We start from the raw sequence: 133,100 nt of genomic DNA, 5'->3' as shown, positions 1-133,100 counted from the left end.
TAATGCTTAGTTATCTACTTAAATAGTATAAACCTTTATTTCAATCATATCCTAAAGTTTAAGTTTAATCAAATCATTTTTGATGAGATTAATGCAGTTGACAGCAAAGTTGTCAATTGCTGCTGCTGTTTTGTTGATAACATGAACTTGTTCAGTCTTTCATGGGCTTTGATGGTCCTGTTTTTTGTTTTGCACAGAATATGCCAACTAAATACTTCTGTGTACATCACTACCAGATCTGTAGATTTAAAGTTCCCAAAAGTATTACTGCATATTTAATCCCACAGACAGAAACATGGCCTACTCAATAGTGATGCTAGGCAGAGAGCAAACATATCCATTTTGAGTAATAAGTGGACATTTGATATCTTTAGCATAATACTGTAATAGAAGATTACAAGACATCACTATAAAATAGCAGGAATTATTATAAGTCACTGGTCTTGCAGTGAGAAATTATATTGTGCAAGGATTCAACAAAGTGACAAAAAGGGGACATAAGCTATCACTTTCAGATAAGGTAAAGGAGAGCCCTAAGAGATTCCATAAGTATACTAAGAGCGGAAGGTTAATTAGGTCCCCCTTAAGGATCGGTGTGGTTGTCTCTGTGTGGAGCCACAGGAGATGGGAGAGATCTTAAATTAATACTTCTATATTTACCGTGGAGAGGTCATGAAAGGTAGGGAGTTTATGAAAGACAATAGTGATGTCCTGAAATGTATCATCATTACAAAAGAGAAGGTGCTGGCAGTGTTGAGACACACAGGTGGACAAATCCCCAGGGCCTAACCAAATGTATTCTAGGATGTTCTGGGAAGGAAGGGAAGAAATTTTAAAAGCAACAGTGAAATACAGGTTAAGTAATTGATCAAAGTGTAGGATAAAATAATCAAAAGTGGAGTTGATGGGTATGTGTGAGAGAGAATAAGTTGCAGGGGTACAGGGAAATGTAGGGAATGGGGCCAAAGGGATTGTTCTGTGGGAGCTGGCATGAACCCGATGGGCTGAACGGTCTTTCTGAGTCTATAAGTAATATATCAACACACAGATTCAATGGAAGACAACGACAGATTTGATGTAAGAATTGATTTTTGTCTTCCAGATCTCCTTACAGGCTTTGGTGTTGAGCCCAGTTTTGGACAGCTTTGGTCCATGTTTGAACTTGGAGCAGGTTTTCAGATGAGATAGTGAGGGCGACAATAAAGGAGAGGGACAGTGACAATATTGGTTTAAGAAATGATTCCATAGCAAATATGCAGGCAAAAACTCTAGGGTGGTTATAGTGGAGAATTTGAATCACCTGAATATTACTGGGATATAGTCAGTTTAAAAGGTACAGTTTTTAGGGACAGGGATGGGCAGGTGGAAGGGATAACAGTGGTAGAGTATTTTTGTGGCGATGATCATGGTTCAGTTAGATTTAGCAATGGTTATGGAAAAGGAAAAAAAAAGAGGGGTAATTTTACTAGGCTGATAAGTGTTTCAGCAAAAGTGGACTGAAACCAACTACTTGACGTAAATTAGTCTCTGAACACAGGAAGTATTTAAGGAGATTTGAGAGGGTTGGGGTAAACACAAAAAAGGCTGGACTGTCAAATCTAAAGCCGTCTGGATTATAAGGTCCTCAGAGGGAAGGATACAACAAAAAAATCTGGCTTATGTCAGATACTGAGAACTTAATATTGCAGAAAGCCTAGAAGAAAATAGGAAGTCTTCAGATGAAGTTAAAAGGGAAAGTAAGTAAGCAAAAGAGCATTAAAGAAAATTCAAAGACTTGTTTTATAAGTGCATAAAAAAACAAAAGGATAACTAGGAAAGAGTAGTGCCTATTGGGGACCAAAAAAGTAACTTGTGTATTGAGACAAAGAATATGAGTTAATAGTTTGCACCAGTCTTTCCAAAAAAAGAGTGGAGATGCATTGCCAATCTTGTAGTTATGGAGGAAGTGTATGGAATATCAGATGGGATAAGCATAGGAGGAGAGGAAGCATTACAATCATTGCAGGAATTTATCAGGGCAACCACTTGCTGGTGCTTCAACAATTATCTTCTTTGCATCATAAGGTCAAATGTTGTTCAGTGATAATTGCACTACATTCAATTTCATTTGCAACTCCTCAGGAAGTGAATTAGCTCATGTCTGCATGTAGCCAGAGCAAGACAATGTTCAGGCATGGGCTAATAAGTTGCAACTAACATTTGTGCCATAGAAGTGCCAGGCAATGACCACCTCCAACAAGAGAGAGTCTAACCATCTACTCTTGAGTTTCAATAGCATTAACATTGTTGAGTCTCCCACCATCAACATTATGAGGGTTACCTTTGATCAGAAACTCAAATGGACCAGCCGCATAAAAACTATGGCTTAAAAGAGCAGGTCAGGGACTAGGTATTCTGCGATGAGTGACTGGCATCTTGACACTTTCTGCTATCAACAAGGCATACATCAGAAATTTGATGGAATACTCTCCACTTGTCTGGATAAATGTAGCTCCTCCAAGGTTCAAGGAGGTTGACACCATCCAGGACAAAGCAGCCCACCATCCCAAATGTTTAGGATGCCATACTGACTTCAAAATATATCACTGTTCATTCATTGTTACTATGTCCGAATCCTGGAATGTTCGCTCCAGCAGCACACCTGTGTATCTTCACCAGAAAGGCTGCTATGGTTCAAGGTGGCAGCTCACCATCACCTTCTCAAGGGCAATAGATGTTGGCAGTACTGGTGAGATTCAGATCCTGAAAAATAAATTCAAGTTTAAAAGGTTAATGTTTAGCACCTCTTCAAAGTAGAATAGTTAGTAGGCATGGTAAAACACATCCTAAGTTGTTAACAGAATCAAGCAGCAGTGGTGCCGTTGGTAGATCTGCTGCCTCACAGCTTCAGCGACCTGGATTCGGTCCTGACCTCCAGTGCTGTCTATGAAGGATTTGCATGTTCTTCCTGTGACCATGTCGGTTTCCCCCAGTACTCCAGTTTCCTTCCATATCCCAAAGACGTGGTTTGGTAAATTAATTTATGACTGAAAGTTGTTCATTGTGTGTGTTGAGGGGTGGGAACATGTGTTTTATGGGAATGTGAGGTTAGAAGGAAAATTAATGAGGGACTGTGATCGCTCTGTGTGCCAATATAGTCTCAATAGGCTGAAATAGCCTCCTCTTGTGTTGTAAGGTAATATGGAAATTATGGAGGCTGTAACCACCATTTTTGTAATCATCACTGGCTACAGGAATGGTGCCAGAGGATTACAGGAATTCTAATGTTGTACTTTTGTTTAAATGAAGAGGGAGGGATAAACCAAGTTATTATTGGCCAGTTTAACTTTGGTGGTGGGTAAATTATTGTAATCAATTCTGAGGAAATGTATAAACCTTCATTAAGAAAGAGACAGATTAATCAAGGCCAGTCAGAGTAGATTTGTTAAAAGGAGATCATGTCTGATGAAATTTGATTGAATTTTTTGCAGCAAAGTAAAGAGAGTTGATGAGGGCAGTTTGTTTGATATAGCCTATGTGAATTGCAACAAGAGCTTTGACAAAGTCCCACTGGCAGCTTGTTTAAAAAAAGTAAAAGTACACAGGGTGCAATGTTGTGGTGTCACTGGACTTGGGATCTCGTCACCAACTTCAAACTAATAATTCTTGGTTCAGTAAACATCCACTACTCAGACCTGCATAAACTCAACTTTAAAAATGGCAAATTGGATCAAGAAAAAGAGGTTAATGATTGAGTGTTTTTTGTGACTGCAAGGGTGTTGCTAATGTGGTTCCAGCAGGTTCCTTGTTTTTTGTTCTATATATCAATAATTCAGATTTGCTCAGTTCTGCTGCGGGGTTTTGACCTGAAACCTTGACAATTCCTTTCTACCCCCAGATGCTGCTCGACCCACTGAGTTCCTCCAGCAGATTATTTGTTGATATAGATTTACATGTCGGGGTATGCTAAAGAAATTGTACATAATACAAATATTGGCCAAGTGAATGACCAGGACAAGGTAAGTTTTCAACTTCAAGAGGCTACAGTTGGTTTGGTCAGTTAGCCAGAAAAGTGGCAACTGGAAATTAAACTGTAGATGTATGAACTAATGCACCAGGGGAGGTGCAATAAGGCAAGGGAATATACAATTAATGTAAGGATATTGAGTGTGGAGTAACAGGGGGACTGTGGAGTCTGTATCCATGGATTCTTAAAGAAGGTAAGATGGTTAGATAAGGTGGTTAAAAAGGCATACAGAGTGATTTCCTTTATGAGGGAACACATAAAACATGAGAGGTTATGTTCAGCCCATGAATGCTGTGTATATTTCCAGTCGCCACAGGAGACAATTTGGAGAAGATTTATGAGGAAGTTTTAGGTATGTGGAAAGATTTGATCAACTGGGATTGTTTTCTTTGGAACAGACAAGGCCATGGGAAGACTTAATAGGAGTACATCAAATTTTGAGGAAGCTAGAGTAACCATTTTTCTTAAATGAGCTTTCTAAAACCAGAGGGCAAAGATTTAAAGCAATTGGGTGAAGTGTTAGAAGGGAGTGAGGGGGAGAAAATATCACCCAGAGGGTGGCCTGGGTCCTCAACTTAGTGCCTGAAGGGGTAGACTATCCCCACATTTGAAGAAGTGCCTGGATGTGTATTTGAAGAGCTGTAACCTGTAAATCTATAGATGAAGTGCTCAAAGTTTGGTTTAGATTGGGTCATCTTTTGCTACTTGCATGGACACAATGGGCTGACTGGTCTCCAACCATGTCATAAATTTTGTACAATTCTAAGGTCCCGCTTTTATGTAATGTTTTCTTGGATTTGGAAATTCACTTCCTGATCCAACTTGGATATAATTTCATAACTAAGTAGTTCAATATCCAGACTGGTCTGTCACTAGCAGAGGTCACTGGACTTGGGATCTTGTCACCAATTTCAAACTAATAACTCTTGGTTCAGTAAACATCCATTACTCAGACCTGCATAAACTCAACTCACTAGCTGAACTGAGAATACACACATGTCCACTTTTCTTGAAACTATTTTTTCTGATAATTGTCATTTTTTGACTTGATTCAAGAAACCAAATATGACTGAATAAGGCTCAAGTGTGTTCTCGGTCTTCCCTTCATCAAGGGTTCTACAGGTATATGCCCTGTGGTAGTGTGAAGAGTTGTTCTGTACTCCAGGAAGAAATTTTTGAAGCAATGTTTCATGTTGAATATCCCTGCAACACCTGCTTCTTGAGAACTTCCTTGATTATTTTGACTTGCCTCTTGGTTGCTCCATTTGAAGCTTGATGATATGGGAAAACAAAACTATCTTTCATACCATTCCATTTTATAGAGCCTGTGAACAGAGTAGATTGAATCTGAAGACAATTATCTGAAACAAGCTTCTCAGGTAAACATCAATAAACACAGTACATACAGACCTCATCTCTAATCCATACAGTCGTAGTACATGAATTCATCTGTTTCGCTTCAATACGCTTTGAGTAACTGTCGATTAGTATTGGGAAATAATTATTCTTTCTTTCACGAACATCTGCAAGTAGTCTCTGAAGTCTTGTAGACCATGATCATGTCTGATAAGGTGGTTCTGGTGGCTTTGTTTTGGTATATATTTGGTTACTGAGTTTACATAGAAACATAGATAGAAACATAGAAAACCTACGGCACAATTCAGGCCTTTCGGCCCACAAAGCTGTGCCGAACATGTCCCTACCTTAGAAATTACTAGGCTTACCCATAACCCTCTATAAGATAAGATCTTTATTAGTCACATGTAGATCGAAACACAGAGTGAAATACATCTTTTGCGTAGTGATTTTGGGGGGCAGCCTGCAAGTGTCGCCACGCTTCTGGTGCCAACATAGCGTGCCCATAACTTCCTAACCTGTATGTCTTTGGAATGTGGGAGGAAACCGGAGCACCCAGAGGAAACCCACACAGACACAGGGAGAACGTACAAACTATTTTTTCTCAGCTCCATGTACCTATCCAAAAGTCTCTTAAAAGACCCTATCGTATCCGCCTCCACCACCGTTGCCGGCAGCCCATTCCATGCACTCACCACTCTGAGTAAAAAAAAAACTTACCCCTGACATCCCCTCTATACCTACTCCCCAGCACCTTAAACCTATGTCCTCTTGTGGCCACCATTTCAGCCCTGGGGAAAAGCCTCTGACTACCTACCCGATCAATGCCTCTCCTTATCTTATATACCTCTATCAGGTCTCCCCTCATCCTCTGTCGCTGCAAGGAGAAAAGGCCGAGTTCTCTCAACCTGCTTTCATAAGGCATGCTCCGCATTCCAGGCAGCATCCTTGTAAATCTCTGCACCCTTTCAATGGCTTCCACATCCTTCCTGTAGTGAGGCGACCAGAACTGAGCACAGTACTCCAAGTGGGGTCTGACCAGGGTCCTAAATAGCTGCAACAATACCTCTCGGCTCCTAAATTCAATTCCATGATTGATGAAGGACAATACACCATACACCGCCTTAACCACAGAGTCGACCTGTGCAGCCGCTTTGAGCGTCCTATGGACTCAGACCCCAAGATCCCTCTGATTCTCCACACTGCCAAGAGTCCTACCATTAATACTATATTCTGCTATCATATTTGACCTACCAAAATGAACCACTTCACACTTATCTGGGTTGAACTGCATCTGCCACTTTTCAGCCCAACTTTGCATCCTATCTATGTCCCTCTGTAACCTCTGACAGCCTCTATGCTATCCACAACACCCCCAACCTTTGTGTCATCCGCAAACTTACTAACCCATCCTTCCACTTCCTCATCCAGGTCGTTTATAAAAATCACGAAGAGTAAGGGTCCCAGAACAGATCCCTGAGGTACACCACTGGTCACTGACCTCCATGCAGAATATGACCCTTCAACAACTACCCTTTGCCTTCTGTGGGCCAGCCAGTTCTGGATCCACATTGCAATGTCCCCTTGGATCCCATGCCTCCTTATTACTTTCTCAATAAGCCTTGCATGGGGTACCTTATCAAATGCCTTACTGAAATCCATATACACTACATCTACTGCTCTCCCTTCATCGATGTGTTTAGTCACATCCTTAAAAAATTCAATCAGGCTCGTAGGGCAGGACCTGCCCTTGACAAAGCCATGCTGACTATTCCTAATCATATTATACCTCCCCAAATGTTCATAAATCCTGCCTCTCAGGATCTTCTCCATCAGTTTACCAACCACTGAGGTAAGACTCACTGGTCTATAAATTCCTGGGCTATCTCTACTCCCTTTTTTTTGAATAAGGGAACAACATGTGCAATTACTGTTCAAGTGAAGCTAATAAACAAAATTTCTTGCATTTACTTTCTCACTGACTATACCTGTGAGTTCAGTATGAATATTTTCTCTCAGAGTAGTAGGTATTAGTGCACTACAAGAGCATGATGTACCCCTGCTGATATGACAACTCATTGTACCAGTTGAGGAATAGATTCATGTCTTTTTCTGTAAGTTAACTTGACAATATCTATTCATTGACCTTTCTTGACACTTGATTTTTCTGGGTTTTGTCTGTAATTTCAGAGGCAGTTACTGTTAAGTTTTCATGGAGTTTACTTGTAGACCATGCTTTCATCTAACATTAAAGTCCTCGTACAGCTTCCATGACAGAAAATCTATGATGATATTCTGCTTGGAACTGCTGTACTCAATGGTATATCTGTACAGTGATAGATGCAATGACAAGCAATCCTTCTATGATGCAGCCATTTAGGTATTGCTGATCTGCGACTTAATATTGCTAATGGTGGCTTGTGATCAATTATAAGGGTAAAGGACCTATCAAGTGGGGGAGACCTTAAATGAATTTTTTGCATCTGTATTTACTCTGGAGACAGTCACGGAGACTATAGAAATAGTGCAGCAAAAGAGTAGTGAGGTCATGGACTGTATCTGGATTACGTAAGGGGAGCTGCTGGTTGTCTTGAGGCAAATTAAAGTGGACAAATCCCCAGGGCCTGACAAGATGTCCCCTCAGATCTTGTGCGAGGCTAATGCAGAAATTGCAGAGATATTTAAAACGTCCTCGGCCACGGGCAAGGTGCCGGAGGACTGGAGTATAGCTAATGTTGTTCAAGAAAGACTCTAAGAATAAGCCAAGAAATATAGGCCAGTGAGCCTGACGTCAGTTGTGGGTAAATTATTGGGAGGTATTCTAAGGGACAGGATATATAAGTATTTGGATAGACGGGGCCTGATAAGAGAGAGTCAACATGGCTTTGTGCATGGTAGGTCATGTCTAACCAATCTTATTGAGTTTTTCGAGGAGGTTACCAAGAAGGTTGATGAGGGAAAGGTGGTGGATGTTGTCTACATGGACTTTAGCAAGGCCTTTGACAAAGGGAGGCTAGTCCAGAAGGTTAAGTTGCTTGGCATTCAGGATGAAGTAGCCAATTGGATTCAACATTGACAGCAGGAGAAACCAGAGAGTGGTAGTAGATGGTTGTCTCTCTGACTGGAGGCCTGTGACTAGTGGCGTGTTGCAGGGATTGGTTATGGGTTAGTTGTTGTTTATCATCTATATTAATGATTTAGATGATAATGTGGTAAACTGGATCAGCAAATTTGCGGATGACACCAAGACTGGGGGCATAGTGGACAGCGAAGAAGGCTATCAAAGCTTGCAGCGTTATCTTGATCAGCTAGGAAAATGGGCTGAAAATGGCATGTGAAATTTAATGCAGACAAGTGTGAGGTGTTTTACTTTGGGAGGACAAACCAGGGTAGGAATTGCACAGTGAATGGTAGTGCTCTGAAGTGTGCAGTAGAACAGAGGGACCTGGGAATACAGACCTATAGTTCATTGAAAGTGGCATCACAGGTAGATGGGATCGTAAAGAAAGCTTTTGGCACCTTGGCCTTCATAAATCAGGGCACTGAGTACAGGAATTGGGATGTCATGTTGAAGTTATACAAGACGGTGACGCTGAATTTAGGGTATTGTCTGCAGTTCTGGTCACCTACCTACAGGAACGATATCAATAAGCTTGAAAGAGTGTAGAGAAAATTTACAAGGATGTTGCCGGGACTTGAGGACCTGAGTTATAGGGAAAGGTTGAATAGGTTAGGACTTCATTCTCTCGAGAGCAGGAGAATGAGGGGAGATCTTATAGAGGTATACAAAATTGAGGGGTGTAGATAGGGTGAATGTATGCAGGCTTTTTCCCCTCAGGCTGGGTGAGACTAGAACTAGAGGTCATAGGTTTAGGGTGGAAGGTGAAATATTTAAGGGGAATCTGAGGGGAAACTTCTTCACTCAGAGGATGGTACAAGTGTGGAATGGGCTGGCAGTGGAAGTGGTAGGTACGGATTCAATTGTAACATTTAAGAGAAGTTTGGATAGGTACATGGATGGGAGGGGTTTGGAGGGATATGATCTGGATGCATGTAGGTGGACCTAGGCAGAAGATCAGGTTGGCATGGACTAGATGGGCTGAAGTGCCTATTTCTGTGCTGTAGTGCTCTATGACTCTGTGAAAACTGATCTAATTTCTTGAATCAAAGCACCATTTCAAGTACTTGCTTTTAAATTTGCCTAAAATTGTACTAACTCTCTGTGAGTTTGAGAAACAAGTTTCTCTTGCCCATCATTATGCAGCTTATTATTGTGCCTGCACCATAACTTGACACAATACATGATAATTCAACTCATGCATGTTATCATAATGGACAAGAAGGGCTTCACTTGCTAATCCTTTCTGATAGTCGTCGTATGTACTTGCTGTTCTTTGTGAAACATTCATTTCACAATTTTTTTCAATTGTGTTATTCAACAGTCTGAGCTGAGTTGCAAGATCTGTAAGGAATTGTGTTCAGTGCTGTATCATTTCTGTCCCATTTTCAGGCTTCACACACAGTAGTGTAGTGGTTAGTGTAACGTTATTACAGCGCCAGCAACCTGGGTTCAATTCCTGCCGCTGTCTGTAAGGAGTTTGTACTTTCTCCCTGTATCTGCATGGGTTTCCTCCGGGTGCTCCAGTTTCCTCCCACATTTCAAAGAGATACGGGTTAGGAGCTGTAGGCATGCTGTATTGGCGCTGGTGTGACACTTGCGGGCTGCCCCCAGTACATTCTCAGTAATGCAAAAGACACATTTCACTGTGTGTTTCAATGTAATAAATAAATATCTTGTCTTCTTTTCACCTTCATTGTTTCTTAAGCCATTGACATCAACCTTCAAACTAGAGAATACTACCTCTTGTTGCAAAAACACACATTTGCTTCAATTCAAATTTAAGTTGTACTTGCAAAATCTTCTGAACACGTCCTCCAGAGTCAGAAGGCTTTGTACCTTGCTGCTCATACTATCAACATATCACCTTGGTTGCACAAGCAACCCAGTCTAAACAGGACCAAAATTAAGGACAAGGAGAAATTAGTTAATGAAACAATGTGCTCAATAATTGTCTTACTTGGCTTTAGGCTTCTTACGCCAAAAAATTATAGATTTCAACCTTTTCTAATAGCTTCAGATTAAAATTGTCTTCTGGCTTCTACACAACATCTTTAAACAAGGCATTTTTTTGCTTTGCTTTATATAAAAAGATTTATCAACATGCCAATACTCCATTTGGAGTATTGATTTTCATGCTTGCATATCACATAATTTAGAGCCACATTATGTCACCTTCTATCTCAACCTCCAAGATTTTATCCACTTTAAAGCGTATGTCCTTTTTGATAGACAAACTGAATGGTTCGCTTCCTCAGTAATACATGCCTTGACTCCCACAATAACCAGTTGAAGCAGCCCCTCTATTCAACGCTGTCATGTTACCTTGGTGGAAGTCATAGTCCAGTGACAGGTTAATACCACTGACCCTCGCCACTCTGGTTTATTAAATCAATGCACTCTTATCAGTATACATCACTAAGTGACCACTCTGACAGGACACTGTAAAAAGTTAGTTTTGGTGCCGCAAACACATCTAAAATTAGCCATACAAGAACTGATAATATTTTGTAGGTCAAATATGTTGGCGGAATATAGTCTTAATGGTAGGACTCTTGGCAGTGTGGAGGATCAGAGGGATCTTGGGGTATGAGTCCATAGGACGCTCAAAGCGGCTGCGCAGGTTGACTCTGTGGTTAAGAAGGCATATGGTGTATTGTCCTTCATCAATCAGGGAATTGAATTTAGGAGCCGTGAGGTATTGTTGCAGCTATTATAGGTCCCTGGTCAGACCCACTTGGAGTACTGTGCTCAGTTCTGGTCGCCTCACTACAGGAAAGATGTGGAAGCCATAGAGAGGGTGCAGAGGAGATTTACAAGGATGCTGCCTGGGATGCGGAGCATGCCTTATGAAAGCAGGTTGAGGGAACTCGGCCTTTTCTCCTTGGAGAGACTGAGGATGAGGGGGGACCTGATAGAAGTGTATAAGATGATGAGAGGTATTGATAGGGTAGATAGTCAGAGGCTTTGCCCCAGGGCTGAATTGATGGCCACAAGCGGACATAAGTTTAAGGTGCTGGGGAGTAGATATAGAGGAGATGTCAGGGGTAAGTTTTTTACTCAGAGAGTGGTGAGTGCATGGAATGGGCTGCCAGAAATTGTGGTGGAGGCTGATACGTTAGGGTCTTTCAAGAGACTGTTAGATTGGTATAAGGAGTTGAGTAAAATAAAGGGCTATGGGTAAGCCTAGTAATTTCTAGGGTAGGGACATGTTCGGCACAGCTTTGTGGACCGAAGGGCCTGAATTGTGCTGTAATTGTTCTATGTTCTACTCAACAAAACCTCCATCATCCTTGTCAGCAATGCGTCATGCCTGTAGAATGCATTGAGACATGGTGCAGGTATTGGGATGGCACAACAGTTGGTACTGCTGCCTCACTGCTTCAGGACCTGGGTATTATCTTGACCACGTCTGTGTGGAGTTTGCACATTCTCCCTGTGACTGCACGAGTTGCTGCTCTGGTTTCTTTCCTCATCCCAAAGATATGCTGACAAGTTAATTGGGTACTATTTTAAAAAAAAAACCTTTTAGTAGCAAAAGTGGAGTTGATGGGCACATGAGAGAGAATAAATTGTAGGACCACAGGGAAAGTAATAGGGAAATGGGATTGAGGGGATTTCCTCTGCTAGGAGCTGGCATGGAGCTAATGGGCCAAATGGACTCCTTCCGTGTTGTGATAATCTCCAAAGAAGTAGAGATTTATTGACACGAGAGCACACTGTAGCGCAGCAGTTAGTGTTCTGCCTCAGCTCTAGAGACTCAAGTTCTGATCTTGGGCACATTCTTCCGATTTCCTCCCATACCCTAAATGTGCTGATTGGAAAGTTAGCCTATTGTACGTACGTGGTAGAATTGGGGCAGATTAGAGTTGATGGGGATTGCAAGAGGAAATATGGGATTTGTGTAGCTGGGTACCAGCATGGTTCTGTTAGGGGGAGATCATATCTGATCAATTTGATGGAATTTTTTGAAGAGCTAACAGATGTATTGATGAGGGTAGTGAGGTTGACATGGTCTACATGAACATCAATAATGCCTTTGTCAAGGTCCCACATGGGAAATTGGTTCAAAAAGGTTAGAGCCCATGGGATCCAAGGCAGGTTGGCAAAAAAGATCTAAAATCAGATCGGCAATAGGAGGCAGAGGGTGATGTTGTTGGGTTGTTTTTGTGCTTGGAAGCCTGTGTACCACTGGGACCCTTATAGTTTGTTACCTTTTGCATTCAGAATCAGGTTTATTATCACTGTCTTACATGACATGAAATTTGTTGTTTTGGGCAGCAGTACAGTGCAAAGGCATAAAAAAAACTATAAATTATAAAATAAATAGTGCCAAAAAAAGGAACAATGAGGTATTGTTCATGGACCATTCAGAAATCTGATGATGGAGGGGAAGAAGCTGCTCCTGAATCGTTGAGTGTGGGTCTTCAGGCTCCTGTACCTCCTCCCTGACGGTAGTAATGAGAAGAGGGCATGTCCCAGATAGTGAGGGTCCTTAATGATGGATGCCGCCTTCTTGAGGGCACTGCCTCTTGAAGATATCCTCGACAGTGTGGAGGGTTGTGCCTATGATGGAGCTGGCTGAGTCTACAACCCTCTGCATCTTCTTGCGATCCTGGTATGGATCCTGATTACATCTGCACCAGGCTGTGATGTAACCAGTCAGAATGCTCTCCACCATACATCTATAGAAAGAGTCTTTGGTGACATACAAATCTCCTCAAACTCCTAACAAAGTAGGCATGCCTTCTTCATGATTGCATCAATATGTTAACCATATCCTGATCATTAATGTATATATGATTAGTAAGTCTGCAGGTGCCACAAAAATTGGTGGTGTTGATGATATTGAAGTTGGTAGTCTTAGGCAAGGTGATATTGATCTGTTGGTAAGATGGGCAGAGCAATGGCAGAAGGAATTTAATCTTGATAAGTGTGAGCTGATGCACTTTGGAAAGACCATTTAGGGTATGACGTAAACAATAACTGTTAGGGCCCAAGGAAATATTGAGGAATAGAAGTACTTTGGTGTACAAGTCCAAACATCCCTAAAGATAAAGTTGTGAAGAAGGTATACAGTATTTTTACCTCCATTAGCTGAGGCCCAGAATATAAGAATTTTTTGCAACTTTACAAAACATTGGTTAGGCCACAGATGGAGTACCATGTGCAGTACTGGTTGCCACACTACAGGAAGGATGCGTTTGCACTGGGGAAGATTCACCAGGATATTGCTTGGGATGGAGCGTTTCAATTATGAGGAGAGACTGGATAGGCTGGATTTGTTTCCCCTGGAGCAGAGGAGCCTGAGTTGGACACCTGAAAACTATATAACATTTATAAGAGGTGTAGATAGGGTACATAATAAACTGTTTCCCATAGCAAGCGGTGTCTAAAACTAAAGGGCATGGGTTTAGGGTGAGCGGTAAGAGGCTTAGTGGGGATTTGAGGGAGAATTTATTTCATCCAGAGGATATTGAAAATGTGGATTGCGCAGCCTCAGGAGGTTTGTCAAGGCAGATACTCTCACAACATTTAAACTGTCTACATGAGCACTTAATCATGGCTATAGATCAAGTGCTTTTAATGAAATTAGTATAGGCATGGGTATTTGATGGTCAGCTTCAACATGACGGGCTGAAGGGCATTTCTATGGTGTATGACCCTGCCTAATTATATGTTGAGTTTTTAAAATTCTTGGGGCAAAGCTGAATATTTCTATTTCTGTGTAACTGTCAACTTAAGGGTCAGAGAAATACAGCACAGAAACAGGCCCTTCAGCATAACTCCTCCATGCCGACCAAGATGACCATCTAAGTTAGTCTAATTTGCCTACGTTTGGCCCGTATACCTCTAAACTTTTTCTATCCATGTACCTGTCCAAATGTCTTTTAAATGTTGTTATTATTGTATTACCTCAACCACTTCCCTTGGCAACTTGTTCCATATACATACCACTCTCTGTGTGAAGAAGTTGCCCCGCTGATCACTTTTTAAATCTTTCCCCTTTCACCTTATACCTTTTCCCTCTAGTTTTTGATTTCCTTTCCCTGGGAAATAGACCCTATCTATGCCCCTCATGATTTTATACACCTCCATAAGGTCATCCCTTAGTCTCCTACAGTCCAAGGAATAAAGTCCTCCCCACCATTGAGGACATCTCCAAGAGGCAGTGCCTCAAGAAGGCAGCATCCATCATTACAGACCATCACCATTATGGACATTCCCTCTTCTCATTACTACCATCAGGGAGGAGGTACAGGAGCCTGAAGACCCACACTCAATGATTCAGAAACAGCTTCTTCCCCTTCACCATCAGACTTCTGAATGATGCATGAACACTACCTCATTCTTTTTTTTGCACTATTTATTTAATTTTGTAATTTATAGATTTTATGTCTTTGCACTGTACTGCCACTGGAAAACAATGAATTTCACATCATATGTCAGTGATAATAAATCTGATTTTGATTTCAGGTCAGTTCCTTCCTTCCTTCATTCCTTCATAAAGTCCTAGTCTGCCCAACCTTTCCCTCTAACTCAGCTCCTTCTGTCCTGGCAACATTCTCTTAAATCTTCTTTGCACTCTTTCCAGCTAATGATGTCTTTCCTATTAGCAGGGTGACCAAAACTGAACACAGTATCCGAGTGCAGCCTCACCAACGTCCTGTGCAACTGTAACATAACGTCCCAACTTCCATACTTAATGCCCTGACTGATGAAGGTTGTTTGAGAAGGCGGCAAATCAGAAAATTCTGCTGTCCAATTGGATCACATTTCAAACATACAGACTGAGAAAACAGAATGTTCCATGTTTAAAGATACATTACAGGCATGCAACAGTCAGGAATTCCCAATTGGTGCTGGAAACCAAGCCAAGATCAGCAGCCAGCTGAAGCACACTGTGCTGGCTGGCAACTGGAGTGAGGTCAGCAAGGATCTCTGAAGTATTGGTTTATTATTGTCACTTGTACCAAGGTACAGGGAAAAGCTTGTCTTACAAACTGATCGTAAGGTCAATTCATTCCACAGTGCAGTTACATTGAGTCAGTACAGAGTGCATTGAGGTGGTACAGGTAAAAACAATAACAGAGTAAAGTGTAACAGCTACAGAGTAAGTGCAATGCAATAAGGTGCAAGGTCACAACAAGGTAGATCAAGAGGTAAATGGGAGGATTTTATTAGAACATACTGTTGGGGATGGATTGCACAGGCCTCTTCCTCCCTCCTACTGATTTATCTCACACTACGATATAAACACAGCGCAACGTTGCACCGCCCGACGCCCCTGGCAGAGATCCTGCCCCCTGTTGCCTCAATCAAAGATGGCGGGAGTGCTGCCTCCGCCCCAAATCGTCACAGTGACTTCCGGCAGCGTGCGGGCCGCGGTGTGGGCTGGGTAGAGGGACTCCGGTAGCCATGGCGGAGAAGCAGAAACACGACGGGCGGGTGAAGATCGGCCATTACATCCTGGGAGACACTCTGGGGGTCGGCACCTTTGGCAAAGTGAAGAGTTAAGTGTGTGTCACGCCGCGCTGGCCTCTGTGGTTTGTGTCAGTCAGTCAGTGAGTGTTGTGGGGGTGCCGGAGCGCGGCGGCCCGGCTCTCCGTCTGTAACGTTGGCCCCACACCGGAGGGCGTCTGACCCAGAGGCGGCGGGGAGGCTGCACCCACCCGCCCCACCTGCCGCTGCTGTCCGCTCTCACCAGGGCCAGCAGCCGCTGGATTGTTGTGTGTGAGCCCGCACGGCCCCACCGACCTCTGCCATCTCCTCCCGGCCCCGCCCACCTCTACCATACCTCTGCCTCCTCCCCTCTCTGCCACCAGCTTCGCCCCTTCCTCAGCCCAGCCCAGCCCACCTCTACCATATACCCCTTCCCTCCGCAACCAGCTTCGCCCCTTCCTCAGCCCAGCCCACCTCTACCATATACCCCTCCCCTCCGCAACCAGCTTCGCCCCTTCCTCAGCCCAGCCCACCTCTACCATATACCCCTCCCCTCCGTAACCAGCTTCACCCCTTCCTCAGCCCAGCCCACCTCTACCATATACCCCTCTTCTCCACAACCAGCTTCGCCCCTTCCTCTGCCCAGCCCAGTCTACCTCCACCATATACCCCTCCCCTCACAGCTTCCTCAGCCCAGCCCACCTCTACCATATTCCCCTCCCCTCCCCTCCCCTCCCCTCCCCTCCCCTCTGCCACCAGCTTTGCTCCTTCCTCCGCCCAGCCCAGCCCACCTCTACCATATACCCCTCCCCTCCCCATTGCCACCAGCTTCACCCCTTCCTCAGCCCAGCCCAGCTCTACCATATACCCCTCCCCTCCGTAACCAGCTTCGCCCCTTCCTCAGCCCAGCCCACCTCTACCATATACCCCTCTCCTCCACAACCAGCTTCGCCCCTTCCTCTGCCCAGCCCAGTCTACCTCCACCATATACCCCTCCCCTCACAGCTTCGCCCCTTCCTCAGCCCAGCCCACCTCTACCATATTCCCCTCCCCTCTGCCACTAGCTTCACCCCTTCCTCTGCCCAGCCCAGCCTCCTGCTGTCCTGTTTCTTCAGCCCTGCCCCCTTCTGCCACCCTCTCATGAGCCCTGCCTCTTCTGCTGCCCCAGAACCTTCTCCTGCCCCTATACAGTCCCCTGCCCAATCTTTCTCCCACTTCTGGACACCACCCCTTCTCTCATCCCGAATCAGCCCACAGATCCCATCCCTCTTCTACCTTGCACAGCACCTGGACACCACCTCTTCTCTCATCCCTAATCAGCCCACAGATCCCACCCGCTTCTACCTTGCACAGCCCCTGCATCTATGCAGACCCCAGTCTCTTTTGGTTCAGTACAGCAACCCTCATCCACTCCTGCAGCCACACAGCTTGCACAACTCCCTATTCCTTACCCCTTCATGGCTTTTGAAACACAATCAAATGTATTTACTGTCTGTGCACAGCTTCACCACTGACTCTCTCCAACATTCTTTGTCCAGTCTTTTCACAAAACCCTCCCCATTGACCCCTCTCTAGCTGCACAGCTCTCCCCAACCTCTGACCTGACGTTCAATACCATTAACCTGTTCTGCAGTGCTTGCAGAACTTTGCTTTCTAGCTTCCTTTTCATTTGTTTCTTTTATGTCATCCTTCCCTCTAGCAGTGTGAAGCAATTCTTGCTGAATTGTATTATTTCTTTCTTTAGTTGGGGAGCATCAGCTAACAAGGCACAAAGTTGCAGTCAAAATCCTAAATAGACAGAAGATCCGCAGTTTGGATGTAGTTGGAAAGATTAAAAGGGAAATTCAAAACTTAAAGCTCTTCCGCCATCCTCACATCATCAAACTGTGAGTAATAATTTTTGTGTTAGTTCTACAATAGGTCAGACCAATTCTGGAAAACCCTGTTCAATTTTGGGGCTGCACCTCAGGAAAGATATATTTGTGGAATTTGGTCAGGTTTATAATGTGGGCCTTCTCCATATTCACCAGAATGGTTCTAAAATTTAAACACTGAAATTGAGTTTGGGTTGTGTAAACTTGGTTTGAATGAACTTGGGTTTGGAAGGTTTGAGAGTGATAAAATTGTTTAAAATGATGACTCCTGATCTCTATTGGTGGGGTACAGTGCTGATATTAGAACCAGGGTATTTAGTAGTAAAACTTGATAAGCACATTTTCCCAGAGGTGGTTGGAATTTGGAAGTGTTCCTCGAAAGGCTGTGAATACTGGGCCATTTGAAATTGATCAAAAGCTATGATCTTATTGAATGATGGATGAGGCCTGATAAAAAAATTTGCTCTTAAAGTCCGAATCCCACTTCAAATATGTATCTCCCATTTAAACACATTGCTGAGTATATTTGGCTTTCAGTTCTATATTTTTATTTTCCTTTGTGTAAAGACTTGCCTGACTTTGTACAACAAGTAATTCGGAAAGCTAACAGAATTTTGTTATTTATTTGCATGGGAATAGCATACAAAAGTAGAAAGATTATGCATCAGTTATAGAGGGTATTGGTGAGACTACATTAAATACTGTGTACGGTATTAGTCTCCTCATTTAGGAAGGATGTAAAGGTGTTGGAAGCAGAATAGTGGAGGTTCATTCCAGGGAGGCTATACCTGGAATGGATAGATTGTCTTATGAGAGAAGGTTGGACTGGCTAGGCTTGTATCTGTTGGAGTTTAGAAGACTGACAGGATTTGATTGAATCATATAAGATCCCGAAGGGCTTTGACAGTCTGGGTATCAAGAAGATGTTTCCTCATGTGAGAGAATCTAGAAATAGGATTCACTGCTTAAATATAAAGGGTTGACCACTTCAGAAAGATGAAGGTTTTTTTTCTAAGGGTTGTAAGCCTTTTGAAGTCACTTCCTCAAAGGCTGATGGAAGCAGTCTTTTTGAATATTTTTAAGGCAGAGCTGATAGATTCTTGTTAAAGCAAAGGGGTGAAGGATTCTGGGGACAGGTGTGAATGCAGAGTTGAGGTTGCTATTAGATAAGCTATGCTTTTATGAATGGAAGAGCAAAATTGATGGGTTGAGTGCTTATTACTGCTCCTAATTTGTACATTTGCTCATGTTATCTGGTTTTCGATTCTAACATGTTACCGTTTGTTGAATTGCCATATGTAAGGAAGTTGGTCCCTATCTCCTTCCTTGAGAATTCTCCTTATGATCATAATTTCTCAATCAATGCTTTTGTCGAAAGAGTACATTTGTATTAAACCCAGCATCTTATTGTTAACCTGGTGAACTTTGAACTTATTCAAAAGCTAGAATAGCCGCCTTTATTGGATGCCCAGAACTGAATGTATTTTCAAATATGTTGGCAATTGTTACCTACCAGCTTTTATGTATTTTAAGATTGAGCTTGGATGTGTCATTATGTTTTTATGGCATTTTTGTATCTGAATGGGCCTTTAATGGTGCAGTACTTTATCTCCAAAATCTCTTGTATATGTACCTTGCCCTATGTTTCCTCATTTAGATTATATTCTCAATTCAAGTTCAAAGTCCAAAGTGTGCTATATGGTTGGTTTATCCATCATTTATTTGAATTCTTTAGTTCTCATTTCACTATATTTCTTACCAGGGTGTTATCTGTAAAATTAGATGTCCTTCCTATTTTTAAATATCCTCTTAGCCTTATCTGCTTGAGTTAGAAAAGTCCAACTGGTCTTTTTTGTTTTCACTAACTCTTCCAGTCATTATTGTATTAGTATATAATGCAATCTCTTTTTAACATCTGTGCCTTTTTTTGGCACTGTAGTTGTTTTATACGAAAACAAACTACTGCCGGTGCTTAGAATACTGGCCCTAATTCTGGAAGATCTGTTTTGTTAGAGAAGCTTTATCCACATGATGCTTAATTTAGATTCCTCTTTATATTCAGGATCTTTTTTTTTGCTATAAAAGATATTTTTGGTGATTGTTGAAATTGGCAATATTATAATGTGTGAACAAGTTGGCCAAAATCTACAAAAGTGGTATTGACTGTCTTCATCCAAAAAATAACGGTTAGATCCAATAGCTATGTCTTGTTTATCATTTCTATGCGTGAAGTGCTGCTTTTGTTAGTGGGCCTGCTCTCTGAAGCTGAGAATCAAATGAAATATTACCTTCTACTATGCATGTCTGAACACATGCTTCCAAATGAATTTGAATCCATTGCTGTTCATACTGGTGCTTCTGACTCTGTCCCAGTTTGTGGACAACTTGTATTTATATAGCACTTTTTTCTTGTAGTAAAAGCATCCAAGGTGCTTCACAGGAGATATTAGGGCAGATGAATAGAGGTAGCTTTTAAGGACCTTTCCTTTTTTTTAAACCCTTTAATGTGCATCACTATATGACCTTAAGGTGGAGGTTATCTGCCTCTTCAAACCACGGGAACCCTTTTGGTGATGACCTTGCCACATGATGGTTAGGTAAACAAAGGAAAGAATGACAGTACATTTCCGAGCTTGTGACTAGAAGGGAAACTTGCAGCTGATGGCATCCTGCATACACCTGCTACCCTTACGGTAGTAGTGGTCTAGGATTATGAGCTGCTATTGAAGAAACTTCTGTGATTTGCTGTTGTATGTTGATTGAGTCAACATGCATCAGGCATGAGTGCATGAAGGGTGAGGGGCTTTTGTGTTCAGCGTGGTGAACAGGGTACCAAATAAGTGTATGGCTTTGCCCAGAACATATGTGGTAGAAAGGCTTTGGTGATTAGGAATTAGGTCACTTGCTGCAGAATGTACATCCTTCTGAAGGAGGAAGGAGTGGTAGCATGGCAGAAATGTTTAATGAGAGAATTCACAAATAATACCTTTAACAATTTTGAAAGTTTGTTAATATACAAACTTCTTTGCCAGAATGGATATGGCCTGGATTTTGTAGTCAATGGCAAATAAATAGTGTTCACCGCTGACCTCAAAGAAAGCTGCCCACAAATCTTATGGTGTTGATTTCCCTAATTCCAATGCAACGTGTAGTCTGGTAGCATCCTTGGGGTATCTACGAACAATAAGGTCTTCAAGCAACTGATCAGCCAGTCAGGTTGAAGAATTCTCTCTCAGCATATCAGGAAGTAAAATGTACAGATTTTGATTAGAATTTTACTCATTTTACAGAAACAAAATTAAGATTGGGGCATGCATGAGATGAAAGTAGTTAATATATTTAAACAAAATCTTGGAATGGAGAAAATGGCATTCAACATCTATAAAATCATTTTTACGGGGCCAGAGAGAGTTTACAGCATTTGTTATGCATACTGTTTAAAATCTGAGTTATGCATTATTGAATAAGGTTTAGCATTTTCAATTTCACAGCAAGAATAATTTTTTAAAAAGTTGAAGTTAACAGATCACTAGCTCTACGTTGACTGCATCAGCAAAAACTACAAGACTGCTTCCTTTGGAGATGCAGAGTATCATTGATGACATCCTCTGAATGTTATACTTGTAAATCAGAAGTTCCTGTCAATTTTATGCTGTGACAGTGAGTTCTTACAGTTTTACTGTCATTTACAATGGCTAATTTTAGGCCAATTATCCCAGTTTCTGATGTTTTTGCAATGTGTTATACTTTATCAGGTACCAGGTGATCAGTACACCAACTGACTTCTTTATGGTGATGGAATATGTGCCAGGGGGTGAGCTTTTTGACTACATCTGTAAACACGGAAGGGTAAGAACTATACAACTTATGGAAAGTTTAGGGAATTAATTTCAAGGTGCTTAAGGTAAAAACGTACTTGCCTTTTTGCATTAATTTTATCTGCATTATCTTTAAGAAATTAATACATCTCACTTTAGGATTACATATTCTCATTTGTATAAACCAATTGGTGAATATACATGAATTACATGTTCTGCTTAGTTTCTGTGGTGATGTGTTGTAACTGCTCCTATCTATGACTCCATTGACTCCAAACCTATTTGTAAATCCTGCCATAGACAAATGGTTTTGTGAATATACCTTAGATGTAGTTTTACAAGGCTTGTAGGTCTGCATTAATATTGTTTATTACTGTAACCGATTTGGGACCTTCTGCGGTGATAGTGATGTGCTCCTGTTTTAACTTTACTGTAGGTGGAGGAAGCAGAGGCTTGCCGCCTCTTTCAACAAATTATTTCGGCTGTTGATTATTGTCACAGACACATGGTAGTTCATCGTGATCTGAAGCCAGAGAATGTTCTCCTTGATGCTCAAATGAATGCCAAGATAGCTGACTTTGGTATGTGACTCCTGGTGTATGTGAGGAATGTGTCAGACAGCAACTAAGTGTTCCAGAGTTAGTGAATTACAAGTTTGCAGCATAGTGTGTCAAGAATACAACACAGTACTCTAATTTGTTTCACACAAGTGTTAAAACATAGAATACGTTTATTTTTCAAATTTATCATTGAGACTTGGGTTTTAGCCCAATCAATTGTAGAATTGCGTTCCATTGCTAATATTCTATAGAATGAAGTGCAGTGGGCATTGATAATTGGTAGATAAAACAAGTTACCATCACTGATGCACTGTAAATATTTTCTAGAGAAAAATTATGCATGAATCTACTTTGTGTTAACCACATGCAAGTCCTGCCTGACAGTCGCTTGGGAATTGGAGTTTGTGAATGAGGGTTTGTACATTTGGGGAATTTGAAACTGTTTTGTAATGAGAGAGGTTTTATTCTGTCAGTAGTCTCTGTTAGTATCACATTTGAACCAGCTATTGGAAGAAGCAGCATGGCTTGCAAATGTTTTACTTATCTTGTTGCTGACCCTCTGGAATACAGTTTGAGACTAGGTAATTTTAATTTGTGAATGGGAATGTTCCATGACACTGAAGGTGATTTATATTAGTCAAATGATTTTAAGACCACTTTAACAATTTTTATATGCTCCCTTGATGCACATGTGCAATGTGCTAAGCTCAGCAGCATCTGAGCATTTGGGTAAATGTAGTTAAATACTCGGAAAGAAGTTAATTTTGTAAAGACTCTTCTGAATTTGGGGATAATCCACAATTTAGGAAGCCCTGGAGAGAAAACGTAGAAAAGATTAACGTAGAAAAGAAAACGTAGAAATGATTGGAGAAAATTGGGAAAATCTTATTTGGGGAAAAAAAAATGACCTTAAGTTGGTGTTCAGACAAGTAAATATAAAGGAAATGTTTCTGCCTAGATTATAGATAGTAATTATATTAGCGGAAATTGCAAAGATTTTGAAGCAAAAAGAAAATTGTATTCGGTCATACAATTGTAAAATTGTATACATTTGGTAAAATTGTATTTTAATTGAAAAAGTTAATATAATTGAAGATGTTACCTTCTGTTGAAAATAGAAAAGAGAAAACAACAAAAGTGGAAAATGGCATGAATGAATTTGTGAAAAATGCTATTTGCATTTTCAGTTTGCTATGTGTAATATCTTATGAAGAATTTATGGTCCCCACCCAAATTTCAAGGAGTATGGGATAACTTAAATGACCCAACTGATGAAGATGTGTTCTGTCTAACACGCCTTCTTTGCATTGTAGGACTATCTAACATGATGGCGGATGGGGAGTTTTTACGTACTAGTTGTGGCTCACCAAATTATGCTGCTCCAGAAGTTATCTCAGGCCGGTAAGATCTATCTTATTCATATTTTTATGTTTGATCTAATCATTTTCTCTGCTGCGGTAGTCCATTATGGATAGATTGACTCTTCTATCCAATTAATTCCCATTGATGTCTTCTGGTACATTTTCACATCTGCAATATAAATGCCAATTATAATGTTCCCACATTATTATTATTGTTCTGTTCTTGAAATATCCTGAATTAATTTGTTTTGAGTGGGGGGGAAAAATGTTGGAAATTACAATATATTCCTTGATTAGATGTGATATAGCTGGATACAGAGAAAATACTTGTCAGCACTGAATCAAGAATGTTCAACTTCAGAAGAGTATTATACTATTTTCTTTGGATATATTGATCATTATAATTGGCTAGTTTAATGAGATTACTAATTTGTCTGTGGTCCATGTCTTTTATTCTGTGGTTACCATCCATTAAAAATAGTTTTGAGATCATCCAGACTCATTTGAAATCATATTTTTAAAATCAGCACAGAGATTATTAATGTGTGATTGCATCATTAACTTATTTGCATGAAAATTCTCATTTATTACTGTTTTGGAGCTCTATCCTCAATATAACCTTTTTGTTTTAAATAGTTCAAGGTTCTGGCCAGTAGTTTCATTTGCTACCTTCAGCACATCTAGATGACTTGAAACTATCCAGTGTGAACTGGGTTATTTTTGGTTGTTAATTGACTCATTATGATAGCCCTTTGATTGAATTGTGCATGGAATTTCCTGACACAGTGCAGAGTATATCTCCATGTTCACCTATCCCATAAAAGTGCAACAGCTTAATGAAGCAAATGATTTTTAAAAAAAGGGCAATCGTATGAGATATTGAACAGAAAAGAAACAATCACTGCTTTTAATCAGAAAGCTAGGGAAGTTGATGGTGACAGACTTGACAGACACTCCTATTTACACAGTTCTTAAGACATAGAAAGAGGCCATTTGGCCCATTGAGCCTAGGTAGGATTAGGAAAGAAGTTCTGCTGCAGAATTATGAGGAGTTCAGTGCAAAATTGAGAAACAGAACCACAAGGGTGATAACCTCCAAGTTACTACCTGAGCCACATGCAAATTGGCAAAGAATAAATAGGATGAGGGGTAAATGAGTGACTCAAAGTGTGGTGTGGTAGAATGGATTCTGATTCATGGAACACTAGCAGCAGTACTGGGAGAGAGCTGTTCAGTTGGCTTCACTTGAATCATGCTGCAATGAAAGTCTTGGCCAATTGCATAAATAGGATTGTAGAGATGGCTTTAAACTAAATGGAAAGAGGAGGGCTCCAAGAACGAGGTGTTAATAACTCGAGGAAATGCGAGAATGGTGGCACAGGATAGAGGGAGAAATTGACAAGCAAAATATGACAGGCTGGGGCAACTCAGTAAATCCAAAGTTAGTAAAAACAGTAAAAATTCAAATCTTAATAATCTTTATTTGAATACATGTAGTATTTGCGATAAGATAGATGAGTTGACAGCACAGATAACAAGTATGATCTAATAGCTATTACAGAGACTGGTTGCAGGGTGACCAGGACTGTGTGCTCAATATTCAAGGCTATATACAATGTTCCAAAAGAACAGGTGAAAAGAGAAGGGAGATGGGATAACGTTCTTAATCAAGGAAGGTACTAGAGCAGTGTTGAGTTGTGATATAGAGGCAGTGGATGGTAATGTAGAATCAGTTTGGTTTGAAAACGTGAGTAGTAGAGAAAAGAAGATACGGGTGGGAGTAGTCTATAGGCCACCAAAATGTGACCCTTTGATAGAAAGAGCAGAGCATAAGTGGGGAAATATCTAGGACATGTTTGAAAGGAATTGCAGTTGCCATGGGAGATAGTAAATTTATTGATTGGATGAACCAAACAGGCAATTTAAATATAAAGGCAATTTAAGACAGATGAGATGAAATTCTTTCTCTGAGTTGAGAGTCTTTAGAACTCTTCTTCCTAAGGCAGTGGAAGCAGAGTTTTTGAATATTTTTAGGGTAGAGGCAGATAGATTTCTGGTAAGCAAGGGGTGAAATGCTAATTTGGGTAGATAGGATTGCGGAGCTGAGGTTGCAATCAGATCAACCATGTTCTCATTAAATGGCATTGCAGGCTAGTCCCTAGTGGTGTCTCCTGCTCCTAATTCTTACGTTTGGAAAGAATTGGCAATGTTGAAACTTTTACAAATGTAACATGGATATATGTACAGTTTCTTTTATTATAATAGTGGATTAGATTGAAAAATAGAGAAAAAAATCAAGATGAATTGTTTGCATGCTAACTCATAAGTTTCTCAAAGGTGAACTTTTTTTGGTCACTTGGAACCATATTTTTAAGAAAAGTAATGTTGAATACTTGTCTTTCAAAGACTATTCATGTATTCTATACAACTCTATTGTTACTCCATAATATAACATTTATAGACTCACATAATAATGCAGATCACTTCAGTATTTAATATTCTCTTTCAGAGTACAACCACTATCCACTATGAAGTAGTGCAAATATAAATTGGTTTGAAAAAGAAAATTTTCCAGGAGCATTTTGGATGCTACCATTTCCATTTTTCTCCTGTTTAATTTATCTCTTTTGCTCAGAAGTTAGCGTTTGTTATTTTGGCAGCTTGCTGGAAGGAGATGGCAAACAGAAGCTTGCATCATATTATAACAGTTGAAGCATGAACTAAGTGGTGTCTATGGGTTATAATTAGTTTCTTCCTGAAATTAGAAACTAGTTCTTATGCACTCATATGTTGGCAACACGCTAAGCTTATTAATATTCCAATGTCAAGTTGCTTTTCAATATTGAATACCCAGCTTAGTTGGTGGAAGTTTTGCTGTTATGGTAATTGAAAATCAATAGAAACTGCAGGTGATGGACATGTAAAACAAAAAACAATGCTGGAAATACTCTGCAGGTCAGGTAATATCTGTGGAAAGAAAACAGTTAACATTTTGGGTCCAGCAGTTTATTTATGTTCCTGGTAGGTTTGCATTATCCATCCATATTTTGAATTTTGTGTTGCACAAAAGAGGAGTTAACAGTGAACCTTTATATCTTTATTTTGTGGATGGCATGTTGAAAGTATTCTTTCCTTTCTTCTCTATCAGTTCCCTCACCCATACCATACACATCACTATTGTCAGAACTGAGTGTGCACATTCAGTCCTTTTAAGACCCGAAGTTTCCATCCGTAAAACAGCTGACAACTTTGTGGACCAAGTTCTCAAACTACCATGGTGGGAAACTGGGTTTTTAGTCCAAGCCTTTGGATGTCTTCCTTAATGGACTAGCTCGCACATTTTCCTACATGTTTTTCTTTTGTTGGAATTGTTTCATGCAATAACATAGCTGAGCAGGGACACCAACTACATATTGCCATCTTTTTGCATCACCTGTATGATTTTGTTTTAACATGAAATGTACAATGTGAGAGATTTTCAAAGCAAGACTTATAAGAACAAATCAAAAACTTGAGGGTTATTGTTTTTTTTCAGGTCCTCCCCAGGTTATGAATGCCTGACTTAGGTATAACCTGTACATATGAATGAGCATTTGGGAGACTGGTGGGAAAGATTTGCCGGCTCTTCTGGGGTGGCAGGTGTCGTCTGCTGTGTGAGAACTTGGTTTGCGGCAGTATCATTGCACCTTGCAGAGAAATTTGATTGTTTGAGTTAAATGTCCTGGTTTAATTACACATTGCCCTTGGTTGGCTAAGGTTTATACTTAAATGTATTGCTGGGTGGCCACATTTTGGATTTGTAAACTGTTTGGTTGTGAACAGTTCTCAGGAACTGAACCCTTTCGTAACCTGTAACTGTCAAATCAGATTTCCACATGAAGTAAAAGTACATTTATATTAATTACTATAAGCTTCATTTACTTTGGAAGAGATTTTCTAATGTCTACTGATATAGAAACATGACTTAACACGTATTATGGTCAATGAGCCTTTGTCTTGATTATGAGAACTCACTTTTATAATCTAGGAGGATATGTAATTGAAGGAAAGCAGACAAATTTTATCAAACTAGCAATTAATGTTGTCTTCAACACATCACACTTATAGCTTGTTTTGATAATAGTTTTTTTTTGACAGCCAACATTTTCTCCCATTCATTTCTAGGGAATCTTCTTGTGTTGCATATAAAAATTAAGGTAAATTTCATGAACTTCTATAGTTGTGCAGTTCATGCTTCCCATTTTCATTTTATGTAAATGTTAATCTGTTAATTGCTTGACATCTCATTTTCAGCATCTTCCAGAATCTGGCTAATTCAATGCAATACTATAAGCACATCAACTGGGCCGAACTAGTTATTGTACTCTTTCTCTGTTCTCTTTGTTTTTATTTTCCATTCTTTTGTTCACTAATTTAATATTAGTGACAATATTCAAATGCATCTTTCCAAATGAAGTAGTTTTGTACTGCTGGCTATTATATGTACCCTCCAGTGTATGAGTTTGCTAATGATGTATAATGTAATTGTATAATTAAAATGTACAAATGTTATCATTGTTTTTATCAGGTTGTATGCGGGCCCAGAGGTTGACATCTGGAGTTGTGGTGTGATTCTTTATGCTTTGCTGTGTGGGACACTACCTTTTGATGACGAGCATGTACCAACCCTGTTTAAGAAGATCCGTGGAGGAGTATTTTACATGCCTGACTATCTGAACCGCTCAGTAGCTAGCCTCCTCATGCATATGCTGCAGGTTGACCCTCTGAAGCGGGCAACCATCAAAGACATCAGGTATGATTTGTAATGCCTGTTTACAATATTTCTGACGTCTTCAATTTTTCTGAGAATTTAATCCAAGATTTTGTTTATTAGTCCAACACCACCTGCCACAGAAAGGGAAGAGTGTAGGTAAACATACTTTCATCCATGTCTCACAATAATGGATTTCCAAATATAATTCCATCTCTGGGGCAAAATTATAACGTAAAAAAAAGATTAACTTCTTAATGAAAAATATTCTTAAAAATACTCTCCTTGGTTTTAGTCTGCCATTATCTTCTAATTTCAGAAGTGTACTAGACATTTTTGAAATGAATATATAAATGAACAGCACTCAGCTAAGGATTGATAATGGAGAAAATACTTTAGCAAATTTCGAGTTGATGTTTGACGGCATGATGCATTTCAATATTTTCACTAAAATTGAAGGAAGGTGGAAGAAGGACAAGGCAAAGAAGGAGTGGAGAATCAAAGAGGGAGAAGGGCAGGATTGGGGAAGGGGATGAGGGATAAAAGAAGGGTAAGAGGTGGCATTTTTAGTGAGAATATTAGGAAGAATAGGAAGATATAAGGATGCAGGGGGAGGAAAGAATTTTGTAAAAGTAGATAAATGAGAGGTGTCTTGAGCACGACTCATGAACCGATAAGTCAAAATCTTTATCAAATAAAGCATTGTTATCTGTCGTTGGTCACTATTGGTCAAAAGTTCAATAACTAAATCGGCTATTGGCTATTTGAAGTTTGGGTCTTACATTAGAAACTATGGAAGAATGAACTTCGGAGACGGTCATTTTTTTTTGTCAATGAGGGAGTTAGTGGCTATGGGAATCAGTCAGGAATGTGGAGCTGAGGCCAGAATCAGGTCAGCTATGATTTTATTAAATGGTTGAGCGGGTTTGAGGCGTTGTGTAGCCTATTCCTGCACCTGTTGCTTATATGTTTTTTGGGATAAAATTCAATCCTAGTTGAATTTAGGAATAACATATACTTAATTGAATCATCATTTTATCAACAGGGAACATGAATGGTTTAAACGGGATTTACCAACTTACCTGTTCCCAGAAGATCCTGCATATGATTCCAATATCATAGAAGAAGACGCAGTGAAGGAAGTGTGTGAGAAGTTTGAATGTACTGAGTCCGAAGTTATGAACAGTTTATACAGTGGTGATCCACAGGATCAGCTTGCTGTGGCTTACCATCTCATTATTGATAATCGGAGAATTATGAATCAAGCAAGTGAGTTTTACCTTGCATCCAGCCCCCCAACAGGTTCATTCATGGATGATAATGGACTGCATATCCCACCTGGTGTCAAAGCGCATCCTGAGCGCATGCCTCCTCTGATGGCAGATAGCCCTAAGGCACGCTGTCCACTGGATGCACTCAATACTACCAAACCCAAACCAATGGCACTGAAGAAAGCAAAATGGCACTTGGGAATTCGCAGCCAAAGTAAACCATATGATATTATGGCAGAAGTCTACAGAGCCATGCGACAGCTGGATTATGAGTGGAAGGTAAGAAACAACAAGAGGAACACGTTTAGGAAAATCGTCCTTAATTTATTCAAACTTTTTTTGTCACGTTCCTTAATCTCCTTTGTGACATAAAATCTTTGCCTGTTTCTAAATGTCAGCTGGCACCAGCTGTCTGAAAAATTCTCTTTTATAATTCCCCTTCTCCCCTAATCTTAGTTTTAAAAATAGTTCTGGACTGTGCAATGTACGCCTTTAGTGTAGATATGATAAGATGGAGGATGGGGTTGGGGGGTTGTATCATGTTTTACAAGCTAACTCTTTACTAATCTCACCAGAGTGCATTGCAGTTGCAGTGTATTTGCACATCACCTCCCCTTCAGCCATGCTTGCTGACTTGCATATTCCAATTACCTCATAACCTTTTAAATGAAAGTCTGCAACTCCATTCAAATTAGTATGGCTGGGCTAGATGCTGGTGGAAAGCTGAGATACCATCAATTCAGCAAGTTATCAAATACTCCTGGACTTGAAGGTGAGTCCAGGGATGGAGCATGAGGTCAGATGTCATCACATTGTGCAGACACAGAAGTCTGGAACGTGCTTCGATACGCGCTGCAATTTGGTCATGGTTCTCTTCAGAGGCTTGGCAAGCTGTCAGCAACTTCAATGCCTGTGGTTATAGGATTGGAGTTGTATTTAGATCTGACCAGTTAAAGGAGACTGGTGTCTTTCCTCAAAAATGTTAGTGAATCAATTAGACTTTTATGGCCTCATAGTGACATGCACTGATGTCATTTCTTTATTTCCGGAGCTTTTTTAAAAAAAAATTTCAGATTTAAACTATTTTGTTCTTTAATTGAACACTGAACCAATCATAAATATTCACATATGTGAAAATTTTGTGATAATCTTCCTCTGGAAATGATAAGTAAAACTGTAATAATCTGGTGTCCGATTGTTTGGAAATCCTGATGAGGCAGCATCGGGGCTCATTCATTAGTTCAGAATTTGAACCAGGGGTCCAGAGGGCAAGTGGCCGTCCAGCCAAATTCACAGTGTGGGCCAGGTGTGCGGCCAGAGCCGGGTTTGGGATTTGGAACACCAGCAATCAGGAATGTGGGTTGGTTTGTGGCCAGGGTCAAAGTCTGGAGTGCTTACAAATTTCCTGCTCCCTTTAAACTCACCAGTTCACAGGAAAGCTTATTAAAATACTGTGCAACATGCTTTTTAAAAAAAAGTGAAATAAAAGTGTGAGAGAAACAAAGGACTGTGGATGCTGGAATCTAGATGAAAAAACAAGATGCTGGAGGAACTCAGCAGGCCAAGTAGCATCAGTGGAGAAAAACAGACAGGCAACGTTTCTGGTCAGGACCCTCTTCAGGACTGATAGGAAGAGGGGAAGCCTAATATATGGGGGGGGGGGGGGGGGGGGGGGGGGAGGGTGGGGAAGCAGAGCAGTGATAGGTGGACAAAAGAGGGGAGGTGGGGTGGGCACAGGTGGTGATAGAGGCAGGTAAGAGATGGTGATAGGCAGATGGAGGGGAGGAGAGGAGAGCTGATCCACTGGGGGATGTGTCAAAGGTATAGAGGCAGGCAGCATGGGAGGAGGAAAGGAAAGAAAACATACTGGCGAGGAGAAAAGAGAGAGGCTAGGAAAGGGAAGAACAGAAGAGGCATGATCGGGGGTGGGGGTGGTGTTTGGCTTACTTAAAGTGGGAGAATTTGATGTTCATGCCGTTAGGCTGTAAGGTCCCAAGACGGAAAATGAGGTAGTGTTCCTCCAGTTTGCGTTTGGACTTCTCCTGGCAGTGGAGGAGGCCGAGGACTGACGTATCAGTGATGGAGTGGGAGGGGGAGTTGAAGTGGCTGGCAACAGGGAGATGCAGATCACGGTTACAGACGGAGAGCAGGTGTTCTACAAAATGGTCACCTATTCTGCATAAAAGTGTGTTGAGGTATTGCAAGGAGTAGCATCAATTTGTCTGGAAAATCTGCTTGTTTAGCACCACCGAGTCCTGAGATATCAGATTGTTGGAGTTTTACTGGGCCATGATGACTAACAATTAGTTGTGTGAGGATAGGTTTGTTTTAAGGCTTTTTTTGGCTGATTAATTCCCTAAGCATAATAATAACTGCCACAGTGATGCTGTGAATATCATTCAAACTTAACTTCTATAAAGAATAGTCACTGCTTATTTTACTTCACTATTTTGGTGGATGATTTGTGTTAAATATTCACGATAGAAAAGTATGCATTATTGGTATAATAGAATTAATTTTTAGATATCTAAAGTTGATTATTTTAATTTGGGTGCAGCTGTTTCATCTATTAACTAACCTCCATATGGGTGGCAGTACCTTTTGCGAAAAATATAGTTTTTCAATGTTATGGTCAAATCCTTATTTTGCATATTAGATGACGGTTGCAAGGGGATGAAAAATGCAAGCAAAACAAGAAGTGTGGAGAAGCTGAAGACAGATTGTGGAGTCCACACTGGCCAGATTCCACAATCGGTCTCTTGTTTACATTGCTTTGTCTTCGATCATAAATGTGAACATAGAAATTTATAATGCAACATTTTTCACATAGTTTTGTGGCAATTGGAAATTTTTTACATAAATGCCATCATATTTCCATCTACTTGTGATGTGAAACCATTTTTACTTTATTGTAATTTTAAGTGGAATCTGTCCAATTAGTAAAGATAACATGGATTATGCTTTTCTGCATTTCTGCTTTGGAATTCTCAAAAGTAGGGCTAGAGCTGGCAATTCTTCCAATCATTCTTTCTTCAAAAATATAATATTATTTTAAAATGTTCATTCAAAAGGCACAATGATCTTTCATCTGGGATAAGATTATGAACAGTTTATGACTTTCACTCATCTGTCTTTGACCTGCTGATTTTGACTGTTCAGGATAGTCCAATTTACTTCACTGTCTATTTCACTGTATGAACCTGATGGCTTTGGAAAGTTAACTTTCACTAAAATTGAAGTGTAGTGAATCTTTCTATATGGTAGATTTGTAATAAGTTACTTTCTCAAGGTGGTGAATCCTTATCATCTGCGTGTGCGTAGAAGGAATCCAATAACTGGGAACAATGTGAAGATGAGTTTACAACTCTATCAAGTTGATAATCGCAGCTATTTACTAGATTTCATGAGCATTGATGGTAAGAATGACAGCTGCTATGTTTGTCTAATTGAGCATTGTCTTTAGCTAAAACAGGAATAGTATTATGTTTTTTTCCGTTAGCCAGATTTTTATATCTGAACATTTTTTGGTAGAAAATGATTTCGCAATAGCTCGTTTGCCTGGACCTATTCTACCCTCGGGGAAAAGTAATAACAAAATAATTACTACTTGTAATTGAAAGTAAAAAAAAACTGCAAATGCTAGCAGTCTAAAACAGAAACATAAAACGATGGAAAAGCTCAGCAGGTCAAACAACATCTTTGGAAAGAGAAACTATTAATGTTTCAGGTCAAAGATCCTTCAGAACTGGAAAGAGGGAGCTTTCACTTGAAATGGAAGCTCTGTTTCTGTTTCTATTGATGCTGTTTGAGCTGCCAAGCATTTCTGGCATTTTCTGTAATTACTACTTGTAACATTTTAAACAAATCTCCATATGAAGAGAGTATCAGAAGTATATACACCTCATCATCATCTTATGGGGGTGGGGGAAGATGGACTAACATTTGGATTCCAGCCAGTCACAAAAATGGAAATCAGTAAGAGAATTTAACCTTTAATAGGAATGAACAAGACAACAGGGAAGGGAGCAGTTAGAACATAAGAGCAAAAGCAACCATTCCAACCCTCAAGCATTCAGTGAAATTTGCCTGATATGTGATCTAATTGTAGTTATCCATGTTTGCCCCAGATCCCTCGAATAGTTAATTTGCAGATATTTACTTGTTTCACAGTTCTCCCAACATTATTCGCCATTTGCAAAAGTGGTTACTGAAACTTTACCGCAGTTTACACAAAGGTTTTGTTTCCTAATTTCACTCCTAGAACCTTGAATTTTTAGTGTATGCTACCCAGTTTTCAGTTCTTCAACCTTAATATTTTGAAAATTTAATCAAGATCTCCCTTAAATTTTTAACTTCTGGGGTATACATCTCTAGTTTATGAAATCTCACTATGTAATTTAGCTCTTGGAGCATGTGCCTTTCAGTAAATTAAGGCTGCACTCCATCCAACCCAATATAACTTCTAAGATATAATGCCCAAGTTTTCTCCTTTTATTTTAGGGACATGTATAGATGTAGAATGAATACTGGTTTTCTAGTATGTTAGATTTGAGAAGCAGCATTACATTCAGAGACAGTCAGAGACTTTTTCCCAGGGCGACAATGGCTAACACAAGGGGACATAATTTTAAGGTGATTGGAGGAATATATAAGGGGGATGTCAGGGATAAGTTTTTTTTACACAGAGTGGTGGGCACGTGGAATGCACTGCCAGCAAAGGTTGTGGGGGCAAATACATTAGGGATATTTAAGAGACTCTTAGACACATGAATGATAGAGAAATGGGGGGCTATGTGGGAGGGAAGGGTTAGATAGAGCAGGATAAAATGTCGGCACAACATTGTGGGCCGAAGGGCCTATACTGTGCTGTAATGTTCTATGTTTTATTTGCCCCCTTTTTTTTGCAAACTTGTTAAATCCCTTGATGACATTTGAATATCTAAACACGTGGATGCCAATGTCTCATTGGACATTCACCATTTCGGGCTTTCCACCATTTACAAAGTACTTCAATCCTTTTCGATGTCCTTGCATTTGTCCACATCAAAATCTCTTTGCCACAGTTTAGCTCACTTATTTAATCTAGGAATACCTCTAATTTTATGCTTTCAGTTGCACAGTTTAAAACACCAACTATCAGTAAATTTAGTTGAAGAGATAGCCATATATCTAATTTGTTTATATTAGTGCACTGAGGCCCCATAGAAGTGAACACAAAACTGAAAGACAAGAATACAGACCCCGATCAGATGAATTAATCTGTTGGGTAGATAGCAAGCAAACTTTTGTTTTATTTTAAACATGATAGGTGAAAACAGGAAGCTGTTAGAAGGGATAAATGTACTTGTGGAATACAAAAAGAGAAAAGAAGCTGCATTTAAAATGCAGGAAATCTGAGGTGGGTGGGAGAGATGATTAAAAAATGCAGGAATCATAAGACATTCACCACTAGCCGAAAGCTCTAGGTGCAAGAGTGCACATGTGTGAATTATAGTGCAATTTTGACAGATAACGATGAAATTTTATAAAATGGCTAACTGGCAAGTCATGTTAAGTTTATCTTTCTACTGACAAGTTACGTTGAGGTGCCAAAGAAATTTATTAGCATAATGTAGAATATATAAATGAACCATAAAACAAGTGAAAATCACTGGAAAAAAAAATCATTAGACTTCCACCATATTCCTGTAAAAGCTTAGTTTTGTAAATCATCATTAGTGCACGTTAGAGCTGGTAATATTTAAGAATGCAAACATGCTTTTTTTAAAAAATGATTCTGAATGCCAAAGGATGTTGTGAAAGATAGAAAAAGCATTTGTGTTCTTGAGTAGAAATTAAGGGAACATCAACAAATATGACTTTACATCATATAATTAAATCATAAGTTTACACCCAGCTCAGAACTGAGATAAATTCAGAAAATTTATTTGGGGGCAGAACCATGTTAATGAGCGGCCAAAGATACAGATATTGGTGGCAGTTTTGCCAATCTTGAATAAAGGCAATTTGTGTACAATATATCAACAGGCTTATCAATGTGGCTTCAAACTGTATCTTGTACTATTGCTTTGGAATAAATTTTCAGGAAATTCTAGGCTTTTATTCAAGATCTGTTTTGAACTATGTAGCAGATTAGTTAAAGATTTGGTGGAACCCTGGAACTGGCTTGCTTGTTCTTACCATAAGCATTAACTAACCTTACTTCTACATGTTGCATATACTGTATATGCATTCTTGATATTCTTGTTTCCACTTCAGATTAACTGTGTTTTCTTGCATTCTATTGCATTTTGCCCTAATGATCTTACTTGATTTCTTTGATTAGATGACGTTATGGAACAAAAGTCAGGCTCTTCCACTCCAAAGCGTTCAGGATCGGCAGCTCTGCTGCATAGACCGAGACTGAGTATTGATGCAGCAGCTACTGACGGCCAGCCTTTGACTCTCGTTGGGTCACTCCCCAGCTCACTGACTGGATGCTTGAGCTCTATAACTCCACGATACGGGAGCCACACAATGGATTTCTTTGAGATGTGTGCTAGCCTTATCACTACATTGGCTCGTTGAAGACCCTGCATTCAATCCGTTGAGAAATTGGCTCTTTAACCCGTAAAGGTGTGCAAGAGAATGCCCTTTCCACTTTGCAAAACTCTGTTTTACTTGAGTACTTGTTATTTATAGTGCTGGTTTGCAACTGGTGCTTTTGCTACTTTGATATAGTGGAAGCTGCAGGGCAATATTTGCTCGTTGCCATTTAGAAATTCTACAGGGATAGAGTGGCGTTTAAGTTATTGCATTTCTTTTCGCCAGCCAAATCCACAGGATTATACGGGTTTATAAACAACTGTAAAAGTATAGAAAAGCAACAAATTTCATTTTTAAAGTGATGTATTTTAGAATGTTAAAAATTGGTAACATTAAAGAACAGATGAGATGTTTTTAAAGGTTTGTTGTAGAGCCAGGATTGTTCACGTGATGTGTTGGTGGACAGGATGAGTGTGCAGTTTACTCATAAGCCAAGTTGTGAGTAGTTGGGATGTGAATTTCTATGCAGGATAGTTGTGGCTAGAAAGCTATGAAACAAATTAGATCATAAAATGAGGTTAATTACATTGAAATGAATGTGAAGTGGCTGATTTTAAAATCAAATTATGTTGTATGCAGTTATGAAGGTTTATTGTCATTTTATTGATGAGAGGGATTAAGTTTACTTGAATAGAACTATAAACAAAAATTATTCCGTATATCAACAAGTGTGTGATCTTTGGGTTAAAGTGTGAACACTCCTTTGGAAGTATCTTGTGTGAGTATTTCTCTTCAGCACACCTTTCGGCTGAATAAGTCAGCAGCATGCACAGCTAGATGTAGTTGAACGTTTGCTGATTTTCTTGTAACGTTTACTGTATCTTTACAGTACAGACTGAGAGATGACATTCAAGACTATCACAAATGGTATATCAGTTGCATTAAACACATCTTTAGTGACAGTTATGATTAATGTTTTGTTTACTGTTGGATCTCACTAGCATCTTTGTAAGATCTAGAAAATTCATGTTTTCAAATAAACTTCAAGCAAATTTAAGACAAATAAAACTAAAGATGTTGGAATCTGGAATAACAAACAGAACACTTGGTGGGTGAAAAGGTGCGAGGCAAAAGGTGTAAGTCAACGTTTTGGTGGTTATCCCCTCCCCATCTGGTTCCACCTATCACTTACCAGCCTCTATCACACCACCCCACCTTCTGCCATACTTCTATAAACTGGCAGTCTTTCCTGTTCCCTCTTAAGCCTGATGCAGGGTTTCAACCTGAAATGTCGACTTGCATCTTTTGTTTCCACAGATGTTGCTTGACCCACTGAGTTCTTCCAGTATTCAGCTGAAACAAGTTTAAGATTAATTTTCGAATGCAAGCCAGAGAATAATTCAAACCAATAATGCCCCTAAGATCGCTTTACCTTTGATTGGATGGTTTTCTTGCTGTAGGTTTATTTTTCATTTTTTGCTTCCCATGTTTCTTTGTATCCCTAACAAAGATTGAATTTCTGATGCTGTGTTTTACAGGCTTGGTGACTCTACCTAATGGGCATTGTCAATGATCTGTATTTTAATTGATTCAAAAAAGGAATAAGGAGTTTTGATGGTGAGATTACTTCTTTAATGTATCAAATGCAATTAATTGTGATCTGCAGCTATTACTTACTTTCCAAGAATATACAATAATTCTGGGCCTAAAAATGAGTGTATTTGCATAAGGCCAGTACATTGAGACTTGGGCCAGGACTCCACTATGCCAATCCTGGCCTCTGCTATTAATATTGGGTGGGTTGATGGTGGGGGCACAGTGGATGAACATTTTTTGTAATGGAGCTTTAGTTATGATTCGCCAGGTTAAACAGTATATGGGCCAAGTGAGATGGTGTGAGCACATTAGCTCTTCTCAGATAAAAGATTTGTTAACCCCTGCCTGGATTTTACCAGTGAGGCAGAACTTTGGAAGAAAGAAGGTCCATCTATGGTTCCTGAAGAATGTACAAATTATACCCCAACCCTCCCAGTAAGTGGAGCTCTCTGCTGCTGTTTCCTGTTGCAAACAGTTTGCACTGCGCCCTCTTCATCCAGGCTTCCCTAGTGATGGCAAAGAGCCAGGACATGAGCATAATAATATGGCTGATATTTTATGTAAAAGACAATTCTTCATCTGATATGAAGCTAATTAATCACGGACAATTAGGGCCTTCACTTTTACCTTAACACTAATCAAATAAAATGTTTTGTATTACCTATTTTAAATAATTTTCACCATTTAATCCAGGTAAATTTCAAAGCTATGACAAAGAGCAGGTAGATCTACCAAGTTTATTTTCTGCATTGATAAAGATGTCTCATAATTTTTGAGATATTATTAAAATAAATCAATGGCACTTAAATAAGCTCGTTTAATTATGAATTTGAACTACAGAATGGTGCAGTGTTTCCTGTGGATTTGCAGCAGTAAAATGCTTCTACAATGCAAAAATCTTTGATGTGGTGTAAATGCCTGATGTCATGCTACAACATAATTTCCTAGATGTTTTGCACAGCACCAAGATGCATTTTGAAACAGTTGGAAATTAATAATATTTGGGCCAGTTTTACATTAATAAATTTGCAAATGCAATGATATTACTTAAATAGAGACAAGAGACTGCATATGCTGGAATCTGGAGAAAAAAACAAGATGCTGGAGGAGCTCAGGCAGCATCTATGCAGGGAAATGAACAGTTGATGTTTTGGGTAAAGATCCTTCATCAGGACTGGATTTAGAAAGAAACTGAGAGCCTTAAGGCTTTCCTGATGGGGGATGGAAGTGTAAAGGGGCTGGACGTCCATGGTGAAGATGAGGCAATAGGGGCCAGGGAATTGAAAGTTATTAAAATGGTGGAGAACATGCAAGGCGTCCCAGATGTAGGTGGGAAGGGACTAGACAAAGGGGAACATGATAGAGTTAAGATATGAGATCAATGGGTCAAGAGCAGGTGGAAACAGTGGGCCTACTGGGACAGTCCTGTTTGTGAATCTTGGATAGGAGATAGAAATGGTGTGGTTGGGGCACTATCAGGTTGGAGGCTCTGGAGAGGAGATCTCCTGTTGTGATGGTACGGGAGACAGTGGCCTGATAATCATTAGTGGGTTCATGGTCAAGGAATAGGTATGAGGAGGTGTCTGAGAGCTGCCGCCTGACCTCTGCATCTAGAGGTCAGTCCACCAGGCCACAACAGCACTGCCCTTGTCTGCGGGTTTGATGGCATGGTTCGGATTGATGCAGAGTGAGCAGAAAGGGGGTGAGATTGGAGTGGCTGGAGAGAAGTGGAGAAGACAGTTGATGCCACATCAGCAGTTGGAATTGGAATTGGAAAATGTTGAGAGAGGGTAGAAGGCTAGAAAAGAGAAGGATAAGTGTTGAAAATGGGAGAAAGGGTCAGAAGTGGGGGGGGGGGGGGGGGGGGGGGCAGGGAGTAAGGACTCGTTACCAAAGAGATAGGCATGGGTGCAGTCCAGAAGAAGGGTCTCAGCCCGAAACATCAACTGTAACCCTTTGCAGATGCAGTTTGACCCGTTGAGTTCCTTCAGCACTTGCTCAATATTACTTAAATGCTATTTTGATCCTCGATGCCACTTACACCATATCACAATGGTGCCGATGTGTCCAGTATGGTATAATCACAGGAATATTGATTCCAAATGCAGAATATTGATGATGTAAAAGCTGGCTCAAACAATGTCCTTGCAAACTTTCCATCAACATCTGTACATTTGAAATGGAGAATTGCTGCTTCAAAATTACACACTTAAGATGTAGCTTTACCTTCAAATATATCTTTCAGCATTTAATGTCCTGTGAAAATGGAGCAGGAGTTCATAGTTTTCTGTAGTAATGAATCAGGTTGGTTTTTGAACACCGCAGCATTGGGCAGCATTTGTAGTCGCATGAATGTTTATTGATCATATAGAAAACTGAAGACATAGGCCAAGATTAGCTGGGAAATGCCACGATTTCCATACTAAATGCTGAGAAAGTTTAGGGGACATGATTATGTAAGTTCCAAACATACTGCTTGAGCTCTGCCATCCACTTCCTAGCTTGGGTTCATTTTCCTGAGATTCCCAGCAATTAGCTGTAGAATCTGCCCTTGCACCCTACACCAAGTTTTTCCTGGTTAAGTATCTACAACCCTGTTGATTTCTATAGACTTCAATGGCTGTGGAGCAAATACATAGAGAAGGTAAATTGCTTTTTTTTTTAATTACTTTGTTAATATTTTTAATTTTGAGCTTTTGGATGATTTTATTTCTAGTTTTTTAATTCTTGTTAAATTCTGAATGCCAGAAGTATTCAAACATTTAAAAATGCTATCAACTTTGACAGCCAGTGAATCTGGGGGCCAGGGATTTGCCAGCTGCTAAGGTTTTCAGAGATTTTGGGGTCTCTGCTGTGGGCTCCAGTGCAGGACTTTGAACACTTTGTAGAAGCAAAATAGCCTCTCCATGTCTGGATTAGGTTAATTCAAGAGAGGGATGATTATGTGGTGTGAGCCAGTGATGGTGCTATGCAAGCTTGTATGTTTACATCAAATACTTCAAAGTTGGATGAATATTACTGCATTCTTGAAAATGTGTAAAATCTATAACAACTCTGACAACCATGTAATTTTATCCATCAAACAAAATGTATATTTTTCTTCTAACTCTAAAAATCTTCAGAAATAAGGATATTAGTTAAAACATGGTAGTTATGTACTATATCTTTTTTTTGACCGTTTGTGTGATAGAAAAAACACATTATTTTAACGAGCTAAAAATGCTGATCTTTTACATACCAATAACCTGAATTCATACCTATGTGATTCACATAATCATACTGTTGAGTTGGAAATTCATTTGTGTTGTCATTGGTGAATGATTTCCCAAATAGTTTAGAAATATGCTATGTGGAATAATATTTAATAATGCCCATTGAATCCAGTTACTGTCTTAAATGCTGCTTGTCAAAATCCCCAAATAATTAACATTGTGGAGTTGTATTTAGCTGGAACGTAAATACATCTTGCAGTATTTTGCAGTTAAGAGCAATACAAGATATTTGGAACTGGTCAACTGATAGCTACCAATAAAATTAATATCCTACCTCTTATTTTAGCCTTATATGTAATTTGAATTACAGTTGATTGCAGAACTAATTTAGTGGAACTTTGCAGCACTCATTGCTATTTATAATGAATGACAGATTTTAAGATAAAATACAGCCTGTGTTTCTGATTTCTTCCTCGTTTGATTAATGTTCCATGGGCCTTGATGCTGGGTGTGTAGAATCACAAATGCATTGACCATGTAGTCCTCTAGTCTTTTAAACAACTTCATCTTGTCAAACCATATCACAAAATAGAAATAAATGTAATGCACAAGGAATGCAGAGATTAAAATACTGTTTTATGGCTGGTGTCCCTGAACAGAACATTGACTGTGTTGCTTGCGACATGTTGTAATGCACACTGTGATCTGTTCTTTTTTTTAATATGCCAGTAGCAGTTAGAGTATACTGTTTGTTCATAAGTTGCTAAAATCTTGAAGGAAAGACTAAGTTTAGTTTTTAAAATTCTAAGGTTGAGTCAAAGAAACAAAAGTAGTATGTGAATATTTTATACTAATAAGATTGTTTAAACTTGTTGTACACAACTGTATTCACTAATTGTTAGTATACACTTTATAACCTGATTTGTCATGTTTAAGACGTGGAAACAGGTTTGTAAATCAATTTTGCACAAATGCAGCTAACTATTAATACCTGAATACACTTGACAGCTGATGAAAGCACTATATTTCTAAAGTACAGTTATAGTCCAGCTAAAGACGCAAAACATGAGCGACTTAGTTTCTCCCCATAAACTACAAAACTGTTAGTCGATATTTCAAGTCTTACAGACCTTTCCTCAGAACTTGGGCATCCTGTTCTTGTAATCCTACTGTAAATCCAAATGCAATATTTACCCATAAAAGGGATTTATAATATGATTGTAGGCATAAAAGATCTGATATAGCAGTGCAGTTTCATTCAAAAACTGCAAATGCTGCAACTGATCTGCAATTCGGGTAGCAAAAGAGTTGAAGGACAGACTTTAATGTTTAGTATATATACCATTCAGGCAACTGATAAAGGACAAACCTGAAATGTTGTAACTATAAAACTTAACAGGTTCGTGTACACTAAAATCTCTTGTCTGGAGCCTACTAGATTTGACAAGTGCTGATTTATTTCATATGCCAATTAACCTACATTTGCCCTCCATCAGTGTAGTTATTTTCTAGTTTTACTTGTAAATTTTCAACCATATTTTCTCCATTCTCAAATTGCCTCCCACACTATACTCCCAGACTTGCTTTCCACTGCCTTTTTGAAATGCATGATGCAGGCTGAGATTTTACTTTCCTTGTTTGCAGAGAGATGCCTGACCCAAACTTGGTGTTTCTAAGAAATATTGCTCAAATAAAAACTGTCATATAATGAATAATCAGTGCACTTTATCAAGAAAATATTACTTTCCAAAATCAAATCAGAAATAGTGCTATGTCTCTGAGAGAAAATATCCAAACTTTTATCCTTTTAAGATATAATGCGAATAATGATTAGAAGCATTATCAGATTTTTTTTACACACTTAATTTTAGTACATTAAGACAGGATATAGTACTCCACAGCTATCCGTTGGCTAAGACTATCTCAGCCTAGATTAGTTATGTCATTAGCAAATACTATAACACATTCCCAGTGACCTAGTTCAACTATGACCCATGGTTTACTCCCTGTTCCTCTAGTGTAGTGAGAGCTTTGGCTCAGTTGGTAGCATCTACCTTTATATAGGAAGTTGTTGATTCCAGTCTCGCTCTAGATATCCTTGACAACAAGATCTAGGCTGACTCTTCTGCTTTACTCAAGTAATACTTTATCATTGGAGGTGCTGTCTTTTTTTCAGATGAAATGTCTGCACTTAAGTTCCATGGCCATTGTTTTTCAATCAATATTACTATAAATCTATCATCTGGTCATCACTGCCTTACTATTTCTATTTGCATAAATTAGCTGTACTGTTTCCTATGTTACATTGGTGAAAGAACTTGAAGTACTTGTTAAAAAAGCTTCGGGATTCCCTCAAAGAGTTTATATAAATGTAAGTCTTTGGTGCATTGGTTTCTTCCTGTGCTGAAACTATACAACTTGAATTAAATTTATCTGAGATTTCTATTGCTGGTTTTGACTAAAACAGCCATTGTGGTTGTTTTAGTAGTTGACTGATGACTTCAGCACATTTTTATCATAAACTAATGCAAATAAGAGCTGAGGCAACTAAGATACATGATTATTACATAGAAAATACAGACTGTAGAAAGTATCCACATTTTTATATATACCATGGAAAGTAACCAATGTGCAGGAATCAGTACAGTTGGTTACTTCTTGATCCAGAGTACTTTGGGGTTGTGCCTTTCCAATGTAATAATATTTCCTGTGCCCAACTATAAGGTGGCATATACTTACATCATGATTGTGCTAATGGTGTCGCTTCCCAAAGTGACAGTCTATAGTGGATGAAAGGGTCATGTGGAAGATAATGTGGTGCGTGGGACTGGTTTCTGTGGTGCAATTTTCCAGGTAGTGTGAAGTTTTTAATCCAACACTAAGTTTCTCACTTTAATAAATTACTCCATTGGTTATAGAGTGTTTCTCAATGCCACAGTTCAAAGGGTGTCTTTTAATTGCAGCTCTTCTTCCTTTCCAACTTTCAAAATATGTACTTATTAAGTTATGTGAGGAAGGAAATTGATGTAGGATGAAAATTAAATGGCAAACAGGATTAAATGCAGGCACAGAAGTGCGGAACCTGTCACTTCTAGCTTTCTCCTCGTACAGCTTGATCTGTGAATGACAAAGGTCTGCTGCCCAGGAAGATCTCTTACTTTGAAATATTTGAATAAACTTTTATCTTTTTCAGATTTTGGTGTAAAAATGGCCAGCCTTGTTTAAAGAAGGTTTATTCCCAATAGATTAAAATATTTTAATCAATTGACTTTCCTCTCAAATGCAAGGTGTGTGTATATATATATTTTTTTTTAAGTAATTCATATCAAATCAATCTTTTCAGTGTCCTTTCACCAATGAGTAGTATTAGGTTAGCATACTAGAGTAACAAATGCATTAAAATGGACCCTTTATACCTTGCATCTTATTTGAAATTGTGGCTTAGTACATGCATTTCTCAGTGTTCCTGGAGTTTATGGCATAAAAAATACAAACCTGCATTTTTATAATGACTGAGTATGTGGCACTGTGACCTAACAAAATGCTAGCTTTACAAGGTTCTGAAACATCTAACAATATAATGTACTGTACGAGTTGTAAAGCAATTCAGATACTTTGCTAAATGACAGCATAGGTTTAAATATTTTATTGTTCTTCACATTTAGATCTAAAATACATTGACATTTTTGAATAGTTTTTAATAGTGCTGTGAGATACAAATAGAGTTGGTAATAAAACTGTGAAAGTAATTTTTTGAAAAATGAGAATGTTTCAGATTAAAGTATCAGAACGTGGCTGCTTGGCCTTCTCGGTGTTAGCTTCAAATATCATGTGGCTCGTGGCTGCAGCACATTGTGCGTTTTGTCCGCACTAGTTAAGCGGCAGATACTGATGCACTTCAAGTATTCAAAATAGTACCTACAGTAACTACCTTTCAACGTGTGAAAATCTGCTCTGAATTTATTTTCATAAATCTGTGTAGAAGTCAACATTTATAGCTATTGGAATGCAAATTTGAAATGGAATTTTTATGTTCAGCTTCTCATAATTCTAATTTGCTTAATACACTGTTGCCAAAGGCAGAATACCTCTTGTTTAACTTGAACTCAGCTCATTAGTGCATGTTTGGGTCAAAGGTGTGAATTGGAAATTTAAAAAGAACATGGAGTCACCTGACAAAACCCAAGCCATATAGCACTATTGATGAGATTTTCAATCACTTTGTTCATTATTGAAAATAAGCTGATGATGAAACAAGTGGCAGGATTGTTAGATGGAACATTTATGGAAGGTATTTAGGCAATTTCCTGTTCTTTCTGGTCAATCACTAGCTGCACTGAAGCAATTTGGCTGTAGGTACAACTTATCTGGAGAACAGATCTTTGGCACAAGAGTAGGGATGTTTTTGGTGCTCATCACCACTTTTGTGTCCAATTTTTCTCCAGGAAATAAGGTGCAAAAGATCAGCAGAAGACCACCTTCTGTTTTGGTGAGGATCTCAAAAACAGCCTAAAATGGATTATCCTCCCAACTCTTCAGGCTGAAAATATATGCAAATACGTCAGCATTACCTTCTTGTACTCACTTGCCAGGCTCTGCCTTCACTGTGGATGGAAATGTTCATGGTGCTCCCCTTGTTGTATTGGTGTAATTTTCCATCTATATAAGTGGACAAGTAATTGTTTAAAGTATGCTACTCCTGCCGTTAAGGTATCTGTATTGTAACTGCAGTATTGGTACCTCATTTTCAAGAATGCCTATGCTGCTCTTGACATTTATTTCTACATTCCTTATTGAACTGGAATCGATCTTCTAGCTGGATGATACTCTAAGTGAGGGATTTACAGGACCATGAAATTAGAAATTGTGTTAGAATGATACCGCTGCTGTTTTCCAATAGGAATGCTCAGTTTTGCATCATATCTAGTAATAGATCACAATGTTGAAGGGTATCCCAAGTGTGAATTTGCAACTTTGTCTCAAGTTTAGTGGTCACTGTTACCATCATGAACAAATGCTTTCTGATTATGCAGATTAGCAAGAATGGGGCCATGTAAACTCTTCCCTTATTGGTTCTTTCAGCATCTACAGTATTAGCTCAGCTGCAGGAGGGCCTGTTGCTATAATGTTCAAAATCAAAATGTAGCATGGATGAACTTTAATTTGAACATCAAGGTTAAGTGTCTTGCATTGAAATAGAAATTACTAATACTTTTATGGCAATTGCCTTATAGTTGGTCACTATTTCAAAAACTTAAGACTGTCAGGTATCATACTTTAATTAATGGATTTAATTGCTTTGTTTAAAGGAATATCCAACACTTGTGCCAGAAAGTCAGTTGGCAGTAATTAATATTTTTGTGAAGCCAAACAATATTGCATTCATTAGCCAAGTTGGAAAATTGTGCATATTTATATGCTGGAAGGATTGACTTGGTTCATTTCTGCATGACAAGTCAACATACATTCAATTTACTGTGCAATGAAGTTGAGCATTGAAATGCATCTTGCTACCTTGTGGTAGTTTGGAGCCATCACACATTGTTTTAAAACGTGTTGATTTTAGTCCTCGTTACAGATTATATGCTCTTGTTGCCTTAAAACTTGGACATTATTTTATCACAATAGCTTTATCTTTTTGTACGTATTTGTATAAAGATGTTCATTTTTCCTATTTGCAAGAATCAAATAACTAAAAATGTTTGAAGTAAAAACAAAATGCTGAGTAGGTCAGGCAGCATCTGAGTAGGAAAATAGGTTGATGTTTCTGGACTGGAAATATTGACTTCACAGAAGATGCTAACATCTGCTGATATACATTTTCTGTTTTTATTTCAGATTTCCAGTTTCCAGAGTGTTTTGTGTTTACGTAACATTGTTAAATTTGTAGGTTTTCCTACAGAATTAGTGAAAGTAATGGTATTTCTCTATTCTAATCTACTGATCATATATTTGTATAATTGCAGTGTGTAGAATTCTGTGCTTTACCCCACTTCTTGGATGTACAATGAATAGGAACAGTTGTAAAACTCAGTACCAAATATTGAGCTTCAAAAGGAAAGCTGCTTGGAACTGCTCCTATTTATACCCTATTTCCTGATTTCACAATCTTATGTTTGCTCATGAAGAATAGTGTTGCTTTGTAGATACTCAAGAGCCAACCAAAAGGTTGCATCCCATGCAATGGAAGATTAGAAACTGTGTGGCACATGACAATCCAAAATTTGAGCCAGCTAGATCAACAGGCCAGCATACTTGATTGTTGAGATCTGAAATTCCTTACTATCACAGTAAGTAGAATTGACCCTGGTTAGGATAGTGAAGGCAAAGACTCCACAGTGAGTTTAACCCATTCACTGGCTACTGTAATACATCCACCTACATGTAGATGTTAGACCATCTTTGAGTGCCTGATTCAGTCTTTATTTTATGACAATTAGCCTTGACTGGAAAATTGAAGTCTGTTGCCATCAATTAAGCATTAACAATTGCCCTTTCATTGATTGATTTGGTTTTTAAAATTTAAGTTTTAAAAACCAAAATCAATTTGTAGGTTTGTTTTCATCAGCATCAATGCAAAGTTTAATTCTCTGGCATTGTTTTGACTTGATGACTGTAGTAGCTCAAGTTAAACTTCATTTTGATGAAATTAAGAAATTGAGTGTGTAGACATAATTTTTAAAAACACTACATATCCTAGAAATTACAGAAGGGCGGTGGCAGAGTATCTGACATCAGTTCAAGCTAGTGGTAACTTGCACCTTTTTCACGGCTTGAGCCTGGTACAGATTTTACCGTTTGTCTCACCTACCTACCGTAATGCTTCTTGGGATACTCTCACTCTAACACTATTAGCTCTGGGTCTTCCACAATGAATCGGGTAACTCAAATGCAAAAGAATAGCTGTTATTTCTTGGCATGTGCATAATAGTACAAGGTTAAAATTGAGGCATGGCCTTGGTATGCACAAAGTTTTGCTGTATTATCACATCTGTGCTTTAGCTGTAGATGTTCAATTTGGGAAGTGTATGCATTAAGTACCAGTGTGCTCTCACCATTAACAGCAAATTAGTTACCAATAAAATAATACATATGATTAGTTTCACAACTATTTTTGCATGATGAGCACTGAGTTTCGACCATTTGTGACATCAGAAAACATTGACCATTCTGATTTGTGTGCAACTTGTCTTTTGTTTCTGAAATGTAATGCACTGCATGATATCATGGTTGCTATTTGCACTTTAATAAAATATTAGACAGTACTGTTTCTGTGTTCTCTTTAAAATGTCTTATTTGCACATAACAACTATATCATTAGACCTCACTGGTTTCCACGTATTGTCGTGGGTTAATTTGTTTACAAGCTGCACAGCCTACCATCTCAAACACCTAATGTTCCAGTATTACTGAATGTTAAACTGGCATACTCATTGAAAACAGCCTGAAACCTTTGAGATTGTGTGTGTGGGGGGCACAGGGTGTTGATGGAGATTTTACAAACATTTCCATTCATCGTAAAGTGCTGTACTCTTGTTGCTTACGACTTCATTTCCAGCAGATTGCATGCCTCTTAGTGGTACCAATTTAAAACTTGGCCCATTCAACCTAATGAGCAAGCACTTGCAAGGTATACTTTTTTTTAATCCCTATATCTTGATCCTGGGAACCTTAGATCTAGAATGATGAGAGTTGTTAAACCACTGCCACATGTTGTTAGCACTCATTATCTCAATCAAAATAATAAGCCAAAAAAATCATCTCACTGGCTTAATGAAGATTTCAGTACACACTTCTTCTCCACCCCAACTATAAGATTCACTGACATCAAATAACACATTAACAAACTGACATGTGACCAGCTATTACTGTTTCCAATGATTTATTTTGAATCCCAAAAATATTTTTAATAGCATTATTAAGGGAAACATTCCAGTGTGCTGAGGTGATTGTGGATTAAAGCTATCTTTTAAATTATAAAGTTCCAGAATATAAATGCAATTATTCAAACAATGTTCTTTCCTTTTCAAGCAAGGTATCCACATTAACTCAGGTTCTGTAAATAAAACATTTAATAAAATTCAGGATTTACCTTTTTAGAAAGTGTAAATTTTTGAACAGTAAAAAAAAAGACTTACCCAAATATTAAATGTTGTACATGGACGTAACCATCTAAGGCAAAATGAATCAGATTTTTAAGGTGTGGTTTTAGTATTTGTTGTAAGTGTCATAAAATGTCTCTACTTTTTTTTTGTAAAAGTACTAATATTAAAACTAACTTGCTTGGGAGATTTTTAAGTGGGCATAACAAATAATACTGACAAGTACCTAATCAACATTAATGTTAAAAGCAGTTTTGAGAACTGAAAACAGATTGCATAAATACTTGGCGTAGAACCAGATCAAGATTCCACACCTAATTAATGAATCATTTTTGTAAACTGAATATTCAATGGAAATATTTGCTCCTGCTTAACAAGGTTTAGAGAGCTATGGGCCAAATATGGGCAGATAGGCCTAGCTCGTGGGCAACACAGCATGGACGAGTTGGGCCAAAGGGCCTGTTTCCATGCTGTATGACTGTGACTCAATGATCCCAGTCAAACAATTGGGGCTTATAATGCGGATTAGTATGCACAGGCGTGTGGTTTGCTTCTAAACTATACCTTAAACCACGAGAGGTTAAACTATGTGTTATTTAAATATGATTCCACTGTTTTTAAATGCCAAAGACATTTAGGGCAGTGCATCAGGATCCATCACCTGAGGGAGGGAGGACAATGATTAAGCCTCAAGCTAAATGTTACCTGATTCAACATCTTTGCAAATTTTCCAGAGGGGTTATTTATCCTGGGAACTGGGAACAGGAACTGTCCCTACAAGTTCAACAATCACAATGCCACCCATGCCAAGATAGCTAATTCACCACAGACCAAGATTCATACATTGTCTTTTCATAACCTGTGCCAGACAAGCTATTGTGCTTCCCCTTTGAGGAATCAGGTTGAGACAAAGTAGAAAAGCAAAACTGTAGCTGCTAGAAACACTCAGCAAGTGAGGCATTATCTGTGGAAAGTTAACATTCCGGGTCTGGGAACCCTAACTGTTTCTCTTTCCACAGATACTGATGCCTTCTCCAAAATGTACAGACTTCAGATTTCTGTCATTATCCAAATGATTCATTGTATTATGTGAGAGTAGTTTTCTACGTAATTTAAATCCAGTGTGAATATTTTTAAACATAAGAGTCACTTACATTTACCCTGAGTATTCCGACAAATTATTAAGTTGTCTTCTCCAATATCTATTACCTCCAGCTTCTCTCCAGATTTTACTGGTAAATACAAGGATCCTTTTTGCTGTTGCACAACATTGTGCTCCACAACTGCAACATTCTCCACAACAATCTCCTTGGTGTACTAGAGAAATATCCACAACAGATATGGTTAGTCACAAATGAGAAAGGTTCAGTTGCAATGAAAGGAAGCTCACAATACCCATTTATTGCTACCAGCTGCTTTTAAATGTTGCTTTCACTGCTTTATGTGGGTGTCTATTCTACATCCCTCGTGCTTTGTTTAAACTGATCAAGTTCAGGGCTTTAGGTTTCACACAAAGGCCCAGAAGTGGGATTGTGCAGTGCAATGCAATAACTGTATGCACCACACAATCAAAATGTTTAATCATAAAATTGAGCACATTCTGCTTAATGTGAAGTTTCTCTCCTGGGCCATGTAAGATGCACTGTGCTTATCCACTTTGGTGGCAAAACGGAAGGCAGATTAACTTAACAGCAACATTTAAGAAAGGGGAAGGTGCAATGAGACCTAGGTGCCCTTGTGCACCAAGTGGCATGTTGGCATTCATAGCAAAAGGATTTAAGTAGAGAGGCTGCAATAATACAGGCGAGACCACACCTTGAGTGTTTTTGCAGTTTTGGTCTCCTTATCAGAGGATGTTCTTGCAATGGAGGGAGTGCAGCAAAGATTCACTAGACTGATTCCTGGCATGCAAGGCTGATGCATGAAGAGAGATTGGGAAATCGTCCCAATCTCGAGCGTTAGAGGAATGCGAGGGGACCTCATTGAAACTGAAAACCCTGACTGGCTTGACAGACTATATGCAGAAACGATGCTCCTGATGGTGGAGATGTCCTGAAACACAGGTCACAGCCTAAGAAAACACAGGATGTTATTTTGGATCAGAGATGAGAAATTTTTTTTACCCAGAGAGTGGTGAACCTGTAGAATTCAGAGGGCAGCTGAGGTCATATAATTAAATATATCCAGGAAAGAGTTAGACACAGTTCTAATGGCGATAGAGTTCATGCAATATGGGAAGAAAACAGGAACGAGGCAATGAATGTGGATGATCAACCACCAATATATCGAGTGGCCAACATCTACTTTCTAGGTTGTATGTTTACAATCTTGTATCGCACTGTGACTCTCTTTGAGAACCCCAACTCTCCATTCACTGCAACTATAACATCTGATATAACAGACTCCTCTCCCCTTCTCCATGTCTAGAACTGACCCTTCAGGCCTCAGTCCCACCACTTGGACCTGCAAGCTCACTATTTTCTTACACTGATGAAGCCAGTGGTGAAAAGGCTTCTAAGCACATCTTAGGCTGCAATGCACAATAGAATTTTACAATAGTGAGCCCACGTGCAACAACATACACAAGCCAACTGTGCACAATAATGCACCAGCTGATGCCAGACACACTCAAAGATTATGGCTGTAGTTTCCAGCCAGCACTGAGTCAGCAAGCTATCTGCATTCCAGTGACTAAGCATGGGTTAACCACACATCACAATCCTAACCCTCTCCTTTGGGTGCTATAGAGTTAAGCTCTATTAGGATTTTTGTGACCCTCTCCAAATCCCATCTGTCAGGCAACACTAAAACTACCCATTTCCACTTCATCGTCACTCTAATTAGCAATGAAACCTCTATCTGCACCTATTACATTCCAGTTCAATCAATGCCTATTCAATTTCTTGTAGGAATGCCGAGTCCTAACCTTCTCTAAAACTGCACTACCTATTCAGATCACATTCTACCTGGAAAACATTCTATCCTTGTCACTTCACCTGGTTCAAACAGCCCATTTAAAATCTCACCCGAACCTAACTCTGCAATCTGCTCTAGCTCAGGTCTGTACCCACCCTCCGTTCCTTCAAATTCCTCCCTTCCTGAATTCAACTGTCAGGTGCAATGAAAAACTGCTTTACTGTTGCATCTCTTAAACCCGTTTATCATACTCCAAATTTCACCTAGTTTAAAACTTAATCAAAATTTACTACTTGAAACATCTCTACTTTCCTTAAATCACAACCAATGTTTCATCTGAGAGAAAGTTTGGAATGTTAATGGAGGGCGATGTGGGAGGGGTTAGATGGATCTTAAGATAAAATTGTGGGCCGAAGGGCCTGTGCTGTAACGTTCTATATTCTACGTTAAAGGCACAATAAATGTACCTTAAACCACATTCTAAACATATCTGCTACATTTGTGTAGATTTGTTGCTGCTATATTTGTTGAGGCACGGTCGTGTAGCTGTAGGCGTAACGCTATTACAGCGCCAGCAACCTGTGTTCAATTCTGCCACTGTCTGTAACGAGTTTCTACATTCTTCTCGTGCACAAGTTTCCTCCAGGTGCTCCGGTTTCCTCCCACATTCCAAAAGACGTACAGGTTAGGAGCTGTGGGCATACTATGTTGGTGCTGGAAGAGTGGCAACACTTGCGGGCTGCCCTCAGCACATTCTCAGTAATGCAAAAAGACGCATTTCACTGTGACTAATAAATAAATCTTAATTATAGGGTTCGTTCTATTTCTGGTATACTTTCTCACAACAGCCACAGGTTTGGGCTTGTATTATTTTGTTTAGTAGTGGAATGCTTTACAAATATTAAAAGGATCTATGGGAATCATATCCCAACCAAAATGCCAAGATACAACTACCAAAGTCTGTAGATACAATGGACGTCCACTGATTCAGGTATCCCTGGGGGAAGGACGCCAGAAAGCTCGACTTCATTCTGATAATGCAAAAGGGAAAATACCAACTATGAAACTCTTTCCCCCAAAACAAAAAAATGAAACATGCATATTTAATGCACAGAATAGAATTAGGACGAAAAATTATTCCATGTCTCAAAAGGCAGATTAAACTGAAAATGTGTAGTGGGCTAATGGACAATTTCTGCAGTGAGCCCTTTGCTCTAAGATTCTTTTGCATGAGGCCTGAGTTGTGGGAAATAGAATCAAACTTGCATGTTCAAGTTTGATTCTATTCAAGATCTCAAGGGGTGGGTCAGAGCATTGGAGAAGGGTTACAGTTCCTTATATCATAGTGTTTGAGGCTGTGATCAACTGGTGTGGGGTAGGACAAGTGGGGATGTGATCAATCAAAATCCATTCGGGGGGTGGGGGGGGGGAGATGCGGGGGGGTCAAATAAAAAGGAAAATTGGCAGTGAAAGAAGAAAGATACAAAGGAGCAAGATAAAACCTAAAGGGGTCTTACCTGCAAGAGGACCACGGCATTGAACCAGCTAAGCAAGCCTCAGATACATTATAAAGACCTGCTTTTCTTGCATGGCCCATGTGGTTTGTAGGGCACATATGCACAAAAGAACTTTAAACAAGTAATTGACTTCTACATGGAAAACAGCTTTGCTCCATGACAGTGTTTCAAGGCTATACATTTTCAATCAGCAGAACTAAAGTGGAACTCTTGTTGCTGATCACAATTTATCTACCCTGTAGCTTTCACAGAAAATTGTACTGAAAAGTACAGAATAATTTATTAGGAAAAGTAAACTTACATTAAATTTTTCTCTAAATTCTTGTTCATTTAACATTTTCTTTTTGTTTACTTTTGATTCCCTTTCCCCACTTGGATCTTTTCTCTTGATCTTGAATATTCCTTTCACCTTCTCCCTAGTAGAATAAAAAAAATTAAAAATTAATTTATGTACAGAAGTGGTTTGTGGTAAAAAGACAAACTTTCTGTACTTTGTAACAGATTAAACATCTAAAACAAATGTTAAAAAAAAAGAAAATGATGGACATTGTTGCATAGATTCTTACTAAGATACTTCTCGAGTTCTGATGAAAGATCATCTGAAACATTAATTCCATTCCTCTCTGCACAAGTGCTGGAGATACTCAGGTCAGGCAGCATTTTGTGTTATTTCAGATTGCTTGCATCTGCAATTGTTTATTTTTCCAAAACAAATGTAACCCTAGCAACAATCATTTCAGGATATCCTAAAACCACGATGAGGTCCTACAACCACCAATTTATATAGGCAAAACAAAAAGCTCGTATGTATTAATGATACAAAACTGAGTGGGGATCTGTGCCATATTTTGCAAAGGAATTGGATGATGATTTGTAAAGAAATATTAAGGAACAAAGGGGAAGTAGAGAAATAGGATTGGAGTAGGTAAATAACTCCAAACTGAAGAGTCAGCAACGGCATTACTGCAAATGGAGTGAATGGGCTTTTCTACGCTCTAATTTCTACAATTTGTTAGGAATCCTAATATTTGGTATATAGGTGTTCTAGTTACTCAGACTCTGGTAAAGCTGCTTATAACCAACTGCTTGTTTGTAGCTACCAAATATTTTGAAAACAAACTACACTGCAAGGCAGAAACTCAATATTCTTGTTTTCTTCCATTTTTCTTAAATAATCACTGTTCCTGACCTAACTATTGACACTCAATCCAATAAAGGCCAAAATTCCATTAGCCTTTGTAATTAATTGCTGTACCTGCATGTCAGAGCTTTGCTTTTCAGAAACCAGGACTCAGTTCTTTTTGTATCACAACATTTTGTAATCTCACTGTTTAAATTATAATTTGCGTTTCCGTTCTTCCTTTCAACCATACATTTTCCCAATACAATACTCCATCTGTCAACTTCCTGTCCACTCACTTATCCTATCTATATCCTTTTGCATGCTCTTTCTATCCTCCTCACAACTTGCTATCTCGCCTATCTTTGTTTTATGAGCAAAAGCTACAGTATATTTGTTCCCATCGTTCAAGTCATTAATGCAGATTAGAAATAGTTGAATCCCAAATGTAGATCCCTGTTGCACACTACTAGTGTAAGTCCAAAAATGAACTATTTATCCCATTTCTGTTTCTGATAGTTAGCCAATCCCCCATCTTGTGCACTTTTGGGCAGTAACCTTGTATGTGGCATTTTATTGAAAGCCTAATAGAAATCGAAATACACCTCATCTACTAATTATCATGTATTTGTTTGTTAAATCCCCAAAGAACTCCAGAAGATTTGCCAAACATTATATCCCTTTCATAAAACCACTCTCATGTTCTTTGATACTCTGTGTGTCTGGGTATTACCATACTAATTATAGATTTCAGCACTTTTCCAATCCCAGATGTTCAGAAAACTGGTCTAGACTTTTCTGCTCTTAGTCTCCCTCCTTTCTTTGAGTAGTGGTGTAACACTTACGATTTTTCAAATTTCTTGGACCTCTCCAAAATCCAGGGAATTTTGGTAAATTCCAACCGTTACATCCATTATCTCTGCAGACATTTCCATTAAGACCCGAGGATGAAGGCCATCCGATCCTCTTGGCCTTCAGCCCCATCAATTTGCCTAATGCTTTTACTCCACTGAGAGATTAAGTTCCTCTATCCTATGATCCCTTGATTATATTTGGAGTGTAGTTTTGTGTCTTCCACTGTGAAACCCAATTAAAATAATAATCTCTGCCACTTCTGTATTTCACATCAATTCCCCAGTCTTATCCTCTAAGGGATGAATGTTTTACTTTAGTTACCCTCTTTTCACATACCTGTGGAAGTTTTTACTATCCATTTTATATTACATGCTAGTTTATTATCATCCTCTATCTTCACCCCACGGATTTTGTTTTTAAGTCATCCTTTGCTAAAATTTCCCTATCACTAATCTTCACCTTTTCTTTTAGATACATTTAACTGCCTTTGTTAGCCATGAACTATGAATGATGTGGAGCTTTTCTTTCTCACTGGAATATATCATTGCTGAGACTTATGAACTTTCCCTTACATGTCTACCACTGCTGGTCTATCATCTTACCCCTTAATCATTTTGCACAGTCCATTTAGCTAACTCAGTCTTTGTAACTAAAGGGAATTACAAAAGTAAATTTAAAACACTATCTTCAGGCCCAAGTTTCCCACTCTCAAACTGAATTTCAAATTCTCTCATGCTATCATCATTTTATTCAAGGGGATCCTTTACCAAAAGATCATTTAATCCTTTATCATTACGTAATGATTGCTTTCCATTTGCTTCCTCACTGTATTGTTCCAAGAAATCAAACCAAATGCACTATGAACTCATTCTCATGGCTACTTTTATCAATTCCATTTGTCTAATCTACATGGTGATTAAACACACCCATAGTTATTGCGGTACCTCCCTGCTATTTCCCTATTTGACCAGCAACACAGCCTATATACAACTCCCACCAGTGTCTTCTTACCCTTATTATTCTTATCTCTTAGTACAGCACAGTACGGGCCCTATGGCCCATGATGTTGTGCTGAACTATATGAACACCTACTCCATGATCAATCTAACCCTTCCCTCCTCCACAGCCCATAACCCTCTATTTTTCTTACATCCATGTGCCTACTTAAGAACCTTTTAAATGTCCCCATTGTATCAGCCTCTACAATCACCCCTCTGTGTAAAGAGCTTATCTCTTTCATCTCCCTTGAACATTCCTCCTCTGACCATAAACGTATGTCCTCTGGTATTGGCTACTGCCACCCTGGGGAAAAGGTGCTGGCTGTTGACTTTATCTAATGCCTCTCATAATCTTATACACATCTATCAGGTCGCCTCTCATCCTGCGCCGCTCCAAAGAGAAAACCCCTAGCTCGCTTAACCTTTCCTCATAAGACATGTTCTCTAATCCAGGCAGCATCCTGGTAAATCTCCCCTTTCTAAAGTTTCCACATCCTATACTGAGGTGACCAAAACTGAACACAATACTCTAAGTGTAGTCTAACCAGAGTTTTATAGAACTGCAACATTACCTCGAGGCTCTTGAACTCAATACCCCGACTAATGAAGGCCAGCATACCATAAACCTTCTTAACCACCTTATCAACTTGCGCAGAAACTTTGACTGGTCTATGGACTTGGACCCCAAGATACCTCTGTTCCTCCACACTGCTCAGAATCCTGTCATTAACCTTGTGCTCCACCTTCATGTTTGTTCTTCCGAAGTGTATCACTTGGCACTTTTCCCGATTGAACTCCACCTGCTACTTCTCCGCCCAACTCTGCATCCTGTCTATATCCCGTCGTGACCTATGACAACCTTTTACACTGTCCACAACCCCTCCAACCTTCGTGTCATCCACAAACTTACTAACCCATCCCTCCACTTCCTCATCCAAGTCATTTATAAAAAAATCACAAAGAGTAGGGGTCTCAGAACAGATCCCTGCAGAACACCACTAGTCACTGCCTTCCAGGCAGACTACGCTTCATCTACTACCACCCTCTGCCTTCTGTGGGCAAACCAATTCTCCATGGATCACACGCTTCACGACTTCCTGAATGAGCCTACCACGGGGAACCTCGTCAAACGCCTTACTAAAGTCCATATACACCATATCCACCGTTCTACCTTCATCTACTTGTTTCGTCTCCTGCTTGAAAAACTCAATTAGGCTCATTAGGCACGACCTGCCCCTCACAAAGCTCACTGACTATCCCTATTCAGACTATGCTTCTCCAAATGCTCGTAAATCCTGTCCCCAAGAATCATCTCCAATAGCTTCGGCACCACTGACTTAAAATTCACTGGTCTACAATTCCCAGGATTATTCCCATCACCTTTCTTGAACAACGGAACAACATTTGCCATCCTCCAAACCTCTGGTACCACTCCTGTGGCCAGGGAGGACGCAAGTATCAGCATCAATGCCCCAGCCATCTCTTCCCTCACCTTCCAAAGTAACTTGGGGTATATCCTGTCCAGCCCTGGGGACTTATCTATCCTAATGTTCTTCAGAAGCTCCAACACTACCTCTTCCTTAACTTCAACACGCTCCAGCACATTAGCCTGTTCTACGCTGACCTCATATTCATTAAAGTCCCTCTCCCTGGTGAGCACTGAAGCAATTAAGGACCTCCCCTACCTCCTCTGCCTCCAGGCACGTTTCTCCCTTTATCCCTGAGCAGTTCTACCCTCACTCTAGTCATCTTTCTGTTCCTCACATATGTGTAGAAAGCCTTGAGGTTGTCCTCAATTACACTCGCCAAGGCCTTCTCATGTCCCCTTCTAGCTCTCTTAAGTCCCTTCTTAAACTCCTTCCTGGCTACCTTATAATTCTCAAGAGGCCTCCCTGATTTTTTTCTTCCTAAAGCTTAAGTATGCTTCCTGCTTCTTGACTAAATATTTCACCTCTCTTATCAATCATGGTTCCTTTACCCTGCCATCCTTGCCCTGTGTCAGTGGGACAAACTTATCCAGAACCCCATGCAAGTGTTCCCTAAACAGCCTCCACATCTCTTCTGTGCATTTCCCTGAGAACATCTGTTCCCAATTTACAGTCCCAAAATCCTGCCTAATACCATCACAATTACCCTCACCCAATTAAAAAAATTCCCATATCATCTGCTCCTATCCCTGTCCATGGCTATGCTAAAGGTCAGGGAGTTGTGGATTCTAGAGTACTAGATTCAGTATGGCCTCTCCTCTAGTCAGCCTGTCCACATACTGTGTCAGGGATCTTTCCTGGATGCACCTAACAAATTCTGCCCCATCTAAACCTTTTGCACTAAAGAGGTGCCAATCAATATTAGGGAAGCTGAAGTCTCCCATGACAACAACCCTGTTATCTCCAAAATCTGCCTACTTATCTGCTCCTCATGTCCCGGTGGCTATGGGGGGGGGGGGGGCACCTATAGAATACTCCCAATACCGTGAACGGTCCCGTCCTGTTTCTGACTTGCACCCACATTGACCCAGTGGACGATCCCTCCACGACGTCCTTCCTTTCTGCAGCTGTGATACTACCCGATTAGCAATCTCCCCCCCCAACCCGTTTACCTCCTCCCCTATCCCTTCTGAAACATCAAAATCCCGAAACATCAAGTAGCCAATCCTGCCCTTGTGACGGCCACGTCTGTGTAACAGCCACAACATCGTAATTCCATGTACTGATCCATGCTGAGTTCATCACCCTTATTCTTAATACTTCTCGCATTAAAGGCATTTCAACCCATCCAACTGACTGCATTTATGACCTATCCACTGTCTATCCTTCCTCAGTCTTCCACATAATGCATCCACCTTTATACCAACTGCTCCATTATCTGACATAATACTCTGGTTCCCATCCCCCTGCCAAACTTGTTTAAACCCTTTCCAACGGTTCTAGCAAACTTGCCCGCAAGAACATTGGTCCTTCGGGTTCAGGTGTAACCTGTCCCTTTTGTACAGGTCATACCTTCCCCAGAAGAGATCCCATTGATCCACAAATCTGAAACCCTGTTCCCTGCACCAACTCTTCAGCCACACGTTCATCTGTCATATCTTCCTGTTCTTACCCTCACTGGTGCGTGGCACAGGCAGCAATCCAGAGACTACCACCCTTGAGGTCCTGCTTTTTCGCTTCCTTCCTAACTCCCTATATTTCCTCTTCAAAACCTCATCCCTTTTCCTATCTGTGTCATTGGTACCAATGTGTACCACGGCTTCTGGCTGCTCACCCTCCCCCTTAAGAATACCATGGAATCGATCAGAGACGTCTCTGACCCTGGCACCTGGGAGGCAATATACCATCCGGGAGTCTCGTTCTCATCCACAGAATCTCCTATCTGTTCCCCTAACCAATGAATCCCCTATCAATACTACAGTTCTCCTCTCACCCCTTCCCCCACAGATGGAAGACTCAGTGCCAGAGACGTGGCCACTGTGGCTTTCCCCTGGTAGGTCATCCCCCCAACAGTATCCAAGACAATATACTTGTCATTGAGGGGAACGGCCACAGGGGTATTCCCTTTCCCTCCCCTTGCGGTCACCCAGCTACTTGCATCCTGCAACCTAGGTGTAACTGCCTCCCAGTAACTCCTGTCTATTATCTCCTCAGTTTCCCGAATGATCCAGAGTTCATCCAGTTCCAGTTCCTTAACACGGTCTGTAAGGAGCTGTAGCCAGATGCACTTCTCTCAGTTGTAGTCATCAGGGAGACTGGAGGTCTCCCCGATTTCCCACAGCCTGCAAGAGGAGCAAACTACTGCCCTGCCTGCCATTCCCAGTGCTCTAAACTGTGCAATAAGAAAAAAAGCCTCTGCTCACTTACTCCACCTGTTCACACCGAAGCCTCTTGAACCAAATACTCAAGGTCCCACTCTTACACTGAGCCACTCCTACAATGGCCGCTCCGCTTGAGCTTACCTTCTTTTTATTGGCTGCTGCGGCTGCCCAATTAGCTGAGCAATGAGACTTGCTCTCCAAACTCCACCCAAAACGATTCTACATCTTGAGCTTCTGGCCAATATTCCGCAGTGATCTCACTCTTTTCCTTTCCACCAGTCCTTCCAAAATGTCAATTATCCTCCCCAGCCTTAGCCACCTTACAACTATATCTTTAAGACCACCAGATTATGTCCATAAAAATTTCTATTGTGCTGTTAACTCATCTATCTTGTTATGAATGCTGCATGCATTCAGACAAAGAAGAGATAAGTTAATCATCATTTTTTGCTGACGCGCTCTTATTCTTACATCCTCTGCCCTTTTCCAATACATTCAGGTTATTGCCTCCTTTCTCACTGTACGTCTAAATTCCCCTTCACCTTAACCCTTCTTTTCTACTTCCAGTTTAGATATTCTTCCTTGTGATCCTGCTCCCTGGTTCCCACCCTTCTGCAAAGCAAGTTTAAACAAACAGCACTGTAACAAACCCCAGCCCAAGGATACTGATCCTGTTCCTGTTGAGGTGAAATCTGTCAAGATGCAATTCCACCCCCGCCCCCCTCAGGATGCTCTTCAGCCATTCAGCGTCATCCTTAACCGACTCCAGGGAAACAAACTGTCCTGTGGAACTAAATGAGCTCAAGGCAAGACAATACAACTCTATTCACCTCAGGAAATAATATTAACTATTTGTAACTCAACATCTTATTTACTGTAGTAACCTATGTATTTCAATAACTTTAAGTCCTACATTGTTGTTTCTTTTCTACCTGGAATGAATACATACAACTCTTGATGATTAATATAATTTATCTAATATAAATCATTTCCAGCAGAGATTACAAAACTTTTTCAAATGGTATTGAACAGGGATTTGGAAGCAAAAAGGAATACAGAAGGAGATAGGGTGACACCACAATCTAAACTGCTCCAACTGTAATGGCAGCTGAGCTACTTTGGACCTAATTGCCTTCTTCTACACTATCTTCATGAAATCCAAAATTTACATACATTCTTCACCATTTTGGTCACAAGGAAAAACTGCAGTGGTGGATTTGTATAACATGAGGAAAACCAATAATGCTTTAAAGTCACATCAAGGAAGTCAGTATCTAAAATACAAACAAAAAGCACTGTATAATTCACTTGGCATACATTCCAGAATATTCCATTTTTTTTTGAGAAGAGTTTGAACAGATAGGCATACAGTATATTCTCGAGTTTAAATGAATGAGAGGTGATCTCAAAAAAAACATACAAAATTATTATTTTTTTTTAAAAAAGAGTAATTAACAGGACAAATACAGGGATGATGCTACCCCTGACTTGGATATCGAGAAGCAAGGGTTATAGTCTCAAAATACAAAGTAGGGCATTCAAGACAGAAATGAGAAGGAATTTCTGCACTCAAGGGGTACTGAACCTTTGGAACTCTCTATCCAAGAGGATTGTGGAGGCTCTTTCACTGATAGAGACTGATGAATTATTGAATGAAAGAATCATGGGGTATGGGGTTAATGCAGGGAAGTGGCACTGAGTAAAAGCTAGACCATAGCCTCACTGAATGGCAGTGCAGGCAAAAGTAGCCAAATGGCCTACTTCTCTTAATTCTGATCTTATGATTATTTCTGCACTCTGGTTTTGGTTACATGAACATCACTTTACCTGGGTGCTTTAATATCCATTGTGAAGTAGTCTGTAAAATTAAGCAGAGCAGTTGAATGAATTAGTCTTTACCTGCTGTATCACCATTTAATTACATAAACAGCAATTGGCTCAACTTACCTCCCTTACCGAATTCCAGTCTTAAAGAGGAGAAAGAGGAAAAAAAACAATTAATATCCATAAATCATCAATTAATCTATGAAAACTGACTTCACCAATAATTCACCTATTAAAATATGATTGTACTTCAATACAAAATTATCAACTTTGAAACAATGCAGCCAATTTTAAAAAGCATGGGAGGACTTATGTACCCCAAAGATGCTATTATAGTGAAGTTTAGTAGATCTTAACTGCTGGGGTCCTCTATAAATATAGCCAGTCACGGTGGAGGAAGGATGTCCAGCTACCTTTTCTGCTTGATTTCTGGCAGCTATACTGGGTTGGTAAATTAAAAAATTGAATCAACCTTTTAATGGAGGCTACATTCACCAAACGTAGTCTTTCTTCACTTCATGTTATCATTATGGTACATTTTGCAGGTAGTTGGAAGGTGGTGAAGTGACAAGTGTGTGTGATGCTTTTCCAGTTTGTTGCTGGCGAAAGTCAGTACCGAAAGGATATCCTTCTTCAACAAAGTCAGAAGAGGATGGCCAACAACCTGACTTGATGCTCTTTGGAGGTCAGAGAGGAAATGAGTTGCAAATCACAGACCAAAAGAAGAGGTTCAACAGCATCATAATATTGGCAGAGAACAAATCCAACTTTTTTCATTTCTTGCACTGAACCTTGTGACAGTTCTTGCTCTCTCCTCCAGCATTCAGAGAAGTGACCACCCTACCTCACTTCCCTCATACCAATCACAATGCAACATTACCTCACGCCTAATGCCTAAACCAAAATTTGCCTGTTGCATAAAGCATTCACACCTTCACTCTTGGCAAGCTCTTCTCATCTGCTACTGCAGAACTAACACCTCCTCTTACCACTTATTTCTCAATCCACAATTAAACTAGTTTCAAGTTCAGTGCCCCTTTAATTCTCTAACATAACTCCCCCACCCCGGCTTGTGCACCAAATACAAAATTGGCACAGTTTTTCATAAATAGGCACAATTTTTCAGAGATCTCCCCAGCAGCCACTAAAAATTCACACTCCAAGGGAAGATAGTGCTTAAATGGTATAGTAAGAGGGGAACGTGACACCACCAGGTGGAGCAGCTCATTCCGAAAATATTCAAGATTCCTTCTAGGTTTTAAATTATGGTTTTAGACAATAGTTTGTCAATTGTGGGTTGATATTACACCAGTGAAACAGTCTACATGCTCTTTGCTTGGTCTTTGGCAGCTTTCAGCAGAGGCTACAGTTACTTGGGATATTGTATTTGCAATTTAAGCAAACACTTTGGAGCGAGGCTCTCTCTAGCAGAGCCCTAGCAATTTTTCTCCAGATTCCCCATTACCCCACCCCATGCTTCTACATTTACAATCTTATACAAGTGCAAAAGTTGGTGCTCCAACGCTACCTTTCCACACCATCCATTCCCTCTTGACTGACCAATACGGCAATACATAATCCAAGAAGTGTGAATGGCTCTTTGGGAAAAGAAAAAGGTATCTAGGTAACTTTTCCCTCCCTGATGAATTGCATTGTCTGAATCTCGGACTTCAGCTCATCAACCTAGCTGAAGGCACTTACTTCAGATGTGGTCACCATGGATCACAATAAGCTTCCGTCAGCTTCCACATATTGAAACCACAACATATTACTTGCCCTGCCATACTAGTCTTAAATTGTGAAATTAACTTATTTTGCATAGCTTCCCAATTGCCCTTGCCTCACTCATGTTAATCACACAAAGTCCACACTCCACAGACAGTGCATTCACTGGGCATGGCACAATGTGCTAAAACATGCTGGTGCCTTCGCAGAACTCACAGATCTTGGAGTGTGTGCCCAAAGCTCTGAAGGGAAATAGTGGTTAAGGAGGCATTCAGGATATTTTATTATTTGTCTGTGCTAATAAATGCATGGGCAAAAAAGGTCATGTAAAATTGAAAGGAACATTAGTTAGGCCACAGTTAGAATACCGTTCCAGTACCACACTACAGGAAGAATGTGGTAGATCTAGAGGAGATTTAAAAGATGTTGCCGGGGCTAGTTTGATACCATATTTCTGCATTGCTTTGATATAATTGGACAAATTTTCCAGCTTACGTCAGTTTAAAGCTGGCCTGTTATGGGAAGACACGTCCAGGCTGGGGTTATTTACTTTGGAACCAAAGAGACTGTTTAATTAAGTTTTATAAAATTATCAGAGGTCTAGATAGAATAAATAGGAAGGAATTATTTCCCTTAGCACAACAGTCAGTATCTAGAGTCCATAGATTTAAGATAATTGGTAGGAGCAATGAGGAAAAAAAATTACTTTACACAATGAGCCGTGGGGATCTGGAACTCGCTATCCGAAGGATGGTGCAGGCAGAAACCCTCGGGATATCTGAAAGGAACCTGAATAAGCACATGAAGAGCTGAAGCCAACAGTGCCATAGCTGGGAAGTGGGATTAACCCAGATTTCATTCTAGGCCAAATGGCTTCTTTCTAATGCAGTAAATTTCTTTGAATTTTTGCAATACCAAATCCATTGTAAATCAAATGAAAAAAGCCATCACTGGCACATTATTACCAGAAAAACAGATAAACACAAAACCACCATGCTGTTGATGGGTAGCAAACAAGAGTTGCTGCTTATTTGTTTATGCACAATGGCTAATTTTTGAACAAAACATCTCCAAACCTTGGAGGACTCACTATTATACTACCATACAACATTACTGAACATTTTAAGCTGTTTCACTCTAATTTGTAAGCTTGTGCCCAAGAAGCTGATTATATCATTTGCCAAAACTCTATGTATTCTGTTAAGGAACAGCTAGCATTACCAATTTGTGAATATTAATTTAGATATCAGTGGATTAACACAGGAACTGACAGGCATATGTGATGCCTAAGAGCAAAGACACATTCTACTCTCACAAATCTCCACCAACAGTTTGGGATTAGAATGTCCTGGAAAGGGACTACGCATTCTGTACTGGTAGATAAAAACAGATGGACCATATGTTACCCAAGGCATTTTTAGGAAAATCAAGATTAGTGCCAGCAAATATAAAATTCAAGGTACAAATACTACTCAAGCCATTATTGAAACCAGTGCTCCATTGTCCAGTAGCTCCAAGAATTTATGATCACATCATTTTCTTCAGGCTTCTGGGAGACAGGACATACGGTGCTATACCTTTCGCTTTCTTCCAACTTCATCTCTCCTGTTTTCTTTGCATTCTCTCCACGCTTCCTGAAGACTTTTCCCCAGTTTATTTTACTTGTGTCTGATTTAGAACTTTTGTCTCTAAAAGAGCATAGGAAAATACCAGAACATGACCCAGCGGGAAAATAAATTTTGTGTCCCACACTAATTTCACTAGGAAAGTTCTTAGCCTAGTGGATGATTGGAAAATGTAGGAATAAATTAAAAGATCTTTCTAAAACAAAAGTTTTTGAATCTGTGAAACTGACTTTGGCATCCTATTACAGGCAGAAAAACAAGAGAAGTTACAGCTTAGGAAAACCAGGAAGTTTAACAAAACATTCTTGTCACCATTTGCTAACATTCATTGGCTAGACCACACGTACTATGGTTACTTGGAGAACTTTACAAAATAAAACCCAAAAAATGGCTGTCAAGAAAGGATGGAATAAAGTTAAATTAAAAGCTCTTTCTATAAAGAAATGCCATTTTGATAAGTACAAATGGACAAGGACTATTGATGACAAAGTGATAATGGTGAATTAATCACTTACTCTGAATCACTGAGTTCCTTAACGTTGGTAACGTCCTCATATACACTATTTTCATCACTGTCCAAGTTAGTTAGAGCTAAGAAATATAAAAAGGGACTGATTAGGAAAAAGACTAAGTAATATTTTAAACTAACTGCTATACCCAGCATTGCTCGGATTATTATGTTGGCAATCATGATGTTTGCATTTATTTCCATGCAATTGGGTTTTATAACACTGTGCAGTGGTTGGGCCAAAGGGCCTGTATCCGTGCTGTATTGCTCTATAACGTTCATTGTAAATGAAATAAAAACCTAATTTAAATATATAATTATTCCATGAATAATTAGGGGGTTAAAACTATGTAGTTTAACTAAGGCTACCAAACCGTACACTCTGAAATAAATATGTACACAAAAACATTTAATATAGTTTTTAAGTAGTTATGTACATCTGCACAATGTGTAACTTTACTTGATTTCAACGTTGAAGTGCTTCAGAATATACCATATTTCTTTCTATAGAAACTGGTGTTAAAATATACAGATTATTTTTATCTCCAACTCTGGAGCAACTACCATATAGCTGACAATGGTAAAAGCACTGAGTTTTGAGATGAAGGACAACAACTTTCAGCGATTGCCCTTGTGCCTAGTTAATGCTCATAGCAAAACTAAGTTGAACAGGGAACTTAAGTCACTTGAAATGAAAAGATATGTCAGATAGGATAATTGGTATCCAAGAGACGAAGACATTTTACCCAACAGCATTACTAGTCATTATTATAGCCTCAATTACACGCAGTAGTAATTTTTGAACTGATAATATTGTGCCACAGTACTGATGGATCCTAATTCCTGAATAGCATTATCGGAGCTCCTTATTTTAGTTCAACATTATGTGATGACACAAAAGGTGGTGACAGGGAGTTTAAAAATTCAACAGGAAAATGTACAGCCTCCATATTTGTCACGCTGTCAATAGATTTCTATTGTACAAGTTATCCAGGAAGCTTCAAAGAAGGTCTTTATTCATGGCCTGCACTGGTTCATTTGTTGGTACTAGAATTACTCTATCATGGAACAATGTTGAGTTACATTTGTGAAAACAGCTTGCATCAGTTCATGAAGTGATATAACAATTCAGCCCAAGTTTTTCATCAAAATCATTCCTGTTGAGTCTTCATGTTTAATTACTCCATTTCCTAATTTGAGTAAATTCAAAGCAAACTCTCTAGCAGATGGATTGCCTGCCAAATAGACTTGCATGCTGGTTTTCACGTGCAAATCGTTTAACATTTTCCCCAAACACATGATGGTTTTATACAGGCTTTCAATTCATCTGTTTTGGTACCTCATGGAATTACTAGTAGCATTTGCTGAAAATCTCTAGCGAGCACTAAAGTTACACCTCCCATTAACTTCCTATAGTATTGAAGCTCTTGCAACATTAAATCTAATGCCTCAATTGTACATTCATCCCAGACAACAAGTTTACAATCTTTTTTCTTTGCTGTCCCCAAACCAATGTTACATGTTGGGGTCTCCACATTTATCAAATTTAAAGGGAGTTTAAAAGCCAAATGTGCAGTTTTCCCCTCTTGTCCAAAGTTTTGAAGCAATGTCACAGCAGGATAATCATGCTTTGTCTTTGAACATTAGCCAAAAATAAATTAACAAGCAAAGTTACTCCCATTCCACTTAAAGCATTCAAATAAACAAGTCCTTGGTTATTGTAAACAGCCTCTGTAATAGTATCCAGGGCATTTCTTTTGGATCTCTCGAAACCTGGTTCTTTCTCTTGGCTATATTTGTCAAACTGATTTAAATTGTAGCTGATCTCCCACAGAAACTGCACAAATTTTCAGTTTCTTTGTAGTTCAGGTAGACCAAAAGCACTTGGGTCACATCCACCCAAATATTTGGTAACTCAAAAATAGATCTGGGAAAAAAAATCATCAATTTTCAAATGGGGAAAAGTAAAATTAGGCCCACTTTGGACTATGGAGGGCCTCCCTTAGGGGTTTTAGAAAAATTGTTAGTGCATATCCTTATGCCAAGCTCAACTTACAAGCAAAATTTCAGATTTCTAGGTCATTTTGTTCCTGAGCTATGGGGAGGACACACAGACATTCTATTTTATTATATGTCTTTAGATATAAACAATTCAGTCGCATTTCAGATGAATGTTTCAGTTTAATCAAAATTAAAAAAGCTAGCATCCTCTTTGATCTTAAATTAAGCTACTTCGGTATATTTTAAAAACTGCCTGTTTACATCTCCATAATTGCTATCCTTCAGCCCCTAACTTGGCTAGTCTGCTGACTATGCTACCTCTAGACTTGATTGTCAATTTTTGTCCACTTCCCATTCTTCAGCTCATTCAGAGCACTAGCTCCATGTGAAATCCTGCCCCAAATGCCATTTGGCCATGAGCCCAGTCTTCATTGACTTGACATCTGATGCTCCCCATCATTAAAACATTTTAAAAAGCTTGATCTCATCATTCTATCTATCTATGACTATGTCACTAATCTGCTTTAAATGTTACCACCTCCTTCCTTAGATTCTTCCTTCTTCTGATTGCAATTCTCAGATTAGCAAGGGAGAAATGGGATTCAATTCATAAGGCACTGGCATAGTAGTTCCGAAAGAGGGAGCTATTTCATTTTGACAGGCTTTACTTGACTCCAGCCAGGACCAGCGTCCATACAAATACAACAATTACACATGTAGACAAGCCTTTCTTCATAAACAAATGGCTCTGCTGAGGGGGAATTTAGAAAGTTAACAAGAAAGGACAACGAAATAGTTTAAGTAGAGAAATGGGTATTGAAAATGAGAGTGTGTGTCTCAAAGAGACTGAGCGTATGAATATAAAAGGCTGAGTAGGGAAAAATGGTAAAAAGTCAAAAGTGAAGTCTCTTTTATCGGAAAGCTTGTATCATTCAAAACAAGGCAGGTGGCACAAATAGAAATAAATGGGAATTCTCTCATAGCCATCACAGAGTGATTTCAAAGTGATTGGAAGAGATAGGAAAAGTGAAAAAGGAAAATGAAAAATGCTGAAATAATCTGACATTTTTTTTTGAAAAATCATTGTAAAGTGACAAAAATAAATGATGAGTTCCATATTTTAGGTCAAGTGAGATGAGGAACTTCAGCTACATCACAGTCTTAATGGACTCTGTATTTCAAATAACAAAGTCTAAAATGATTTCCAAAACACTTCAGTTAAAATGTACTTACATAAAGTGGATCCTGATCCTGAGTTTATACTGTGAAAGTAGTAAAAAGAATACATTACAAACACTAATATACATCTAATTTTCAACAATGCATCAACATATCAGTACCATTAAAGCAGAAGGTTGTGGGTACAAGCCTCTCTGCAGGACAAGCACATAATCTAGCCTGGTTCTACAGTACTGAGGAATACAATACCCATTTCTAATGAGACACAAGTGAAATTATGGGATCTCTGCACGTTCAGGCAGCATGACACAATCTGAGGAAGCGCAAAGCATTCTCTAAGTGTTCAGCCAACATTCATCCTTGAACAACAGCATCTGGACAGATCAACTGATTGTTCATATTGCTGCTAGAATGACCTCACTGCACACAAATGAAATGTCATATTTGCCTATGACATTATATTGATGATACTGCAAAAATACAGCAAACTCTGATAATCTGGCATCCTATTGTTCAGAAATCTGGATTGACTGGCATCTGGTTCAATCATTAGTTCAGAACATGAGCCAGGAGTCCAGTGTGCAACTGATATATGCAGCCAGGGCTGAGGTCCAGATTGAGGGCCATGTGCGCAGCCAAATCATCACTAGGTTCTGGAACACCAGAGATCAGAGACATGTGCAGGTTTGCAGATGGAATTAATGTGTGAAGTGCCTGCATTTTTCCTGCTCCCTTTAAACTCATCAGGTTCACCGGAAAATTTACTAAAATACAGTGCAACATGTTTAAAAGAAGTGAAATAAAAAAGTGTGCTGGGGTATTATCAAGAGTAACACCTAACAGTCCAGTAAACCTGCAAGTCTGGCACTACAGAAGTCTCAAGGATACCAGATTATTGTAGTTTCATTGTAACTGATATTCTGAAAAGCACTTTGATATCCAAGGGAAGTAGAATTAAAAGTATGAAACAAATATAGAACTCTTTTCTTAATTATCATCTCCCACACAAAAAAAGACAAGCCTCAACATGTACAGAAAGGACAAAACAAGCAGATGGTTAGATCTGATGTAGAGGATTCACCTCCTAAGATATCACAATTTCATCTCCGCTTTTTTGGGAGGTGGAGACAGACGGGCACATATAAATGTGAAAAAGCAATGTCTGTGACGTTGCCAAGATGCTGATGGATTTTAATCCTGTCATACAGGACTTAGGTTAAGACCTACTAAAACAGCAGCTAAGGAGGAGCAAGGTGCCGAGAAAGATGCCGAGAAAGACAAGTTTAAAATTTTGCTCTTGTTTTTGCATGAATCAGGAGGTGAAACAGTTTCCTTTTGGGCTTTACAAAGAAATCTTGTCTCTCTTCTAATTGGTCTCGCCCCCCAGCTGTGGTCACCTCCTGACCTCCCCTAAACTACTTGATTTACTACCTGAAATAATACCCTCAAGGACCCAGCAATGGCCCCCTGCCTACAGACCCCCACCAGAATTCAGAGGGGATGGAATCTTGAAAATTGAAACCAGGTTCAGGGAGTTTAATTCACTCAGAGTCTGACGCGACACAATGATTTTATCCAGGATGAACTCTGATGGAGAAGTTATTGGTATTTCTCAGGAGACAAATTAAATAAACTCTTGAGCTAAGGTCAGATCTGTCAACCTTATAAGCTGAATTAGTAAAAGAAAACAACTGGGAAATGGCACTGCAAAAACAAAATGTTACCATAAATTGTTTTGTTTTCTCTTTTTGTATGGACCAAAAGAGATTGATTGAAGAACAGAGAAAGGAGAACATAACCACTTGCAGGTTGCCCGCCAAGTCACACATCATTCTGACTTGGAAATATATTTCTGGTCCTTCATTGTTCTGGACCTCCCTGCCCACCAGAAGTAAGGGAGTAGCCTCAACAGAAGGACTGCACAAGTTCAGGGCAGTGGTGCATCACCATCTTCTCAAGGGCAATTAGGGATGGGCAATAAATGCTGGCCTTGCCAGCAATGTCCACATCCTGCAAAATGAATAAAAAAGTTGGCACGTGAAAACACCTCGTTCGCCTGCAAGCTCCCATCACTGATGACACTTATTGCCAATTTTTCATCATCACAGGGTCAAAATTCTGGATCTTCCTAGCCAGCAGCAATATTGTTCCTTTACCACACAAAATGCAGTCACTCAATATTCTCTCAAAGACAACGGGGAATGAAGGACAATTGCCGGGAATTTCCACATCCCGAGAAAAATTTAAAAATAAATAATACATTCAAAAAGAGAACGCATGGTGACAGTAACAATAAATTGAGTAAAATGGAACAAAGATCTAGAAAACAAATACCTGAGATGATCCAGTGCCTTGTCTTTTTTCTTTTTTTTCTCCTTTCCTCCATCACCAATCTCTTTCTTGAACAGTTTTCCCAATTCTTTTATTCGGTCTTTTTTTATAGCTCTAGAGAGATGGAAATAGCATTAAAGGCACAATCTATATCCATATTCTCTCAGGAAGCTGAACTCTGCTACAAGGAATGCTGTAAAATGGTGTCAGATTACAATAATGGGCATGTCAGCAACGCCCAATCTTACCCTTAACCAACGTCCTGCACGTCAAATTTTCAGCATGGATCTTTGGATATTTGAAATTTGCGACAAGGAATTTGAAACACAGACCACCACTGATCATTTTTCTCCTCCCTACTTGACAGGCTGAGGATGACTGCAGCAACCTAACTGTTTCCCCATTGATATAATCTTGCTTAGTACACAGATTGTAGACTTACACAATAAATGTCAATAGCCCAAGTTCTATCCAATTTTGAACTCAAGTAAGTGTGACAGTGGTCTATGCCTCAGTTACTTTGTTTGCTGCTAAGTGGCACTTACTAGAAAGTGAAAGTGCATGCGGCACAGAAATTACTGAGTTCAGGTGTGATATATTACCACCAGTTTCTCCAGTGGAGCATTCACCATGCAAGTCTGTATTATATCAAATGTCTCACCACATTAAGTACCAGAGGGTAACTCAGTGACTTCAGCAAGAATGGAGGATATTTGCCAGTTTTAAATAAAACCTTTTTATACGACAACACAGAAGTTCAAGAAATATATACTGTACATAATTAAGTTGCACACAGAACAGACAAATGCTCCACGTTCTGTCTTGAACCAGTTGCTGAACAAAATGGCTTAAGAATTGCTTCTGGCAATGCCAGAAGACAACTAATGCCAACTGGGTGCTGTCCCATTGCTGACCAACCTGAAAATACTGAAACAAGTGTAATATCCTTGTGCTGCTCGACTTGCTAAGTTCTTCCAGCAGTTTTATTTGCTCCACTTTACAGCATCTGCAGTCTCATGTCCCCATCAGTCTTAGTCGCTCTCTCCTGCTTTCCCTCCAGTCCATCCCTTCCCAATTATTCCCCTCATACTTTCTGCCACTTGCCTACTCGAAGGGGTAATTTATAGTAGCCAATTAACCATCCAGCATCTCTTCCAAACCAAGCACACAGTGAAACCACATGATCACAGGGAGAACAGGCAAATTCCATGCAGATAGGACCCAAGGTCAGGATGAAACCCATGTCCCTGGAGCTGTAAGGCACCAGACCGAACTGCTGCAACACTATGCCACTCAAACTCCGGTTACCTCTGCACATTTTCTCATGGTACTCGTTTTACATGTTACAGTAATGAACGCTAAGTGAACCCAGCAAAAGTGTTAATTATTGAAACCATTCAATTCAGTTACGAAACACTGAGCTATTTCTTCCCCCGCTCTGATCTCCATCTGCACTATAAAATGCATCTACAATAAATGACACATAATTTCAAAGAGAGAATAAAGATTCTGATGCTCTCTATGCTAAAATGGTCTACCAAGACAGGTTCTCTTTTCCTGAAAAAATATTCAAAATCCTTTTCTACTGATGCAGTCTTCTCCATAGGGTTATGATAGTACAGTAATTATGTTAATGGACTAATGATCCAGAGGCAAGGGTTTGTACACTACTGTGGCAGCTACAGAATTCATATTCAGGTGATAAATAAATATGAAATAAAGTCATATTAGTAATAGTGACAATAACATTTCAAAAAAGTTGTGAAAACTCATCTGGTCCATGTAACCTCAGAAATGGCCGTAATTCACTCATTTAGACCAAACTGCTACAAGGTGGTTCAGGAAGGTGGGTCATTGCCATTTTCCAAGGGTAATAAATGCTGGCTTTGCCAGCAAAACCTATATCCCATTTTCATTAAAAGAAAACAACAGGGATATTTTCCAACAGCATCAACTGGAATCTCTTTATAGTGTGAAGAACACAAATCAATGGAGAAATAAATATACAGTAAGTACTTACTCAGAGCTACCAGTTTCCACATCATCATATATTTCCTCATGGAGTGATTCTAAAACAAATAAATCCAACAGGAAAATTCAGATTGGGCAACAGAATATGGGCATTTATAAACAGACAACTGTATATTTGGGAAGAGTCTAAAAACAGTTCTAGAGGGCTGTTTGGAAAGAAATCATCGCTAACGGCAATACATTTACTCTCTGCAAAGATGACAAATTAGTTAAACTATTCAACCCAGTGCATAGCACATAATAGCATATAAATTTACCAAATTTCATGGGAAGATATGATCCAGATCAATTTATAAAGTTTCAACAGTTAACCCCAGTACAATTCAGGGCCAGTTATTTCATCTAATTACATAACTCAAATACTCCAAGCAGAAAAATACTAAAGATATTTTTTGGTAAAGAGAGGCATTTTCCATCTTAATCCAGCAAACATGTTTATCCCTGACAATAAATCAATTTGGAATAGATCTGAATAACTCAAATGTATGGAATAAGCAGCATTTTGAATTTGCTGAACCTGAAAATATCACAACTTGCATTTATATAGTATTTTTAATTTAGGAAGTGGAGCCACTCTGAGGCACAAGGGGGGAAAAAAAAACATATGCCACATCCAAGATGAAGTATTGGAAGATGTGGCCAAAAGTTTAATGGTTTAACCAAATTTATAGGAAAATACGAGGGGCTTCCATAAGAAAGCATCTAGAGAGATGAAAGTATTGTTAAGTTAAGGAAGATGGGGTGTTGAGAACACTGGTGTTACAGGAACAAAAAAAATGCAATGAGAATGATTAGCATTGGATGTTGTTTCATCAAGAAGGTAAGACCACAAAGAGATTTAAACATGCAAGGAAAAATAAAAGCTTGAATTTTGCTTTTGACAGTTTGAAGACACTGTATGTTAGTGAGGAAAAGAATGATACATGAGCAGATTTGGATAAGATACAAACAACAACATTTTAGATTAACTGAATTCATGGAGGCTGACAGATGGGAGGATCAAGTTATGAACTGCGGAAAACAGCGAAGAAGGTTTCAACATCAGGGGAGAGGTCGTCTTTCAATGAGGGGATGCAAGCCTGTGATGAAATAATACATTTGAAATCTTTGAATGAAAATAATGTAACTATTCACTCCTTGTACTTAAATCTTTCTTTCATTTCATACCCTTGCAGCTGTTGCTCCAGCCCAACAATTACCTTTAAAGTTTCCACTCCTCTGACATGTTCCTCCTTCCAGCCTTCATAACACAAAATGTCTCTAGCTGCACTGTTGAATTATTTTCCCAACCTTTTGCCTCCCTTCTAACATTTGCCATAGCATCCACATCTTTGACCAATGTATTGGTCATTACCTACCTATTACTAAACCTGTTCTGGCTTTTTTTTAAAAAAAAAGTACATCTTTGCAAATATTTCTTCACATTAAAAGGAGCTACATTAATAGGCTATATTTATTTTGTGCATCCATTGTTTAATTTTCTGACAACAGCTAGTTTAGGTCTTCACCCTTCTAGCAATCTGTGATGCGGAGAGGCCAGTTGGTTTTACAGCAACTCTTTAGTCCTGTGGTAGCACAATTTAGATGCTTGGAGATGTCATTCTGTAGTGTATTTTGGACTCACCGTTATCAGCTAACTGGATCTGTGAACTTCTGAAGATTTTGATTGTGTTAGCCATGATCAAAAATAAAAAGAAATAAACAGTAAGCATTCATTTAAATTTGCAGACTTGTAGATTTTGCTCATTTAAGAGAAATATATTTTGTAGTTTTAAAAATTTATAATGAAGCTCCATATATTGTGATCTCTAAAATTAGTAGTAACTGGAAAGAACTGACCCAGCTTAATTCTAAATCAGACAGATTTATGTAAAAAAAAATACATTAACATTATTGTCCCTCAGACCCCAAAAGATTGTATGGTAATACATTCAAATCAGGAAATACGTATTCTGCAAAAACAATCATCTCGTTTACATTTTATTTTATTAATGTAAAATGCACTAGAGATTTATTAAAGTGTTAAACAGACCTTGTTTTTATTTGGGAAGCATCAACATTCATGATGCATGATTGTTTGAGGTGGTTTCTCATCAATTCTCTCAACTATCCTGCAAGTATTTCTTGCTGAGGTACAATTTTACAGATGCTTTGCCTGAATGCCATTTTCCAAGTGACAGCAAGAGTAATTTTATTTAACTAAAAATCATCAACTCTCTGTGCAAGTCCTATCTTTACCCGACAACACAGTCAGTCATCTGTTACAGGAAATGCTGTGCCCGGTGTTTCACCATACGCAGAGCCCCCATCCAAGACAGATGCAGTAGCTGCCCAAGTGAGACTGAGTAACAGTGGAGAGTCTGCATCATCACTGTCATTCTGATGTTTGTCCAAACCTGGGCAGTTTGCACCTCTTGGGCATTTGAGAGGAAAAAAAGCACAAGTATAATAGTATGGTTCCCAGAAAGAATGAGATGTGGAATCCAAGAGTTTCACGAAGAGACTGTGTCAGGGGATGTGGAATTTGAAAATTATTAAGTACAAGTCATCTTCAAACACAGCCCCAGCCTCAGAATTGGTAGCTCCAGCAATATCTCCTCTCTTTCAGGTTAGGACACCTGGATTTGTCTGGTCAGTCCCTGTTGCCCACAGTTGTACAAAAGCTTGCCTTGCAAAACAGGAAAGTATGTCATTATATGTCATGCAGTCTATTTCACTGTCATAGCTGAATAATTGGGAGTGAACACAAGTCAAGGGATGTAGGGATGAAGTTGGTTGGAATGAGCTGCTGTTTGATAGATGTGGTTGGCAGGCAGGCAGGCAAATAACAGAAAGGATAATGGTCTGAACAACAGCAGAAGCCACTTGTGTAGTTGGTGTAAAATGGCATTTCAAGAAGCATGTTATGACCTTGACCATTTGTACAAGATAACTAAACGTTTTAATGACACTGCAGACATAATAACAGCTGACTGGCAACAGATAACGGATGAGAAGTACCTTGTATATGCAGGGAGGGTGGGGAAGAAGGGCTTGACTTCTTCCCCACCCTCCCTGCACACACAAAGTACTTCTCATCCTTCATCTGTTGCCAGTCAGCTGTTAATATGTCCAACCTGTGAACAGAGAGGTTAGCTCCGGCTGAATGCAGAGAACTTTCATGAGCATGAAACTGATGTGATTAATGGGTTCAGGTTAACTGCACACAGCGATACCCAATTAGTTTTCGGGTGCTATCCAATTTATCCCAGATGATTTTTAATGTTTCAAAGCAGAATTAATGTAAAATTGTTGATAAATATTTGCATACAATTTGCATAATACATTTACACCTTCTGAATAAGTGTTTCAATTTATTATTCAGTTAGATTTGCCTTTAAAGGAAGATGATGATTCATGCTGGCGGGTTATGTAGTACCTGTCTATAGGAGATTTCATCGCCTCACTTAGTACATCATCATAAATATTTGATGTCAATCCTGTTAAAAATGTGACATATAAAGCAAGATAAATAAACCCAATTCTCAAGCATTATCTTTATTTTGGGTTTCATATTTTAAATTTATTACAAAACAGTAATAATCATATTTAAGAATAAATCATTTCCCACATCCAATGCAGGTCAATAACTTTCAATGGACCCAGAATACAAACTAGATTCAAACTTGGAATCAATAAAACTGACTGTGCATACAAATTTCGTCACTATTTTTTGATGATAAAACCTCCTTGGAGAACAGTGAGACTTGGTTTACTGCAGAATTCTCTGCGCTTTCTCCATCCTTGCAATTTTCCGTTAGTGATAGCCCTTAATATTTGCATAATTTTCACTGCCTCTTTGGTGCAATACATTTGCTCCTTTTGACTGCAGTAAGAGATAACCAAAAAATTCCTGATCCATCAGGTTAACTACGAGCTCAAATTGAGTTAGCAACATCAAGTACCCCAATGATATTGCAGGACTTTGCTATTTATAGATCAGTGTACCTCAAGTGTCAGGCTCACTTTCCATTGGAGTTATCAATTCACTCTATTCACGGATAGACTGTGCCTCAGCTTGTATGTACTTATCAAATGATTTTAACATTGTTTAAAAGCTAATTTCCGATACTGGACAAGAAATTTGGTCAGCATCCCTGAATAGACATCTTCTGCATCTGGTTCTATGTTTTCTTCCAGTACATGACTGATATCGGATCAGTAACTATTTTTAAACTTGGCTTCTACAAAAATAAAATCAAAGGCAGATATTTTTTAAAGAAAACCACCAGCCTTGTGACAGCTGCCGGCATTGAATAACTAAGTCTTCCATTCTCCCTCAAAGTGTAGTAAGAATACTGTGAACTGAATGATTTTGCCTTTCATTACAAGCTACCACAACAGAATTAGATTGCAAGATACCAAATGAAACTTCAACACCGAAAGTATTAGAAAATATAAATCTTACCACACTCAGATTGCTGAGCCTGTGAAGGACTGCAATAGAATGAAAAATGATAAACGAAAGAGCAACTCGTTTTATTGATAGAATCAATTTGCAAATTTTCAATGCATTATTGTTTTTACAAAAATTACATAAACCCAATTATTTTTCTATAAATGTAATCAACGTTACCTTTCATGCCCCTTTTTCTTCTCTTTTCCTTTGTGTAATATTTTAGTCAGTCGATTCATCTTATTTGCACTGTATGTACAAAATTTAAATTAACAGATTATTAAGAATTCTGAGATGTCTTCAAACCAATACTGCTTAATCCTGAATGTCTCCTTATATGGAAACCACATTTGATTTGGTTTTCTAAACAACATGAATTCATTTTTTTAAAATTAAAAACTGAATAGAATGGTTGCTGGTAATAATTCTGACATTGCCAAGTACATGTCCTCTATAGCCTACATTTGTTTCACTAATTTTTTTGTACAATCATACCTTTGCTATTTAATAACTACTGCCCTAATCTAATCCTCTACTTCCTTCATTCTCCACTTCCACCCACCTGGTCTTGTTTAAAAACATCTCTAATCTCAACCTTTTTATTTCCAGTACTGGCCCCACGTCAAACTGTTGCCCTAGAATCTCTGGGGAGCAGGTTACCTCCACGCTCGTCATTCCCCTACCCACTAGATCTTCTAGCAGCAACCAGCCTTTCTTCAAATTTCTTCACAGATTCATTACACGTAAAACCGATAAATTTGATATGGTATGGAAATTTCACGTAAAGATAAATCAATCTGAACAACTCATTCATATCTGTTGTCTCAGCTTCCCAACAGATATAAAGTATTGTAAAATAATAAAACTTTGGCAACATAAGAAAACACTTAAATAGACCTTCACATTGAAGTACAGATACTTGAGTAGATTTTTTGTAATGCATTTTAATTTTTTATTTTTTTCATTTAGTAATTCAAACCAAAAGTGAAACTATTTGTATGGAACAAGGAAAGGGAAAAAGGAATGATCATCCCCAACACAATACAGGACTTGCTGTTTAAAGGTAGAACTGCAGACACTGGAAATCTGAAATAAAAACAAAAATCTGCTAGAGATACTTAGCAGTCAGACAGCATCTGTGTAGAAGATTCATTTGATATTTGTTAGCATCAGCTCTCCTCTCTGCCTATGTATCAATGGAAACTTAGGGAATGAGAGCTCAAGATAAATATTTCTTTTTAAAAGAATGAAATAGTTAAAAATTTGTGCTACACATAAGCATCCACCTTGGTAAACAATCACTGTAAAACTTCCCTCACCCCCACACTGAGATACCTTGCTGAAAAAAAGTGTGCATTGCCATTTTGCCTAATAAAATCCGTTGCATTCAAATTAACTAAAGCTTTGTACTTGGAAAAATAGAATTTCATCATTTTCCACTCAAGTATTGAGATAGCTTGGCAGAGTGGATTATCCAAGAGCAGACTTCATTCTATTTCACTGCACTGAACTTAACCAAATAAATATCAAAAGGTGATCCATAAAGGGGACCTCATCTGCTCCATCAGAAATCACCGCAGGGAAGGAAAACAAAAATCATGTACATTTAAACAATGAAGGGCCTGAAAATATAATACCCTACCACTAAAACTGACCATGAAATATTTACTGTACATTATTTATTTTAAAGAAAGTACTTCGTGAGAGAGGCAGGAAATAGAAAAGTGGTTCTGCTGTAGAACAAATGAACATTAATTATTATTCCTGAATATAGCTGCCATAGGAAATAAAAGGAATTAATCATATTACTTAAAATTTTACACAAGAACTTTGTTCTTAAGACAATATTTTCAATGCATCAGATTATACGTACTTGTGGTTCTCCAATCTACTGAACCTTCATTACTGACCTGTTTTTCTCTAATTCATTTTTAATATCCATTGTTTCATGGCACTGTCCACATTCTAAATTTATTCATGCAAAGAAAAGTAAAGATCCAATAAAATATGCAGTTTAAGACAAGTTATTGCATTAGCTTTTCAACATAAGTATTGATTTTATGATACAAAACTTTACAATAAAATGCAAATTGAGAAAGTATTATTGCATGACAATAAACCTAGGCAAACCTTATAAAAAACCTCAATCCTCTCATAATAAGGACAACTGTGTCACTTTATTTACTTCTGAGCAATGTTCCCAATGGAAGGAATTGCCTTAATGACTGTAAATATAGCTGATTGTTGTACACATTTGATAATTGTAGGCACTTAGTTTCAATAACAAGGTGTGCACCAACCAGAAAACAAATGATGAATGGGAACACTATGCTAAAGCATTTAGCCATATTTAGATTATCGATCCAATGATCTTACCCGATGAGTGTTACGCTGCTCCTCACTTGCAAATAGGAGCAACTATGATCGGAGTGGAATTTCCAAACAAATGCATAAGTCAGATGGTTACTGTTAGTTGTTCATGGTAATTTTTTTTTAAAAAATGCTTTGGAAATCAACAGGAGACACAAACCTATAATAATTCCCCAGTACTAACACTGGGGAAGCTGTCAAAACAATTGTGGTGAAGGTCTATCGCCATGTGTTTCAATGGAAAAGAAGAATTACAGGGAACAAATGTTTTAGTTAAATTTTATTTTAAAAATTATTTTCAGTTTCAACATTAAGTTTGTGTTTTAACATGTATTATATGGTAATAAATTTTTCCACTTTTTACAAATTTTATATTTTCAATAGTTTGAATGCTTTAATGGATTTTGAATGATTGATTTGGAAATGCAGATCAGTCAATTTAAAAGTAGAATACATAGGTGGCATGGCCATAAATGAACAAATTGCTGGGGTTGTTTTCTAGACATTTAAAAATCATGGAGATAGTTCTTGGAGATAGGGGTTGCTTCTACATCAATAAAGAGACTTTAGGCAGTCCGATATGCTGGTCAGGTGGAAGAATGTTCCCATTCAAGTCTAGGACAAGGATCATAAATGTAAGAAAGCTACCATCAGCTCACAAAAGGAGCAAGTTATTTACAGGAAAAGGAACTTGCTGCCACAAGGACATGTTATGAGACTATGGGAGCATCATGTAATGAGGTAATCAGGGACTCGTGTGGAGTTAAAACTGCTAAGTAGAATTCTACTTAAGTAGATTCTACTTAAATTCTAAGTTATTACATCAATTGTGCATTATGAACCAAACCTAGACTAGATATAAGATATAAGTAAAACAACATCCAGGACAAAGCATCATTAACTAGTTATATGAACACAATGATAAGCAAATACTTACCAATGCTATTTAACATTTTTATGGAATATTGTTCAGTTGTCCTGTCAAAAAATTATTCCAGTTAGTGAAATGTGCAATTTGTAAACAACATCTCAAAACCTTATCACAGAGTTTACTTTAAATGCACAAAGTATATTTTCGGCATCAGAAAGTTAAATATGTTGATATGGCAATTTAACAGCCTATTTAAACGCAATGAAATTTCTACAGTTCACAAAGAAATCTTAAATTAATAATTTAATCCCAGAAAATACAACACTAAATATACTATTTTAAAGGTACTATATTTTAGAATGATGTTTGACAATACCAGGGCACTACACACTTTACAAAACAAATAATAAAACTGATAACCACACAATTTGATATGTAAAGTTAATGTAATGAGCTACAAGGGAGTCAGAAGTGTTTGTGGTCCAAGGACCTGCACCAATAAAACCAAGCTAAGAGGGAAGTATTCTTTATACCATTACTTAAGAACCAACATGAGGGAGAAGCCATGACCTTAAAATAAAAATGAATAATTGGGAATGTAAAATAATTACTGCCCAAGCAAAACTAAAATCACATGCCTTACTATTTGGAGGTGTGGGTATATTTGATGAAGTTGTATTTAGAACTATCGAAAATATAAAATTCCTAAAAAAGCGGAAACATTTAGACAACTATCAGTAATGAAAAGATATAAATTTGGAGAAAACTTGGGATTTTTTGTTATAATCGTACAGTATGTCATATGATATGAAAGTAGAAATTACTGTTTATGATATATTCAGAACTCAACGTTTTAGCCTTAGCACAAAATCTATGACTTTTGTGGGTCACATACATGGAATTGAGGACAGCAGTGAGAGGAGGACTTGGTGTGGGTAGTTCTATGAGTGGAAAACCAAAATGTTAGGATTTCTCTGCATGTGGCTGTGTTTTTGACTCCATAGCATAAAAATCCTTTCAATATATTGCTTGCCTGGAAGTTTTCTTGACTGATAACCTTGTCTTCAAATGTAGGGGAGAAGAACAGCTTGGGATCCTGCAGCTGCTACTGGGATCATGGTGACGGGTAAGAAATGAGTACCTAGGCGCCAATCCCAGAGGCCTTTGTTTGAGGAATGGATGCACCCATCCTCTAATGGTACTTAGATTTTCTCCAAGGTTAGCCCCTATAGCTGTTGGGTTCCTCAAGGCTTGGAAATCCCAGCCAACCATAGTTAAAGCTGGAAAGCAAGTTGACTCTAAAGCTGCTGGCCTCAGAGAAGTGTTTGAATGGCAACTCTACCCCTGGGAGGAAGTTGGCTGCTCACTTGCTGCTGCACTTCCTTTAAAACTAGAACCAATACAGCCATCTTTGTGGGTCAAAACTCATCCCTGAATTTTTGGATAGCTTCTGAAAATCAACCAGCTTCTTGGACAGGACACAAAGGCAATGCCTTCCAGTTAAAATATTCTTGCAAGATACGTCATCCAAATTGGTCTTTTCCATCAGGGGTTACAATGATCATTACAAAACTATTAAAATAAAAGGGAAACTATGAACACCATTCCATTGACAAAAGTCAAATAGCATTCATGTCACTCAAATATTAAACCATGATCACATTCAAAAAGGGAGTATAACCACCTATCCTTAACAATCACTGTAGTTAGTATCATTGAGTTTACTCCATTACAATTCTTTGGTTCACTTTTGACTGGATCAGACACACTTATTGTAGCAACAGCAGCAGCTCAGACTCTGGGTAGCCTATAATTAGCGATTCACCTCCCTGCTACCCAGAGCCCTTCCACAATTTACAAGGCCCAAGTCAGGAGTGTGATCAATCAGTGCTGTTCCAACATTCTAAACTTATGATATTCAGGTTCAACTTGACATGGGACTTCATTCTTCACCCTGACTATGCATTCCCTCAGTGGGATTATTTACAAAATAAACTGCAATTACTCACAAAAGGCTTCTTTGATTGTACATTCAAAACCTGACATCTCCACCAGCAAGGAGGACCAAAAAAATTCAAAGTGCAGTGGAACACTTTGCCACCTTTGTCACTGGGTCTAAATCCTAGCACATTCTAGCTCTGTAGGAATATCTTCAATAGATTACCAGAGCAAATCAATAAGGCACCTCACCACTATTTTCTCAAGGTAATTAGAACTGGGAAACAAATGCAAACATTGCTAGAAACATCCAAATTCCATGAATTAATTTTTAAATATATTGATCTTTTGGGATCTGCACATTGCTGGCAATGACAGTATTTCTTTATCCCTATCCCTAATTACCCCCCTTGAACTGCTGCAGTACCTTCACCAGAAGTACTCTCACAACGCTGATGGGGAGGATGTTCCAGGAGTTAGACCCAGTGTGATACATTTCCAAGTCAGGATGGTATGCAACTTGGGGAACCTCCAGGTGATGATATTCCCATGCATCTGCTGCCTTTGTCCTTCTTGGTGGTTGAGATCGCGAGTTTGATAGGTGCTGTCTAAGTAGCCTGGGTGAGTAACTGCAGTCCATTTTGTAGATTGTACATTCTGCAGCCACAGTGCAAAGCTGGTTAGGTGAAGAACGTTTATGGTGGTGACCGGGATAACAATCAAGGAGGCTGCTTTGCTGTGATACTACAGATCTCCTTGAATGTTGCTGCTATTGCATTCATTTATACTAGGGCAAAACAGAAAAGCAGGGCAGTCCACAGCTGTATGGGGAGAGCAAAAGATCTTTTTATTCTCCTTTCTAAGGCAGCGCAGAAATACATCAGATTCCTTCTGACGGCATTGCTCCTCTTAGAGCTTTTCATTTGCCACTGAGGTGTCAGACAAAGAACAAAGCTTAGATGTTATTATCTGGTACTGTCATTCTAGTAAAGCATCTCACAGCAACCAAGTGATCAAGAAAGTTATTCACTGATTAATTGACCACACAGCTGTTCAGCTGAAAAAAAGTTATACTTGCATATCAGGCAGTCCAACGTCATCATACACTCCGACGTCATCATACACCTCCTCAATCATCCGTGGAGGATTTGACATCCTATAACTAATTTCTTTAATTTCAGCATTGTTCATTTTCACAGCATCAATTTGAATATAGCCACCTGAAAAAGAAAATACATTTTGAGCCGGAATCTCAGAGGTAGCATTTTTTTTAAAATAAGTTACTGACCACATGAAACAGCTTTGAGCAAATGTTGAAGAAGTGTTAATGCTGCTTCAGGACTTAATCAAAACTCATTTAAATTTATAAGAAGTTAAAAATATAATCTACTGAAAAAAAATTAGAGAGTGTAGAATACATTTTCTACGGGATCCTATACATAAATCTTGGGATTGGGCTTCAATTTGTAAATGATGGGATAATATGAATATGCATATAACCAATGCAATGGAAGAGTAAAGAATCTGAAATCAATAACTGATCTGTATAAATCAGTAAGGCCACATATCAGAGAGGTCAATGACATTGCAACTCTACAAGGGATGGTATACATTTGTCCTTCCTCTGAAATATTTCTCTTTGATTTGTTCTGTACCTTATCCAATTTTTCTCCTTGAAGCACTGAATCTTACTGGAGAACAATTCTGGCACAAACTCTCATGGGGATACCATTTCCTTCTCACTAACATTGTGCTGTTTATGCTTGTCCTGACTTGCACTGGCATGCAGTTTGGTTCCAGCAATCTCTGAGTGGCAATTCTTCATATGCAAGTCTGAAGTGTGATTGCCAAAACAACTAAGCTACTGAAAATTAACATGAACCTCTCTTTTCCCCCCTAGTACTGACAAAGAGTCGCAGACCAGAGAAGTTAACTGTTTCTCATTCCACAGATGCTGCCTGACCTGCTCTTTATCCAGCATTTCGTTTTATGTTTTTATTTCATATTTCCAGCCTGTGCAATTTTTTTGATTATCGTAAGGTGAATCTGCTCCTTGCCTGATAACAACACATCTGCATCTTCCGGCTACTGTCCAGAGTGGAAACTCTGGTCAATTCTCTCCTTCCTCGAAACGGCCAAGCAGAGGTTAACTGCGGTATCCTCCAAGATGAGCTAAATCAACAATGAACCCTTCTCCTTGCTCATCTGTCTGGCTTAGTTTAAAAGCAGATTCACGTCAAACACCCCAGCTCTAGATTTATAGGGGTTGGATTAACTATTGCCTCTAACAGAATGGCATGGCAAATGGTCATGTGATTTAATGGATTGGACCAAAACTACACTGAGTTTACAATCTTCCCACAGCCAACGTACTTCAAGAGTGACATCTGTTATTATCTGGAGATACTCTAGTCTACAAATTCACAGAAAATGGAAAAGATGTGGAAAACAAAAATTAGTATTAAAAAAACTGAGTGATTCACATACAATTCCCATCTTGGGTTTTAGCCAACCACTTCCCAGCAGGACAGTCAACCATTCGTATAATTTCCACCATTTCACCTGGTTTCACTTTCAGGTTGAATTTCCCTCCTTTTAAATACTCCTGTATTTGGACTTTAAGTATTGGAATCTCTGAACCTGTGAGCTAAACACAAGTAATATAACAAAATACAAAAGAATACCATAATGAGAACAATTGAATAAAAAAGCAAATTTCTGATCACTTTTGAACCATTTTAGAGCAACGCAATGTTAAGCAAGCTTTGTACTATTCCTTTATTCAGTGATTTCCTGGCACATATATTCTAATCAAGTTAATAATTCTAATCAAGTTAATAAGTCAAGAAAGTAATAACTGTACTTTCAAACTAAACAAATATTGGCTTCATTGAACTACAAATTTTAGGCCAAAATGCACACGTGGCACCAATGCTCAGGACGAGGGGGCATGGCTTTAAGGTTATGGGTGGGAGGTTCAGGGGAGATGTCAGGGGGAGGTTTTCACCCAGAGAGTTGTTGGTGCATGGAATGCGCTGCCTGGGGTGGTGGTGGAGGCAGATACATTGGACAGGTTCAAGAGTTTGTTGGATAGGCACATGGAGGAATGTGAGATAGAGGGATATGTGGGAGGAAAGGGTTAGATAGTGTGAGGGTGGTTTGATGGACGGCACAACATGGTGGGCCGAAGGGCCTGTTTTGTGCTGTATGGTTCTATGCTTATATAACAGAGTTGCTGAGATAAAAACATCAGAAACAAACCACTGAAAATGCATAGGTATATGGAACAAAGACAGAACCATGCAAGTTTAGAGCTCAGAAGGTGAATAGTTCCATGGATGCATTTTACTAGCTCAATCCATAACTAATCCTACCATCTTGCATTGTTCTCATGCACATGCATCACTTAGTCTTTGAAACTTGCATCCAGTCCTCATAAAAAAGCAATATTTCAGGCAGTCCTTCATTAATTGTCAAGAATATTTCCTATATTTTTGACTGAAACTAGGAGCCAAAAAAAAAAAGGAAAAGAAAATAAATCAGTAATTGAAAAGGAACTAAAAGATCCTAACAGTTATGCTTTTCTACCATCCAGTGCACTAAAATTTTACATAGTTAGTCAGGAGTTGAGGAAAAGAAGTATCAAGTGAGAATATAAAAAGCCAAAGAAAACAAAACATGGAGATTTCCATACACATACAGGGGGGAAAGGGAATCAGTTTATGCTGGGTCAAGGGATTGCCTGACCCACCCTAACCTTTTCTTTCTTTTGACGTTTTATTTGAAACCACAAGTTTCCAGGACAGAAACCGATATCTATCAAGGAAACACTTACAGGCAGAAGGGGAGCATTCACAGTTAAATATTTGAAGATTTATGCTCTTATTTATAGATCTGACAATTTTTCATTTACCAATTTATCAGCGTTGAATATTGAAATACAGTGTGGTGTGTAGAAGGAATCAGTTCATAGGATTAAATACGTGTAACGTTAAATCATTTAAAAGATTATGCCTGTCTACATCCAAACCACAGTAAGCTGTTCAGCAACTACATGCTTTATCATCAAATTCACATGTACATACATTGAATTTCTTCCGTAATTCTCTCTCTTTTTTATTTTCATGTTCCTTAACTTGATCCAACTCTTTTTCTTCAATTGCTCTGTTTTGCAATTCCTTTTCCTGCCCCATTTCTCTGTGGTGTCGCACCTTCTCATCATTTGCTTCCTGTGCATTGCTTCCAAAAAAAAAAGTGCAATAGCTAATTTAAAAGGATATTTTCTTTCTTTCAGAATGAACTTCATAATACGTTCTTAGTAGAAATTCTGTATCTTTGGGTAACAGTACTGTATGGTGTAATACTGAATAGCACAATTTAGGATTACTCGAGGTTTGATGCTTGATCTCTCAGGTTGGCTAATCTCAAGTAGGATGCAGTAGTGCAGTAGAAATTCCACTGGTTCAGCAAAGTGCTTTTGTGCACTACATGACTTTTTTTTAAAAAAACACATCATTAAATTCAATCAGGTACTTTACCTGTCATACATTTCTGTAAAATAAATGTGTAATGGCAAAGAGAGAAGATGGAGACAACCATATCTGACTGTATATGTTATTCACATATATAGAACAATATTCTAGAGCAACATGCTTCTTACTATTTTACAAAGAACCATACTATCAGCACTCACTTGTTAGAAAAGTAGGATGTTATTTTCAAGTAAAAAGATTAGAATTATTTTCAAGATATTATCAAAGACCTAAGAAACTCCAGTGGTAAACTACACAAATCTAAGAAGATATAAACTGGAAATATATCAGCATTTAAATTCTCTCAAACATCTTGATGTTTTCCTTCAATTAAATATTAGTCAGTCTCCACAACGAGACAAAACTGAGTTAAAGGATAGCTAAAGGAACTGAGCCAAGGCAGACAGGCGTAAGTCTGCCCATTTCAAAATCATCCAAAAGTTTCCTTTATTTTTGAAGCTCTATTACATCGACTGTTTAAAATGGAAACTGCCTTCATAAACATGTAATGTACCCTTCTACCAGCAGTGATGCTGTTGCACCTGCAATAGGAAGAGCACAGTGAAAGTGCAGCATAACTAGATACTTTCCATTGCAAATGTAGGCTTCGGGATTTACAGTGAAAATTTGCAGGAGTTACATTTATTCTTTTAAATACAATGTAACCAAGACAGTCAAATTGACAGAATCAGAGGATAAGGGCTTGCATATATTTTATCAAATTATAAAATTACATTGTGCAATCTCAAAACTAAGTCAACTAATTCAAAATTATGTACAAAGAAGTCACTTAATTTCCGTCCGTGGAACTTCTTAGTGCACTAGTTGACACTTAAGTGAGGTAGTTAATTCACATCTTTTAAAATAATTTCATTATATCCTATACTACTGGAAAAGTACTTTTAATGTTTAGCATTACAAATCCAGATTGAAGGTCTAGCCAATCGCACTTCTGTTTCTAGCAGTGGAAACTGATTGATCTATTCAAAGTGGCAGCCAACTCTTGCTGAGCTAGGTACGTGGTGTTTTAAGATTAATCAATAAAATGTTGCACCAATTGCAAATCAGATTTTGGTTTAATCATTTCTATTATCAAAAAGGGTATTTATTTTAAACAAAATAATTAACAATTACAATGACCTCAGGGGTCATTTTAAGCCCAACCACCTACTGACAAAAATGTGGTCAGATAGTTAAGAAAATAGTCACTGTACACTGTCCTTCAAGTGTTCTTGCCCCTCACCATTTAAAGTCTGATACCAGGCATTGGAAGATTCCAGAGGAGAAGGGATCTAAGTTAAATATTAAAATGCAGTGCAATCATTAGCTCGTGCGCAACTTTTTAACCTTGGACCAAGGCCCACACAGCTTCCAAACTGTCATTGGAAGTTGGTGGCTGCTAGGATCTGGGTTGTCTTGGGAGAGGTAAATATTTAAAAATAAATTTCAGGTTCTTTTGGGATCATAAGAAGTTGCACAATGATATCTCATCAAAATATCCCTCCCATGATTAAGGGATGCATGAAGGTAGCTTTTTTTCCCTGAAAATTTGCCAGATAATTTCTAATTAACGAGGAATATAACTGAATTTTGCTTTAAGTTTACTGAGTATCTGTATTAAATTCCACAGAACATAAAGTGCTGCCGATAACCAAATGAAAAGTGCCTTGGGGAAGGACTGTGGGGTTATCTATCAATTTATCCTATCTTAACAGATGTATTTAAGGCAGCTCTTTGACCAATTTATTACTTGAAATGGTTCAATAATACGGGAGGGGATTCCAACCACTCTTTGACAAATTTCTTTCCCTCTCCCAGCCAATCCAACTAATTATTCCTTAGGGTAAAATTAAGGATCATTATCCTGGTAAGTTGACATGCATCATTTAAAATTACTGAATAAAGACATTTCAGGTATTAATCATGTGCATCACTAAAAGTAAACAATTTTAAAATGCCATTTCAGCCATCTTAGTGGCTACTTTGTTGACCAATCCAGCTTGAAAATCTTTTTCAATACTCAAGGATTAGAGGAGCAGGATGATTTTGCTCTTTTACTGGAATGCTTCACCGTTTGTACTGCAAGACTCCCCTCGAAATGCAAGATATAAGAAGGGATGAATTGGCATTTCTTTGTTCAGTCGTTCAAGGCGTAAAAATACTTGCTTTACCTTTCGGTGCTTAAACTTGCATCTTTCTCTGGAGGTTTTATGGGTGATGAAGGTGTGTCATTCTTCTTAGCTGCTATCAAAGAAACACAACATGAGTTTTCCCAACCAATTTGTTGCAGTGGTTAACAACAACCAATATAATAGAAAAATATCGATCATTAGGTTTCCGGAACAATGGCAAATAACGAAAGGAAGGAAGGAAGGATTATTTGTAACACAAAACTCCAAGCCAAAGTGAGTCTCAAGGGCACTGGAACTGTTGAGGTACCTCAAGGCATTGAGTGGAATGGTCTGGCGGCAGCCATTTCTTCCCCAGGTCTGCTATATTGGGGGATTCCCAGGCACTCTTCCACCCAAATATTAACCAGGCTCAAGTCTGCTTAGCACACAAGATAACACAGGGTGAGGAGTTTCCATTAAGGTAACAGGATCCACAAAACTGTCTGAAGGTTTATCTGTAAATCCACTAAGTTTGACTGAGTTTTATTAACTGTGATAATTATTTGTCATCACCATTTTAGATTCCATAGTTTGTGAAATGAACATAGAACACTACAGCAAGGTACAGGCCCTTTGGCCCACAATGTTGTGCTGACATTTTATCCTGCTCTAAATCTATCTAACCCTTCCCTCCCACATAGCCCCCTATTTTTTTTAAATCATTCATGGAAATGAATAACAAAGAAAGAACATCTGAAAAAGAATAAAACTACACTGGGGTTGTGTGGGCGTGGTTAAGAAGTAACCATGACACAGCCCCAATCTATTCCCATTGCACCTTTCAAACTCATTTCCTATAAAAACCCTCCATTCCTTAGTCTCATCATTATTTTACCTCCCCCTTTGCTAAAACCATTGACCCCTTTTTAATCTCTTGTCCTCTCCCCATTACAATCAAATCCCAACTTCTTGTCATTTTCCTAAAAAGATCTTTCTTTGATCTCAAAATTTATTTTACTTTTCAAGCAAACATAGAATAAGACAATTTTTCACTTCCCAACAAATAATAAAAAAAAATCAAATTTCTGGTGGGTAATTAGCTTACAATTTAAAATAAATTGAACATCAGCACATTTATTTTCTCTCCTTGCTTTCTGAATCTTACAGAATAGAATAGACAATAAAAAGTAAACCAGAAAACAGTAAATTTTTCAATCTCTGGCTCACAAACACAATTTATTTTTGAATAGGAGGTTAAGTTTTACCTCAATAAAGTTTTTGAACATTTACAGCCAGTTGAAAAAAATGTTACTTGCAGAAAACTAAGACAACCTACAGCTGACTGGATCTTATAAGCATGTGCAATGCAAAGCCTTAAATTGCAATTTAGGTCAACTCACAGCTTTGAGCAAAATTATGGAATACAACTCAGGTTTTCAGTGGCAGTTAATGAAAAGTAAAGACTGTAGATGCTGAAAATCTGATGTCTAAACTGAAAATGCTGGGAACACTCAGGACATTGGGGAGCATTTGGGGTGAGGGAAATAGTTAATGTTTCAGGATGAAGATCCTTCACCTGCTGCCAAACTTGTTAAATGTTCAAATGTTTTGTGTTTTCCATTTAGCAGAACTGATCTTTAAAAAGAGAAATAAAAGACATAATATAGTAGTTGTGTAATTTTTGATGCTTCACTTTTAAACTCTTATCTACGACAATTGAAATTGCTTTTCAAAATATTTTGTAAAATAATTTTAGTGACTAGGCACAATCCAACATCCAGAATAGATGTATTCTCACTATAAAATGGCAGCAGTAGGTGTCACTTAGGACATTGTTAATATCGAAGAAAAAAATCAAGCTCTATCCAGTAGGCAATACTGAAAATTCTTGTAATGAGTTATATTTGCACACAATACACCAGTGAAAATTAATTTAAAATGTAAACTTATTTGAAGGCATTCAAAAATTTAGTAATTAGATCTTCACAGACGGAATAGAAATCCTAATGTTATTAATTGTGGGAAAGAAAATCAGAACTTACATTCCATTGAACAACAACTGTCCATTTTTATATTTCTTAATATGCTGAGATCTACTTTGAATGGTCTGGGTGGTTTCACAGGTGGAGGTCCCAATTCTTCAATAGATGGAAGTGCCCGGCGGTGCATGGATTTATGCAGATGCTCTCTCTCCATGATGTTTTGTCCTCTTTGATCAGTGAGTTTTGATCTACCACAGTTAGTTAGATCCAATCTCAAGAGGTCCTGAGATCCTGATTCCAGAACGTTATCTCGTTTGAATCCTTTCTGATCATTTTGAGTAGGAAGATCAATTTCTGGTTGAGAATATGGGACAGTTGGTTTAGAATTAGTAGCTACACTAGAATCTTCACAACTTTGGATAACTGTGGTTGACTCCTCAAGCTGGAGCATTCCATTCCCAACATCAGATATCTGCTCCTCTGGACCCATTCTCTGACTGCCTTTTGTAACACAAGTGATCTTGTAAGGAGTTTCAGATAAAGGTTTTAATCTCAAGTTTACTAATGAAGGAGGGAGCGTGCTGCATTTTAAATTTTGACCTGGTGTGCTAGCTTCTCTACCACAATGTGAAGAATTCTCCCAAATATTTATTTTTTCCTTAAATGTGATTTTGCTATCTTGGTTATTTCTTTTACTATCTTTAGAAGTTTTGTGTTCCAATGCTTGAATATCTATTGATGCTGGATTGGAGTTGGTAAGCTCTTCAGGTCTTCCTCCACCTTCCACTGGAACACTGGGTTCTATCCATTCAGGCAGCTTCAAGAGTACAGGCTTTGGGACAACTGTTGGTTTTGCAAGATGAAGAGGAGAACAAGGAGATTTTGTATGAGACTGTTGAACCGTAGCATTGTGAGGACTAACTGTCTCAATGACATCAACTTTGGTTACATTCAGCCCAGTTTTAGAATCAGAAACTGCTGTTGCTTCAGGTGCTCGTGAACACTCAGACTCTGCTACTTGCAAGTTCTTTATCACATCATGCTCCTGAAACTTGGCTCGAAGAGCTTCAAAATCAGTTCTCCTTTTCTGGAAAAGGGAAAGACAATTGTTACCTTCTTTAGAAAAAAAATACAGTCTTGAAGAGGAAATAATTTTATTCCAAATAAACAAACAATTTCAACAAAATCAGAAATCAACACTAATTAGAATGCTTCTACTACTACAGGACTGATACTAGCCGACAGAGAAACTTGCACAATTACATCTTGATCTGTATAATCTCAACCAGTGTGGCAATGGGAGTGTTACAGTTGGCTTCCTCAGCTCTGGGCCACAAAAAATTCCCATTATGATCTTGTTATACTGTCAGATTATCTCACACTATGCAAGCTCATAAAAACTTCTTCCAAGGTGAAAATGAAGACAGTTCGTTTGAAAAAGGATGAACTTCATGGTGGAATCAGTATACCGGAATTCCTTGAAAGCACAAAACCATAATCGGTAAAAGGCATAATTCACTTCCACCTTTTCAAGGACACATTAAGATCACAATAAACACTGGCCTTGCCAGCAATCCACACATTCCAAGAATAAATAGACTCACCACCAAGGACAATGAAATGAAGATTGGTTACTCAGTTAAAAGGACTAAACAGCAGTTACTTATTTAAAAAAACCAAAAACTAACTAATGTTTGCCTTACACAAAAGGAAACTAATCTCAGCATGACTTTGTGCCTTCAGATAAAAGTAGAAGGATGAAGAAGGGAAAGAATAAAAGCAAAAGAATGAGCAAAAAGGGGAAACAATCATTAACTTTTTTTTAAGGAAAGCAGAAATAACTTAGAGAGGTGATAGGTTTAAAAGCTGTACGCATCTGTTGAAGAGAGTTCATAAAATGCACAAATAAACGAAACCTCAATGGACAATTTGTAAGGGCAATTAAGTTGAAAGCCTCCAATGTTCAGAATTTTAATTAAGCAATTTGAAAATCCATTGGTCAAAGTTGATCTCAATCTGTAGTTGAAACGGTTTTGAACAAAGTAATTACCAAAAGTCCAAATAATATTTTTGGTGAAACAATCTATCATTATAAGTAATAATGTATTGCAATGGATTCATACTGCTTTTGCAGCACCATTGTTTTGTCAAATTTACTGAGAATGCCAAAACAGAAAACACAAGTGGCCATTTCTGCTAAATATATACCAAAAAATCTCAAGCTACAAAAAATTGAAAATAAGGACAAAAGCCATTGTTACATTATAAAAAGCTAGTTACCTGAATTTGTTAAAGTTAATTCTATATAAACCATTACAACTTAACACTGCTTGGAAAATATAAACATTCTCTTGCTAGGGCAGATAGCTTTTACAGGTACATTTTAACACAGGCTGTGGAAAAACAGACCAGATTTTACCCATCAGTACACAGGCCTGTGCGTATATGAAAGTCCTGAACGTATATGAAAGTCCTGAAATAGTTAACAGCAATTCATCAGTGATTCACAATTATGTTCTACCATTGGATTCAAGTAGAGAAGCTATCTGAGTTCAGGAGGCTAGGAGTTTGCTTATAGAACCTGAATCAGGTTAGATCTGGACAGGGTATCGCCCCAGTTGACACAAATCACTTGTTTCTCAAGAGAAAAAGGATCAAGTGACAGGAAGTTTATTTATATATTTTTTAAACTTGTCTTGGAATGTTAGAAACATCTAGGGAGTTCTGACAGTTGTCTAAGCCAGTGAGCATAGTTTAGCCAGCTGTCCAATTTGCTTGCAGCTTAGATGGTGCCTCTCCATTTCAGCAAATTGTTCTCAGGGCTTCTGCACAAGTTGAGTGTAATCTTTCTGTGCAGGTCAGTGACAAACACAAGTGGCATGATGCTGACCCCAAAATCCAGGCCAAAAATATTTCCTGTTTAGCATCAATTGGAAAGGTAATGAGGCACTGCAGCATTGTCATCAATTACCAGGAATTTAGAAATATAACAGTATAATTAGTGGAAGTGCAGACTGCAATAAATATTCCTTCAATCCAATCAACAAGTAATTGGATTACTGAAATATGTTTTAAAAATTTGTCACTTAGGAGACTGAGGTTGGGATAGGTTTCCAGCAATGGATCAGTGGCATTTGATGATGAAAGCAGAACTACAACCTAACCCATGATCACCATGTGGCTAGTGTGTTGCATGCTTAATTGTAATTGAAATGTTTCAATGGAGAGAGTGAAAGAAAACAGGAATGGAAGAGATTTCAGGCAGTTAGAAGAAGAGTCCTTTCCAAAAGCACAAGGGCACTATTCTTCTTACTCCCAAATTCTGTTGTTTTTGGAACTTCTGTTATATAGTATCTGCACTGCCACTGTACTAACCCAATGTCTGGATCATCATTATTGACAAGTTTATATGGAAATGGTGGGATATTAAAGTAGGTGGAAGATGTACAGGAACGTAGGTAAAATAGTACTGTAAGATTTATCCAAGAACATGGGATCAAGGGGAAAGTGCTGGAGTCACACAGAATGGACAGCCATCAGCCCTGTTGGTCTGCATTAGTACAAATACACCACTCAAGCTTCTTCCTACCTCTCTGCATCTAACAGAACTAGTATTCCCTCCTACCTCAAACATTTAGCTTTCCCGTAAGAAGCAGCTATACTCTCACGAGGAATTGAATCTTTCCAGTTTAAACTAAAAAGAACGTCCTCAAATGTCTATCTGGAAAAATCACTTCCTCTCCTTTCTCTGTTTTCATCAATAAAACTCCATGCCAACAACAAAATGTCAACGTAAAGAATTTACATTCCTTATTTATGCCACGTGTGACTTTCAAAAATCCTCAACTGAAACCGACCAATCCCATATTTCAATGTGATCACTGGTCAGTGATGAAGTGAAAGTGTGGGTTGGCATTGAGAAGAAAACAAAAATTGCTCATAATTGTAATTTTCTTTCATGTAATTATCAACAAGTAATTGGATTGTTGATAATTACAGAAAAGAAAATGACAAATAAATAAAGCCTGAACTAGTCTGTAACTTTTATTGCTACTGCTTTCAATTTATTTGCACCTCGTCAAGAACAAAGGTCAGTGCAAAATGAGAGGTTCTCGTGTATTAGCCAAAAATACTCAATTGTGTCAAACACAAACAAAAACTGGTAAAGTAAACCCTGAACCGAACAAATAAAATGAAAACTGAAAAAAATTAAAAGGCCCAACCATTCTTGTTAATTACTCTGTTGTAATACACAAAAAGTGCTGGAGGAACTCAGCAGGTCAGGCAGCATCTATGGAGGGAAATAAACAGCCATGGAATAAAGGATGGAGGAAGGGAGGAGAGGAAATGGGCAGGCCATCGTGGGGGAAGGGAGCCACAAGAATAAGGGAAGACAAAGGAATGGGGGGAAGGTGGGGGTGGAGGAGAAGAAGAAAGGGGTGAGATTTACTGGAAATTAGAGAAATCAATGTTGCCATCAGGTTGGAGAATCCCAAGGCGGAATATGAGGTGTTGTTCCTCCAACCTGCATCTGGCTTCAATGTGGCAGAAGAGGAAGCCATGGATAGACATGTCAGTACGAGAGTGGGATGTGGAATTGAAGTGGGTGGCCATCAGTGTCTACCTGACTGTTGCGGTGGACGGAGCAAAGATGCTCGACTAAGTGGTCACCCAATTGTGATAGGTTTCATATTTTAACCACTCTCTGGGTGAATTCTCCTGAATTTACTTTTGCATTAACAAGGGTTAATCATAACAGTATCAGGCAGGAGCTGGGCAAAGTAGATTTAGAGTGGCTACATGGGGGTAAATCCACATCTGACATGTTGGAGTCCGTTAAAGGACTGCTGGTTAGAGTTCAGGACCAGCATGTCCCTGTGAGGTTGAGAGGCAAGGATGGCAAGGTTCAGGAACCTTGGATGACAAGAGATATTGTAAGCGTAGTCAAAAAGAAAAAAGAAATATATGTAAGGTTTAAGAAGTTGAATTATGGAGAAGATTCTTAGGGGCAGGATTAACTCACATTTGGAAAAGCATGGACTTATTAGAGATAATCGGCATGGCTTTATGCACGGGAGGTCCCGTTTAACACATTTGATTGAGTTTTTTCAAGAAATGATGTTGACGAGGGTTAGGCAGTGGATGTTGTCTACATGGAGTTTAGTAAAACATTTGACAAAGTCTCTCATGGTAGGCTCGTCCAGAAGATCAAGTCGTATGGGATCCATGCCGAGTTGGTAAGTTGAATTCAAGATTTCCTTGGTCATAGTAGAGGGTAGTTGTGGAATGGTGTTTCTCTGATTGGATATCTGTGACCAGTGGTGTTCCACCAAGATCAGTGCTGGGACCTTTATATAAATGATCTGGATGAAACTGTAGGTGGTCTGATTAGCAAGCCTACAGACAACACGAAAATCGGAGTTGTGGATAATGAGGAAAGTTGTCAAAGGATACAGCAAGATATAGATCAGTTGGAAATTTGGGCAGAGAAGTGGTAGATGGAGTTTAATCCAGACAAGTGCAAATGCTGCATTTTGGGATGTCAAATACAAGAGGAACATATACAGTAAATGGCAGGAGCCTTAGGAGCATTGATATACAGAGGGACCTTGGAGAGCAAGTCCAAAGCTCTCTGAAAGTGGTAACACAAATGGATAGGGTGGTAAAGGTGGTATACAGCATACTTGCCTTCATTGGTTGGGACACTGAATCTCAAATTTGGGTAGTCATGTTGCAGCTATATAAAACTATAGTTCATGCACATTTGGAGTATTGTGTGCAGTTCCGGTTGCCGCACTACAGGAAGGATGTGGAGGCTCTGGAGAGGATGCAGAAGAGGTTAACCTGGATTTTGCCTGGACTGGAGAGTTATATCAACAAAGAGGTTGGACAAACTTGGGTTAGTTTCTCTGGAGCATCAGAGGCTGACGGGCAACCTGATAGAAGCATATAAAATTATGAGCAGCATCGATGGAGTGGATCGTCAGAATCTTTTTCCCAGGATGGAAATGTCAAATACTAGAGGGTGTAGATTTAAGGGGAGAGGGGGAAAGTTTAAAGGAGATTGGCGAGGCAAGTTTTTTTCTAAACAGAGAATGGTACATGCCTGGAATATGCTGCCAGGGGGAGGTGGTAGAGGCAGATACGAAAGCAACGTTTAAGGTGCATTTAGACAGACACGTCAACAGGCAGGGAAGAGAAGGATATGGACCTTGTGCAGGCAGATGGGATTAATTTATATTGGCATCATGGTCAACAAAGACACGGTGGGCCAAAGGGCCTTTTCCTATGCTGTACTGTTCCATGGGACTATATCTGCTTAAAAATTAGAGTCTCATGATGCACAGCAGCCAAACCACACTCTGACCCCTCAATTTGTCAACCATCCCCCACCTCCTCACCATTACTGGGCTTCTCTCCCTTGCGATGCCTCAAACCATGGTGGAGCACACAAAAGAAAACTTGCTTGTTGTATAAAGATATGGTTGTTGAACTTCCTAAAAGTTAGCCCACAAACACAGTATTGGTCAGCTTGCTGCACCCAACACAATTTCCCAGGTGAAGAACAAATTCTAGCCCTTTGTAATCATTTTCATACATGCATCTTGTCTAACTTTTTAAGACTTAAAGACAACAAGCCTGTTACTCCTGTCTTCTCCTTACAGGAGAAAAACATGTTCAGTTTTCACTTCTTAATCAAAGTATCATAGGATTGTAGAAAGGTTACAGTATAAAAAGAGGCCATGCAACCCACCTTGTCCATTGACTCTCTACTCATTCCAATCCCAGCCCCTGGCCCTGTCTCCAGACAAAGCCTTACAAAATATCCTTGATTTATGTTTGTCCAATTTCCTCTTGAAAGCCACAGTCGAACCTGCCTCCACCACATCTGCAGGCAGTGTGTTCCAGATTCCCACCACACGCGGCTTAAGATTTTCCTCATGCCATCGTTAATCCTATTCCCCTATATTTTACAGCAGTGACTTCCAGTCTTAGATCCCTCCACCAATGGACATAATCGCCCACTATCCACTTTGTCCAGAACCCTTATCTTTTTAATGTTCTTCTATTAAGTCTCCCTTTTCTTTCTTTTCTCTGTAGAAAACAGTCCTAGCTTCTCTCATCTATTCTTGAAACTGTAGTATCTCACCCAGGAACCATATTCCTATGTCCTTCTGGACCCACTCAAATGTCCCCATATCATCCTATAATGAGGTGACCAGAAATGAACACAATACTTGAAGCTGAACCAATGTTTCATGAAGGCACAGCAAGATTTTCCTGCTTTTATATTCTATGCCTCTATTGATAAAGATCTGCATTGTGTATGCCTTATTAACCACTTTCTCAGCCTCCCCTACTTTCAATGATTTGTGCACGTGCACACCTGGTTCCATCTGCTTCACAGAACACAAGTTTCCTTTGTGCTATATTCCCTCTTCTCATTCTTCCTATTAAATGCATTGCCTCATATTTTTCTACATTAAACTTCATCTGCCATGCATCCACCATTTGAGCAGCAAGTTTATATCCTACTGCAATCTCTCTCTGTTCTCCTCACATTTCACAATACTGCCAAGTTTTAGGTCATCCGCAATTTTAAAAATTATGTGACCCCCACCCCCACCCAAGGTCAAAGTTATTAACATAGATTTAAAAAGAAGCAATAACCTGAACATCAATTCTTGGAGAATAGCACTATTCACCTTCCTCCAGATAAGGAAAAGCAACCATTCATCACTTTTGATCGTTTCTGAGCCTTTAATGCAGCACCTTATCAAAAGTTTTCTAGAAGTTCATTAACTCTATTACCCTCATCAAAACATTCTATCGAATTAGTTAAACACAATCCAGGATGCATCCTACCTAGACTTAGTGACTTACCCGTTTTAAGTTCAGACAACACATCTCATTTCAATTGTTAACATTCCAATGTTACAAACATCTCCCCTTTCACTATTACATTAGTGTAGAAGACTGGCAAAGGATACAGCAGAATATAGATCATTTGCAGATATGGCAGAGAAATGGCAGATGGAGTTTAACCCTGCCAAATGCGAAGTGTTGCACCTTGGGAGATCAAATGTAAAGAGACACTATACTTTAATGGCAAGACCCTTAACAGTGCTGATGAGCAGAGGGATCTTGGGGTCCAAGTTCATAACTCCCTGAAAGTGGCTACACAGGTAAAGAATGCATATGGCATGCTTGCCTTCATTAGTCGAGGCACTGAGTTCAAGAGTCAGGAACTTATGCTGCAGCTTTATAAAACTTTAGTTAGGCCGCATCTGGAGTACTGCATTTAGTTCTGCCCCATTATAGGAAGGGTGTGGAGGCTTTGGAGAGGGTGCAGAAGAAGTTTACCAGGATGCTGCCTGGATTAGAGGGCATGTGCTAGAAGGAGAGATTGGACAAACTTGGGTTGTTTTATCTGAAGGGGCGGAGGCTGAAGGGAGATCTGATAAGATCACGAGAGGCATAGTGTAGACAGCCAGTAACTTTTTCCCCGGGGTTGAAATGTCTAATACCAGAGGGCATGCATTTACGGTGATAGGGGGTAAGTTCAAAGGAGATATGTGGAGCAAGGTGTTTTGTTTTAAAACACAGTGATGGGTGCCTAGAATGTACTGCCTGGGGTGGTGGTGGAGGCAAATACGATAGGGGTCTTCAAGGAGCTCTTAAGTAGGCACATGAAAGTGCAGGAAATGGAGGGATATAGACATTGTGAAGGCAGAAGGGATTAGTTTAGTCGGGCATTTGATTACTGATTTAATTTGTTCGGCACAACACTGTGGGCTGAAGGGCCTGCTCCTGTGCTGTACTGTTCTATGTTCTATGACTTTGGAATCACCCACTTCCCTGATGATGACTGATGCAAAGTACTCATGTGGTACCTTCACATTGTCCTCCACATCCTTGTGCAAGTTCCCATTTTTTGTCCTTATCAGTCCCCTCTCCTCCACATGGAAGTCTTTTACCCTTTACTTGCCTAGAATATCGTAGATTTCATTTATATTGGCAGTTAGGCTCTCTTTGCCTCACTTATTTTAGTTTTCATTTCCTGAGTCATTTGTAATTGGTCTAGTTCTTGTTGGTATTTGCAATCTGACATGCAACTCTTTTTTAATTGCTTTATCTCCTTTGACATCTCTTTTTATCCAGAGAGATCAAGATATGTTTGTTCTTCCTTTGTTCCTGCTGGGAATGTACCCAAACTGTACCTGAACAATCTCTTCCTTAAAGGCAGCCTTTTGTCTTGATAAAGCCTGTCAATTTTTGATTGAAATTTATCTGAGCCAGCTCTGCTTACACCAGATTGAATTGGCCAGCTTCCAAATATTTGTATTTTGGACTGCTCCTTCTCTATAGTTGACCTAAATCCTGGGTAAATCCCAACCTAAAACCTAAATCACTATATCCTGAACATTCCTGAATACTTCATGACCCAGGTTCAGTCTTGACTGCCAGTCTGTGTGGAGTTTGCATGCTCTCCCTGTGACTACATAGGTTTCCTCATGGTGCTCAGGTTTCCTCCTACATCCCAAAGACATGCAGGTGGGTAGGTTAATTGGCCACTGTAAATTTCCCCCAGTGTGTAGGTGTGTTAGAATCTGGTGTGAGTTGATGGGAATGTGGGGAGAATAAAATGGGATTAGTGTAGGATTATTGTTAATGCAAATGGGTGCTTAATGGTCAGCACAGACTCAGTGGGCAAAGGCCCTATTTCCATGCTGTATGAAATGATGCACGACCCATCTCATTCCCCAGAACCAGATCTAGCAATGCCTCCTTCCCCAATGAAATATACTGCTCTAGAAAATTAACCTGGACACTTTTCAGCAACTCTTCACCCATTCTGCCCTTAACCCTACACCATCCCAGTATACGTTTGGATAATTATAGTGCCACTATAACTACCCAATACCCACTTGTCTGTAACCTCTGTACACATATGCTCCTCCATACATCTCCCACTTGTTGGTGACCCATAGTAATATTTTCCTTCATCAACTCTGATGAACCTCCTCTTTTCTTTAATTCTCTAACCTTCCTTCACTGGAAATCCTGTCTTCACAGTGAAAATACACTTTTTTTTAAATATATAAGATATCTTTATTAGTCACATGTACATCGAAACACACAGTGAAATGCATCTTTTGCACAGAGTGTTCTGGGGGCAGTCCACAAGTGTCGCCATGCTTCCGGCGCCAACATAGCATGCCCACAACTTCCTAACCTGTATGTCTTTGGAATGTGGGTGGAAACCAGAGCACCCAGGGGAAACCCATGCAGACACGGGGAGAACGCACAAACTCTTTACGGACAGCGGCTGGAATTGAACCCGGGTCACTGGCGCTGAATAGCACTATGGTAACTGCTACACTACCATACCTGCTCGAGTTGTGTGGTACTACCACCATGCTAAATGGGGCAGACTGCGAACAGATCCTGCAGCTCAGGACTGGGCATCCAGGACGTGCTGTGGGTGATCAGAATTGTACTCAACCTCAAAGCTGGAACCTCATGGGCCACTCTACCATCACCTTCAAACCAGGGGATCAACGCTGGTTCAATAAAGATTGCAGGAGGCATGCCAGGAGTAGCAGCAGGCATACTTCAGAATGAGGGATCAACCTGGTGAAGCTACAAGACAGGACTGCTTGCATGCCAAACAACATAAGCAGCATGCAATAGACAGAGCTAAGTGATCCCACAACCAACAGATCAGATCCAAGTTCTGCAGTCCTGTCCCATCCGGCCATGAATGGTTGTGGACAACTAAACAACTCACTGGAGGAGCAGGCTCCACAAATATCCCCATTCTCAATGATGGGGGAGACCAGCACATCAGTGCAAAAGAGAAAGCTGAAGCATTTGCGAGAATCTTCAGTCAGAGTGCCCAAGAAGAGCATGGTGACCTGCCTCAATGACCACCATCCAGTAGCACTTACAGTATATCAACCAAAATGAAGTGCTTCGAAAGGTTGGTTATAGCACAAATCAACTCCTGCTTCAGAGGTGACCTGGATCTGCTCCAATTTGCCTACCACCACAATGGGTCAACAGCCAATGCGGTTCCTCTGGCTCTTCACTCTGCCTGGACACATCTGGACAACAGGAACACATACGTCAGACAAATCAACTCCTGCTTCAGAGGTGACCTGGATCTGCTCCAATTTGCCTACCACCACAATGGGTCAACAGCCGATGCGGTTCCTCTGGCTCTTCACTCTGCCTGGACACATCTGGACAACAGGAACTCATACATCAGGCAGAGTTCATCAACTACAGCTTGGCATTCAACACAATCACCCCATCCAAACTCATCATCGAAGCTTCAAGAGCTGGGCCTCTGTACCTCCTTCTGCAACTGGATACTCAACTTGTTCATCAGCAGACCTCAGTCAGCGAGGACTGGTAACATCATCTCTTCCTCACCAATCACCAACACACAGGTGCACTGTTGATAGTATCCTGACTGGTTGCATCGTGGTCTGGTATAGCAGTTCGAATGGGCAGGAACGCAAGAAGCTGCAGAGCAGTGGACCCTGCCCAATACATCAGGGGCACCTCCCTCCCCAACATCAGTAGTATCTACAGGGAGTGCTAACTCAAGAAGGCACCATCTATCATAAAAGATCCCCACCATCCGGGCCATGCCATCTTCTCACAGCTACCATCAGGCAGGACATACAGAAGCCTTAAGTCCCACACCATCAGGTTCAAGAACAACCACTTCCCTTCAATCATTTGGTTCTTGAACCAACTGGTAAAACCTTAATCACTACAGTTTAGCAACACTATGACGACTTTGATTGCTTTGCAGTAAAATGGACTTTGTTCTTTCTGTTCTAATTCTGTTCTTTCTTGTAAAAATTGTGTACAATTTATATTTAAGTTTATCTTGTAAATGCTGCTTATATGATGCTATGTGCCTAAGATGCTGCTGCAAGTAAGTTTTTCGTTGCACCTGTAAGTACACGTATGTGTGCATATAACAAACTCGACTTTGAGCGTATGACCCATCTCGACATCCTCCAATGGTCCTTTGTATGATAAATGCCAATCTTCAGCTAATTAACTTCACTCTATGTGACATCAAGAAATGGGTTGAGGCATTGGATACAGCAAAGGCCATGGGCTGTGAAAACATTCTGGCAATAGTACTGAAGACTTATGCTCCAGAACTTGCCTGCCCTTGGCCAAACTGTTCTAGTACAGCTACAACTCTGGCATCTACATGACAAAGTAAAAAATTGCCCAGGTGTGCCCCATCAACAAGAAGCAGGACAAATCGTGCCAGCCAATTATTGTCCATTAGTCTACTCTTGATTATCAGCAAAGTGATAGGAAAGAATAATCTACAGTGCTATCTAGTAGCACTTGCTTAGCAACAACCTGCCCACAGAAGCTCAGTTTGGGTTCCACCAAAGTCACTCAGCTCCTGACTTCATTGCAGCCTTGGTCCAAACATGGATAAAAAAGCTGAACTTCAAATATGAAATGAGAGTAATTGCCTTTGACATCAAGGCAGCATTTGATTGAGTACGACATCAAGGACCCTGGCTAAACTGGAGTTGATGGGAATCAGGGCGAAAACCCTCTGCTGGTTGGAATCATACTAGCACAAAGGAAGATGGTTGGAGGTCAATCCTCTCAGAACATCCCTGCAGGAATTCCTCAGGGTAGTGTGCTGGGCCCAACCATCTTCAGCTGCTTCATCAATGTCCTTCCTTCAATCGCCAGGTCAGAAGTAAGGATGTTCACTAATGATTGCACAATGTTTAGCACTGTTCGCAAATTCTGATAATGAAGCTGTTCACAACCAAATGCAGCAAGATCTGGGCAATATACAGGCCTGGGCTGCTTAGTAGCAAGTATATTTGCACCACATAAGTTCCAGAAAATGACAATATCCAACAAGATCCAGCTATCACCCCTTGATAGTCAATTGCATTACCATCACTATCAATATCCTGGGGGGTTACTACTAACTAAAAACAGAACTGGAAAGCACATACCAACCAGGTTCAAGGACAGCTTCTATCCCACTGTTATAAGACTATTGAACAGACCTCTTGTACGATAGGATGGACACTTGACCTCAGCTTACCTCATCATGGCCTTGCACCCTATTGTCTGCTTACACTGAACTTTCTCTGTAACTGTAACACTATATTCTGCATTCTGTTATTGTTTTTCCCTTGTACTACCTCAACGTACTGATGTGATGAAATCATCTGTATGAATGGCATGCAAAACAAAATTTTTTCACTGTACCTCAATACATGTGACAATAATAAACCAATTACCAATATACACAATGTGGCTACAAGAGCAGGTCATAGGCTAGGAATCCTGTGGCAAGTAACCTACCTCCTGACTCCCAAAGCCTCTCCACCATCTACAAGGCTCAAGTCAGGACCGTGATGGAATACTCTCCAGTTGTCTGCATGAGTGCAGCTTAAACAACACTCAAGAACCATCATACTCAACAAACACCATCCTAAAGTTTGCAGACGACACGACAGTCATTGGCCTGATCATGAATAATAATGAATTGGCATACAGGGATGAGGTACAAAACCTGACAGCCTGGTGTTCCGTCAACAATCTCATTCTCAACACCCAGAAGACAAAAGAGATTGTGATGGATTTCAGGAAGTCAAGGAAGATAGATCTTGGTCCAGTGTTCATTGGTGGTGAGGCTGTGGAGAGAGTCTCCAGTTTTAAATTCCTGGGGACATACATCACCGAGGACTTTTCCTGGGCAATACACACCTCAGCTGTCATTAGGAAGGCACAGCAACACCTCTATTTTTTGAGGAAATTGAGGAGAGCCAGACTGTCTCAGAACATTCTGGTGAACTTCTACTGGTGTGCGGTGGAGAGCATCCTGACATACAGCGTTACTGCTTGGTATGCCAGCTGCACTAGGAAGGAGCAGAAGGCTTTGCAGAGGGTCATCAAGATGGGCCAAAACATCATTGGGACTCAGTTACCAGCGATGGAGGACATCTATCAGGCTCGATGTCGGAGCAGGGCTTTAAACATCATTCGAAAACCAGCTCACCCTGCTCACTACCTTTTTAAACAACTCCCCTCTGGTAAGCGATACAGGACAATACATGCACACACTATAAGACTGAAACACAGCTTTTTTCCCCAAAGCTGTTAAATTGTTGAACATGGACTGACACCTCCCATACATACATACACATACTATGTCTTCCCCCCTTTACCGGCTGGACTTATCATGGTATTATTTAATATGTTGATATTGATATGTTGCTGATTATTATTATCATGGTTCATTTGCACACTGCCTTTTTATATTTTTTTATATTTTATATTTGTGTAAGTATATTTGTTTTATTTTATAGTTATAAGTGCTCTTATCAATTTACTGTTTTGGTTTTTATTAGGCAAGGGAGAGCCATCGCAATCTCGTTGTGTTGTTGTTGCAACAGTACAATGACAAATAAAGAAATAAAGAATAAAGAAAGAAGCTGAAACCCGTATAGGAGGATATAGCAGTCAGCTTGATAGGCACCCCATCTACAACCATTCACACACTCCACCACCAACACACAGTAGCAGCAGTCTGTACCATCTACAGGATGCAGTGTGGCAACTCACCAAGACTCCTTGGATGGCACCTTCTCAACCCACAACCTCTATCAGCTAGAAAGACAAGGGCAACAAAAGGATGGGAACACCACCACATGGAGGTTGCCCTATAAGCCACTATCCATCCTGACTCAGAAATATATCACTGTTCCTTCACCATCTCTGGGTCAAAATCCGAGAACTCCCTCCCCAACAGCATTGTGGGTGTGCCCACACCTCAAGGACTGCAGTGGTTCAAGAAAGCAGCTCATCACCACCTTCAAGAGCAATTGGGAGTGGGCAATTAAGTGCTGGCTCAGCCTGCAAAGTCCACATCCTTTGAATGAAAAAAACTTTGAGCAAGTTTCCTTTTGTGCCAAGTTTCTATTACCATTACCACATCATATTCCCAGTTATCTGCACCTGTGGATTACTAATTTACCACACACTGCACATTCAAATACATGCATAATGAACCAAATTTAGTTACATCATTTTCATTAACTCCAGTAAAATCCTCACACTGACCTAATCGAGGTGAACTGATTTCCCATTTCTTGTTGCTTTCTTTTTTAAATCTTATCTGACTCTATCTCTACTTGCTGATGCACTCTTATGCTTGAATACTCTGTCCCTCCCCTTGCACATTCTGTCATGCACTATTGAATACGAATCCCTACTTTGTTTTCAGTATGGCCATGTTCCCTCTGGTTCTACCCTCAGCCACCAACCCTTCTGCCAAACGAGTTTTAAACCTCCAGCAACACTAGCAATTTCTTTCATGAAGGGTCCTGTTCCCTTTGAGTTGCTTCGTCACCACTGGCAACTGCAACGATAACAGTTCCAGGCCAAGCTGGGGGTTGGGGGGTGGAATTGATCGATACAATTCAGGGGACAGCAGTTGGGGCCCACCGGTGTCAGGCAGAGGGGTAGAGAGATGACGCACGTGCCCAGTACTGTAGCGCCTGGAGCATGGTTCTGCTGATAATAAATCCTTCTTTGTACCTTTGTCTCCAAATCCTTCCTTTAATAACATGCAGACTACCGCAAGCTTACGCTAACTGAGACTGTATGCAAATTTACCTTTTTTTTCCTGCTTTTTATTTCTTTCTCCCTTTTCCCTGGTTCTATTTTGCCGCTTAAAAGGAATCACTTGTGTTTATGAAGCACCTTGCGTGATGTCAGAATGACGGAGTTAATAAGGTATTTTATAAATGTATTCAATGCAGGAAGAGCAAAGATTTTTCCACGCACAACAAGCTTCAGTACACAGTATCTGGCAATAACCAGAAATGCTGGTTTAAAAATGTTGATTAAGAGATCAGCAATGGCCAGGTTACAATGGATAACTTCCTGCTCCTTTTTTGAACTACTGCCCTGAAATCTTTTGGGGCCCATGAGAGCAAACAGCCTTAGTTTAATATCACATCCAGACAGTATGTCCTACAGTGCAATATTCCCTCAGTGAGGCACAGCACTGTTAACCCATGTGGTTTGTGTATCCCCTTACTCCTTTATCCCATTTAGTCTGCAAGTGTTTCACAGATTGACAACTCTGGGACAAGGGAAGCAGATGCATGGAAATACTGAGAGTGTTTCCAGCTCTAGGAGTACTGGGAATGGTATTATAGAAGATGATTGTCAGGGATTAGTCATGGGGGTGCTGATGAAAGGTGGTTATTCACTTTGATGCCAGAAGCAGGTTGGAGGAGCAACACCTCATATTCCGCCTTGATAGTATCCAACATGATGGCATCAATATCGATATTTCTAACTTCTTGTAACCCCTCCATGTTCTTCTCCCTCCCTTTGTTTTCCCTCATTCCATGGTCCCCTCATCCACTTTCTTTCCCCTCTCCCAGCCTCACGGCCTGCTCATTACCTCCCTCTGGTTCCCTACCTCCTTCCCTTTATTCCATGGTCTACTATTCTCTCCTATTGCATTCCTCCTTCTCTATCCCTTTGCCTCTTCCACCTGTCACCTCTTAGCTTCTCGCATCATTCCCTTTCAGCCCCCCCCTCACCTGGACTCACTTATCACCTGCCAGCTTGTGCTCCTCCCCCTCACCCCACTTTTTTGTTCTGGCTTCTTCCTTTCCAGTCCTGATGAAGGGTCTCGACCTGAAACATCAACCACTTATTTCCCTCCAAAGATGCTGCCTGACTTGCTGAGTTCCTCCAGCACTTTGTGCGTATTGCTCCAGATTCCAGCGTCTGCAGAATCTCGCTGATATCTTGCTATCACTGATAGCAAGGTTTGAGAGTGTTGGGAGCACTGAGAGGTGAGTGGCACAGTGTGGAAAGATCGTGGAGAAGAATTGATGTAAATGAGAACACAAGGAAGTTTGAGTGTTCCAGGAAGTTTGGCATATACATGAGAAGCACGCTACAGAAACATAATGGGAGTTATATGATAATGGAGGGATGATAACCAGCAAATCCATCCCACCAGTCTCCCAAATGCTCATTCATGTATATGGGGTGTAAGCAAGTCAGGTGTTCATAACCTGGGGAGAACCTTTACCTTGGAGTGGAGTAGGAGAATTTGCAACAATAGACAATAACAATCCCATTCCCCTACTTCTTTCCCATAACCCAGTCTCTCAAAAATGGCAATTACCGATCCACATCCCCCCCCCCCCCCCCGAGCTGCAGCATCCCCCAGCCAGCTATTCTTTTCAGATATTTTGTGTCATTTATACCAACCAATTAATCTACCAATCAGTGGAAACTTGTAGCATCCTAGATATGTTTGTAACCGAAGCAGAATCTCTGTGGATGCTGGAAATCTGAGACAATAAAGCACCAGAAACACAGAGCAGGTGTGATGAAAGATCATTGGCCTGACCTGCAGAGCATTTCTGGACATGCACGTGTCAGAATATTGGAATAAAACTTTGTAGTACAAAGCTGGAAAGGCCTCACTAGCAAAACTGTTCAGCAGGGATCATCCTCGAATACAAAAATAATCCCAATCCTATATTCTCCATGACCAACACCTCTCCTCCATCCTCATTTCCAACAACAGGTCTCAAGAGGTCGTGAACTTTGCAACTAAAACTAACATCTTACATTCAACTTCCTCGGCTGCACCCCATCAAAGAAAAGTTCCCCAAAGTTCACTCCCTCTCCTTGTCCTTAAGCAGTGTCTTTCTCTAGAGTTGCTCCCATCTCCCCCCAGGCCTTCTCTGAGTTCATCTTATCCACTTTTTAATGTACCCTTGAGTAAATATCCACTATACCATTGGCAACTCAATTTTACTTCACCTCTCACATTGCCAGACATTGTTAATTGTTCCTTCTCATCAGGTACTATTCACTTCCCTTCACATGGCCTCCAATTAATGCTGCAAAAACCGAACATCCTTTATAACCTTCATTCCATGACCACCAGTTCCAACCCCCTCTGAATCAACTGTTTGAAGTTGAACCAGGCTGGTTACAACCTATGCATCCTGAACAATCCCAAGCTCATCTTCTGATCCACCGCCAAGAATCGCAGTTTAACTTTGTGATATGACACGTTGTGCCCTTTCCTCAACCTGTTACCCACTGAACCCCTCCCCCTTGCTTTCACTGCCTCAAGACTGGTGTACTTCGAGCTGTCACATATGACCTACCATCCTGCAAGCTTCAGTGCATGCAAAACCCTATTGTCTATGTCGTAACTCACATCAGGTGCCATCCACCACCACCTCAGTGCTTCATCATTTACAGTCCCAATAAGTAACACCTTACTTTTAAGGCTTCATCTTTTGAAATCAGAGGGGTTCATGACATGGAGCTTTCTAGCGCTGCAAGCTTTGGGAGTCTACCACCACTTGTAATCCTTCTCTGGTCTTTTGCATATTCCCCCACATCTTTAGACCCGACATCGAGAGCTATGTCATCAGTTACTTGGGGCCTTCGTTCATTGTAAACTTCCCTCCCAGAGCAAATACACGTCTCCTCATTTAAGATATTCATCAAAACTAGCCTTTTTGATTAAAGTTATTTCCTCATGACATAGGAAGAGACCATTCAACTCATTGAGTCTATGCCACTTCTCAGCAATCTCATTCCATAGTTATTTTCTTGTAACCCAGTCTCTTTGCATGCTCATCAACACCACTTGATCCTCCTATCACCCACATACACTAGCTGGAATTTACAATATCCCATTAAACATTTTGGGATATGGGAGGGAACCGGAGCACCCAGAGGAAACCCATTTGGACACAGAACGGGCAGACTGCACACAGATGAACCTGGGTCGCTGGAGCTGTGAGGCAGCAGCACTATCTGCTATAACAATGTTCCGCCCCTTGTCCTAATATCCTACCACTGGCTTGGCATCAATTTTCCCTGATTGTACTCCAATGAAGCACTAGAATACATTAAAGCCCCGATATCGAAAAGGAAAGTAGTTGTTCTTCTTAAACAGGAAGTGATTATCCTGGGAAGTCAGGAAAATCTACAATATGATCTCTCCAGCACATGGAACATAGAACAGTACAGCACAGGACGGGCCCTTCAGCCGACGATGTTGTGCCGATGTATATAAACCTGTTCCGTGATCAATCTAACCCTTCCCTCCTCCACAGCCCATAACCCTCCATTTTTCTTACATCCATGTGCCTATCTAAGAGCGTTTTAAATGTCCCTATATTATAATCAGCCTCTACCACCACCCCTGGCAGTGCATTCCAGGCACCCATTACTCTCTGTGTGAAAAACCTACCTCTGACATCTCCCCTGAACTTTCCTCCTCTCACTTTAAAAGGATGTCCTCTGGTATTGGCTATTGCCGCCCTGGGGAAAAGGTGCTGGCTGTCCACTCTATCTATGCCCCTCAATCTTATACACCTCTATCAACTCGCCTCTGCTCCTCCGTCGCTCTAAAGAGAAAAGCCCTAGCTCACTCAACCTATCCTCATAAGACATGTTCTCTAATCCAGGCAGCATCCTGGTAAATCTCCTCTGCACCCTCTCTAAAGCTTCCTCATCCTTCCTATAATAAGGCAACCAGAACTGAACACTATACTCTGAGTGAGGTCTAACCAAAGTTTTATAGACCTGTAACATTACCTCGCGGTTCTTGAACTCAATCCCCTGACTAATGAAGGCTAGCACACCATACACCTTCTTAACCACCCTATCAACTTGCGTGGCAACTTTGAAGGATCTATGGACTTGAACCCCAAGATCACTCTGTTCCTCCACACAGTTAAGAATCCTGCCATTAACCTTGTACTCAGCCTTCAAGTTCGACCTTCCAAAGTGTATCACTTCACACTTCTCCGGATTGAACTCCATCTGCCATTTGTCCACCCAACTCTGCATCCTGTCTATAACCCGTTGTAACCTATAACATTCTTCTACACTATCCACAACACCTCCAACCTTCGTGTCATCTGCAAACTTACCAACCCACCCCTCCACTTCCACATCCAAGTCATTTATAAAAATCACAAACAGTAGGGATCCCAGAACAGATCCCTGCAGAACGCCACTAGTCACCGCCTTCCTGACAGAATACACTTCATCTACTACCACCCTCTGCCTTCTGTGGGTAAGCCAATTCCGAATGCACACAGCCAAGTTTCCATGGATCCCATGCCTCATTACTTTCTGGATGAGCCTACCATGGGGAAGCTTGTCAAACACCTTACTATAATCCTTATACACCCCATCCATTACTCTACCTTCAATTTGTTTTGTCACCTCCTCAAAAAACTCAATTAGGTTCATGGGGCAAGACCTGCCCCTCACAAAGCCATGCTGACTATCCCTATGCTTCTCCAAATGCTCGTAAGTCCCGTCCCTCTCCAAAAGTTTGCCCGCCACTAACACAAGACTCACTAGTCTATCGTTCCAAGGATTATCCCCATTACCTTTCTTGAACAACGGACAGTAATTGCCATCCTCCAATCCTCTGGTACCACTCCTGTGGCCAGGGAGGATGCAAAGATCATCACAATCCAATGCACTTTTACCAGAAATTTACCAAGGTTTCAGAACAGAAATGATTTGTAAGTATGATTATCTTCTTAGTCTGTCATATCTGATACAAGAGGTTGTAGTAGGAGGTCCTATATTTTGTTGCTTTTAATGTGTTTGTGCTGGCAGCAAGAGTCTCTCACTATGAAGCCCAGTAATAAAAAGCTGACCTCCAAAATCCTTGGAATTGAAAAGGTACCAACTCTTCATCTCAGACCAATCAGGCCCTCTGTGTATCCTCAGTTTCTTTTAACACATTAACGACAGCTGTGCCTTCAAATGGCCAATCTCTATGCCCTGGATTTCTACTCCATGGACTTCTCTACCTCTCCAAGACATTCCTTAAAACCTAATTCTGTAGTGAAGCTTTCGGTCACTGGTGCCGGGGTCTCACTATGCAGGTAGATGTTAAATTTTGTATGATAACTTCCACTGATGCCCCTCCAGATGTATTATTACTTTAAAAAAAAACACGGATGTCATACAAGAGAAGTTACTCAGTTGCTGAACATTATAGTCTGGAATCATAGCCAAGGACATGACTGTCATTCATCCTTTATAGTATTTCCTGTGGTTTTATTAAGATAACAACTACACACTGAGAACGTAGAGTCTGTGAGTATAGATATTGCAGAAGATCAGGATGGCGGAAGAGATACATGGCCATTGAACTGAGCAGCAGAGGAGGGAGCTGAAAGAAGTTTCCGTGGAACAGGAGAAAAACTAGCGACAAGGAGTAAGGGAGAACCTGAGAAATGCAAGAAGCAAGAGAAAGTTGTGGAGGGGTCATCAAGCTGAGTGAAACAATGGAGAACAATGTCACAGTGCTACCTGACTTGGAGGTTGTACTACAAAGAGGGAATCCCAAGGGGAAAAATGGTGTACAGGAAACCGAGTGAGTTGAGAATCTAAAAAGCTAAACTGATATATACTACTTTACCTGAGACACTTGAATTAATTATTTAATCTGTCAATTTACTTAATTCCTTCACACAGGTTTCAATAATTATACCAGAATTGTATTCTCAAAAGCAAATACACAGATGGTAGCCAAGGCTAACTACAATTCTAGTAACAGTTTTAAAAACCAGACTATTTTAAGTAAACATACTTGTAAAGCGAAGTGGATTTGACTTTTGTTCACATAAATGAAACTGCAAGTAACAATCCACAAATGAATTTCTTCAGTATCTTTGATGATTACTGTAAAGATATAGTTGAATCCTGATAATGGAGATCTCAGTCCAGCTCTATTAACTTCATTTGAGATTTTACTACTATAGACTTCCTGGTAAAGTGTAAAGTGGATTTACAAGAAAGATAGCAAGTTATATGTAGTTAACCAATTATTAAAGCAACCCCATAAAAGAATTTGTGGCATTAGAATTTCACTTTTGAATGGATAAACAGGGTTACTTTCATTTAAAGCTGTAATTATATTAAGATCTGCTTAAAATTACATCACTTACAAGAGTCATTGACACAGAGTGTATCACAAGGTGCTTCACAAAGATGCACTTAGACAAAAGTGAATGCAAAAAGAAAGTAACGTATTGAAGGAAGGCTGCAGAATTATTTTGCTGAATGGAAGGTCAATGCCCAAGTAAATTAAATTTGATAAATCATTTGGAGTTTGTGGGGCAGATGCTGTGAAGGGAGCCAGTAGTTGTTGAGTTGCCAAAGGAATTTTTGCAGAGAAAGACAAGTAGGTGATGTTAGAAGCACGAGGACAATAAGGATGGTGAGGGTTACAAGGAAGTAATTGCTAGTGCATACGCAGAATGAGCTTGGATATAATTAGTAGTAGTACAGGTTTCAACAGGTGGTCAGCAAATTCTGAGAAAAGGAATAAGGGAAGCCAAGATAGTGTGAAATCACTGCTAGGGATGATTTATCAGAGAACAATAGCCTTAATGTTAGGTAGAATGCTGTCTCTAGGGTTAAGTACAGTGTGAAAAAAAATGGCTGCATGTACTGCTGAATCTATGCAGTCTAACTTTTCTTATTTGCTCAGTTAAAGCAGGACTTAAATCCACTCTTACCCGCTGACTACAGCCATAAACAGGTAACACTGCCTGAAAGGTTAGCTCCATTCCTCTCTAAAAACCTAAGCATTTACCAACAATTATTCTGCCAGCAATATAATTCGTATATTAAAAAAATGGGGCAATCACCTCCTCTCAGGAATTGTGTGTTTTACATTTCCAAGTGGGTAGCTGCCAAAATTTTTTTTACCTTAACTGCTATCTAGCACTCTACTGACTGAAAAAAAATACATTCCCAAGCGGCTGCATTTGCCATTTTCGTTAAGCACTATTGACCGAAGGATAAATTGCAAAAGCGTATCATATCGGCATAAAACTTTACCATCCTACCACATTTCATGGATAACATGCCCCATAGCTTCTCAAAATGAAGAATTTGAAAGTCAGGCTTCCAATCCGCAGTTTGCATTCACAAGATTGGTCTAGCACCTTTTTATTGCTTTAACACCGGCAGCAGTCAGTACCTAGGTAAATAATTCTTAAACAAGTGTTATGTGGCAGAAACAAAGTGGATCCTTTAATCCGTTGCTGCAAGTCAGCGCGGTATCTCCGCAGTAAGTTCCTGCAGCCACCTGCCAAGGACGGAAGTTTCCCGGAGTGGACGGCACTGTGTGGCAACCGGGGGCCGCCGACGGACACTCTGTTGCCAAATGGAGAAAAGAGAGCGAAATAATTGCAAGTTGCAATTTAATTCAAATCTTACCACCAGAGCATCCATGAGATGCGACTGTCCGAGAAACCTGAGGACTGGCGTTGCGCAAGCTGCGGTTTCCCGGCACCCCGGACCGCACACGCTCCTCCTCCTCCTCCTGCGGCTGTCAATCAGCGGCGTTCCAAACAAACATGTTCTGCAAGTAGACACGTCCTCTCAAATGCCACTCATTTTTGTCTTGTTTTTACTCATGTCATTCTGCAAGATAACCCTTTTTCGTGTGAGATTTGAAAGCACTCATTGCTTTTGCATAATATAAGGAATGCCGAGACAATAACTTGTATTTGCATAGCGCCTTCAACGTCCCGAGTCCTGGCTAGGGATTGGAAGTTGACCCTGAGACCTCGACTCTTAACAGGGGCATGCAGCTCGACTGGAAGCTGCAACGTAGGTGTCATACGTAAATGAAAATCAGAAATAAACTGCAGATGCTGGAAATCTGAAACAAAACCAGAAAATGCCAGAAACACTCAGAAGGTCAGGCAGCATCTGCGCAAAGAGAAATAGTTAATGTTTAGGGTCTGTGACCCTTCGTCGGAAGGTTAAGCTTAACCACCCATTCAATTATTAAATTATTTCACCCTATTACAGACATTGCCCTCTCCAACATCTTGATTGACATTTTGTTTTTATTTTTCAGTCTGGTGAAGGGTCTTCAGCCTGAAAAGTTAACTGCTTCTACTTCCACAAATCTTGCCTAAACTGCAGTTTTCCAGCATTTTCTGTTTCTGTTTGTTTGCAATGCAACCAATCTGCTGGTAACCTCATGGAGCCTCTTTTTGTACTTTCACTGAGGTTTGCTTTCCCCAGGATCCATAGGCTGTCCAAGGCTGTGTTCATTAGGCCTCGGTATGCAGGGCACAATTACTACATTCACAGATGGCAGACAATTTGCTGCTGACTGGCTGCCCACGATTTCCTGAGAATGAATCAGTCTCTGCTCTGGCATCACATCATGACTAAGGCAAGCAGAGGTGGTGTTGCCTTTTTGATAAGGGAGGACGTAACAGTAGTGCTTAGAGATGACATACTTGGGGGATCGTCCAGTGAGGCCATATGGGTAGAACTTAGAAACAAGAAGGAGAGGGTCACGCTAATGGGGTTGTATTATAGACCCCCAATAGTCAGCGGGAACTGGTGTGTAGAGAAATTGCTCATACTTGTAAGAATAATAGGGTTGTGTTAGTGGGAGATTTTAATTTCCCCCAGATTGACTGGGCCACCCAGAGTGTTAAGCCCAGACAGAGTGGAATTCGTGAAGTATGTCCAGGAAAGTTTCCTGAGTCAATATATAGAGGGCACTACTCGGGAGGGTGCAATACTGAACCTTCACTTAGGGAATAAGGCAGGGCAAGTAACAGAAGTGGCAGTCAGGGAGCACTTTGGCTCTAGTGACCATAATTCTATTAGTTTTAAGATAGTGATGGAAAAGGATAGGACAGGCCCACAGGTTAGGGTCCTAAACTGGAGCAGTGCTAACTTTGAGGGAATTAGGCAGGATCTAGCAGAGGTTGATTGGGAGAGCCTGTTTGAAGGGAAAGGAACGAATGGCAAGTTGGGAGGCTTTTAAGAGTGAGATATCAAGAGTTCAGGAGTAGCATGTTCCTGTTAGGGTAAAGGGTAAACCTGACAAGTTTAGGGAACCTTGGCTGATGAGAGATATTGAGGCTCTAGTCAAGAAAAAGAGGACGCATACATTGGGTTGAGGAGGTCAGGGATGAGTGAATCCCTTGACAACTATAAAAGGATTAAGAATACTCTTAAGAGGGAAATGAGGAGGGCAAAGAGAGGGTATGAGATGGATCTGGCAAGTAAGGTTAAGGAAAATTCCCAAGAGGTTCCATTAAGAGTAAAAGGGTAGTTAGGGAGAGAGTAAGTCCCCTTAGACATTGGCAGGGCCACCTATATCTCAAGCTGCAGGAGATGGGTAGGATTTTTAATGACTATTTCTCCTTGGTGTTTACCGAGGAGAAAATCATGGTTGCTCAGGAGATAAGGGTAATAATTGGAGATGTTTTGGAGGACATTCATATTCCAGAGAGGAGGTACTTGCAGCTTTGCAGCTCATTAAGGTGGATAAATCCCCAGGGCCTGACTGAGTGCATCCTTGGACTTTGTGGGAGGCTAGGGGAGAAATTGTGGAGGCCTTGCAGAGATATTTGCTTCATCGTTAGCCACTGATGAAGTTCCCAAAGACTGGAAGGTGACTAATGTTGTTCCGTTGTTTAAGAAGGGTAGCAAGGACAAGCCAGGGAACTACAGGCTGGTCAGCCTGACATCAATGGTGGGGTAAATACTGGAGGGAATTCTGAGGGACAGGATCTACCAGCATTTGGACAGACAGAGTCTGATAAGGAGGAGTCAGCATGGATCTGTGCATGGAAAGTCGTGCTTAATGATCCTTTTAGAGTTTCTTGAAGAGGTAACCAAAAAAGGTAGATGAGGGTAGGGTAGTGGATGTTGTTGATTTGGACCTGAGCTTAGTCAACCTTATGTGTTTTTAGCTGTGACCTTCCCTGTATGAATCCTGAAACATGCTCAGGCAGCCACAACACAGTTAGGGCAGGTTTCTCATTGCCTCTATCCACTCAGATCACAATTTTGGATACGAAATTATCTTACCCCTCAAACACCCAAACATATTGCTCAATCTTTCATTCCATATATGTCCCTCCTGTAGACAATGCATTTTACAGAATCACAGAATGGTTACTGCAGGAAAGAAGGTTATTTGCCCATTGAGTCTATTCCAGCTCTGTGTGAATCCAACTGCAGGCACACCCTCACATGTAGCCCACAGCCCTGTAAATTCTTTCCTTTCAGAATACTAATCAAGTTCCCTTTCGATTACCTCAATTGAATGTGCCACCATTAATGTCTCTGGCAGTGCATTCCATATCCTAACTACTCACCAGGTAAAAGTTTTTCCTCCGGCTTCATTGTCACTTATTCCTTGTGCCAGATTTCTTGATCCCTCTGCTATTAGGCACAATTTCTCTCTATGCCTCTATCCTTCATGATTTTAAATACCTCTATCAGATCTCCTTGCAACCTCTTCTGTCCCAAGGAATGCATTCCCAACTTCTTCAGTCTACCCTTATCCCTCGTGTCATTTTAGTAAAACTCTACTGCATCTTTTTAAAAGCCTTGACATCTGTTCTAAAGTGTGGTGCTGTGAACTGGACACATTACTCAATTTATGGTTAAACCCAAGTTTTATAAAGGTTCATAGTGACTTCCTTGTTCCAGTACACTTTATCGATTTGAAAAATAAAGCTCAGAATCCTGTAGACTTTTTTAACCGCCTTCTCAACCTGCCCGATCACTCTTAATGAACTATGCACAGTGGCCCACAGATCTCTGGGTTTCTTCTTAATTTATATTGCAGGTTCTCTTTCTTTCTACCAAAACTGTAATACTTCACATTTAATGTTAATTTAATTTTTTAAAATTTTATTTACAGCGTGGTAACAGGCCCTTCCGGCCCAACAAGTCCGTGCTGCCCATTTTTTAAACCCAGATTAACCTACCCATAAATCTTTGGAATGTGGGAGGAAATCTCAGATTCAATTTCAATCGCCAGCTAACTATTCATTTCAGCAGTTTGTCAACAGCTGCTTGACATCAATAAACCTCACACTTTACTACTTTACTACCCCTCTAAATTTTGTGTTATCTGTAAAATCAGAAGTAGTGCCCTGCACAACTAAATCCAAATCACATCAGCTGTATGTTTCTCATCAATTCTCCTTTTTATCAAGTTTTAAGACACATTTTGACTTTAATAAATCCTTGTTGGCTTTCTCTAATCAATCCACACCTGTCCAAATGACTGCTCGGGCTATCCCTGATTATTATTACGGCACGGTAGCGTAACGGTTAGCGTGACGCTATTACAGCGCCAGCAATCGGGGTTCGATTCCCTTCACTGTCTGTAAGGAGTTTGTACATTCTCCAGTGTCTGCGTGGGTTTCCTTCGGGTGCTCCGGTTTTCTCCCACATTCCAAAGACGTACGGGTAGGTTAACGTGGGTTTAAAATGGGCGGCGCAGACTTGTTGGGTCGGAAGGCCTGTTACCACGCTGTAAATAAAATATAAAATTTTAAAAAATTTAACATTATTTCTTGAACTTTCCCCACCGCTGATATTAAACAACCTGTCTGTTGTTACTGGGTTTATCCCTTACCCTTTTCTGAACAAGGGTGTAACTCTTGCAAATTTCCAGTCCTCAGTCACTAACCTTGCATCTCTAGCTGTTTAGAAGATTATGGCAATTTCCTCCCTCACTTCCCTCAGCTCAAAATATTTAGATCAGATGATTCGTCCACCTCAAGTTTAGCTAGCCTTTTGTAGTACCTCCTTGTTATAATTTTTAGCCCATCCAGAATCTCAGTTATATCTTCCTTTGCTGAAATTTCAGCAGCATTTTCTTTGGTAAAGACTAATACAGGTTATACAATTAGTGTCTCAGCCATGTCATATAGTTACACAACACAGAAACAGACCCTTCAGCCCAAATCATCCAGACCGACTAAGTTGTTTATCTGAGCTAGTCCCATTTACCTCTATTTGCCCATATCCCCCTGGGCCTCTTCTATCCATGTACCTGTCCAAATGTCTTATAAACATTGTTATTCTACCTGTCTCCACCACTTCCTCCAGCAGTTCATTCCATATATCAACCACCCTCTGTGTGAAAAAGTTGCCCCTCAGATCCCTCATAAATCTTTCCTCTTTCACTTTAAACCTATGCCCTCTGGTTTTAGAATCCCCGACTCTGGGGAAAAAGTCTGTGACCATTCACCTTATCTATGTCTTCATGATTTTATATACATCTATAAGGTCACCCTTCAGCTTCCTACGCTCCAGGGAAAAAAGCCCCAGTCTATCTGATCTCTCCTGATAACTCTAGCCCTCCAGTCCTGGTAACATCCTCGTGAATCTTTTCTGCACCCTTTCCAGCTTAATGACATCTTTCCTATACCCAGGCCACCAGAACCCCACACCAACATCTTGTACAGCTGTAACATGACATCCTAACTCTTGTACTCAGACTGATGAAGGCAAGCGTGCCAAACGTCTTTTTCACCATTCTCTCTACCTGTGTCTCCACTGTTTCGAAGAGCATATTTCCTTTTCTTCTCCGCTTACAACTATTTCCTGTTTACATGCCAATAGAATAGTTTTGGATTCATTTTTATGTCTCCTGCTTGTCTTTACTCTGCTCTTTTTTGCCTCTCTTATTTCCTGTTCTGATTCACATCTGAACAGTTTGTAATCAGCCAAGTCCACATTTGTGTCGACATCTGGCCTCGATCACAGACTCTTTTTGTTTTGTCCTATTTTGTTTTGTCATTCAGGAAGTTCTGGCTTTAACTTCCATACCTATCTCTTTAAGGGAAATGTAGCTAGGCTGTAGTTAAAAACACCAGCCTACATACATTCATAGAGTCAGAGAGTCATACAGCACAGAAACAGGCCCTTTGGCCCAACTGTTCCATGCTGACCAAGATTCCCATCTTAGCTAGTCCCATTTGCCCATATTTGGCCCATATCCCTCTAAACCTTTCCTACCCATGTACCTATCCAGGTACCCTTTAAATGTTGTTAATGTACCTGCCTCAACCACTTCCTCTGGCAGCTCATTCCATGTACTGACCACCCTCTGTGAGAAATTTGCCCCTCAGCTTCCTATTAAATCTCTTCCTTCTTACCTTAAACCTATTCCATTAGTTGGGGCATTATGTTACAACTTTACTGAACACTGGTTTGACTGCACTTGGAGTATTGCGTGCAGTTCTGGTTGCCACACCACAAGAAGGATGTGATTGTATTGGAGATAGAGCAGAGGAGATTCACCAGGATATTGCCTGGATTGGAGGAATTTAGTTATGGGGAAAGATTGGAGAAGCTAGGTTTGTTTTCCCTGTAGCAAAGGAGGCTGAGGGGTGATCTGAAAGGGGTATATAAAATCATAAGAGGTATAGATGGGGTCGATAGTGAGTAGATGGTGCTCACCTTCCTGATTGTCCTTCCAGAAGAAGGTGCATCCACTGCCTTGTTCCTTGAGGGTGGTAAGTCAGTGTCAAGGAGTCTGAGTCATTGACTAATTATAGTGGAGCAGTGTTCATGTTTGTCTCTGGTGGGTCTGTCCATTGGCATCTTGACTTTTCTGGTCCCAAACTTCATAGTGAAGAGTTGAAGCCGCCTGTGTGTGATTTCTTCTTACAGGGGATGGCCATCACAGACCAGCTCCCGCACGGACTTTAACTGATGTCTTAATCCAGTGGCAAGGGGATACAAAGTGACTGGAGACCAGACTCTGTTGTGTGGGTATTAACCCTCATACTTATGAAGCCACACCTTCGAAGGGTGCCCACCATCTGACTTCTGATGTTACTAGTTTCAATGTAAAGGTTTTAAGTGCAAACCAGTCTGGTGAGAGTTATTATAAACACAATTTATTGTGAATACAAAATAGAGGTTACACAAGCAGAAATACTTAACCATATTTGACTGCACTGGACAGATCACAAGCAGCAATGGTCTCCTCTTCAATTCTTCTTCTTGGGACTAAACAGAATGCTAATACACAATGTGCATGGAAGCATCCCAGCGAATCCATGTTCACCACCTTTATAAGTGCAATCACAGGTTAGTTGATATTTATATTCTTCACCATAGCTTCCATTGTCTACTTCCCTTATTTTATATCTGTCTGGATCACTTCTTGTTTTCAAACAGTCCAGGTACCAACGTTCATTGTGGTTTTACAGGATGTCTGTAAATTATGCATTTGTGTCCTCGATGAGTTAGCCACTTCGTTTCCTGTTTTTGATCATTACCACCTGGATCTGTTAGTTTCAGCATTCCACTGTTTGAAAATCTTCTTCATAACACATCTGTGTTTGTTCAATGTTTCTCTTTTGGCATACTTTACTGGGAGAAAATGTTAATAACATATTAAATTAAATATATTGACATAAGATTTACATTGATTGAAGACTGATTACACATTTGTCAAAAGAATTAAGGTTTTGTTTTTCAAAGGTAAGTTTCAACCTTGAAGAATTAAATTTGCAGAGACATTGTGCAACATTGCATGTAGGTTCTATTTATTCAATCATTGTTGCCTAGAAATTCACAATAACATGAAAGTGCTAAATAGTGACAAGATACTATACTCTGTCTCTGCACTTTGTTTCAACTGAAAACAATTGAATACATTTTATAGGTAGAATACAACATACAGATATTGTATATGATATGCTCAGCTCCACCAACTAGGAATGACTTTCTAAGCATCAATTTCTAACAAACTCCTCTCCCTCACACCTCTCTCATGCAGCTGGAGATCCCACCACCACATGTTGTCACTGCCATAAATTGGGAATATCTTCCATTTCTAATGTTGTGCCAAAAAACATCCACACTGCTGACCATAATAGGTCATAATACTGAGAATAATATATACTACCATGGAGAGAGGATTGTCTATTGACAAAAAATTAGTGCAGGGATATATGAGAAATTTTCAGGTTGGCAAATTGTATCCAGTGGGACCTCAGCTATTTACAGTCCATAGTAATAACTTAGATGAAGGGACAGTGTGTATTGTATTGAAATTTGCTGATGATAAAAATCTGAGCGGGGAAGTTTGTTCTGAAGAGGACAGAAAGGGTCTGCATAGGGATATAGATGGATTAAGTGAGAGGGCAAGAATATGGCAAATGGAATGTGATGTGGGGTGTGAGAGTTTAGGAAGAATAGAAACACAGAATGTTATTTAAATGGAGCAATACCATTGAAAGTTGGTGTTCAGAGGGATCCAGGTGTCCTTGTTCAAGTAACACAGGAAAATAACACACAAGTACAGCAACTAAACTAAATGTCCTTTATTGCAAAGGGAATGGAGTAAAAGAGTAAGGAACTCTTGCTACAATGGTACAGACCTTTGGTGAGATCTCCCCTGGAGTAGACTATAGGGTTTTGGTATCCTGACTTAAGGAGGAAATTATCTGCCTTTGGGGCAGTGCTAAGAAGGTTCACTGAGTGGATTCCTGGGATTCCTGAGATTTTTTAAAACTGAGGTGCATAAGAATTTCTCCTTACAGAGGGTGGTGAATCACTGGAATTCTCTACTCCAGAGATGGCGGAGGGTAGATTATTAGAGCTATTTAAAGAGGAGGTAGATAATTTTCTGAAAGATCAGGGAATTAAGGACTATGACAATCTGGTACAGAAAAGGAGCTGGGGCAGACCAGCCATGATCATATTGAATGGCAGGACAGGCCTGAGGGGTTTAGTCCTGCTCTTATTTTCTCATGATTTTGAAAGATTGAGTAGACTGGACTCACACTCTCTGGAGTTTAAAAGAATGAGAAGTGATTTTCTTGGAATTTATCAGATTTTGAGAAAGTTGCAGAGTTTTTTCACCTGGTGGAGAAATCTCGAACCAGGAGGGTGTAGTCTTAAGATAATGAGTTTGCCAATGGAATGAGGGGGAATTTCTTCTGTCAGAGGGACTTAAATCTTTGCAATACTCTGCAGCTGTGTTATTATATTCAAGCTGAGATAGATTTTTGGACTTTAGATGAATCAGGGATCCTGGAAACTGAGCAGGAAAGTGGATCCAAAAATCAGATTAGCTCCTATCTTATGTAATGGTAGCGCAGGTTTGGGTTGGTTGTGTGGGGGGGGGGTGAGGTGGGGAGGTGAGTCGTGGTGAGAATGTTTGCCGTATGGTTTATTGCTCTTGTTTCTTATGTTTGAATGTTCTTATTGTGCTCCTCTTGATCTCCTTTTTGATAGCTCTCAAGTTCTCCAAAATGGTTATGCTTCACACTTATTTTCCAGAGGAATATGACAAATCAATAATAGGAGCTGAGACATTACTGAAAGTGGGGAATGGAAAGTACAGCTTAACTCTTTCCTTTTACACCTACAGGTTTCCTGAGTCCCAGGCAACTCATGCCCAGTGGCTGGGAAATTAAATTTATTTCAAAAGACGCTTATTTAAATTTAATGATGAAATAATTACATATTTTTATTTCCCAAATAGCTGTGCTAATTCTGCTTTACCTCCAAGGATTGATTGCTGTGAAACATATCTCTTTTAAACTAAGATATCAGTGCAATGTAGGAGCTTGGTTGCGGTTATGGATCATTTGTTTCCAAATTTAAGTATTGACCTGACCTCAACCCCACATTCTTGGCAGCTAAAATGTCCCCCCCCCCCCCCCTACTGTCACAACAGGTAGTAAACAGCTTTTAAAAAACAAGATCTGAGTTTTCATATCAAAGGTTTGTTAATATCGTCGGGATATTGGTTTGAGAGCACTCTCTTTTTTCAAAAGCAATGACAAAGTCAAGTGAACCAAATTATTTCTGTTTGTACACCTTTCTCTGACACGAGATAATGGATCTGTATGCAGACTTTACTTGTATGTGCAGGATTCTCCTCACTAATTCTAAGTGCTGATTTGATATTATTGCCAATGGTACAGTCAACACATTGCTGACAATAGAAGGATTCAACATAGAGGTTCCCTATCTTTTGGGTGGACTATCTGAGAACAATGAAAACTTGGGGTTTTTAGCAGTTTCACTGCGGAGAAGCTGAGGACAAAATCCTACCTAAATTCATTTCAGACTTTCCATCAAATTGTACCTGTAAAGGTGGTGTGGTTGTGAAAATGCAAGTGTTATACATTAACAAATTGCTTAGCATGCCCATAAACAGATAAGGAAGAATTCACAAGGTCAGGTCAAAGGATTGTGACATCAACATGCATAAAATAATTACATAAGATAATGTCACTGTCTAAAGATAATATCCCTTGCAACCAGATAGTTTAGGTAATCAGCCACAAGGATTTATAAAGTATCATTATTTATTCAACTCTAAATGAAGACCAGAGGAACAAAAACTTAATCTGTTACTTTAATACCCCAACTATCGATGGCCATAACCCCTAAAAAACTCAATTTATCAGCCAGTGAAACAAGTTGTCATTGTTCAACAGAGCACACTCATATCTTCTCTCAGCTGCTCTCATTATGACCATGGAAATCCTCCTACAGCCGAATTGTGATAATGAATGCCTTGGACTTTTCTGTGCAGATTTTTTTTCTTGTGCAGTTATTGCTGTATTTTCTACCATTCAATAATACTGAAAAGGGACAAGGAATATTTCTCTGATCTCCTTACAGATATATTGAGGAAAGTCTAGCATTATGTATTTTTACAAATTTGCTGGAGTAATGTTGGTTTTCCTGTAAATTATTTCACTGCCATGTTTCATTCTAGCACCCCAAAATATTGGTTTCCTTCCCCCCCCCACCTTCTGTCCTCAACAACTACCCAAAATATCCAAATCCAGTTTGAACATGATTTTGACATCTTTCACATTCCTGGACTGGATGCATGGGAATACTGCCACTCTGCCAGAATCCTGACTCAATGTGCTCTCTTCCACTTTGTCTGATTCTCCAATTTCAAAAGAATTTAAGTCTTTTCGTACCCCTTACAGTTCACAACATTTTTAGTGCTCAAGTTTGATCATTACTCAATTTATTTCAAATAATTAATTACTTTTACCTTCAGTCATGTGCCACATTACATAATGTGCCAGGCCCACAAAAAGGGCATGGCACTTTATTGTGAATCTCCAACTTAACACACAATGACCAAGGAATTCTTTTAGAGTGGGACACAGAGGAATTTTATTCTGATCACTAAATATAATCACACAAGATCACAAGACAAGGGAGCAGAAGCAGGCCATTCGGCCCATCGAGTCTGCTCCAAGGAAAGGGAAATAGAAATGAGAAATGGGGAATGGGGGAAGAAATAAAAACTATTCTAATCCCAATTTCCAGCCTTATCCCCATATCCCTTGATATCCTGACTACTTAGATATCTATCTATCTCCTCCTTGAACGCCCCCACTGATCTGGCCTCCACTGCTGTACGTGGCAAGGAGTTCCACAAATTCACCACCCTCTGGCTAAAGAAATTTTTCCTCATCTCTGTTTTGAAACTGTACCCTCTAATTCTAAGATTGTGCCCTCTGGTCCTGGACTCACCCACCAAGGGAAACAGCCTAGCCACATTTACTCTGTCCTTTCCTATCAATATTTTAAATGTCGCTATGAGGTCCCCTCTCATTCTTCTGTACTCCAGTGAGTACAGTCCAAGAGCTGACAAACGCTCCTCATACGTAAGGCCTTTCAGTCCTGGAATCATCCTCGTAAATCTCCTCTGAACCCTCTCCAACGTCAGCACATCCTTCCTAAGATATGGGGCCCAAAACTGCGCACAATATTCCAAATGAGGCCTCACTAGTGCCCCGTAGAGCCTCATCAACACTTCCTTACTTTTATACACTATACCTCTCGAAATGAATGCCAACATAGCATTCGCTTTCTTTACCACCGATCCGACCTGGTGGTTAACCTTTAAGGTATCCTGCACGAGTACCCCCAAGTCCCTTTGTACTTCCGTGCTTTGGATTTTCTCTCCTCCTAGATAATAATCTGCCCGCTTATTTCTGCTTCCAAAGTGTACAACTGCACATTTCTCTACATTGAATCTCATCTGCCATTTCCTTGCCCATTCTCCTAAACTGTCTAGGTCCCTCTGCAACCTTCCTATCTCTTCAATACTCCCTACTCCTCCCCCTATCTTGGTGTCATCCACAAACTTAGCCATGAAACCATTTATTCCATCATCCAAATTGTTAATGTACAAGGTAAAAAGGAGCGGTCCCAACACCGACCCCTGCGGCACACCACTAGTGACCGGTAACCAACCAGAACGAGATCCTTTTATTTCCACTCTTTGCTTCCTGTCAACCAGCCAATGCTCCACCCATTCTGTTATCCTTTATAATAACTTTGTGTCAACGCCTTCCATAAATTCTATGGTCCTCAGTGTTCATGATATGCAGATGCGTTGAGATTGCTGTGATGTTGATTGGTGTACAATGCATAAATGATGCCACTTACATGATTTCCTAATGTACACATAATGATTATGAATGTTATGTATCTAAATGTAGAAGCAGTCTTACCTGGAGAGTTAACATCCATGTCTTCATTACTTAAAGTTCTTTCTCTAACTGGATGACTGCTGGACTGACAGCAGTGTTGAAGACCCTGGATGGGTCAATCTTCCTTCAGATAATTTTCTATTTTCTTTAACGTGCTCAGTGATTGTCATTCAGCTCTTCCCACTACTCCCCACCCATGATCAGACTCTGCTGCTCCCACAGAGTCTCTAAGCTACCAGAAGCAGCTCTCATTTAAATTCCTAAAAGGGTTAGTGAGTCAAGGTTGATTGGGAGAGGGATTAATTGATTGGGAGGACAATTGAGAAAGGGGGTGCCACAAATGCAGATGTGGCAGAGAGAAGATGTAATTATTCATCGAAGAGATGTATGGAAAGAGCATGGAATTAGTATTATTATAGATAGTTCCCAGTTGAGTAACTGGAATTAACAGGTCAGGTGAACTAAATGGCCTTCTCTAGATTGTAATTTCTATAACTCTATGTTTAACCTAGAAAATTAATTTTGGTTATTACAACCCTGAACTACAGTTCTGACATTTTTAAATACTGATTGTTGAGCTTGATGAATGTACTGTGATATTATGTTCAACCACCAAATGGGGAATAACTTGAGTAAAAATTTCCCTTCTTCTTTTGTCTAAAATAACACATTGATTTATACCTATGGCTTCCTCCACATTTTAAACTTGCTCCCAATTACCTAAGATCAATTTTAAAAGCTTCATTAAAATTTGCTTCAGTTTTCCTGGTGGACTAAATAATTTATTTGGAATAGAAATCATAATCACACTCTGGCCCAGTTCACATAATGAGAAATAAATAATGCTTCATTTCTTTGCTTCATAGCAAAATAAAAATGTCTTCCTTGATGCCTTCTGCGGTTCTGTTTCAGAGCATTAATTTGCACGCAAAAGATCAAGCCAAGATATTCTGTTCTGACCATTCTGTATTTAAAGCCTGTAAAGTGTGCCCACATTTGAAGCTCTGAGTTGAGTTGGTTTGTTAAAAAAAATGCAGTATTCATATTCACTAATCTTATGCTAACATCTTGGTGATAATAATGATTTGGTGACAGTAATGCTTGGTGACCACAATATCAATGATCATAATGATTTGGCAAACTTAAGACTTGATGACCATAAGGTCTTGGCAGCCATAAGACCTTGGTTCTAAATGGTTCATTTGTCCAACCAAAGTCATTATTAGGAGTCCATTTTAGATTCAGGACTCATTTAAACTTTACCAGCACGCTGTAGTGCCAAATGCCCTGCTGCTGCTCACCAATTTTGGAACACTGAAAACTGAGCAGCTTCTGTGTGAAACTCTCCAGCATTTCAGATCTGCTCACTGAGAACCCAGGACCCAGTAAATAGGAACAGGCAAGCAATTAGCCACTGTAGTTTCACAACAGAAGTACTTAATGCTAGCTAAAAATTTAAAAAAATAGGTAGAGTATGTGATTTAATAAGGCCCACATGCTAACAGTGAAAGTGCAGACTGTTTAAGTTCTCTTTGCCTTGTTCCTTGGTTTGCACGCTCTTGTTGGAATACATTTAGTGATTCACCTGCTTGTTTCTGGGAAGATCTTCAGATCTGATCACAGATCCAGCATTAAAGTTGGATGCATCCATAAATGAATGGATACTTTTGTTCCTTTTGGGGAGTTAGCAAGACAAGGCTGGCTTCCCTGACTTTAAAAATACCAACCTATTTTGATTTGGAGGAACTGAATCTCACCAACCCTTCTATCCCTTTCAGAGTTAGTCTTTGTGACTTATAGCAAGACAGATTACTCGGATCCTTTTACAAAATAGCTTTATTAAAATTGTGTGTAGTACCTTCTACAAATACTATTCTTCCTCTTACCACCATTACAGATCATTTAAACATCATTCAAATCATGGATCTGCAATTTAGCTGATAATCACTGTGTCCAAACATTTGTCAATTAGTCTGGGCTGGACATACTTTCTTGAGTCAACTGATTCCTCCAACTATAGCTTGATTGCCTTCAACTGTGGATCTAATTGCAGCCTACTGCAATATTGCTGATGTTCACACCTCCCACTCTTTAGCCACATGGTCCACTGCTGTGGGTGCATCATCAGCCACAGGATATCAGTTCCTGATCAGCCATTGAGGCCATGTTCTCCTGGTTCTCAACATAATGTCTGTACTATGTTTCTTTGTTGTCATGTAGGCTTCAGCTGTAAGATCCAATGTCAAAATTTAGACCAGTTTTATCTGTCTCAAGCGCCTTCTTGGATATAACCTAGAATAGCATAATTCGAGTTGTTTTCATTTTAATTTCTTCATAGACTTTGAGTTAGTTTCTTTTATCTTTTCCATTTAACCATTTGTAACCAGGCATTAAGCGAACAGCATATTCTGTGATTAGAAAAGACTCTAAAGTGACTCTGGTTGCTTGTCACTTTAATTCACCATCACACTCCCACTTGGATCTTTCTGTCTGTTATCTCCTGCACTGTCACAATGAGGCCCAATGCAAGGTTGAGGGACGGTACCTCATCTTCAATGTGAGCACATTGTAGCCTGCAGGACTTATTAACAAATTCTCCAACTTTAGATAACTTACTGTTTCTTTCTGTCTGTATCTGAACTGGTGCTTTCTGCTTGTCATAAATTTTTCTCTTTTTATAAATACAATAAGAAATTAACTTGATCTGCTGGGAATGTCATACGGCATTGCGATTAGCAACACCTAAGACAGAGAAAGAAGCATAATGGGCTTCTACCTTTAAGTCATTTGGTCTCACCCTATTAGATATATTGCCATCGTTCTACCATCCTTCTTCCACCTTCTCTGGTTTTAGAAATTAACTTGTTTTCTCTCTTTCCCAGTCCTGATGAGGAGTGCCAGACCTGAGATGTTAACTGTTTCACTTTCCAGGCCTGACCTGCTGAGAATTTAAAACATTTCTGATTCTACACCAGTGCTTGGAGCTGACAGAAGTGTCGCCACTGGCTGTACTGTTAAGTGCTGCAGAGCTGGATTCCCGTACGCTGCTGGAGGTTGTAAACCAGTGCAGCATTGAGTTGCGGTGCACTCCTGGTATAAGCCTGATTCTTGGCTTGGTCTTAGGTTTGGGTTACACAAATGGAGTGGGGTTGCAGCAGACCTGGTTGTCAGCGTCCACCTGCTGGTTGTCGCAAAGTCTTATCCACTTTAACAAATGTAGCAATTCTTTCATTAATACAGCGGACCCAGCAGGTGGATTAGAAAAGGGTCAAGGATATGTACTCATAAGAGTCAAAGAACACCTGGTGCTCTTGACTACTGATGGAATACTCTGTGGGGAGTATTTCATAACGGAAAGTGATGCCAATTGGAACATTTTGTACATAACAGTGTGAAGGTCACACTTACATATTTACAGAAACTAGTCATTGAGGACTCCACAACATTGTACTTGCTATGAATTCCATAGCAGCAGTGACAGCAAGTCATGCAGACTTAACTATTTCAGAGTGGCAATCACAATCGTCACCTTTTGTCTTCTCGGTTAGGTAATTTGACAAGGATTTGGCAGTTTGAAATGGCATTGCTGGTTTGTACAGGAAGATTAGTTTTATCATAACCAGAAGAAATGACAGTCAGCAGCAGTGATCTAGGCATACACAAGTAACTTTTAACGTAGTGCATTTGTGTCTTGCATGGAGGCAGTAACAGCTCCTCATGTGCTTTAGTGTGCTGTCTGTAGCTTCAGTTCAGTTGGACTATTACAGTATGAGGAACTGATTAATGTTGCAGGACTCCTTACTCTGAAGGAAACCTGGTGTGTGGCTTCCCATATCCTATCACCATTTCTGTAAGGATATAGATGACTGGAAAAATTGTAAACTATAATCCTCTTATTCATACATTCTCCTTCCTGGTTTTCCAGTTGGGTCAACCAAATCAAGCTGCGTTTCTTTTTGACAGTAGTCAAGAGTACCAGGTGTTCTTTGACTCTTATGAGTACATATCCTTGACCCTTTTCAAGGTGTAATCAGATAAAGATGGCCATTCATCCAAAGACAGTAGGAATGACCTAAAGCTTATTTTTTTATGAGGTACATTTGTTAAGTTGCACAAGGAAAAGCATACAATCAATGCAAGCTAACCTAATTAGGACTTTTTACTTACAGCAAGGGTAAATGATAAGATGGGCCCATTGGGTTAAATGGCCTGATTCTATGTAGTTTTAATAAAACATCCAAATGTCTTATTCTCTTCATTTGTCAAGAGAGGGCACTCTGGTATCAGTGAGTAACATGGTTATTGTCATACCATAGCATCAGCTCATTTCATGAATAATATGTACCAATCTCGTTGTTATCACCTTTGCTTTTGGGGGAAGCATAAATCAAAGGTTGGTTTAATATTTCAAGGTTGTTAAATGCATGTATGTTTAAAGATGATTTTTATTACCAAAGGCTATAGTCAATTACACAGCATTTTCATTAGGTCTCAAAACTGACAATTACATTGAGCATGAGTGTGCTCCATTATTCACCTGTATACGTAAAAGACACAAGGTATTACAGTTTTGGAAAAGAAAAGAATGACGGTATTTGCTTTTCTAGTGCATGTGTGAAAAATGCAGTTGCTGCAGTTTTATCTGCTTTTGATTTGAAAGCTCCCAAAACCAAAGACAGTCTGCAAATACCAAAAAGGGAACAGGCACCCACCAACTGCTCTCCTCCTTTCAGGATATTACCAGGATCACTGATCACACCACTTGGGTCAAATAGGGCCCTGTATCAATGCTCACAAGTATAGATGCATGGCAGTGTTTTTTCATCACATTACACATATGAAAATGAATTTTTCTCCAAAGTGGAATGTGAATCCTGTGACTGCCAGGTAAAATGGTGCCACTCAACAAATTCAGGTGGATACTTGTGATTGCTACTCACAATTACACAGATGATAGGTTTTCACATCAAATATCTACTTAATGATGATATTGCCTACACAATGCTCCTTTATGGTGTTGCAGTGATTCTGAGGCTCACCAGCTGTTGGTTAGATGTGTTTTCATAAATCTTCTATCCCTTCAACAGTGCGATTTAAAGAGGGTCTCCCTGAGCAGGGCTCAACCTGGAACTGGGAACACAAGTTGGGTAGATCCCCTTTGATTTAGTTATTTTTGTGAACTCCTTTGGGTCCTTACCAGTCTGTTCTACCTAACCCTCCTACCTTCACAGCTCACCATCATTGGCCAATGGCCAGACCCACCAATCTCTGAACAATCCCTGTTCCCAGTCAGCTGACCATGATTCCACTCAGATCTCAGACCCCAATCCACAACACTTCTCGACTTCCAGGGCCCAATCCAAGGACATTTCTACTCTCAGCTCTTACTCTGCTGCTCTCAATGCAGAGGCTCCAAAACAAAATACATCTCAATCCCAGACCCAATCTGAGATCACATATCCCTACCCATGACGCATTTTGTTACCTCCCCACAACCAGGCCAAAATCCAGTGATCCTTGTCAATGCCCAGACCCTGATCATAACTACTTTATCCAGGTCCTGATCAGATAACCTGGCTTGAAGTGCTGAACCTCTCTCCCCATTGGTCTTGATCTGACCTGCTCTTGGACTTTGCCTGCTATATTCCTTGCCATGCTCCACAATATTACAGCACAATGTGGCAAATGTTTCAGCCCATTCAGCTCCACCTGAAGCCTGGGATCTTGAGCACTACCAGAAGTTCATGCAGCAGAACCACCGCCAACCACCGAAGGGCCTGTTTATGGTGGGCCGAAGGGCCTGTTTTGTGTTGTATGGTTTTGTGCTGTATGATTCAACATGGTTGGTAACCCACCACAAAAAGACCATTTACTGTATCTCTGTGGGTGCCAATGAATTGCTAGGGAAATCTATTCTTAACATATATGCACACAATATTTTTATTGCAGAAAAAGAAAGTGAACAATTTGAGGAAAGCCCTAGTAATAATGTGTTGATCAAAGGAATCAAACAAACTGTGTAACAAACAAGT

At 39.6% G+C, this 133,100-nt stretch overlaps 2 protein-coding genes across 4 annotated transcripts; one reads left to right on the top strand and one right to left on the bottom strand.

The window, feature by feature from the left end:
* The first annotated feature begins 15,761 nt into the window (after window positions 1-15,761).
* Window positions 15,762-48,339, top strand: prkaa2 (protein kinase, AMP-activated, alpha 2 catalytic subunit). Of its 3 annotated transcripts, XM_052012064.1 has the most exons (10): window positions 15,895-15,993; window positions 17,668-17,809; window positions 21,553-21,646; window positions 22,052-22,196; window positions 23,489-23,576; window positions 28,104-28,328; window positions 29,332-29,836; window positions 32,847-32,973; window positions 35,883-36,172; window positions 37,400-48,339. In XM_052012064.1, exons 1-9 carry the CDS (start codon window positions 15,900-15,902, stop codon window positions 36,122-36,124), a joined length of 1,662 nt encoding a protein of 553 aa, XP_051868024.1. In that variant the 5' UTR covers window positions 15,895-15,899; the 3' UTR covers window positions 36,125-36,172; window positions 37,400-48,339. The 3 variants fall into 3 exon arrangements, with proteins under 3 accessions (XP_051868023.1, XP_051868024.1, XP_051868025.1); XM_052012063.1 differs by having other exon boundaries at window positions 15,762-15,993; window positions 35,883-48,339; XM_052012065.1 differs by lacking the exons at window positions 15,895-15,993; window positions 17,668-17,809; window positions 21,553-21,646; window positions 22,052-22,196; window positions 23,489-23,576 and adding an exon at window positions 27,714-27,732 and having other exon boundaries at window positions 35,883-48,339.
* A 427-nt stretch (window positions 48,340-48,766) lies between these two features.
* On the bottom strand, window positions 48,767-115,855 carry LOC127567736 (uncharacterized). Its single transcript, XM_052010720.1, has 24 exons — window positions 115,713-115,855; window positions 115,007-115,151; window positions 91,730-92,756; window positions 89,748-89,820; window positions 87,130-87,283; window positions 85,532-85,691; window positions 84,123-84,264; window positions 81,173-81,213; window positions 79,776-79,830; window positions 78,046-78,114; window positions 77,878-77,906; window positions 76,849-76,909; window positions 75,055-75,083; window positions 73,420-73,468; window positions 71,403-71,513; window positions 69,123-69,151; window positions 65,896-65,971; window positions 65,333-65,443; window positions 62,154-62,173; window positions 62,034-62,064; window positions 53,727-53,841; window positions 50,147-50,309; window positions 49,029-49,062; window positions 48,767-48,946 (listed from the first exon to the last, which is right to left on the bottom strand). The coding sequence occupies exons 1-24, from the start codon at window positions 115,853-115,855 to the stop codon at window positions 48,940-48,942; spliced, it is 2,874 nt and encodes a 957-aa protein (XP_051866680.1). The 3' UTR covers window positions 48,767-48,939.
* Window positions 115,856-133,100: the final 17,245 nt, after the last annotated feature.

The sequence above is a fragment of the Pristis pectinata genome, chromosome 3 (genome assembly GCF_009764475.1).
Source record: "Pristis pectinata isolate sPriPec2 chromosome 3, sPriPec2.1.pri, whole genome shotgun sequence".
In the NCBI taxonomy this organism is placed as follows: Eukaryota; Metazoa; Chordata; class Chondrichthyes; order Rhinopristiformes; family Pristidae; genus Pristis; species Pristis pectinata.
Note: the sequence above shows the minus strand (reverse complement) of the source record. Positions and strands in the feature narration are given on the sequence as shown.

Coding starts and splice junctions, on each gene's coding strand:
- prkaa2 (XM_052012063.1), top strand. CDS start 15,900: ATGGCGGAGAAGCAGAAACACGACGGGCGGGTGAAGATCGGCCATTAC. Junction 22,197..23,488: donor TGCCAAGATAGCTGACTTTG/GTATGTGACTCC, acceptor TTTGCATTGTAG/GACTATCTAACATGATGGCG. Junction 23,577..28,103: donor CCAGAAGTTATCTCAGGCCG/GTAAGATCTATC, acceptor TGTTTTTATCAG/GTTGTATGCGGGCCCAGAGG.
- LOC127567736 (XM_052010720.1), bottom strand. CDS start 115,855: ATGAACACAGCCTTGGACAGCCTATGGATCCTGGGGAAAGCAAACCTC. Junction 79,831..81,172: donor AAAAATGTTAAATAGCATTG/GTAAGTATTTGC, acceptor GAATAAATTTAG/AATGTGGACAGTGCCATGAA. Junction 62,174..65,332: donor AAGTTGGAAGAAAGCGAAAG/GTATAGCACCGT, acceptor CTCCTCTTTAAG/ACTGGAATTCGGTAAGGGAG.